Below are 144179 nucleotides of genomic sequence, written 5' to 3'. Positions count from 1 at the left end.
CACTAGCTGTGATGGTGTTGAGGTCCATCCCTGTTGCATCGTGTACGAGCAGTCCATCCCTTTTGATCACTGAATAGTAAGCCATTGAATAAATATAGCACTTTTTTAAAAAAATTAATTTATCAGCTGGTAGACATTTTGATTGCTTCCATTTTTGGTTATGATGAACAATGCTGCTGTGAACATTCACCGGCAATTCTTTGTGTGGGTGTCTTCAGTTTTCTTGAATTAGGGTTGCCATACTTAGCAAGTAAAGGCAGATACCTGAAACCACGGGTTAAATCCATTTCACCTGCCTTCTCTAATCAAGATCATTTAAAGACTTGAATGTTCTCCAAGTGGCAGGTAGTCCAAACAATAGGATGCTTGCCTCAGTTATTTTCTAGGAACTTGCGGTCAGCTGCGTCTAGTTCAAGCTAAGCCAGTTAAAACTGGATAGGACCACCAACCCTTCAACTGGGCATGCGCGAGTGTGACGTTTCGACTGCGTGGAGGCCTGTAGCCTGGTTACGCCTGCGCAGAATGACGTAACTGCTTCCTAGCGTCAGACCGCCCTGCTGCTTTCTTAGTTATCCCACGAACACCCGAGGCCCTTGCCTTCAGGAAGGCCGATTTGAGATTTGTCCTCTGATCTCCTCGCTTGGCTGCCTTATGAATAAGCCCTCTCTTTGCTGCAAGCCTGCGTATCTCAGCGTTTTGACTTGCTGTGTGTCTGGCAAGACGAGCCAGCTAGGAGGTAAGTCAAAATGGAGCTTTTGCCCGTGGTTCGTGGGCCCCTCGCCGGTACTGAGAGAGCCTGTGCGTGAGTCCAAGCAGCTGCCTGGTCCATTAGTTCCTGGGACCGTCCCTTGGATTTCCCAGGTGAGGTGCCGCAGAGCTTCGGCACTTAAGTTTTGTTTTGCAATGAAAAAACGGTTTGGGGGGTTTGTGTTTGGAAGACGCGTTCTGGGTAACCTCGTTAAAGAAACGCACCTGTGCACGGGTTGTTTGTGCGATCCTGACCGAGTCGTGGGTTGGAGTCCCAGCTGGTGGGGTGTGGGCAGACAATATAAAAGGTTACAGCTGCTGAGGTACCTGGGTTAAAGGCCCAGGACTTTTTTCTTTTTTTTTTTTCTTTTTGGTCTTCTTTGTTCTGCTTTTGTTTGCCCTTGTCTGTCTAGGTCTGATTGTCTTACTTGTTAGGAATTGGCTATTGGGGATTGAGCTTCTTGGTGCCCAAGAAGCACCAAGCAGAGAGGACGTGTAGAGAGGTGTCGTTGATGCAACTGGAAACAAAGCCCCTTCAAAATGGGCAGTGTTGATTCGGTTCCCTCTTGCAGCCCTCTAGCCTGCATTCTCCAGAAGTAGATGACTTTCAGTTACGAATCCATAGAAGAGAAAGAAAAAGATGGTATTTTTTGTAACACTGTATAGCCACACTATCCTTTAGACTCCAGAGCAAAATGGCCTGAAAATGGATCCTTAAATTACAATAAAATCTTGCAACTAGATTTATTTTGTAAATGGGAAGGAAAATGCTATGAAATACCTTTTGTACAGTCTTTTATGTTATTGTGTCATAAAATGCAAGATAAAATGTAAGATTATGGCCCAACAGGAAGGGAAGGCAAGGCAAAGAAACTTGTTTCACTTGATTGTAAAGCAAAGGAGGAGGACTTGCTGTTAATTCAAACACTTTGACTGTTTCTCTCCCATCCTCACACGCTGGTGCTGCTGCTGCTGCTGCTTCAGGCTCATCCCACCCCACTCCTGCCCCCGCTGGTCTCTGAGGATAGAGAAACAGGAAATAGGACCGGTCTTCCCCTCTCATACCTGCCAGGGTATTCGATTTGGCCAGGGAGCTACCCAAACTCAGGTGGAGTAAAATCCTTTAAGGCAAGTCCCACTGGAGGTGTGATTGCTGAAATGGGGCAGCCGATGGGATTGACCTGGGTCCATTCTCCTTTTTCAATTTGATTTATTTAATGCAAGAACAATATGCCAACTTATAGAGATGACCCAAAAAGAATGGAAAACTTTCTTTCTTCGATTTCTTGCAACCCACAACCCGACCTGGGCCGATGTTCAAAATTTATTAACCACCCTCCTCACTTCAGAAGCATGTAGAATGGTGCTGGATAGAGCTGGGGAGGAGTCAGGTGAGCTTCATTCAGAAACCCCTGGCGGCCCGATACAGGCTGCTTGCCAGCACAGCCGAACCAACAGTGCATCCTAACTGGGATGTGATGCTGGGGATAGGCCCAAACTTGGACATTATCGAGATTGCATTCTTGCAAGATTGTGAAGAGGGGGCCGAAACAAAGAAGTCTTAATAAAGCACAGAAGAGAATACAGGGGCTTCCCTGGTGGCGCAGTGGTTGAGAGTCCGCCTGCCGATGCAGGGGACACGGGTTCGTGCCCCGGTCCGGGAAGATCCCACATGCCGCGGAGCAGCTGGGCCCGTGAGCCACGGCTGCTGAGCCTGCGTGTCCGGAGTCTGTGCTCCACAACGGGAGAGGCCACAACAGTGAGAGGCCCGCGTACCGCAAAAAAAAAAAAAAAAAAAGAGAATACAGAAACGGAATGAGGAGCCTTCAGAATTTCTAGAGAGGATCTTTAAATCCTATGGGCGTATACAGACACAGTCCCTAAGACCCCAGAGAATTTAAAATTAAAGATGGTTACTATGACTCTTATTGGTCAGAGCATCCCTGACAGAGGAAAGTGCAAAAGGTGGAAGGGGCTTTAGGAATGCTTGTCTCAACTTTTGAAATTGCCTCCAGAATTTTTAACAGCAGGGACCAGGATCTTTTTTACACATCCTCTCCAACATTTGTTATTTGTAGACTTTTTGATGATGGCCATTCTGACAAATGCGAGGTGGTACCTCATTATGGTTTTAATTTGCATTTCTCTAATTAGTAATGTTGGGCATCTTTTCATGTGCTTGTTAGCTATCTGCATGTCTTTGGAAAAATGTCTGTTCAAGTCTTCTGCCCATTTTTTGATTGGATTGTTTTTTGATATTGAGCCGTATGAGCTACTTGTATATTTTGGAAATTAACCCCTTGTCAGTTGCATCATTTGCAAATATTTACTCCCATTCCGTAGGTTGTCTTTTCACTTTGATGGTTTCCTTTGCTGTGCAAAAGCTTTAATCTAGTCCTGTTTGTTTGGTTTTGCTTTTATTTCTTTTGCCTCAGACGGATCCAAGAAAATATTGCTATGATTTATGTCAAAGAGTGTTCCGCCTGTGTTCTCTTCTAGGATTTTTATGCTTTCAGTTCTTACATTTAGGCCTTTAAACCATTTTGAGTTTATTTTTGTATGTTGTGTGAGGGAGTGTTCTAATTTCATTGTTTTACATGTAGCTGTCCAGTTTTCCCAGCACTACTGCTTGAAGAGTGTCTTTTCTCCATTGTATATTCTTACTTCCTTTGTCTTAGATTGATTGACCATAGGTATGTGGTATTTCTGGGCTCTCTTTTCTGTTCCATCGATCTATATGCCTGTTTTTATGCCAACACCATGCCATTTTGACTACTGTAGCTTTGTAGTATAGTCTGAAGTCTGGGAGATTATGCATCCAGCTTTATTCTTTGTTTCTGAGGATTGCTTTGGAAATTTGGGGTCATTCATGGTTCCATATGAATTTTAGGATTATTTGTTCTAGTTCTGTGAAAAATGTCCTGGGTGTTTTGATAGGGATTACATTAAATCTGTATATTGCTTTGTGTAGTGTGGCCATTTTAATATTCTTCCAATCCAAGAGCACAGGATACCTTTCCATTTCTTTGAATCATCTTCAATTTCCTTTATCAGTGTTTTATAGTTTTCAGAGTATGGGTCTTTCACCTCCTTGGTTAAGTTTATTCCTGGGTTGTTTTTAAGCAGTTTTTAAATGGGATTGTTTTACTTTCTCTTATTTTATTATTAGTGTATGGAAATGCAACAGATTTCTGTATATTAACTGTGTATCCTGCAACCTTGCTGAATTCATTTATTCTAATAGTTTTTACGTTGGAAACTTTAAGGTTCTCTATATAAAGTATTATGTCATCTGCAAACAGTGGCAGTTTTACCTCTTTCTTCCTGTTTGGGTGTTTTATTTTTTTCTCATCTGATTGCTGTGGCTAGGACTTCCAATACTATGTTAAATAGAAGTCATGAGAGTGGGCATTCTTGTCTTATTACTGAATTTAGTGGGAAGGCTTTTAGCTTTTCACCACTGAGTATTATGTTGATGTGGGTTTGTTGTAAACGGCCTTTATTATGTTGATCCCTCTATACCAACTTTGAGAGTTTTTATCATGAATGGATATTGAATTTTGTCAAATGCTTTCTCTGAATCTATTGAGATGATCATATGATTTTTATCCTTTTGTTTATGTGGTGTGTCACATAGATTTTTTTGTTTTTCTTTTGTGTGTCTGATTGTTTTTTTTTAAACATCTTTATTGAAGTATAATTGCTTTACAATGGTGTGTTAGTTTCTGCTTTACAACAAAGTGAATCAGTTATACATATATCCCCATATCTTTTCCCTCTTGTGTCTCCCTCCCTCCCACCCACCCTATCCCACCCCTCTAGGTGGTCACAAAGCACTGAACTGATCTCCCTGTGCTATGCAACTGCTTCCCACTAGCTATCTATTTTACATTTGGTAGTGTATATATGTCCATGCCACTCTCTCACTTTGTCCCAGCTTACCCTTCCCCGTCCCCATATCCTCAAGTCCATTCTCTAGTAGGTCTGCGTCTTTATTCCCATCTTGCCCCTAGGTTCTTCATGACCTTTTTTTTTTCATGATTCCATGTATATGTATTAGCATATGGTATTTGATTTTCTCTTTCTAACTTACTTCACTCTGTATGACAGACTCCAGGTCCATCCACCTCACTACAAATAACTCAATATCATTTCCTTTTATGGCTGAGTAATATTCCATTATATATATGTGCCACATCTTCTTTATCCATTCATCTGTTGATGGACACTTAGGTTGCTTCCATGTCCTGGCTATTGTAAACAGAGCTGCCATGAACATTTTGGTACATGACTCTTTTTGAATTATGGTTTTCTCAGGGAATATGCCCAGTAATGGGATTGCTGGGTCATATGGTAGTTCTATTTGTAGTTTTTTATGGAACCTCCATACTGTTCTCCATAGTGGCTGTATCAATTTATATTCCCACCAACAGTGCAAGAGGGTTCCCTTTTCTCCACACCCTCTCCAGCATTTATTGTTTGTAGATTTTTTGATGATGGTCATTCTGACTGGTGTGAGATGATATCTCATTGTAGTTTTGATATGCATTTCTCTAATGATTAATGATGTTGAGCATTCTTTCATGTGTTTGTTGGCCATCTGTATATCTTCTTTGGAGAAATGTCTATTTAAGTCTTCTGCCCATTTTTGGATTGTTTGTTTTTTTGTTATTGAGTTGCATGAGCTGCTTGTAAATTTTGGAGATTAACCCTTTGTCAGTTGCTTCATTTACAAATATTTTCTCCCACTCTGAGAGTTGTCTTTTGGTCTTGTTTATGGTTTCCTTTGCTGTGCAAAAGCTTTGAAGTTTCATTAGGTCCCACTTGTTTATTTTTGTTTTTATTTCCATTTCTCTAGGAGGTGGGTCAAAAAGGATCTTGCTGTGATTTATGTCATAGAGTGTTCTGCCTATGTTTTCCTCTAAGAGTTTGATAGTGTCTGGCCTTACATTTAGGTCTTTAATCCATTTTGAGTTTACTTTTGTGGATGGTGTTAGGGAGTGTTCTAATTTCATATTTTACATGTACCTGTCCAGTTTTCCCAGCAACACTTATTGAAGAGGCTGTCTTTTTTCCACTGTATATTCTTACCTTGTTTATCAAAGATAAGGTGACCATATGTGCGTGGGTTTATCTCTGGGCTTTCTATCCTGTTCCATTGATTTATATTTGTGTTTTTGTGCCAGTACCATACTGTCTTGATTACTGTAGCTTTGTATATAGTCTGAAGTCAGGGAGCCTGATTCCTCCAGCTCCATTTTTCGTTCTCAAGATTGCTTTGGCTATTCGGGGTCTTTTGTGTTTCCATACAAATTGTGAAATTTTTTGTTCTACTTCTGTAAAAAATGCCAGTGGTAGTTTGATAGGGATTGCATTGAATCTGTAGATTGCTTTGGGTAGTAGAGTCATTTTCACAATGTTGATTCTTCCAATCCAAGAACATGGTATATCTCTCCATCTATTTGTATCATCTTTAATTTCTTTCATCAATGTCTTATAGTTTTCTGCATACAGGTCTTTTGTCTCCTTAGGTAGGTTTATTCCTAGATATTTTATTCTTTTTGTTGCAATGGTAAATGGGAGTGTTTTCTTGATTTCATTTTCAGATTTTTCATCATTAGTGTACAGGAATGCCAGAGATTTCTGTGCATTAATTTTGTATCCTGCTACTTTACCAAATTCATTGATTAGCTCTAGTAGTTTTCTGGTAGCATCTTTAGGATTCTCTATGTATAGTATCATGTCATCTGCAAACAGTGACAGCTTTACTTCTTCTTTTCTGATTTGGATTCCTTTTATTTCTTTTTCTTCTCTGATTGCTGTGGCTAGAACTTCCAAAACTATGTTGAATAAGAGTGGTGAGAGTGGACAACCTTGTCTTGTTCCTGATCTTAGTGGAAATGGTTTCAGTTTTTCACCATTGAGGATGATGTTGGCTGTGGGTTTGTCATATATGGCCTTTATTATGTTGAGGAAAGTTCCCTCTATGCCTACTTTCTGCAAGGTTTTTATCATAAATGGGTGTTGAATTTTGTTGAAAGCTTTCTCTGCATCTGTTGAGATGATCATATGGTTTTTCTCCTTCAATTTGTTCATATGGTATATCACATTGATTGATTTGTGTATATTGAAGAATCCTTGCATTCCTGGAATAAACTGCACTTGATCATGGTGTGTGATCCTTTTAATGTGCTTTTGGATTCTGTTTGCTAGTATTTTGTTGAGGATTTTTCCATCTATGTTCATCAGTGATATTGGCCTGTAGTTTTTTTTCTTTGTGACATCTTTGTTTGGTTTTGGTATCAGGGTGGTGTTGGCCTCATAGAATGAGTTTGGGAGTGTTTCTCCCTCTGCTATATTTTGGAAGAGTTTGAGAAGGATAGGTGTTAGCTCTTCTCTAAATGTTTGATAGAATTCGCCTGTGAAGCCATCTGGTCCTGGGCTTTTGTTTGTTGGAAGATTTTTAATCACAGTCTCAATTTCAGTGCTTGTGATTGGTCTGTTCATATTTTCTATTTCTTCCTGATTCAGTCTCGGCAGGTTGTGCATGTCTAAGAACTTGTCCATTTCTTCCAGGTTATCCATTTTATTGGCATCGAGTTGCTTGTAGTAATCTCTCATGATCTTTTGTATTTCTGCAGTGTAGGTTGTTACTTCTCCTTTTTCATTTTTAATTCTATTGATTTGAGTCTTCTCCCTTTTTTTCTTGATGAGTCTGGCTAATGGTTTATCAATTTTGTTTCTCTTCTCAAAGAACCAGCTTTTAGTTTTATTTATCTTTGCTGTCATTTCCTTCATTTCTTTTTCATTTATTTCTGACCTGATCTTTATGATTTCTTTCATTTTGCTAACTTTGGGGGGTTTTTTGTTCTTCTTTCTCTAACTGCTTTAGGTGTAAGGTTAGGTTGTTTATTTGAGATGTTTCTTGTTTCTTGAGGTAGGGTTGTATTGCTCTAAACTTTCCTCTTAGAACTGCTTTACTGTGTCCCATAGGTTTTGGGTCATTGTGTTTTCATTGTCATTTGTTTCTAGGTATTTTTTTATTTCCTCTTTGATTTCTTCAGTGACCTCTTGGTTATTTAGTAGTGTATTGTTTAGCCTCCATGTGTTTGTATTTTTTATAGATTTTTTCCTGTAATTGATACCTAGTCTCATAGTGTTGTGGTCGGAACAGATACTTGTTATGGTTTCAATTTTATTAAATTTACCAAGGCTTGATTTGTGACCCAAGATATGATCTATCCTGGAGACTGTTCCATGAGCACTTGAGAAGAAAGTGTATTCTGTTGTTTTTGGCTGGAATGTCGTATAAATATCAATTAAGTCCATCTTGTTTAATGTATCATTTAAAGCTTGTATTTCCTTATTTATTTTCATTTTGGATGATCTCTCCATTGGTGAAAGTGGGGTGTTAAAGTCCCCTACTATGATTGTGTTACTGTTGATTTCCCCTTTTATGGCTGTTAGTATTTGCCTTATGTATTGAGGTGCTTCTCTCTTGTGTGGATAAATATTTAAAATTGTTATATCTTCTCCTTGGATTGATCCCTTGATCATTATGTAGTGTCCTTTTTTGTCCCTTGTAATAGTTTTTGTTTTAAAGTTTATTTTGTCTGATACGAGAATTGCTACTGCAGCTTTCTTTTTATTTCCATTTGCATGCAGTATCTTTTTCATCCCCTCACTTTCAGTCTGTATGTGTCCCTAAGTCTGAAGTGGGTCTCTTGTAGACAGCGTATGTATGGGTCTTGTTTTTGTATCCATTCAGCCAGTCTATGTCTTTTGGTTGGAAAATGTAATCCATTTACATTTAAGGTGGTTATTGATATGTATGTTCCTATTACCATTTTCTTAATTGTTTTGGGTTTGTTATTTTAGGTCTTTTCCTTCTCTTGCGTTTCCTGCCTATAGAAGATCCTTTAGCATTTGCTGTCAAGCTGGTTTGGTGGTGCTGAATTCTCTTAGCTTTTGCTTGTCTGTAAAGGTTTTAATTTCTCCGTCAAATCTGAATGAGATCCTTGCTGGGTAGAGTAATCTTGGTTGTAGGTTTTCCCCCTTCATCACTTTAAATATGTCCTGCCACTCCCTTCTGGCTTGCATAGTTTCTCCTGAAAGATCAGCTGTTAACCTTATAGGGATTCCCTTGTATGTTATTTGTTGTTTTTCCCTTGCTGCTTTTAATATTTTTTCTTTGTATTTAATTTTTGATAGTTTGATTAATATGTGTCTTGGCACGTTTCTCCTTGGATGTATCCTGTATGGGACTCTCTGTGCTTCCTGGACTTGATTAACTATTTCCTTTCCCATATTAGGGACGTTTTCAACTATAATCTCTTCAAATATTTTCTCAGTCCCTTTCTTTTTTCTCTTCGTCTTCTGGGACCCCTATAATTCAAATGTTGGTGCGATTAATGTTGTCCCAGAGGTCTCTGGGACCGTCCTCAATTCTTTTCATTCTTTTTTCTTTATTCTGGTCTGCAGTAGTTATTTCCACTATTTTATCTTCCAGGTCACTTATCTGTTCTTCTGTCTCAGTTATTCTGCTATTGATCCCTTCTAGAGAATTTTTAATTTCGTTTATTGTGTTGTTCGTCACTGTTTGTTTGCTCTTAATTCTTCTAGGTCCTTGTTAAACGTTTCTTGTATTTTCTCCGTTCTATTTCCAAGATTTTGGATCATATTTACTATCATTACTCTGAATTCTTGTACAGGTAGACTGCCTATTTCCTGTTCATTTGTTAGGTCTGCTGGGTTTTTACCTTGCTCCTTCATCTGCTATGTGTTTCTCTGTCTTCTCATTTTGCTTAACTTACTGTGTTTGGGGTCTCCTTTTCGCAGGCTGCATGTTCGTAGTTCCTGTTGTTTTTGGTATCTGCCCCCAGCGGGTAAGATTGGTTTAGTGGGTGTGTAGGCTTCCTGGTGGAGGGGACTAGTGCCTGTGTTCTGGTGGATGAGGCTGAATCTTGTCTTTCTGGTGGGCAGGTCCACGTCTGGTGGTGTGTTTTGGGATGTCTGTGGCCTTATTATTTTAGGCAGCCTCTCTGCTAATGGGTGGGGTTGTGTTCCTGTCTTGCTGGTTGTTTGGCATAGGGTGTCCAGCACTGGAGGTTGCTGGTCATTGAGTGGAGCTGGATCTTGGTGCTGAGATGGAGATCTCTGGAAGATTTTAGCCGTTTGATATTACGTGGAGCTGGGAGGTCTCTTGTGGACCAATGACCTGAACTTGGCTCTCCCACCTCAGAGGCACAGCCCTGACACCTGGCTGCAGCACCATGAGCCTGTCATCCACATGGCTCAGAATAAAAGGGAAAAAAAAAGAAAGAAGAAGATAAAATAAAATGAAGTTATTAAAATAAAAAAATATTATTAAAAAATTTTTTTTAAATAATAAAAAGAAAGAAGAGAGCAACCAAACGAAAAAACAAATCCACCAATGATAACAAACATTAAAAAGTACACTAAAAAAAAAAAAAAACGGACAGACAGAACCCTAGGACAAATGGTAAAAGCAAAACTCTACAGACAAAATCACACACAGAAGCATACACATACACACTCACAAAAAAGAAAAAGGGTAAAAAATATATATCGTTGTTCCCAAAGTCCATCTCCTCAATTTGGGATGATTCATTGTCTATTCAGGTATTCCACAGTTGCAGGGTACATCAAGTTGATTGTGGAGATTTAATCCACTGCCTTGAGGCTGCTGGGAGAGATTTCCCTTTCTCTTCTTTGTTAGCTCAGTTCCTGGGGTTCAGCTTTGGATTTGGCCCCACCTCTGTGTGTAGGTCGCCTGAGGGCATCTCTTTTCCACTCAGACAGGACACAGTTAAAGGAGCAGCTGATTCGGGGGCTCTGGCTCATTCTGACCAGGGGGAGGGAGGGGTACGGAGTTTGGGGAGAGCCTGCGGTGGCAGAGGCCAGCGTGATGTTGCACCATCCTGAGGTGTGCTGTGTGTTCTCCCGGGGAAGTTGTCCCTGGATCATGGGACCCTGACAGTGGCGGGCTGCACAGGCTCTGGGGAGGGGAGGTGTGGATAGTGACCTGTGCTTGCAACACAGGCTTCTTGGTGGCTGCAGCAGCAGCCTTAGTGTCTCATGCCCGTCTCTGGGGTCCTTGCTGATAGCCGTGGCTCACGTCTGTCTCTGGAGCTCCTTTAAGTGGTGCTCTTAATCTCCTCTCCTTGCGCACCAGGAAACAAACAGGCGAGAAAAAGTCTCTTGCCTCTTCAGCAGCTCCAGACTTTTTCCCGGACTCCCTCCCGGCTAGCCATGATGCACTAACCCCTGCAGGCTGTGTTCACACCGCCAACCTCAGTCCTCTCCCTGTCCGACCAAAGCCCGAGCCTCAGCTCCCAGCCCCCGCCCGCCCCGGCGGGTGAGCAGACAAGCCTCTCGGGCTGGTGAGTGCTGGTCGGCACCGATCCTCTGTGCGGGAATCTCTCCACTTTGCCCGCCGCACCCCTGTTGCTGTGCTCTCCTCCGCGGCTCCGAAGCTTCCCCCCTCTGCCACCCGCAGTCTCCGCCCGCGACGGGGCTTCCTATTGTGTGGAAACCTTTCCTCCTTCACAGCTCCCTCCCACTGGTGCAGCTCCCGTCCCTATTCTTTTTTAAAATTTTATTTATTTATTTTTGGCTGTGTTGGGTCTTAGTTTCTGTGGGAGGGCTTTCTCTAGTTGCGGCGAGCGGGGGCCTGGTGCGTGGGCCTCTCACTGTCGCGGCCTCTCTTGTTGCAGAGCACAGGCTCCAGACGCGCAGGCTCAGTAGTGTGGCTCACGGGCCCAGCCGCTCCGCGGCATGCGGGATCCCCCCAGACCAGGGCCCGAACCCGTGTCCCCTGCACCGGCAGGCAGACTCCCAACCACTGCGCCACCAGGGAAGCCCCCGTCCCTATTCTTTTGTCTCTGTTTTTTCTTTTTTCTTTTGCCCTACCCAGGTACGTGGGGAGTTTCTTGCCTTTTGGGAAGTCTGAGGTCTTCTTATAGCGTTCAGTAGGTGTTCTGTAGGAGTTGTTCCACGTGTAGATGTATTTCTCATGTATTTGTGGGGAGGAAGGTGATCTCCGCGTCTTACTCTTCTGTCATCTTGAAAACTCCCCCGTGTGTGTGATTGTTGATTGTTGATTGATTCTCATGACCCTGAACTAAATCCAATTCAATCATGGTATATGAATCTTTTTATGTATTGTTGGCGTCAGTATGTTAATATTAATATTTTGAGGACTTTTGCATCTATATTCATCAAGGATATTGGCCTGTAATTTTTTTTGTAGTGTCTTTGTCTGGTTTTGGTATCAGGGTAATGGTGACCTTATATAATGAATTTGGGAATATTCTCCTCAATTTTTTTGAAATAGTTTGAGAAGGATAGGTATAAGTTCTCCATATGTTTGGTAGAATTCCCCAGTGAAGTAGTCCAATCCTGGACTTTTGTTTGCAGAGAGCTTTGTTGTTGTTGTTGTTGTTGTTGTTTTCGGGTTTTTTTGGTTTTGTTTTTATTACAGATTCTATTCCAGTTCCAGTGATTAGTCTGTTCAAATTGTTTGTTTCTTCTTGACTCAGTCTTGGCAGGCTGTGTGTTTCTAGAAATTTGTCCATTTCTTCTCGGTTGTCCATTTTGTTGGCATATAACTGTTCATAATATTTACTTATGATTGTTTTTGAATTGCTGTGGTATTCATTGTTTCTCCTCATTAATCTTATTTTATTTGGGTCTTCTCTCTTCTTGGTGAGCCTGGCTAAAGGTTTATCAATTTTGTTTATCTTTAAAAAAAAACTTTAGCTCTTGAAACTAGTTCTTGGTTTCATCTTTTCTTGGTTTTCATCTTATCTCTATTTTATTTCCTCTCTGATCTTTTCTTCTGTTGACTGTGGGCTTTGTTCCCTTTCTAGTTCTTTTAGGTTTAGATTGTTTGAGAATTTTCTTGTTTCTTGAGAGAGAACTGTACCACTATGAACTCCCTCTTAGAACTGCTTTTGCTGCATCCCATAGATTTTCAGAAAGTTGTGTTTTCATTTTCATTTGTCTCGAGATATTTTCTGATTTCCTCTTTGATTTCATTGTTGACCCATTGGTTTTTTTTAGCAGTATGCTGTTTAGTCTGTACATGTTTGTTCTTTTCCTGTCTTTCTTTCTGTAGTTGATTTCTAGTTTCATGCCATTGTGGTCAGAAAAGATGCTTGATATAATTACTATCTTCTTAAATTTATTGAGGCGTCTTTTGTGACCTAGTATGTGATCTATCCTGGATAATGTTTCATGCACTCTTGAAAAGAATGTGTATTCTTTTTTTGCATATAGTTTTCTGTAGATATCAATTAAGTCCAATTGGTCTGTTGTGTCACTTAGGATCTCTGTTGCCTTATTGCTTTTTGTCTGGATGGTCTGTCCATTAATGTCAGTGGTGTATTAAAGTCACCTATTACTGTATTCATTTCTCCCTTTAGCCTGTTAGTATTTGCTTTACATATTTAGGTGCTCCTGTATTGGGTGCATATATGTTAATGAGTGTAATAGTCTCTTCTTGTATTGATCCCCTTATCATTATATAATGCCCTTCTTTGTCTTTTCTATAGCCTTTGTTTTAAAGTCCGTTTGGTCTGATATGAGTATTGCTATCCCAGCTTTCTTGTTGTTTCCATTTGCGTGAAATATCTTTTTCCATCCCCTCACTTTTAGTCTGTGTCTGTCTTCCACCCTGAATCAAGTCTCTTATAGGCAGCATATTGAAGCGTCTTTTTTTATCCAGTCAGGCACCCTATGACTTTTGACTGAGCATTTAGTCCGTTGACACTTAAGTTATAGGTATGTACTTACTACCATTTTACTCCTTATTTTCCAGTTGTTTTTGTTCATTTCTTTATTGTTTTTCCTATTGTGGTTTGATTTTTTTCTGTAATATGCTTGAATTCCTTTCTTTTTGGTTTTTCTGTATCTATTGTAGGGTTTTGATTTTTGTGGTTACCATGGGGTTCATATATTTTGACCCATAATTATGTCTACTTGCTTCAAACTGTTAGTCATTTAAGTTCAAACACATTCTAAAAGGTTTACATTTTCTATTCCCTTCCCCAACATTGTTTTCGATGCCATATCTTACATCTTCATGCCTATCCCTTTACTGTTTATTGCAGTTATAGTTGCTTTTACTGCATTTTGTTTGTTTGTTTTTTAATCAGTGTACTGGCTTATTTAAGTGATCTTCAATCCTTACTATATTCTGGCCTTTCTTATTGGGATTTTCCCTTTCCTATAGATTTTTGCTTTTCCATTTGGAGAAGACCCTTCAACATTTCTTTTAGGATATGTTTAGTATTGCTGAATTCTTTTTAGTTTTTGCTTATCTGAGAAACTCTTTATCTCCACCTCTATTCTAAATGATGATCTTTCAGATAGAACATCCTAGGTTTTTCCCTTTCAGGACTCTGGTCTGCAAATTTCTTCAGAGAAATCAGCTGATAGACTTATGGGGGTTCCCTTGTAATTAACTTTGTTTTTCTCTTGCTGTCTGTAGAACCCTCTCCTTATCTTTAACTTTTGCCATTTTAATTATGATGTCTTGGTGTGGGCCTGTTTGGGTTCATCTTGTTTGAGACCTCCTGTGCTTCCAGTACCAGATATCTGTTTCCTTCTTGAGGTTTGGGAAATTTTTAGCTGTAATTTCTTCAAGTACATTTTCTATCTCCTTCTCTCTCTCTTCACCTTCTGGAACTCCTGTTATGCATATGTTGGCACATTTTATATTATCCCATAGATCTCATATGTTGCTTTCATGTTTTTTTTCATTTGTTTGTCTACTGTTATGGTTGGGCGATTTTCCCTTATTCTGTCTTCCAGCTTACTTGTTCATTCTTCTGTGTCACTGAGTCAGCTATTCATTGCTTCTAGAGTGCTTTTATCTCAAAAATTTAATAATCTATTTTTGATTGGGTCTTTATAGTTTCTAGTTCCTTGTTAAAATAACCAGTGTTTATATCAATACTCTTAATTCAGTTAGCATTTTTATTACTAATTTTTAAACTCAGTGTCTGGTAGACTGATTACCTCTGTTTCATTGTTTTTCAGGAGTTTTCTCTTGCTTTTTCAATGGGGAGTACTTCCTCTGCCTTTTCATTTTACTTTCTCTATGAATTTAGATGAAACAGTTCTCTATTGTGGTCTTGAAGGGGTGTTTTTATGTGGGAATATCCCTATATAGATGGTATGTGTCTAATGTCTTTGGTGTAAGAGCTGTATTTAATGTGGACACCAGCCACATCTTTCTTCAGGGTCTGCTGGCCACTATCACTTTGATAGAGAGTATGGCTAGTGTTGGAGGAGCTAAATCCTGTGCAGGGTGTGAGGTGGGATTTCTTCCCTGCTCAGTATCTGCCACAGCCCTGCCAGGGCTTGGGTCAGCTCCCAAGTTGCTGGAGCAGAAGCCCTCAGGGTCAGACTCAAGCAGGCTCTGTTCCTTTTAAGTGTTTTTCCTTCTCCCCACACTGGGGCTTTTGGCCCAAAGGAGGGGAGCAATGAATTAAGTGACACCTGCCTGCTTACAGAGGTCTGATGTGCTGATGTGCATCTTAGGCTGCTGCTCAGTCACAGCCCAAGGTTGTGTCTTTTCCTGTTGTGGTTGTCCCAGATCTAGTGCAAGGTTGTGGCATGGAGTGAGCAGGGCCAGAGCGTTCACTAGGCTGGGACTGAGGCTTGGGGCATGTGGTTGCAAGAATTAAAGTGGCTGCACTGCTGTTGGAGGTCAGCGCTGCTTTCCTGGCGCTGTTTGAGTAAGTACCAACAATGGCCGCACCTGGACCACAGCCCAGCCCACCTCTGTGTCACTAGATAAAGTCTTTTCCCAGGGCCTGGCTGCCCTAGATCCTGTGCCAAGCCATATATGGAGTGGGTAGGGCCGGGGTGTTTGCCCAGCATGGACTGGGAAATGAAGTGAAGGAGCACCCACTAGGGCAGGCCTCTCGCCACCCTGTCTGTTGGCAAGCCAGCATCCACGCACTCCTAGCAAGTGGAGTCTAGGCTTCTCCAACCTTCCTCTCTGTCCCAGTGGTTGTCTCAGCAGCCAAGGGTGCTTGTCTCCTCCGTGTAGGACCCCAGGACTGGGACACCCAGTCTGTGGCTCAGCCCACTCACTCCCCAGGGCAAGAGTCTGCCTGCACAGTCTTTCTTTTCCTCTTAGACCCCTTTCGGAAGCACAAGTCCCAACCCAGTGCTTTTTTTCCTGTCCTACCTGGTAACTTGGCAATCTATCTTTAAGCCTTGTTTGTATAGTTCTTCTGCCAGTTTCCAGGTAGTTTTCCATGAAAATTTTTCCACATGTCGATGTATTTTTGATGTGTTCATGGGGGAAGGTGAGCTCTACATTCTCTTACTCCATCTTGATCCCTGCCCCTTTGGCCTATATTTAACTTTTGAAGAAACTGTCCTTCAGAAAAGAAACTGTTTTCCAAAGGGACTGTAGTACCATTTTACATTCCATCAGTGTATGCAAAGTTTAGTTTCTCATCCTCACCAACACTTAGTATTGTTTTTTTTTTTTAAATTATTACTATAGTCATTCTAGTATGGAGTAGTTGCTTATTATGGTTTTAATTTTATCAGTAGTCTTAAGAAATTGTTTATTAGCCATTCCTATATTTTAGCAAAATGTCTATAAAGCTTTCTGACCATTTTTAATTAGATCATTTGTCTTGAATTATAAGAATTCTCTATGTATTCTAAATACAAGTCTTTTATCAGCTACATTATTTGTAAACTTTTTCTGTCAATCTTTGGTTCATCTTTTCTCTTGAAAGTAATTTTTAAATTTTTTATTTCAGTTTAGTTGATTTACAATTTTTTGTTTCAGGTGTACAGCAAAGCAATTCAGTTATACGTATATTCATTCTTTTTCAGATTCTTTTCCCATATAGGGTATTACATAATATTGAGTAGAGTTCCCTGTGCTATACAGTAGGTCCTGTTGGTTATCTATTTTATATATAGTAATGTGTATATGTTAATCCCAGCCTCCTAATTTACCCCTCCTCCCTCCACCCCCCCCGCCAATTTCCCCTTTGGTAACCATAAGTTTGTTTTCAAAATCTTTGAGTCTGTGTCTGTTTTGTAAATAAGTTCATTTGTATCATATTTTTAAATTAGATTACACATATGAGTGATATCATATGATATTTGTCTTTGACTTACTTCATGTAGTATGATAATCTCTAGGTCCATCCACATTGCTGCAGATGGCATTATTTTGCTTTTTTTATGCCTGAGTAATATTCCATTGTACATATGTACCACATCTTCTTTATCCATTTATCTGTCAATGGGCATTTGGGTTGCTTCCATGTCTTGGCTATTGTAAATGTGCTGTAATGAACATTGGGGTGCATGTGTCTTTTCGAATTACGGTTTTCTCCAGATATATGCCCAGGAGTGGGGTTGCTGGATCATATGGTAGTTCTACTTTTAGTTTTTTAAGGAACCTCCGTACTGTTCTCCATAGTGGTTGTACCAATTTACATTCCCACCAAAAGTGTAGGAGGGTTCCCTTTTCTCCACATCCTCTCCAGCATTTATTGTTTGTAGACTTTTTGATGGCCATTCTGACTGATGTGAGGTGATAACCTCATTGTAGTTTAGATTTGCTTTTCTCTAGTAATTAGTGATGTTGAGCACCTTTTCATGTGCATTTTGGCCATCTGTATGTCTTCTTTGGGGAAATGTCTATTTAGATTTTCTGCCCATTTTCAAATGGGTTGTTTGGGGTTTTTCTGGTTTTTTTGCTTTTTGGTATAGAGCTGCATGAGCTGTTTGTATATTTTGGAAATTAAGACCTTGTCGGTCACTTCATTTGCAAATATTTTCTCCCATTCTGTGGGTTGTCTTTTCGTTTTATGGTTTCCTTTGCTGTGCAGAAGCTTTTAAGTTTAATTAGGTCCCATTTGTTTATTTTTGTTTTTATTTTTATTACTCTAGGAGGTGGATCAAAAAAGATATTGCTGTGATTTATATCAAAGAGTGTTAGGCCTATGTTTTCTTCTAAGAGTTTTATAGCATCAAGCTTTACATTTAGGCCTTTAATCCATTTTGAGTATATTTTTGTGTATGGTGTTAGAGAATGTTCTAATTTCATTCTCTTACATGTAGCTATCCAGTTTTTGCATCACCACTTATTGAGGAGGCTTCTTTTCTCCATTGTATATTCTTGCCTCCGATTAATTGACCATAGGCGCATGGGTTTATTTCTGGGCATTCTGTCCTGTTCCATTGATCTATATTTCTGTTTTTGCGCCAGTACCATACTGTTTTGATTACTGTAGCCTTGATTCTTGAAGTCAGTAAGCCTGATTCCTCCAGCTCCGTTTCTCTTTCTCAGGACTGCTTTGGCTATTTGGGGTCTTTTGTGTCTCCATACAAATTTTAAAAGTTTTTGTTCTAGTTCTGTGAAAAATGCCATTGGTAATTTGATAGGGATTGCATTGAATCTGTAGATTGCCTTACGTAGTATGGTCATTTTGATAATGTTGATTCTTCCAGTCCAAGAAAATGGTATATCTTTCCATCTGTTTGTGTCATCTTTGATTTCTTTCATCAGTGTCTTATAGTTTTCAGAGTACAGGTCTTTTGCCTCCTTAGGTAGGTTTACTCCTAGGTATTTTATTCTTTTTGATGTGATGGTAAATAGGAGTGTTTCCTTAATTTCCCTTCCTGATCTTTCATTGTTAGTGTGTAGGAATGCTAGAGATTTCTGTGTATTAATTTTGTATCCTCCAACTTTACCAAATTCATTGAGCTCTAGTAGTTTTCTGGTAGCATCTTTAGGATTTTCTATGTATAGTATCATGTCATCTTACAAACAGTGACAGTTTTACTTCTTCTTTTCCAATTTGGATTCCTTTAATTTCTTTTTCATGTCTGATTGCCATGGCTAGGACTACCAAAACTATATTGAATAAAAGTGGCGAGAGTGGACATGCTTGTCTTGTTCCTGATCTTAGAGGGACTGCTTTCAGCTTTTCACTTTTGAGAATGGTGTTAGCTGTGGGTTTGTCATATATGGCCTTTATTATGTTGAGGTAAGTTCCCTCTATGCCCACTTTCTGGAGAGTTCTTATGACAAATGGGTGCTGAATTTTGTCAAATGCTTTTTATGCATCTATTGCGATGATCATATGGTTTTCTTCAGTTTAATAATGTGGAATATCACACCGATTGATTTGTGTATATTGAAAAATCCTTGCATCCCTGGGATAAATCCCATTTGATCATGCTGTATGATCCTTTTAATGTATTGTTGGATTTGGTTTGCTAGTGTTTTGTTGAGGATTTTTGTGTCTGTGTTCATCAGCAATATTGGCCTGTAATTTTCTTTTTTTGTGGTGTCTTTGTCTGGTTTTGGTAGCTGGTGATGGTGGCCTCGTAGAATGAGCTTGGGAGTATTCCTTCCTCTGCAATTTTTGAAGGAGTTTCAGAAGGATAGGTGTAACCTTTCTCTAAATGTTTGATAGAATTCATCTGTGAAGCCATCTGGTCCTGGAGTTTTGTTTGTTGGAAGTTTTTAAATCACTGTTTCAATTTCAGTACTTGTGATTGGTCTGTTCATATTTTCTATTTCTTCCTGGTTCAGTCTTGGACATTTGTACCTTTCTGAGAATTTGTCCATTTCTTCTAAGTTGTCCATTTTATTGGCCCATAGCTGTTTGCAGTAGTCACGCTTATGATCCTTTTTATTTCTGTGGTGTAAGTTGTAACTTCTCCTTTTTCATTTCTAATTTTATTGATTTGAGCCCTCTCCCTTTTTTTCTTGATGAGTCTGGCTAAAGGTTTATGAACTTTATCTTTTCAAAGAACCAGCTTTTAGTTTCATTGATCTTTTCTGTTGTTTTCTTCATTTCTATTTCATTTGTTTCTGCTCTGATCTTTATGATTTATTTCCTTCTACTAATTTTGGGTTTGGTTTGTTCTTCTTTCTCTAATTGATTTAGGTGTAAAGTTAGGTTATTTGAGATTTTTCTTGTTTCCTGAGGTAAGATTGTATTGCTACAAAGTTCCCTCTTAGAACTCTTATGCTGCGTCCCATGGTTTTGAATTGTCATGTTTTTGTTGTCATTTGTCTCTAGGTATTTTTTTATTTCCTTTTTGATTTCTTCAGTGATCCATTGGTTGTTTAGCAACATATTGTTTAGACTCCACGTGTTTGCATGTTTTACATTTTTTTTTCTTGTGGTTGATTTCTAATCTCATAGCGCTGTGGTCAGAAAGATGCTTGATATGACTTCAATTTTCTTAAATTTACCGAGGCTTGATTTCTGGCCCAAGGTGGAATCTATCCTGGAGAGTGTTTCATGTGCACTTGAGAAGAAAGTGTATTTTGCTGCTTTCAGATGGAGCGTTCTATAAATATAAATTAAGTCCATCTGGTCTAATGTGTCATTTAAGTCCTTGTTTCCTTATTGATTTTCTGTCTGGATGATCTGTTGGTGAAAGTGGGTGTTATATATCCCCCACTATTATTTATGTTACTGTTGATTTCTCCTTTTATGGATGTTAGAATTTGCCTTAAATGTTGAGGTGCTCCTATGTTGGGTGCATATATATTTACAATTGTTATATCTTTTTCTTGGATTGATCCCGTGATCATTATGTAGTGTCCTTCTTTGTCTCTAGTAACAGTCTTTATTTTAAAGTCTATTTTGTCAGCTGAGTATTGGTACTCCAGCTTTCTTTTGATTTCCATTTGCATGGAATAGCTTTTTCCATCCCCTCACTTTCAGTCTGTATGTGTCCTTAGATCTGAAGTGGGTCTCTTGTAGACAGCATATATATAGGTTTTGTTTTTGTATCCATTTAGCTAGTCTCTGTCTTTTCGTTAGAGCATTTAATCTATTTACATTTAAGGTAATTATTGATAGGTATATTCTTATTACCATTTTGTCAATTGCCTTGAATTTGCTTTTGTAGGTCTTTTTTCTTCCCTTCTTTTGTTCTTTTCTCTTGTGATTTGTTGACTATCTTTAGTGTTGTGTTTGGATTGCTTTTTCTTTTTTGTGTATCTATTGTAGATTTTCAGTTTGTGGTTCCTATGAGGTCTTGACATGGCAGTCTTTTTATATACATGACTGTTTTAAGTTGCTGGTCTCTTAATTTCCAGTGCATTTCCAATATCCTGCATTTGTACTCTCCTCACAGTTGCTGGTTTTGATATCATATTTGTCTGTGGATGATTTCCTACCTTTACTTTATGTTTGCCTTTACTGGTGAGCTTTCCCATTTGTAATTTTCTTGTTTCTACTTGTGACCTTTTCTTTTCTGCCTAGAGAAGTTCCTTTAGGATTCGTTGTAAAGCTGGTCTGGTGGTGCTGAATTCTTTAGCTTTTGTTCGTCTGTAAAGCTTTTGATTTTTCTCTTGAATCTGAATGAGAGCCTTGCTGGGTAGAGTACTCTTGGTTGTAGGTTTTTACCTTTCATCACTTCAAATATATTGTGCCACTCCCTTCTGGCCGGCAGAGTTTCAGCTGAAAAATCAGCTGACAACCTTATGGGGATTCCCTTGTATGTTATTTGTCAATTTTTCCCTTGTTGCTTTTAATATTTTTTCTCTGTCTTTAGTTTTTGTGAGTTTGATATGTGTCTGGGTGTGTTCCTCCTTGGGTTTATCTTGTACGGTACTCTCTGCGCTTCCTGGACTTGAGTGTTTCCTCTCTCATGTTAGGGAAGTTTTTGACTATAACCTCTTCAAATATTTTCTCAGGCCTTTCTCTCTCTCTTCTCCTTCTGGACCCCTATAATGTGAATGTTGGTGTGTTTTATGTTGTCCCAGAGGTCTCTGAGACTGTTCTCATTTCTTTTCATTCTTTTTTCTTTATTCTGTCCCACAGCAATGATTTCCACCAGTCTGTCTTCCAGTTCACTCATTCACTGTTCTGCCTCATTATTCTGGTATTGGTTCCTTGTAGTGTATTTTTCATTTCAGTATTGTATTGTCCATCTCTGTTTGTTTGTTCTTTAAATCTTCTGGCTCTTTGTTAAACTCTTTAAATCTTCTAGCTCTTTGTTAAACATTTCTTGTATCTTCTCGGTCTGTGTCTCCATTCTTTTTCCAAAATCCTGCATCATCTTTACTATTATTACTCTAAATCCTTTTTCAGGTAGATTGCCTATCTCCACTTCACTTAGTTGTTCTTTTGGGTTTGTATCTTGTTCCTTCATCTGGAGCATATTTTTCTGCCATCTAATTTTGTCCAATTTTCTGTGTTTGTGGTCTCCTTTCCGCAGGCGGCAGGATCGTAGCTCCTCTTGCTTTTGGTGTCTGCCCCCTGGTGGGTGAGGTTGGTCCTAGGTCTTGTGCAGGCTTTCTGTTGGGAGGGACTGGTGCCTGCCCACTGGTGGGTGGAGCTGGGTCTTGTCCCTCTGGTGGACAGAGCTGTTTAAAGGGGTGTGTCTAGAGGTGGCTTTGAGATCAGTACGGCTTTAGGCAGCCTGTCTGCTGATAGGCGGGGCTGTGTTCCTATCCTGCTGGTTGTTTGGCCTGATGAGGTGTTCCAGAACTGGAGCCTGCAGGCTGTTGGGTAGGGCCAGGTCTTGGTGCCAAAATGGCGACCTCCTGGAGAGCACACACTGATCAGTATTTCCTGGGGCCTCTACCACCAGCATCCTTGCCCCCACCAGTGATCCACAGCCAACCCCTGCCTCCCCAGGAGACCCTCCAAGACTCACAGGTAGGTCTAGCCCAGGCTCCTATGGAGTTACTGCTTTGTGCTGGTCCCAGTGCATGTGAAACCTTGTGTGTGCCCTCCAAGATCGGAGCCCCTGTTAACCCCAGTCCTGTGGAGCTCCTGCTCAAGCCCCGCTGGCCTTCAAAGCCAAATGCTCTGGGGGTTCCTCCTCCCAATGCCAGACCCTCAGTTTTTTTTTTTTATTTTTTAATAATTCTGGCCGTTTTAGATACTTTGTATTTCCATGCAAGTCTTAGGATCAGCTTGTCAATTTCTAAACAAACAAAAAAGTCTGCTGGAATATTGATAGGGATTGAGTTGAAGGTAGAGAACAATTTGGGGAGAATTACCATTATAAGAGTATTGAATCTTTTAGTCCACAAATATGGGACATTTTTCCATTTATTTAGATCTTTAATTTCTCTCGGCAGCTTTTTTTTAAAATAGATAAATTTATTTATTTAATTTTGGCTCCATTGGGTCTTCATTGGTGCACATGGGCTTTCTTTAGTTGTGGTGAGTGGGGGCTACTCTTTGTTGCCGTGCACAGGCTTCTCATTGCAGTGGCTTCTCTTGTTGCGGAGCACAGGCTCCAGGCACACAGGCTTCAGTAGTTGTGGCATGCAGGCTCAGTAGTTGTGGCCCACAGGCTCAGTAGTTGTGGCACATGGGCTTAGTTGTTCCGTGGCATGTGGGATCTTCCCGGACCAGGGTTTGAACCCATGTCCCCTGCATTGGCAGGAGGATTCTTAACCACTATGCCACCAGGGAAGCCTCTCTCAGAAACTTTTATAATTTTTCAATGAAATTTATTCTTGTATTCCTAGTGCTATCGTGCATAGAAGTTTTTTAATTTTAAGAGGATTGCTCATTGCTAATAGAGAATTTCAATTGATTTATATATATTGATCTTGTATCATACAACCTTGCAATTTATCCTAGTAGCTTTTTTGTGGATTCCTTAGGATCATACAAGATCATGTCATTTGTGAATAGTTTCACTTTTTCAAATTTGGATTCCTTCAATCTTTGGCAGGGGTTGGGAGGAGGGAGATCAGGAGCTGGATAGAACCTCCACTACAGTGTTGCATAAAAATGAGTGGATATTTTTGCTTGCTCCTGATTTCAGAAGAAAAGCTCTCTTTTATCACTAAGTTTATTAGCTGTGGGATTTTCATAGATTGAAAAAATTCTTCACTTATGTTGAGGAAGGTGCCTTACATTCCTATCATGAATGGGTGTCAAATTCTGTCAAATGCTTTTTCCTGTGTCTAGTTGACCTTATGGGTTTTATCATTTTATTAATATGGTATACAGCTTTTTGGATGTGAAATCAAACTTGCAGCTCCAGGATATATCCTGTCTGGTCCTTGTGTATAAACCTTTTTATTTGTTGCTGGATTCAGTTTGCTAACAGTGTGAAGGACTTTTGCATCTATCTTCATGGAATTTAAATGCCTTTTCAAATATAGGTATTTAAAACTAAACTTCCCTCTCAGTACTGCTTTAGCTACATACCATAAATTTCAATATGCTGTTTTTTCATTCCATTAAAATTTTCTAACTTCCCTTGATTTCTTCAATACACAGGCATTTAGAAATGTTTTAAATTTCCACATATTTGGGGGTCTGCAAAATGTCTGTTGGTGACTTCTAACTTAATTTCAACAAGGTTGGAGAATACACTTTCTATGATTTCAGTCCTTTCAAATTCATTGAAACTTGTTTTATGGCATAGTATGTGCTCTTTCCTGGAGAATGTTCCATGTGGACTTGAAAAGAATGTGTGTTCTGCTGTGGTGGTTGGTCTACACGTCAGGACAAGTTGGGTGATGACATTCTCTTTTTTGCTTTTTGTCGAGTTGTTCTATCAATTATTGAGAATGTGATATTAATCTCCAAATATCATTGCTGAATTGTCCATTTCTCCTTCAGTTCTGTCACTTTTTTCTCCATGTATTTGTTTTTAGGTGCATATACATTAATAGCCGTTATATCTGAAACCAAGCAGGACCCTGCAGTCCCCTCCCAGGGACAGACCCCCATGTTCCCCACCCCTTCTTTGTAGAAAAGCTTTAGCCTCCAAGGCCTTCCCCAAGTACCAAAGGGCAAATTTAATCAGAAGTGAGAAAATGCAGAAACAAAAGAAAACAGTCAAGCAAGACAAAATAATATATCTATAAAACAAAGTCAAGGACCTTTAGTTCCTCCTCAAGGGCTATAGATAATATCCTGAGGCATATCCATGAATTGTTTTGCAGATACTAAAACCCCTACCAGCTGGAAGAAGTTAACTGCATTCTGACCACAAGCATGTAGACCCCAGACCATTGGGAACCAGAAAGTTGATGATTGAGAGTCCCAAAACATCACCCTGTTGCTTCACCACCAATCAGTCAGAATTATGCATGAACTGATCACTGACCCTATGGCCCTCTCCCTCACTTTGTCTTTAAAAACCCTTCCTTAAAATCCACGGGGCGGGGTGGTTCAAGTCTTCGAGCACGAGCTGCCCGTTCTTGCTTGGCCCCACACTGGGCGCCTTGCAATAAACACTGTACTTTCCTTCACGACAACCTGGTGTCACTAGATTGGCTTTACTGCATGCAGGCGAGCGAACCCAAGCTTGGTTAGGTAACGTATCTCCCTCATATACTGACCCTTTATCATTAGAAATGTCCTCTATTTCTAGTAATTTGTTTCAAATCCCACTTTGTCTGACATTATCCATTCTGGCTCCCTTATGGTTTCTGTTTGCATGGTATATATTTTTTCCCATACTTTTATACTATTTGTCTTTGAATCCAAAGTGTCTCTTGTAGACACCATATAGTTAAGTCTTGCTTTTTTATCCATTATGACAGTTTCTACGTTATGATTGGACTAAATACTTGAATCAAATTTAATGAAGTCATTGGTATGGTTAGATTTATGGCTACCATTTTACTATGTTTTCTAAATGTCTCACATGTTTTTGCATCTCCATCTTTCTATTGCTGCCTTCTTTTGTGTTAAATAATTTTTAGTGTGCCATTTTTTAAAAACATATTTATTTGGCTACGCCGGGTCTTTAGTTGAAGCACATGGGATCTTCGTTGTGGCGTGTGGGATCTTTTGGTTGCGGCATGCAGGATCTTTTGGTTGCAGAATGCGGGATCTAGTTCTCTGACCAGGGATCGAACCTGGGCCCCCTGCATTGGGAGCATGGAGTCTTAACTGCTGGACCACCAGGGAAGTCCCTAGTGTGCCATTTAGATTTGTTTTCTTCAACTGTATTTTGAGTGTTTTAGTGGTTGCTGTAGGGACTACAGTATGTATTTTAATTAACCAAAATCTTCAGATTAATACTAATGTAATTCCAATAAAATACAGAATCCCCCTTTGTTCCAGTATAGTTCCATTTCCTACCCACTCCTTTGTGCTATTATTGTAATGTACATTGCATCTATGTAATAAAACCAACAATACAGTATTATTATTCGTGTCATACAATAACATGCCATTTAAAGAGAAAATACGTATTGTGGTAGGCAGATGTCTCCTCAAGATTCCCATCCTTTGTTTATTCAGTCAAGGTTCTGCTGTGAAAGGATTTTACAAATGAAATTGAGGTTACTAAATAGGGAGATTGGGCCTTTCTGGATAATCTAGGCTAATGTAACCACATGATCCCTGAAAAGCCAGAGAAGAAAGTAGAAAATTCCATTGGAGAGAGATGTGGTGGAAAAGAGAAGCAGAGGAAAGATGGAGAGAAGGGGAGATTAGAGAGATGAAGTGTGAGAAGGACTGGAACTGCTTTTGCTGTCTTTGAAGATGGCAGTGGGGACCAAGGAATGTAAGTGCTTCCTAGAAGCAAAGAACAACCCCTGGCTGATAGTCCCCAAGGAAATGGGGATGTCAGTCCTACAACCACATGGAACTGAATTCTGCCAACAACCTGAATAAGCTTGTTAGTCAATTCATCCTGAGCCTCCAGAAAGGAATGTAGCACACCCAATGCATTGATTTTTTTTTTTTTTGGACTTCCGAAATATGCAGCAGAGAACAAACTGAGCCACATTATACCTGGACTTCAGAAATGTGACATCATCATAAGTAGGTGTTAGTTTAAGTCAGTACATTTGTAGTAATTTGTTACAGCAGCAATACATGTATACAGTATACAGTCTTTTACCTTTCCCATTTCCAGTACTCTTTATTTCATTCTGTGGATTCAAGTTACCACCTGCTATCATTTTCATTCTGAAGAATTTCTTTTAGTATTTCCTGTAAGGTAGATCTACAGGGAACAAATCATTTTAGTCTTATTTTGCCACTTTTTTTTTTTTTTTTGCGGTATGTGGGCCTCTCACTGTTGTGGCCTCTCCTGTTGCGGAGCACAGGCTCCGGACGCACAGGCTCACCGGCCATGGCTCACGGGCCCAGCCGCTCTGCGGCATGTGGGATCTTCCCGGACCGGGGCATGAACCCATGTCTCCTGCATCGGCAGGCGGACTCTCAACCACTGCGCCACCAGGGAAGCCCCTTTGGTCTTCATTTTTGAAAGCTGGTTTAGTTGTATCCAAATCCTGTAATTCTCAACAGTCTAGGGTCCCTTTCCCTTCTTTGAAATACTTAAGTTGCCAATATCCCTTTCTTATAATTCTATTCTTTCATAATAGGAAAGAAAATAGTCATCTTAAGTTTCTTCTTTTTTCCATTTCTCTTTAACTCACACTAAGAATCCTTTATTTCCACAATGATTTAATATTATTTAACTGAATATTTTCTAACTCGTAGAAGTCATACATGGCTGAGCCCTAGCTTTTGTAACATCAGATTTTCTATTCACTTTTTTGGAATAGCTCCACTGTTTTCTAAATCCTCAATTATGAAACAAAAAAAGCAGAGTTGCAGGCCATATATGTGAAATCACTTTCTCCAAATTATGAAACCCCAGGGGCAGAAGAGGTGATAAAGAGATAAAGCTAGTTCTGCTTTCTCTGAATCTATGATGTTTTAATAATAATCTCACTTTCTTCTAACTTCCAACAAAAGCTCTACATCCTAGTGATATGTCTTTATTATGAAGAAAAAAAAATCCCTAAATCCAGTCTCTGAATTGAAGTGACTAGTCTTTAATGCAAGAACAATCTGATCTGCAAAACCTCTCCCAGAGTCCATCGAGGGCTTGGGGATGACATCTCCCCTCTCTACCACTACTTCCTTAGTTCTCTTATCAGCCAAGTTCTCACTCCCAGGAGACTGACTGTTCAAATCTACTTAAAAAAACAAACAAAAAAAACAAAACAAAACTTATTTCTACAAATTATTTCTCACAAATCCTTAAATTAGGAAAAGAAGGAAAAATAAGGTAAAACTTAGAAGATGAAAATACTCTAAATTTCCTTTGAAAATCATCGAAAAGCTTTAACACTGCTTTAACACAGACTTAGCAAATTTGCTGAGCCAGAGGCAAAGCAGTTCACATGTAGACATGTCCCATCCTGTCCACTGACAGATCAGTAACCTCCAAGCATGTGGAAAGAAGCCTCCACACACACAGATGCACCTGTGTGCACCTGTGGGGACTTCTCAAATATGTTCTGATACTGTAACCTGTACCAGGTAGTCATCCAAAGATTCTAGTCTCTATTTACAGCAACTACATTTCATAACAGCATGGCTCACTCCAATATACACACTTTACTTTAAATTATGCCACTAGCACTTGGGAAAAAAAGTAATTTATTTGCATTGCTTCCATTTTTCTACTGTAGTGTTAGGACTTGACATAAGCATTATTCTTCTACTTCCTATTTACAGTTCATTCAGAATATTACTACAAATACAATATACAGTTTAAAAAAACTTATGGGGAACTGCAGTTTTCGTTTTTCTCTCCTCTTTAGAGGATTCTCAAAATCATCCAGCTTAAATGAAAATTTATATGGACATTTTCTGTACACATCTTATAGGCCAGAGATTACAGTGATAAAGCCAAAAGGATTTTGCACAAATACAATAAAATATAGAAATCAAAGTATAGATGTTATTTGGGGTACAAATATAAACAATACAGTACCATTTGAGTAATTTAGCAACATAATACTCATACTTTATAGAAATAAAACTGCAAACCTGGAGAATGCTCTGACAAATATTAAACATCATATATACAATGAGGTAAATGTACCTTGGTCTCTCAAGAGGTAATTTAAGTTTAAAGCAATTGACATTTTGAAGCATCTCCTTGACATATAAAGAAATACCAAACACCCCATTCCATTGGCACAATGTGAAAAAGGGATATCAAAACATGGTGCATGATATTCAATTCACAAAATTCATTTAAAAATAAAAACATTCACTGAAGTTCTTTTTAAGCTTTAAGAAACTGGTTGAATGTTATTAACCACATTTTTTAAAGTTTACAATTACAAATAAGACTGCATAATAGGGTTGAAAAGTTTAAATGTACTGACAATCCTCAGAATGTCCTAGAAGTCCAGCATTCCTAGAGAGAGGGCCCCTGGGTATCCCAGCATTGCAAAACACTCAAGAAGCTGTGGTACATGTCATGAGCTATTCTTTAGACTCTCAAAAACATCTGAATTGGCATTTTCTGCCAAGCTGTGACAGAACCAGTATTTGGACTCTCCACCATCTGGAGCCAAACACTGCCATGGTCAAGAAACAGTTTACTTACAACCACTCTTTCAGTGCAGGGGTAAAAATAAACTCTTGATATGACATGTCTAATGGAATACTAATTTTGTTGTGCATTTTAATTAGCACTTTGCCATCTTGTTTTACAAAATATTCTGTATGTGACAGTTCTTTAATGTAGAGGGGGAAAAAAGGTAACTCATGCATGAGCTGCAAAATGGCTGAGTGACCAGTGAAATTTTTTAAAAACTGAAATTTGGAATTCTTGATGACCATGGCACTGTATCCTGACTCAAGGCACTTCCTGAGCACTATCATTACAGCATAACTAGAGGCTCAGCTCTTTGGACCTTACCCTGTCCTATGGAAGATACAACTGGCTACTGCTTCATTGCCACAGCTACCACCTTGCTGCCATCCCACTCTGAGTCAGGGACCAGCAGGAAGGCAGTTTGGGAGAGAGAGAGCTGAGATATGAAGAAAGGACCAGGAATGTCTGCACCCCACTAGGTCATACCTGACCCCCATCCCCATTCCTCTGGGGATACTAACAAAGTGGACGTGGACAGATAATTTGCCTTAAGGTATATTTTAGCCAAGTTGAAACTTGGAAAGTGCGCATCTGAAGATCGGCAGTATAAACAAAGGTTTGTGTTTTTAAATAATAAAATTCTCAAATTTTTCTGCAGTTATAGCCACAGTAATCATGATCTATAAATCTTTTAAGTTACTTTCGTTTTCAATACTAGCCAATTGGGGTTATCAAACCATCATTAGCGAAAAAAATGGAATTAGCTAGAGTAACATGTAAACCCAATTTAGAACTAAATTCCAACTTTTAAAAAATTCCCTGATTCATCAAAAGTACATTTTATCCATTTAGGCAAGAACAGTAAAATTGTAACTTATTTTTTGACTTAATAAAGAATATCTTCAGCAAAAGTTGATTACCTTATATGAAAGTGAGAAATCATGTATCACAACTTTAAATCAGAGAAGAACTTTTGGTATGTTCTTAAAATTATATAAAAATAGCTTTAGTGATTAACATGCATTGGTCCCCTGGATTTCATAAAGCAGATCTGGTAGGCTTGAAAATGGCCAAAAAAATTTTTTTAAGTACCTGATCATAGAGCTAGAGATTATTCAACAGGAAATATAACACAATTATAAAAAACAAACCTCTCAAACTCACTCATTTGCTTTGATGAAATCATGGTAACTACAAAAAACCCTCAAATTTGGACTCAAAATATTAACCTCTAAACATATTTTCCTCATGACGTTTTTAAACACATAAAATTGACACTAAATTCCTATGTAAGATGTCATTCATTCTGAAATTACTTTGGCTTTAAGACCAAATAGTCTTTCAGATTTGTTCTATGTATAAGAGATAAGACATTAATAGAATGCAGCTCAGTCAGCATAAATGGCCACTATCTCTTACCAAAATACTGTACAGGTTATTCTGACCCTTTCATCAGGAAATTTAGCACTATAAGGTGAACGTCTTGCCTCACACCTATGATAGGTTCCCCACCCCCACCCCCAGATTAAGATCACAGTGATAAAGAGGACTTTGAAAACTGTAAAAATCTTGCAGACTTTCTAGCACTGGAAGAAAAACCAGTTATTATAAGCTAGTTTCAACTTAATGTGAGAAGACCATGACAAATTTGCTTTAAACATTTAATTTGACCGAAAACATCTGTAAATGGAGAACCTCTCCTCAGAGTATTCCTTAGCTACCACTTTCCCAAATATCAAGGGTGCACCGAATTCATTCCATAACCATGTGAATTAGGCATTTGCAGTATCTGCACAGAGAAGGAAAGACTGAATTAAAAGCTGCCTTCCTCAAAGTGTAGTGAGACCTCAAAACCACACTAACTCTAACCTTAGGTACAAAGACAGAAAACCCACAGAACGCTGACTCCTACACAACAAATGTGACTCTCTCACACACTGTTATCTATTCAAATTATTAACTACCTTTACCTTCCAAGAAAAAAGGCCTATTATTTAACATTAACCATACTCTAATTTTAACCGTAGTTCATTTCTTAAAAAAATAACACTGTCATTGATCAGATAAACAAAAAAATGGCTTACAGAATGCCACACAACTTTTCACAAGCAGCTAGACAAACTTTCCCTTTTAGAAAATTAGTCTGTATGCTACAGATTTTAAATTATTAAAGTACTATAAGCATCTAGAGTGCCACTTGATTTTTTTAAAGTATACTTAGACAACACAATTAAAATGCAAAAGCTTGATGTGAGAATATTCAAACATGACCATGATAACAATTTACCAATTAATGCCACTTCATTTCTTTAGTGGTTTAAGCACATTTTGGTAGGAAAAAGGCATTTTCAAAATGGAATACCAAATGACATACCAGAAAAACTATTCCAAAAAACAAAACAGAAAAAGTCTGGGTTATCCAGGTAAATAAACTTTTGAATTAAAACACTACATGTTTTAACACACAGAGACAGACTTTAAGCAGTTCTACTCATTTCCATTAGAAAGACACAGAGGTGGCACTTACTGGTATAGTACAATCCCATTTTGAAGGCATGTAGTGTTCTGAATATGTGAAAGAACAATAATAATATACAAAATACAATTGCATAAATTATGTTCCTCACTACTATATGAGGTCATTTTTAGACTCAAGATAAGAGTTTTATAAGTGTTAGTTTTAAGATCCTGAAAATTATAGAACAGTACATTCAAAGTCTGCATCAAGGAAACTCTTTAGTGGTTCAGAATCCTCTGAGAATGTACTAACCAGGAGTAAATCACTTTCTTTAAAAATAAGAAATATTTCATATAACTCAGCAATTCAGCTCCTTTACCCTTAAAGATGATCTTCAGCACAGCAGAGTTACCTAAAGTTAAGACCAGCAATCATTTAAAAAAACGTTTTGTGTTAATAAAAAATAAAGGTAGACCACACAACATTTTGTTAACTGTCCTGGGAAAGAATCGTTCATAGTGCACAGAAAGGACCCCACATGGCTGTTTCCTGGGTCCAAAGAAATCCTGGGACGTTTTTAATTGACCTTATTACATTGTTGCAAAAGGAAGCAATATCCTTCTGTTCCCTCTCAGTGAGGTAGAACAACTGACCTCCCAAATTAAAACCCAGGAGCAGATCTGAAGAAAAAGTAGAGTTCAGGCAAAGCCGCAGAATTTACATTTTGATGCCTTCCTGCTGACTGAGCTGTGATAATGTTTTCTTAATCCGCAGAGCTGTAAGCCTAGCTGCTCCATTGGCATACCAACATTCTCTCATAATTTTAGCCATCACTCTCAAGGCCTACAAGAAAAGACAAGAAAGATCATTAACACATGCACCACTTTTCACTGATCTGGATAATAATCTTCACCTGTAAATTTTCTTTTTAAATAACATACATACAAGTATTTCTGTTTCAGCATTACTTGTAATAGCAAATGAGTAGAAATGACCTAAATACCCATCAACAAGGTACTGGTGCCAGCAGCTGGAAAGCAGATGGACAAGGGGTGATTTACTTTGCAGACTGAAAAGGCTGAATACTAAAGCAGAGTTGTTCAAGGCAAAGAAGGAACCTGACTCACCATGAAATGCCCCCCAGAAGTGAGGAATTAACTGCATCAAGTACCCCTGGGGTGAAGTTCAGGCTAAAAATAGGATCAGCCAAAGGAGCTAGAACCCCAGATAGCTGCATCCCCCACCCCACCCACCCTCACACAGCTGGGCGACTGCCCCAACCCCACCCCAGCAGAAGTTGAGAGGTTCGCACCTGAGAGAGTAGAACAGAGATTTCTGTCTTGGGGAACATGGCGAAGTTCCACACTGACAACACACTGAACGCTAAGACGATGAACTTTCTTCCGAAAACACGGCCACTGACTTTACATACTCCTCCAGGTAAGAGACTGGAAGAGTCTTTCACCCAAGAGGAAAAACCTGAAGAGACTGACATCAGTGGTTCCCCAAGGAAGCAACCCAGTTACATCACGCTCACATCACAGTTGATGACGATAAGCTCCATTCGTGTGCACAAAGCTTCCCATCAGCTTTCAGTGCCCCTTTTATACATGAAGAGTATGAGCCTGATCAAACATTTGAGGAAAGTAATATGAAATGCAGAAGTTGACACAAACAGAAAAAAACACCTTGGAGAAAACAGAAGGTGTATAGAAAGAAGACAGTATCAACAATCTATCATTAATATCCTCAAAGAGATAAAAGAAAACACTGATATTGGACTTATCGATAATTTTTTGGGTTTTGTTTGGTTTTAGGAAAACTTTACAGAACTAGAAGATAAACCTGAATAATAATAATAATAATAAACTCAAAAGATAAAAGCTGATACATCTCCCAGAAAGTTGAGAAAAAAACCCAAAGAGATGGATAATAGGAGGGAAAAGAAAAGAAAATTAGAATGCCTGTTCAGGACATCTACATTCATAACCAGAGTTGAACAAAAAGAACAGAGGAAAATGAAAAGGAACAGATCAAGGAAATACTCAGGAAAATTCCCTAGAAATGAACATTTGTTTCCAGATAAAAATGACCAAGGGCCCAGCCCATACATAAATTCATCCAGCAAACTGAGTGCCTATCATCTACTAGATAACCATCCTAGGTGTTAGGGAACTAACAGCAGTGAACTAACAGACAAAATTTCTGCTCTCATAAAGCTGATATTCTAGAAGGCTAAAGCATATAATTAATAAATAAGCGAAATACATGGACTGTCAATGGTTAAGTGCTAAGGAGAAACATTGTTTAGAGAAGGTGATAAAATATGCCAGGGAAGGAAGGTGCTATTTTAAATAGGTTGAGAGGTAATGTCTCACTGACAAGGTAACATCTGAGCAGAGAGCTGAAAGAGGGGGAAAATGAGCAAACCAAGAAATAGGAAGATGTGGGATCCAGGAAGGAGGATTCACCATAAAAGAGGCAAAGGGGATCACAGATGAAAGGTGAGAGATATCCCAAGATGAAAGCTGGCCTAGAGAGCAACCAGTCCAGACTGGAGAAAGTCAGAGGGTTCTGAAGAGCTTCTGTAGGTATCCTATCAGTTTCAAATTCTTGATGTGTTTCAGCTATTGAGAGGAGATTTGTAAAACCCCAGAAAAGTGAAAGATTGAGTTAGTGATAAGTACACAGAAAACTAGCCAAATGGAGAAAAAACAAAAATGCCAGTGATGGCATTAGTTCAGCTGTGACAGTAAGTGCAAATTGCATGTGCATTTTTAATGTTAACTGCTAACTTTCCTTCATGCTTACAAAGCCACCTGTCTAATACTAATCTGCTCCAATCACTGAATGACTGCATGAGTAAGTCCAATTTGTAACTGCTTTCTAGTATCAAGATCAAATTTTTAAAAGACAAGATCTAGCCCAATTCCATTCGTTAAAACATGCAGATTCTGTGAGCACACAATATATTTTATCTGAGCCTGGATACCTGATTTGGTTGGAGGTAGCCAAGGAACTCTCTTGATGTCAAAGGTGTCTACTGAGGCCTACATTATTTTAAGATGTAAAATCGACTACTTAAGTAACCAGCTTTTTATTCTTCCTAAACTACAAAACATCAAATCTGGAGGGAAATGCTTTGTTTCACCAATATTATAATAGTATTATAATAGTAACAGCTAGCAATTAAGGACAGATTAAATAAAATTTTTCTTATAAATTCTTTAAAGGTACAACTACAAAAATATTTCTAAAACTTTTTGTAAGAGCTGGGATTGAAAAGCTCAGACACTGCCGGAAAGCACTTTCCCCAAATTCCTGGTGAATAGTCATATGGGCAGTGAGATGAATAAAATGTAAAATCATCTGAACCATCTTCATAATCATCCAAATCCCTCATTTTACAAAAAGGCATATTAAGGTCCAGAGAACAATAGTGGTTTGCCCAAAGTCAGACTCTGAAAAGGTAGCCAGGCTGATCTAGAATACAGGCCTCCTAATTCCATCCAGCACTCATCCCACTATTCTGGGCTGCCCTGATTGAAGGGAAGCTTTAATTAAAAATGTAGGAGCCTTGTTTCATTGGCAGGTCTAAACACTGTTCTGATACACTAATGGCCACTGAAAATGTTCCACAGCCCTTTCAATGTACTTAAAATTGAACATGAAAAACAAATTATTCTGTTTTTACTCACTGGTTTAACAGCCATGAAAAATAAAGGAATGGGAATTCTTAATGTCTGTTTTCCTTAAAGAAAAGTAGCAAATTTCCACTTACTAACCAGAAGCAGTTTAGAGAACTGTGTAGTATCCAAAATAAATACTCACTTCACAGCTCTGCCATCTGTTTGGAATATTTGGCCTTAACTTCTGTTCACAAACGACTTTTCTCATTTCTTCAACTGATGGATCAGAAGGTACAAGATCATAATAAGGCAGCTGGTAATCTTCATGAATTCCTACATTGGTAGAGAAAAAAAAAATCTATTTTGAAGGATTTACTCAGATAATGTCAGAGCATTCTTTGACCAGACAGAAAAGGAACAGCTGAGAGTCCTGTTACAGTGTCCCGTTACTAAATCAGGTAAGTGGAACACAGCTTACAGACTGCAGTCTCTCATCCATGTCTCCATCAACAACCCACCTCCCTGAGTCAGTACTGAGCCCACACCTTGAAACTAAGTATCGCCATGGGATCAGCAAAGGCTATTTTAATGATGGTTAACTATAAGCTGTGATGACCAGATTGACATTTTCTCCCAGAACCCTAATGCGCAAGAAATGAAACCTTTTATTCTGCAAGTGCACAGCCTCTCAGTTGGTACGGGGATACACTCTGTCACTAAGGTGTGAATCTTACAAGGCAAGCCTGAGGTGCAAGTCCCTTCCTCTCTACTTGCATCTGTCAATAACCTGTCCTATTTGCTACTCCACCCCTCACTGCCTCAAAACCCTGAGGCACTAGTCTCAGGTGAGCCTGGTCCTCAAGGATAAGAGATTATTTCTCAAGCAAACATTGAAAGTGCTCAGTCTAACACAAACTTACTTTAAAAAAGTAATGCAATGCAGTATATGTATTCTGTATATGTAATTTCCAGCTCTCAAGACTGAGAAAATAACCACAATCTCAGGGGGAAAAAATCAGTCTGACTCAGGTACATGCTAGAAATAGCTTCCTGGGCGGCCTCTCAAGTAGTCATCCATTCTAAATATCTATATTCCAACATAACAAGGGGTTGGTTTCTGTTGCTCCCCAAAATTCAAGTGGAAATAGAAAAAGACTACACTGGAATAAAGCTGTGTATTAGGATAAAACTATATACTAGGATAAAGCATGTCATGTCATTTATCTCTTTCATTTTTTCTGGCACTCTCAGTGATCACCGGGTAAATAATTTCATTCAATAAAAAAGGCAATTCTTGAACAACTGGTCCATGACAAAATGTTGGGGGAGGGGAGAGAGATTTACCACCAATGGAACATCGTCGAGCTATTTCCCAGAATACTAGTCCCATTGCATAGATGTCAGCACGTTTGAAGGATTCAAAGTGTTTCATATTTATGGAATCATCTAGAACTTCAGGGGCCATGTACCTAAAAAAGAAGTCAGCATTTTATTTTATGTAATAGTGACATTACTTTTAAACTGTTTCATAAACTTTCTTTTACTCCTGGGTGGGGAGGTGGGGGGAGGGTCAATATTAATTTTGACCTTTTCCCCCTTTCACTATGCTTCTGCTGTTTTTTAAATTAAAAAAATTTTTTTTATTGAAGTATAGTTGATTTACAATACTGTGTTAATCACTCTGCTATACAGAAATTCAGTTATGCATATATATATATATACACACACACATTCTTATTTAAATATTCTTTCCCATTATGGTTTATCATAGGATACTGCATATAGTTCTCTGTTCTGTACAGTAGGACGTTGTTGTTTATCCATTCCACATATAATAGCTTACACATGCTCACCCCAACTTCCTGCTCCATCCTTCTCCCAACCCTCTCCCCCTTGGCAACCACAAGTCTGTTCTCTTTGTCCCTGAATCTGTTTGTTTCGTATATAGGATTATTTGTGTCATATTTTAGACTCCACATATAAGTGATATCATATGGTATTTGTCTTTCTCTTTCTGACTTGCTTCACTTAGTATGATAATCTCTAGTTGCATCCATGTTGCTGCAAATGGCATTATTTTGTTCTTTTTCATGGCTGAGCAGTATTCCATTGTACCTGTGTACCATATCTTCATTATCCATTCATCTGTCCATGGCCGTTTAGGTTGTTTCCATGTTTTGGCTATTATTGTAAATAGTGCTGGTATGAACACAGGGGTGCATGTACCTTTTTGGATTACAGTTTTTTCTGGACATATGCCCAGCAGCGGGATTGCTGGATCATATAATTCTGTTTTTAGTTTTCTCCATACTGTTCTCCATAGTGGCTGTACCAACTTACATTATTCCCACCAACAGTGGAGGGTTCCGTTTTCTCCACATCCTCTCCAGCATTTTTTATTTGTAGAGTTTTTAATGATGGCCATTCTGACTGGTGTGAGGTAGTACCTCACTGTAATTTTGATTTGCATTTCTCTAATAATTAGCGAAATTGAGCATCTTTTCATGTGCCTATTGGCCATTTGTATTTCTTCCATGGAGAAATGCCCATTTAGGTCTTCTGCCCATTTTTCGATTGGGTTTTTTTGTTGTTGTTAAGTTGTATGAGCTGTTTGTATATTTTGGAAATTAAGCCCTTGTCAGTTGCATCGTTTGCAAATATTTTCTCCCATTCTGTAGCTTGTCTTTTCATTTTTTTAATGGTTCCTTTCCTGTGCAAAAGCTTGGAAGTTTGACTAGGTCCCATTTGTTTGTTTTTATTTCTACTGCTAGGGAGACTGACCTAAGAAAACACTGGTGTGATTTATGTCAGAGAATGTTTTGCCTGTGATCTCTTCAAGGAGTTTTTGGTGTAATGTCTTATGTTTAAGTCTTTAAGCCACTTTGAGTTTATTTTTGTGTATGGTGAGAGGGTGTGTTCTAACTTCGATTTAGAAGTTAGAAGGAGAGTCTTGCCGAAGGAGTCTTTTTCCCATTGTATATTATTGTCTCCTTTGTTGAAGATTAATTGACTGTAGTGGTGTGGGTTTATCTCTGGGCTCTCTATTCTGTTCCATTGATCCATATGTCTGTTTTTGTGCCGATACCATGCTGTTTTGATTACTGTAGCTTTGTAATATTGTCTGAAGTCTGGGAGGGTTATGCTTCCTGCTTTGTTCTTTTTCTTCAGGATTGCTCTGACAATTCTGGGTCTTTTATGGCTCCATATAAATTTTAGGATTATTCTAGTTCTGTGAAAAACGTCATGAGTAATTTGGTAGGGATTGCACTAAATCTGTAGATTGCTTTGGGTAGTATGGCTATTTTAACAATATTCTTCCAATCCAAAAGTGCATGGGATATCTTTCCACTTCTTTGAATCATCTTCAGTTTCCTTTATTCATGTTTTAGAGTCCTCAAGTCTTCCACCTCCTTGGGCAGGTTTATTCCTAAGTATTTTATTTTGGAGGGTGCAATTTTGAAAGTTTTTTTTTTTTTTTAAACATTCCCTTCGTGATGTTCCATTTTTAGTGTAAAGAAATGCAACCGGTTTCTGTATGTTAATCTTATATCCTGCTACCTTGCTGAATGCATTTATCAGTTCTAGTAATCTCTGTGTGGAGTCTTCAGGGTTTTCTATATATAGAATCATGTCATCTGCATATAATGACAACTTTACCTCTTCCCTTCCAATTTGGATACCTTTTATTTTTCTTGTATGATTGCTGTGGCTAGGACTACCAATACCATGTTGAATAGAAGAGGTGAGAGTGGACATCCTTGTCTTGTTCCAGATTTTACTGGGAAGGCTTTCAGCTTTTCACCACTGAGTATTATATTGGCTGTGGGTTTGTCATAAATAGCTTTTGTTACGTTGAGATATGTTCCCTCTGTACCCACATTGGTAAGAGTTTTTTTAATCATGAATGGAATTTTGTCAAATGCTTTTTCTGCATCTATTGAGACAATCATGCAGTTTTTGTCTTTTGTTCCTGTGGTGTATCACATTGATTTGTGAATGTTGAACCATGCTTGTGAACTTGCAGTGAATCCCACTTGGTCATGGTGTATGATCTTTTTTGTGTGTTTTTGGATTCAGTGTGCTAATTTTGTTGAGAATTTTTGCATCTATATTCATCAATGATATTGGCCTATAATTTTCTTTTTTGCTGGTGTATTTGTCTGGTTTTGGTATCAGGGTGATGGTGGCTTCATAGAATGTCTTTGGGAGTGTTCTCTCCTCTTCAATTTTTGGAAGAGTTAGAAGGAGCAATGTAAGTTCTTCTTTGTATGGTAGAATTCACCTGTGGAGCCATTTGGTCCTGGACTTTTGTTTGTAGGGAGTTTTTAAATTACAGATTGTTTCACCTCTAATGATCAGTCTGTTCAAATTATCTATTTTTTTTATTGGAATGTAACTGCTTTACAATGTTGTGTTAGTTTCTGCTCTACAACAAAGTGAATCAGCTGTATGTATCTATTTTTGATTCAATTTTGGTGGGCTGTATGTTTTTAGAAACTTGTCCATTTCTTCTAGGTTGTCAAATTTGTTGGCATAGAATTGTTCACAGTATTCCCTTATGGTTTTTTGTATTTCTGCAGTATCAGTTGTTATGTCTCCTTTTTCATTTACTTTATTTGGATTCTCTCTCTTTTCTTCTTGGTGAGCCTGGCCAGAGGTTTGTCAATTTTGATTATCCTTTCAAAGAACCAGCTTTTGGTTGTATTGATTTTTTTCTATTTTTTAATCTCTATTTTATTTAAAACCTCTTATTTTATTTTTCCCTCTGATCTTTATTACTTCCTTCCTTCTGCTGACTTTCAGGTTTTGTTTGTTCTCCTTTTTTCTAATTCTTTTAAGTAGTAGGTTAGGATGTTTGAGATTTTTCTTGTTTTTTGAGCAAGGTCTGTATTGCTATGAACTTTTAAGAACTGCTTTTGCTGCATCCCCTAGATTTTGTACGGTTGTGTTTTCATTGTCATCTGTCTCAAGGTATTTTTTTAATATTTATTTTATTTATTCATTTTATTTTGGCTGCGCTGGGTCTTAGCTATGGCATGCAGGATCTTTAGTTGTGGCATGCAGACTTCTTAGTGTGGCATGCAGACTTCTTAGTTGTGGCATGCGGACTTAGTTGCGGCTTGTGGACTTCTTAGTTACAGCATGCAGACTTCTTAGTTGCAGCATGCACGTGGGATCTAATTTCCTGGCCAGGGATCGAACCCAGACCGCCTGCATTGGGAATGCAGAGGCTTACCCATTGGACCACCTTGAGGGAAGTCCCTCAAGGTATTTTTAAATTTCCTCTCTGATTTCATCATTGACCCATTGGTTTTTTAGTAGCATGCTGTTGAGTCTCCATGTAATCTTTTTTTTTTTTTCATTTCTTTTCTGTCGTTGATTTCTAGTTTCATGCTGTTGTGGTCAGAAAAGATGTTTGAGATAATTTCTATACTCTTAAATTTGCTGAGGCTTGTCTTATGCCCTAGTAATGTGGTCAATCCTAGAGAATGTTCCATGTGCACTTGAAAAGAATGTTTATTCTGGGTTTGGGTTTTTTTTTAATGTAATGTCCTGAAAATGTCAATTAAGCCTAACTGTTCTGTTGTGTCATTTAGGACCTCTGTTGCCTTATTGATTTTCTGTCTAGATATGTCCATTGATGTGAATGGGGTGTTAAAGTCTCCTACTATTATTGTATTTCCATCAATTTCTCCCTTTATGTCTGTTAGTATTTATGTATTTAGGTACTCCTATAAGGTGCATGTACGTTGTCAAGTGTAAAATCCTCTTCCTGTATTGATCCTTTTATCCTTCTCTATCCTTCTTTATGGCCTTTGTTTGAAAGTCTATTTTGTCTGATATGAGTATTGCAACCTCCCCTTTCTTTTCATTTCCATTTGCATGAAGTCTTTTTCCATCCCCTCACTTTCAATCTATGTGTGTCCTTTGCCCTAAAGTGGGTCTCTTGTAGGCAGCATGTTGTAGGCTTTTGTTTTTTTCTATCAGATCTGCCACTCTCTTTTTTCTATTTAAAAAAATTTATTTTATTCAAGTATTGTTGATTTACAATGTTGTGTTAATTTCTACTGTACAGCAAAGTGATTCAGATATACATACATACATATATATATATATTCCTTTTCCTATTCTTTTTCATTATGGTTTACCACAGGATATTGAGAGATCTCTTTTTTGAGAGAGTATATTTTCTTATTTTTTAATTTAATTTTTTATTTTATACTTGGGTATAGTTGATTTACAATGTTTTGTTAGTTTCAGGTGTACAGCAAAGTGATTCAGTTAATATATATACATATATCCATTCTTTTTCAGATTCTTTACCTATATATAGGTTATCACAGAGTATTGGGTAGAGTTCCTTGTGCTACACAGTAGGTTCTTATTGATTATCTGTTTTATATATGGTATTGTGTATATGTTAATCCCAACCTCCTGATTTATCACTCACCCCTACCTTTCCCCTTTGGTAACCATAAATTTGTTTTCTAAGTCTGTGAGTCTGTTTCTACTTTGTAAATAAGTTCATTTGTATCATTTTTTAAATTGCACATGTAAGTGATATCATATGATATTTGTCTTTTTCTGTCTGACCGACTTCACTTAGTATGACAATCTCTAGGTCCATCCATGTTGCTGCAAATGGCATTATTTCATTCTTTTTAATGGCTAAGTAATGGTCCATTGTGTGTGTGTGTGTGTGTATGTATATATACATGTGTGTGTATACACACACACACACCCCCCCCACATCTTCTTTACCCATTCTTCTGTCAGTGGACATTTAGACTGCTTCCCTGTCTTGGCTATTTTAAATAGTGCTGCAATGAACATTGGGATGCATGTATCTTTTTGAATCATGGTTTTCTCGGATATATGCCCAGGAGTGAGATTGCTGGATCATATAGTAGTTCTATTTTTAGTTTTTTAGGGAACCTCCATGGTGGTTGTACCAATTTACATTCCCACCAACAGTGTAGGAGGGTTCCCTTTTCTCCACATCCTCTCCAGCATTTATGGTTTGTAGATTTTTTTGATGATGGCCATTCTGACTGGTGTGATACCTCATTTTAGTTTTGATTTGCTTTTCTCTAATAATTAGCTGAGCATCTTTTCATGTGCCTCTTGGCCATCTGTATGTCTTCTCTGGAGAAATATCAATTTAGGTCTTCTGCCCATTTTTTGACTGGGTTGCTTCTGTTTTTGATAGTGAGCCATGTGAGCTGTTTGTAAATTTTAGAGACTAAGCCCTTGTCCATTGCATAGTTTGCAAATATTTTCTCCCATTCTGTGGTTGTTTTTTCATTTTGTTTATGGTTTCCTTTGCTGTGCAGAAGCTTACCACTCTGTGTCTTTTGATTGGAGCATTTAGTCCATTGGCATTTAAGTAGCTATTGATAGATATGTTATTTATTGCCATTTTGACCTCGTTTTCCCATTGATTTTATATTTCTTCCTTGTCCTTTTCTATTATTTTTCCTTTTGTGGTTTGATGGTTTTCTCTTGTATTACACTTATATCCTCTTTTTTGCTTTTGTCAATCTACTGTATGCTTTTGATTTGTGGTTACTCTGTTTCTGAAATATGTTAACCCCGTTCTATATCTACTTGCCTTACACTGGTAGTCATACAGGCTCAAACACATCTAGGAAATGAAAAAAAATCTACATTTTCTTACCCTCCTTCCCCACATTTTATGATTTTGATGTCCTCTTTTACATCTTCATGTTCATCCTTTTGCTGTTCATTGTGGTTACCATCACTTTCACAGAATTTTTTTTTTTTAATCTGTGTGTGTACTGGCTTATTTAGGTAATTTGCTTTCCAATTGTGATTTTCTCTTCCCTATAGACTGTTATTCCTTTTCTATTTAGAGAAGACCTTTCAATATTCCCTTTAGGATAGCTTTAGTACTGCTGTATTCTTTTAGTTTTTTGCTTGTCTGAGAAATTCTTTCTCTCTCCTTCTATTCTCAATGATAATCTTGCTGCTCAATGATAATCTTGCTGGGTAGAGTATCCTAGGTTGCAGATTTTTCCCTTTCAGGACTTTGAATATATCTTGCCAGTCCCTTCTGGCCTGCAACATTTCTGTAGAGAAATCAGCTGATAACTTTACAGGGGATCCCTTGTAATTAACTCTTTGTTTTTCTCTTGCTGCCTTTAGAATCCTCTAACTTTTGCCATTTTTATTATAATAGGTTGTCGTGTAGATCTGTTTGGGTTCACCTTGTTTGGGACCCTCTGTGCTTCCTGTACCTGGCTATGTTTCCTTCCTTAGGTTTGGGAAGTTTTCAGTCATGATTTCTTCAAATACATTTTTGATCCCCTTTTCTCTTTCTTCCCCTTCTGGAATCCCTATTATGCGTAGATTGGCATGCTTTATATTATCCCATAGGTCTCTTTTTTTCGTTTGTCTGTCTGCCATCCTGACTGGGTGATTTCCATATTCTATCTTCCAGGTCACTTATTCGTTCTTCTCAATTATTTATTCTGCTATTCATTGCCTTTACTTCAGTTTTTGTCTCAGCAAGTGAGTTTTCTAATTTTTCTTGGTTCCTCTTTATGGTTTCTAGTTCCTTTTTATAGTACTCTGCATTTCTGTTGATAGCCTTTCTTAATTCCTTTAGTATTTTCACTGTTTCCTTTTTGAAATCAGTGTCCCCTAGACCTAAGAGGTCTGTTTCATTGTTTGTCCTTTCCGGGGAATTCTCTTGGTCTTTTAACTGGGGGTGGTTCCTCTGCTTCTTCACTTTACTTGTATTTCTCTTATTCTGTGAGTTTAGGAGAAACAGTTTATGGTGGTCTTGGAAGACTGTTTATATGTGGGAGTGTCCCTGTGTACCTTGTGTGGGTTTAATACTTTTGGTGCAAGGGCTGTTTTTAGTATGGATGCCTGTCACCTCTTTCCTCAGCATGTGCTGGCAGTTATCCTCTTGATAGAGGGTGTGCATATGCAGTGGCCGATGCCTGGTCCTGGGGTTGGTGGTGGTGGCAGCTCACGTGTGCCCCCAGAGCACATGAGGGGAGCAGAGGCAGCTCACGATTGCTCCTGGAGCCTCGGGTGGGGGTGGGGGGTGGGGCATGTATCGTGACTGTTCCAGGAGTTTGTGTAGGCTGTGTCCTGCTGCCTAAGAGCTCATGCCAGGAAAAAGGCCATAATGGCAGGTCCCAACCCTCCCCTCACGCACTGCCCACACAATGGCACCTGGTCTCTAAGGCAGCCCAGGCTTCCTCTGTGTATAACCTCAGGTGAAGTCAGTTGCACCAGCCTCTTCAGACTGTTTCTACACAGCCCACCCCTGTCCTCTCCCTGGGTCTGATCTCTGAAGCTCAAGCTTCCACACATAACTGAGATCATATTAGACTCAAGAAAAATATTAAATATCCCAACTGGTTTGCAAATTAATGATGTCAACCAAATCCCATGAAAAGCTGAAACAACAATTTTATGCTATCTGCCTTATGATCTAAGTTTCCAATGACCCACACGTAATAACTGACTATCCTAGGTGACCTAATGTACACCACCTACTTGGCTATGTACTATGTACTATATTTTAATCTAGAAGTCTTCTCACTAATACAGGATAAAAGGAAAGACAAAGACATATTCTAGGGAACAAAGTAATAGATAAAAATGAGTGCCAGTTCTCCTATTAATACCACCTTGCACAGTTCTGAGGTTTCAAAAATCCTAGGACTCACAAAGACCTGCAGCAACCACTGCCTGGAACACTGAGTCAAGAGATCTGAGAGTCCCTGTTGAATCCATAAATGACAAATACGACTGAGATAGAATAAAGTTTGGCTCTATTCAAGTCCAAGGTAGCAGTTTAAAGATATGTGGTGGCAAATGCTGTGATACACAGAGCAAAGCCTTTTGGGTCAGAAAGGCCCAGGTTCAAATCTCGGCTCTTCAGCTTACCATCCATAAGGTTGGTTGGCCACATTACTTAACCTCCACAAGGCAGTTTCCTCATCTCTGAATTGAGGATAGTGATACCCACCTAATTAGGTCCTTTGAGTACTCACAGACTCAACAAATATTTATTGAGGACTTACTATGTATTAGGCACTGTGACGGATGCTGGGAATACAAGGCTGCTCTCAAGCAGCTTACGATCCAATGGAATATACAGACAAATAAATGGACAGTTATAATGTGCTAAGTGCCTCAATGGTCCAAGTTTAGCACGCAGTGAGGGCCCTTGCCAGGGACATCTAACAGTCCAGAAAAGGATTTCTATGAGAAAGGAAGACTAACTACAAGCTAGGGAAATAAAAGCAGAAAGTATGCTCTAGGATACAGCACATGGGAAAGTTTGAAGAGAGAAACGCATGTTTTCAGGAAATAAAAATATGAAAACAGTTGGGCTAACTATATAGCACAACATTTGAAGAGAGCAATAAATGATATACATAAAAGACCCATTAAAATGATTGGCACATAGTAGGTACCCCATAAATATTAGCTACTATTATGATAACTAACTAACGGTAATATTTTCTGGAAAGGCCACCTTCATCAGCAGTTACCTTTTTAAGTCAGGTAACCTTGGTTTCAGAGCAGGCAAGACCATGAGATCTTCTACCTGTGAGCAATCTAATAAAGTACAAGGTCGAGTTTCAGAAAAGATATGTATCTAGAAATGAGAAGGAAAAGAAGTCAATTTCAGAACATTATTCACTGTGTAGCCATAAGTATACCTTTTTGTTCCCACTCTGTGGTTTGGAGCAATATCAATTGTATCTGTGGCTGAATCATGTCTTACTGCCAGTCCCAAGTCTGCAATACAGCAAGTTCCATTCTTCTTTACCAAGATATTCTTTGATTTCAAATCCCTATGAGCAATGGCTGGTTTTCCTAAAGAAAGAAAAAAATTAAACATGGTTGCTTAAAGGGTAATACCTATCACAAATCTCACATTTAGGTTCAAAAGCTTCTCCTCCCAACCCAGTGTCGAAGCACTTCAACCCCCATCACTGCAACACCTGGGTCATTACTAAACCACCTTAAGTGAATCATTACACATAAAGTTGCTGAAATTACATTTCTTCAAAGAAAATGGATGATCAAAAAATGTAAGTCTAATACTCAAAGACTGGGGGGTTAAAGATACTAGTTTCTTGATACCCTATGAATTTTTTTACAGGAATCCTAGTCACTGATATTTGAATTCAAGAACCAAGAATCTCAATCACTTCCTTTGTCTATCAACTGGAATATACTTATTAAATGTATAATACCTTAATACTAACCAATAGAAAAAGTTGTACTATGCAGGGACTATGTATTTTAATCTAGAAGTCTTCTCACTAAAACAAGAAAAAAAATAAAAATTTAAAAATAATTTAAAAATAATAATTACAATGTGGAAAACTTGGAACCCTCAGAGACTGCTGATGGAAATGTAAAATAGTACAGGCACTTGGAAAAAAATGTCTGGCAGTTTCACACATCTTTAGAGTAACTATATGATCCAGTAATTCCACTCCCAGGTATATATCCAAGAGAACTAGAAACATCTCCACACAAAAACTTGCACAACAATGTTCATAGCAGCATTATTCATAACAGCCCAAAGTGGAAACAACCCATATGTCCATCACTGATGAATGGATACCCAAAATGTGGTATATCCATACAAGGAAATATTACTCAGCCATAAAAAATGAAATACTACTCAGCCATAAAAAAGAATGAATTTTTGATAAATGCTGCAGCATGGACGAACCTTGAAAATACACTAAGAGAAAGAAGCCAGTCACAAAAGATCACATATTGTATGATTCCATTTATATGCTACGTCCAGAATAAGCAAATCTATAGAGATGGAAAGTATATTAGAGGTTGCCTAAGGCTAAAGAGTTTGGGGGGAAATGGGGAATGACTGCTAAGAACTACAGGGTTCTTTTAAGATGATGAAAATGTTCTAAAACTGATTGTGGTGACAGCTGTACAACTCTGAATATACTAAAAACCACTGAATTGCATACCAAATGGGTAACTTATAACTCAATAAAGCTATTATAATCAACAATAATAAAATTTACAAAGATGGGGCTGGCTGAGATAGTAAAACAGCATGTGTGTTGTGTGTTGTAAAGTTGGGAGTGGGGGAGTCATCAGGTAGCAAGTGGATAATCATTAGAGCAGAGAATATATTGGCATCTGATATCTTATATGGCACAAAAATCAAAGCATAAAAATTTCATAACTAAAACTTAGTATTCAATTTTTCAACTGTAAAACTGTCTCATGCAGTCTCCTTATCCTAGGGTCAAATATAATTATTAGATAGCCAGATAACATTTATGTAGCATGTTGATGTTTACAAAGCTTTTTCACATTTCATATGGTACTGCACATAAACTAAATTCCAAAATCAAGACCCTCAAAAATCACAAGAAAGACTAAACGCTACTACTTTTAAGAACTTACAAATATATCAGTATTGTTACAATGACTGGAGAATCTCTGAACAAATTCCCAGATTCATAACTCCACCTTAGATTTTCAACAGAAAGGTAAAATATTCTCATCTAAAAACTCATTTTAAATAATCTCCAATTAAGCCAACTTATTGCAAAAATTTTCTGAACAGACATTAGATCCATGGGAATTTAAAGCTTAAATAACAGGATTGCTTTGCGTTACCTTGGGTACCAACTATCTCCATGTGAAGATGGGCAAGTCCACTTGCTGTGGACAGAGCGAGTTTTATCATTCCTTCCACAGTAACTGTGTATCTGTTCAAGTAATCAAAAAGGGATCCATGCTCATGATAATCTGACACCAACCAGAGCTGAGTCCATGTACCATTGTCTGTCAAGTAGAATAACAATATTTCAGATGGGCTATAGAACATTTATGATTTATTCAAAAGTTATCATTTCTTACTCTCCTGAATCACGCAACTGCAATATGTTGGTACCTTAAATTTGTATATATTTCTTTCATAGTTTCTTGTATTTCAGTTTTCTTATACTTTCATGTATGTATCCTTTAGATCCTTAAAGTAAGCCCCTTAATCTTGAGGTAAGGCAAGGATAACTAATCCCATTCAAGAGAGAAGGAATCATAGTTCAAAAATGGTGATGTTGGGGCTTCCCTGGTGGCGCAGTGGTTGAGAGTCCACCTGCTGATGCAGGGGACACGGGTTCGTGCCCCGGTCTGGGAAGATCCCACATGCCGCGGAGCGGCTGGGCCCGTGAGCCATGGCCACTGAGCCTGCACGTCCGGAGCCTGTGCTCCGCAACGGGAGAGGCCACAATGGTGAGAGGCCCGTGTACCGCAAAAAAAAAAAAAAAAAATGGTGCTGTTGAGTCCACACAGATGGTAGCAGGGCTGGAATAATGCTTTGAGGAATGCCTGGTTCAAGTTAGGTGCCTGGTTCAGGTTAGGTGCTCAACAATTGTTTCTGGAAGTGGGGAGGGAAACAAGGGAGGAGGGAGGGAAGAAGATGAGAAGTACCTGGAACCTAGTGTGGCTATAGTGGGAATGGAATATTATTGGACAAACCAAAAGGGAGTTTAAATGAGACATGCAAGCTTTAATGACAAACAGACTGTGTATACCGTTCACAAAGAAGCCAGAAAAGATTACAATTCTAAGGTTTCCAGATTAGAAAAATATAAAAATAGTGGTATCACTGACACATGGGGAAGCTGAGACAGGAGCTAAAAATGTCATGAGGAGAAAAGGCTAGGACTGAATTCAGTTTTACACAAGGTGATTTTGAACCTCAACAACTAGGAATATGGGTTCTTCCAAAAGTTCATTTGTAAGCCAGTACATGAATTGGAAATGTATGTTCCCATGAGAATCATGGTAAAGGTTCTGGCTGGGCTTCTCGGCTAGGCTGGTCCACAAAAGCCAATTTAACCTAGGAGTAGCTGGAAAGTCATATATTTCACAAAATCATGAAAGCAAAAATATTACAACAATACTAAGAGGCAGGACAATTCAGTAAAAGATGCACACTTGCAGTCATTCTGACCTGGGTTGGAATCAGGGCCTGGCTGTCACTGACTACATGACCTCAAACAAGTTTCTTAACCAGTGAGCCTTTGTTCCTTCTTTTACACAACAAGAATACCTTACTTTGCGAGACTACTAAGAAGATTTTAAAAATAGGATAATAGATTTTTAAAAAGAATTTAGTACAATGCATGGCACATAAGAACTTCCCCATTAGTTGTAAAACAAAAGAAAAAACTGATTGACATAAAATAATTTATATATTTTGAAGGCTGTTAATTGAAAGCAATTCTGATTAGAAAAGATTAAGGAATGAAATGTTTTCAGAAGATTCTGGAGGAGATTTCTGGGTATTTTCAAAAGGATTTAGATATTCATGATACTAGTTCTTTATCAACTTGTTTCTTCATAAACTTCGTAAACTGATTCTGTTCAAACTTATACCTTTCCTTGATACAGGTACATCACTAGCTTTATCTGCATGCTTATTAACCATACCTGAATTCTGAAAGGCTCACAAATACAAGAAATAAATAGGAACGCAGCAAGATGGAAGAATGGGAGGTTTTCTGAGGTAACTGACAAGAGAGGTGGAAGGAAGAAGGACATATTAGAGGCTATGCCCACATAAAGGGTTGTCTAAGGTGGAATTAACTAAATCAGTATGAGAAAGATAAAGAAAAGGGGAATAGGGGGTGAGGGGCTAGGTTCTAGGCAAAGTCCATTAACCCCTGACAAAGAAGAAAGGAGGTGTAGGGAAGAGCCAGCAGGGTTGCCAGTTCCCATGGTAACCTCCAGATGACAGTACCAGCTTGGCTGCTGCCTGAGCAAAAGGAAAGAGTTCAGGGCACAGCAGCAGGAACATTTTGTGTCGGTTAGTGTGTTTACAACTTGGAACAAGCCTAAAACATGCTGGGCCTGGGCAAGGGTTGAACCTAAAAATGCAGATTTGAAAGTCACCACTACCTACCATTGAGTTTGAAAGCAAAAATGTGGGTAAGTTCTTTGAGGGAGAAATTACTATTTGTAGAATTAGAGCCTTCATATGTATTAAAAAGAGTTTCAGAAAACAAAAACACCTATTAAGAAATAAAGTCCAGAGTCACAGAATACAAAGGTTGTTTTAAGGGTTGGGGGAGAAGCTAAATGGTGTCAAAGACAGAAGAAAGTGAAAACTAAGGACTTGGTCAGACTATGATCACTGCTTTTGTTTATTTGTTTTGTTTTTAAATTAAGTAATACTGAATTGGTAGTATCTATTGATAATCCCTGCTTACATCCATCACCGCCCCTAAGTCACAAAAAGCAGATAATCACACGTATACATCTCCTGATTTGATGCAATAGAAAGAATATGTAGAAAGTATATAATATTTTCAGGAAACCAATAAAATCAGATTCAGTCTCTAATTTTAACTACCAGTTTTCAAATTTTACAAGGAGCAAGTTCAGAGATACTATAAGAATTCAATTAGCAAATCTAGAATATGATAAGCCCTATAAGACAAACAATCCAGTTTCTTCAACAGATAAACTGCGAGAAGAAAAAAAAGACAAAGGGTAACCCTAGTGATTTTAAGGAATTTAAGATAAATATCAACCAAATGCAGTGGATCCTAAAGTGAATAACCAATTGTTAAAAAAAAAAAAAAGGGTGGGAGGGAGACCACTTCAGAAATGTGAAACTGACTAGATATTTGATGGCATTTTTAAAACTGACAATGGTAGTATGGTTATGTTTCACAAAAAAAGATTCCCCATAATCTAAAGATACAAACTGAGATATTTATGGATGAAAAGATATGCTATCTGGGATTAGCTTCAAATAATTCAGAGGGGGCAGAGTAGGTGTAATCAGAGCTCAAATATGGTTGGCAGTGAGCTGATAATTGTTGAAGCTGGGTGATGAGGGTTCATTATACTATTCTCTACTTTTCTATATACTGGAAATTTTCTATAAATAAAAGTTTAAAAAAACAAGTAATGTTTGTTGTAAATAAATTTGAAAATACAGAGAAGCAAATAGAAAAATCAAAATCACCCATGAACACAAACTGAGATTAAACATTGTTAATATTTCAAAGAAATAAATATTGTTGAAGAAAATGGGAAGGGAGAGAAGTAAAAAGATGACTATGGTTATGGCCTTTAAAAAAGATATTGATATCATTTTTTTTAAAAAATAGGAAAGCTGGGAAATACATTTGATTCAGGGTGGATGTGATGAAAGTTGAGTTGTAATACTCGGTTGGCCAAAAAGTTCATTTGGGTTTTTCTGTAACATTTCACGGAAAATCCCAAATGAACTTTTTGGCCAACCCAATACAGGCCTCTGACAAAGGCTATAAAGGTAGGATTGTGGGCACTACTATAATAACTGAAGCCAGGAAAGTAAATGAAGTGCAGTCTGAAGTCACTTTTCACTTTTCAGTCACCTCTCATGCTGACTGTCTACTGACATGGCTTCCTCACTTGCTTCAGCATCTGATCTGCCCCCAGGCCTCAAGCACCTGTGTACCACAGGCAAGAAAAGGTCCACATGGTTACTAAGGGCAAGGTGGTTTTGGAGAAACCATTTCTCTATTTAAGTGAGTTTACTTAAAAGATTAATCTATTTAGCCCTTAGCAATTTAAACACAGAATACACTGAGAAGTTATTCTTACTCTCCCTATACATAAGGTCATTAGGAAATATTAGAATGCCCTAATGGTCAGGAAGAGATTAAAAGGAAACATGTCTGAGCTCTAGCCTATCTCAAAACTCTGGGCAACCAGAGTTTATAAATTTTTTTTCTACGTTATGACTATCCTCAGTAACTAACTTCCTAGAACCAAACTAACAAAAGCATGTAACCTTTTTTTTTCTTTTTTTAAATAGCTCTTTACATTTTATAAAGCAATTAGAGGTTTAGGAACATGTTGTCAAGAGTCAAGAAAATCTTTAAGAAGTTCCTGTTTCTAAAGGCTTCTAATATATTCTGTTTTACTTAATGGGTCTAATTTATATGACAAACATCCATTTCTCATCAAATATGACAATGTTTAATAGTCTTATTTGTGGAAAGGATTAGATATATTTTGTTACACTCAAAGGAGAAGCAAATGTTACTGACCTTTATTGTCTGCTGCTATAAATCCCAAGATGTTTTCATGACGTAACATGACGGTCTGATAAATCTCTGCCTCACGGAACCATGAACGTTCTTCTCTAGAGGAGAATATTTTAACAGCAACTTCTTCTCCTCTCCATTTTCCTCGCCAAACTTCTCCAAAACGACCTTTGCCAATACTTTCTTGTAACACAATAGTTCTCGCAATTGTCCTCTGAACAAGCAATGGTAAACCTAAAGATAAAAATAAATAGTATTCGACACAATCAATATCGGTACCTGTTTCTAACACCACGATAGGCATTAAAAGAGTGACTCAGAAAGGTTTAACTCCTTAAAGGAACTTACAATCTCACTGAGGAAATATAGAGTAAATTTGCAAAAACAATAATTCATGATAAAAGGAAAATAATAAATACAATAAAAAAAAATCCAGACACTCCTGCCTGGAGAGTCAAGGTAGGCTTTAAAAGATAAGCTGGGGCTTCCCTGGTGGCGCAGTGGTTGAGAGTCCGCCTGCCGATGCAGGGGACACGGGTTCGTGCCCCGGTCCGGGAAGATCCCACATGCCGTGGAGCGGCTGGGCCCGTGAGCCATGGCCGCTGAGCCTGCGCGTCCGGAGCCTGTGCTCCGCAATGCGAGAGGCCACAACAGTGAGAGGCCCGCTGTACCAAAAAAAAAAAAAAAAAAAAAAAAAAGATAAGCTGAATTTAGACTGTCCTTTACAGAAGGGATAGGACCAAAGAAGAAGACAAGGAGGTAAGATGTTTAGGTAAGAGAAATATGCAAGCAAAAGTAGAAGAAAGAAATGGATGATACATGTTTAGGGAACCAGCTTAGATAGATAAGCAGAAAAAGGATGTATGTAGTAAAACAGTAGAAAAGAAGAGAAGCTGCACCAGAATGTGAAGAGTACTGAATGCCCAGCTCAAGATGACCAATGAGAGCTGTGGGTGAAAGAGGAACTAGTAAACATTTCCATTCATTTCATGAACGGAAAGAAATAATTTTAAAATCTTATTTCAGAAAGATGAGTCTGGTAACAGTTTTACAAATGGGAGGAGAAAAGTGTGTAAGCACAAGAAATGCAGAAGTAAATTCTGGTCTAACTTTTAATAAATCAGTAAAAATTATCACAGAAACCATTTCAAGGCAAGCAATTTACCAATTTATGTGCCAGGAACTGGCTGCCTAGGCAACACTAATATCTTAAGGAATGATGCCAAGTAACTTACCTTGGTGATGAGACACTGGCAATTTTCTCACCAACTGAACTTGCCTTACTATAAAATACATAGTTTTAAATATTACCACACTTATTTCATTAACATAAAAGTATTTACTAACTACCTAGAAAATTTAAGTAACACTATATTTGGGACTATTCCAATTCCCCATGGACTAAGAACTGTCAAATTATACTGACACTGACAAAATATCAGTGTACATCATGTTCTACAGTATTTTATTTATACAGTCTAATACACATAAATTTGTGTCACTTAAAATCTATCTTGAGTTGCCTGCTAGGTCAAATTAAACTAATGGAAGTAAATAAAATTATCTGGTCTCTTTGATTCTCTGGTGTGAAATACTTATAAATCCAAATATTAAATCTTTAAGTTGTCTCTTTTCATCTTTAAGTTTCTCAAATAGATCCTTCCTTCCCCTTGCTCTATCCATCCTCCCTACTTCCTGCAAAGTAGTTAGCAGTCTAATTGTAAACAATTGTTTTTATAAGGAGACTGCTGGTTAAAAATTGTGAAAAATCCTTATTTAAATCAAGGAGCTCTTTTGTATTATGAATAACCAATTCCTAATTATGCTGTTTACAGTAGACACTAACTTACTAAATTTTCTTAAAGCCTTTGAACAGGGCCACACCATGTTCTTAAAGATTTAAAGTATACTTAATAGTTCATTTCAGGAGGCTGATCTGGAACTTAGAAATGCAGGGAATAAAGAAGAAAGGGAATAGCAAATGGGAAGTCTGAAAATGCCTGACACATTCAGGACTCAGGCAGGGTCAAGAAAGCCTAACAGGACAAAAAGTCTTTGTCTTCCCCTTCACAACTGGATTCTAGATGCAGAACTAGAATTAAAAATCAAATCTAGATTTATCATATTATCTGTATTTGATTACCATAACCCACATGAAAATCTGAGCATTTTTTAAAAAAGTAACAGTTTTCTTCTAAAGACAAAAATAAACAGGCCTAATTCAGATCTCTATATTCTCTACTTTACTTCTGTACCTTTTAGAACTGCTTGAGAGAAAAATTCAATAGGAAAACAGGGTCCAAGAACCTTTACATGCAGTGAACAACAGAAAGAAGACCTGAAGGACATGCATGCATTAAAGAGAGCATGAATGAGACATAATAAACATTGGCCTAAGAGACGCACACTCTCAAAAACTGGCTAACAGGGGACTTCCCTGGTGGCGCAGTGGATGGGACTCCAACACTCCCAATGCAGGGGGCCCGGGTTCGATCCCTGATTGGGAAGCTGTATCCCGCGTGAGTGCCACAACTAGGGAGCCCATGTGCCGCAACTAAGGAGCCTGCCTGCCGCAACTAAGACCCAGCACAACCAAATAAATAAATCTGGCACATATTTGTGTGTTCCCACATACTTTGCAATCTAATGACAGCTTAAATATGGGCATGTGCACAACATGTGATTCAAATAAATGCAACAGGGATACGATTAGCTCTAAGTTTAGAGCTAGGTTCCAGAACCCATCTCTCCATTGTCTCCCTGCAATTCCTAAGTTAAAAGTACAGTCTTTGAAAGAGAGAGATAGGGCCTTTCCTCAATTATGGTCATAGTACTGAGTAATAAACATTTGAATTCATAACATAAAATGTTTTATCTTTTCCTCAATGAGTGGAAGAACTAAAAAGGATATTATACAGAGACATTTGACTTCAGAGGCATGAGTCCCATTCATGAAATGGCATTCAGCCTTTATAATAAATAGAAGGAAAAGCAGTGGAATTTTCTGCTGTCATTCAACAGAAGATAGCTTCTGTCTGGATAAATCTGAAAGCCATTAACACAGAATAAACTATGACAGGGGAGGAAGCCTTAAACTAGTTTTTTTGTAAAATGCAGCAAATTCATACTGTATATCAGATTTTTTTTCCAAATATCTTTTCAATAAGAATAACACCTGTCATTTGGATATAACTTTACAATCTACCAAGTGCTTAAGTGCTTTCACACAAACATCTCATTTCATTAGAACCTCACAACAATCCAGTAACATACACTGGGCAGGGTTCATTACTTTCATTTTAAAGATGAAATAACTCAGGCGTGAGACATCAGCTAACTGCCCAAAGCCACAGAGCTGGCAAACAATGCAGACAAGTTTTTGCAGGGGGTAAAAGGAGGCATAAAAGGAGGGAGAGAAGCTTTCAGACAATAGAGCGGGGTCCCTGATGGATCTAGAAATATAGATAAAATGGAAAAAGAACAATTCCATTCTTTACTACAATTTCATTTTTTACTTCATGCCTGTATCTTAAAAGGTAAATAAATGGGCCTCCCTGGTGGCGCAGTGGTTGAGAGTCCGCCTGCCGATGCAGGGGATACGGGTTCGTGCCCCGGTCTGGGAGGATCCCACATGCCGCGGAGCGGCTGGGCCCGTGAGCCATGGCCGCTGGGCCTGCGCGTCCGGAGCCTGTGCTCCGCAGCGGGAGAGGCCACAACAGTGAGAGGCCCGCATACCGCAAAAAGAAAAAAAAAAAAAAAAAAAAAAGGTAAATAAATATATTCTTATTCAGAAACAAACTGCCATCCAGACAGCTATTTAATCCTTTAGGTAGGTAGGCTTGCTCTCCTTGAGGCCTGATACATACCACTGTGCCAAGTGGCATGAGCTGCTTTGAATTCCCTGGGTGTAAGTGTGGCAGCAAGAGAGCAGGTCCAAGGGATTAGTTCCAAATGATCTAAAGCCACCCTAATTTTCTGTGACGTTGGCCCTTGCTTATCATGTTTTTTTGGTCCAGGTTAGCTTCTAGAATGAGCCAGATATTCTTTGGGAACCCTTTGAACTGACTCAGGATCAAAGGGGAACCCTGAAATAGTCTCTCTCCACCCCTCCACCACTCCTGCCCACAGACTGTCACATCTTCAATACTAAGGCTGCTCCATCTCAATCCAGCCCGTCACTGCCTTCCTCCTCACAACAGTCACAGGGATCCCTAAAGGCTGCCTTAAGAGACCCGGGCTCCACCATAAGCCTGTATGTATCCTAGAAGTCACGGGAAGAACTCACTTACTGAATACGTACGGCCAAATTCTACAGAAGAAAACTTTGTCATGAAATCACTTTCTTCATATTTAAATGAATAAACATACATACGTATACATGAATATACCTTCATGCCCTTAAAGACATTTGTCATTATGTGAACTTTCTGTACCATCAGATGTGATTTTGTGCTTCAGAGTCATATTCCTCCCCCAGTCACAATTTCTGCTTTAAAGTTCCTTCAGGGACTTCCCTGGTGGCACAGTGGTTAAGAATCTGCCTGCCAATGCAGGGGACAAGGGTTCGAGCCCTGGTCCGGGAAGACCCCACATGCCATGAAGCAACTAAGCCCATGCTCCACAACTACTGAGCCCGTGTGCCACAACTATTGAAGCCCACGCGCCTACAGCCCGTGCTCCGCAACAAGAGAAGCCACCACAATGAAGAGCAGCCCCCGCTCACCACAGCTAAAGAAAGCCTGCGTGCAGCAACAAAGACCCAACGCAGCCAAAAAATAAAATTAATTAATTAATTTTAAAAAAACCAGTAAAGTTCCTTTAATCATTTGATTATAAAATTCATGAAATTTTCATTATACATATACTTTAAAATCTTTTTATCCATGAATCTAGCCCTTATTTGAAGTTAATTTATACTTCTTAAAGGACAGTACATCTCATTTAAAAGTCCTAACAAACCACTTTAAGTATTATTATCAACAGTATCTGTCCCATATTTCTGATGAGGAAATAGAAGCCCAAGGAGAAAACATGGTTTAACCAAGATCAGACAGCCAATCAATGACAAAGTTTGCACTGGAATCTAGATCTCTTAATTCCTGGCTAGGGATTAAGTGTCAAATTACAATACTGTAGAGAATAGGAGTCTTCTTCTCTTAGTATCCTTCCAAAGCACATGTAAGAAAAAAGTAAAAAATAAATCCCTTTTTGATTTAAATACGAAGCACTGATTGCTATGCCAAAATTTGCTTCAGGTAATTAGATAATCTATTTCTGATGCCACAAAAATCAAAGAGAACTGAGAAAAGCAAATATCAGAAGGGCCATGGATCCATAAAGCGATATTAAATAACAAGGTGGTCAGACTTTTTTCTAAAGTGAGAAAATGACTAAAAATTCATTAGTTTAATAAAAAACTAGGCCTGAGCCAGAGACAGCAATTTAATGTTGAAAAAGCAAATAACCTTCACAATTCCAAACACACTCTCTGTCATGCCTGCTTTCAATACAAAAATAAAGCTGCTAAACAGTCCTGAAGAGAATGGGTAAACTGCAGATTATTTGAACATCTGTGAACTTCGGCCTCAGCTACAGAGGAATAACTGTCCTTATTCTCACAGAGTCGTGAGAAGGTGAGAATGTTTTGAAAGTTACGCACATGTGACGGTGACTTACTTTTACTGCTCAAATAAGTCAGTCAATTCTATTTGTCCTTAACTAAACTAGCCGTGCTCAGATACAGACCTAGCTTAAAGACCTTTATTAGGTTCAAAGCTGGAGTAGTATTCCCACTATCCCAAGTTTTAACATACTAAGCCAACTGGCTTAGCCAACTAATAAATAACACAGTTAATTTTAAAAACACATCTTAGGAAAAAGAAAAAAACAAATACTTTACCTGATCCAGAACCCGATGTTGTCATATCATAAATTAAATCTTTTAACGTAGTGCCCTCTGAAATAAAGGGACGATCTAATGAAGGATCCTCTTCATTTGGCACTCGATGGTGAATGACAGTGCGGTTATGGCAGATATAGACCATCAACATGAGTGAGATGCAGACGAAGCATACTGGTCCAGCAATGACAGCTGCCAGTTCGACAGGACCAAGGCCAGATGATGGCTTTCCTGGAAAAGGGCCTCAAGTGAAATAAACATCAACAACAATAACACTGTAGGCGGCATCCACAATTTCCTAAATCCTCCACATTTCCTGCAGTTGGCCACTACCACCATTAGTCAGAGCCTCATCACAGCAGCTCATAATGCTCAAACCCGTAACAAGTGAAGCACTTAATCTTCTCCCATTGGCTCTCCTTTTATGATCACCAGCTCTGTCAACATCCACTTAGCCTTCCAGAAGTCTTGAGCCATCCCCTAAATAACAAGGCCAGCTACCACAAACACTGTAGGACCACCCCCTACCCCACTTAGCCCTATCAGATCGCTAATAGAAGAACCAATAATGTGGAACAACTCCCATTAAATATTTCTTAAGTCATTGTCTTCTTTTTCTTTTTTTAAAAAAAGTAGTTTGGCTTATCTTCTTATTCCAAGGCTAGTACATGCTCATAGTAGGAAAAAAAATTAAAAAGTATAACTACAGATGAGCAAAATTTAAAAAAAGATTAACTACAGCCTCACCATTCCCCCCAAACTCACCTGTGTATATATCTCCACCAATTTTTTTCATGCAAAAATATATCCTCTTTTTTTAATAGTTTGCATGTGTATACTTTCTAGTTTATTTTAATCACTTAGACTTTTAATTAAAGATCTTTTTTTATAATCTCTTTTAACAATTAAGAATTTGCATTGTTTCAGAAACACATTAATTACAACTATTTTGGCATTCATTCTGACACATGCTGGTTCATGACTCACCACCCTTTCTTTCACATCACATCTTTATCATTCTTGAGATCTTTATTTGGATTGATTTCATATGACAAGAATCCTAATTCTAGTAATTTCTTTCAGAAAGAGTATATGGGTCCTTATACACTGAATACTTAATTATCTAAAGATGCTTGTTGCCTTTATATATGAAAAATCTTGGCTCATCTAAAGAATTTTGGGTAACACAATATATGATACCCCATTGCCTTCTGGTATTTAAAAAAAGCAAAAAATCTGAACTTTTTTTTCCTTTTATAGGTAACCAGCATTCACTTGTGCTGAATGTGTGCACAATTTTTCTTTATTCTTGAAAACTGATAGTTTTTTCATTATATATATTTGGCTAAGTATTTTTTCATTAATTTTACATAGTATTTCTTCTCTCTTCTGTCCTTTTGCCTTTTTCTGGTTTTATGCTAAGCATATTGGATCACCTAGATCTGTCCTCTATGTCTCTTAATTTGCTCACCAACTGTCTTTTTCTCTGAATTGTAACACAATTTCTCAAGTTTGTCTTGCTTTAAGCTTGTCTCACACTTGACAATAAAGTTACAACATCCAGTCTGCTGTTCACTTTCAATACTGCATTTTTAAAAATAATTCATCGGGCCTCCCTGGTGGCGCAGTGGTTGAGAGTCCGCCTGCCGATGCAGGGGATACGGGTTCGTGCCCCGGTCTGGGAGGATCCCATATGCCGCGGAGCGGCTGGGCCCGTGAGCCATGGCCGCTGGGCCTGCGCATCCGGAGCCTGTGCTCTGCAACGGGAGAGGCCACAAGAGTGAGAGGCCCGCATACCGCAAAAAGAAAAAAAAAAAAAAAAAAAAATAATAATAATAATAATAATTCATCAATTGAGCTTTTCATCTGAAAGCGATCTTAACAACTGTGAAATGTTCTCATTTCATTGTGAACAACTGAAAACAGACCTTGGACTGTCTGAAAGTTCTTCCCTAACATGTTGTAAGTGTATTTCATAGGATGACATCTACTCTCATTTATCCAGTTCAGTTCACTTCTTTTGAACCATGGAATCTTTCCATTTGGTAAATTTTTTTGCTCTCTGATTATTAGGGACCTGGGAATGAGGTATTTGTGTATTTTAGCATTAAAAATAAAGTGAGCTCTTCATAAGGTTTTGTGAGTCTCCATTCTGATATTTCAAGCCATTTCAAACAATGGAAATGGGAAATTCTGGAATTATCATTCTCCTTGTCATATTAGCATTGTAGATGCCTATATGAAAGTCAGAAAAATTATAATCTGACAGAGCTTTGCCACAGGGACCTTCTCTATCATGCTGAAGATCTGGTTTTACTTTGCTGTTATCACTTGAACTAGGTGGAGGACTGCCTTCCTTCTACAACTGGCAGGACTGGCCCTTTTCCTCTGAGCTACAGCAGTGCTTCCTACTTTAATTAGCATGATGCCTAAACCAACTCTGAGTGGAAAATGAGCACTGAAAGCAGGTGCTTCCTAAAGGAGAATTGAGAGTTTGCCCCTGTAGCCTAGCCTCACACCCAGCCCCTCAGCTTAAGGTATTGGTGGGATTCTGCAAGAGGGTCTTTCACCTACTTCTTTTCCTATAGTTAGTCAGTTCTTCACTAGTCTGTTATAATCTGCACTATAAACTGCAGAGTTCCTCACAACTATAGGCATGTGGGTGGCATTTCTTCCATTAATTCTCTTAGCGTTAATATAGGTTTTCCGCATTTTTGTATTCCTTTGATTATTATAGTAGGTATTTTGGATTTGGGGAAAGTGCCAGAAGAGTTAAACAGATGAGCTCAGACTGGCATCTTAAATCAGAACCTTAAAATTAATCTAATCCTAAGCATTTATGAAGCTTTCAAATTCCTGGCTCTTCCAGGACATTTTAAAATGTAAACTATGGTGAAGGACCAAAAACCTAGAAATCGTATATAATAATTTATACATAAAGATCATAAGGCAAGGTGATATTACAAAATGAAGGCACCTCGACTGTTTAGTGCTGCCCTCAATTCCCGCCCATTACTGACTGCTTTAAAAGGCTGGAGCATTATACAAGGAAAAAATTTCACTCTGAGAACAAAGTAGGGATACTCTGAGGACATATTGCTATGGTGGGCTTTATCAGGATTCTCTAAAGGAGGCTACCCTTTTAGGCACAACAGACCTCAGAGAAAGCATCTTGGAACCACCTTCTCAAACAACACACACGCAGGAGTCAGGATCCTGGCTACCCTTATAACTCTACTACTTTGGACAAGTTACTTCTTGCCTCTATACTGAATAAACTGAGAGACAATTTCTAAGATCCCTTCCAGCTCTAAAATCGTAGAGTCTAAGAGCTTTTCCTGTAGTATCAAGAAAAAACTTATACAACAACTTACCAACAGTTGGGAGTTCTATTTTATTGCAATGGTCCTGATTGCAGCAATATGTTGTAGTAACAGACCCAGTTTTTGAAGATGGTGCACATACAAATGGCCTGTCTCGTGGAATTAGGTCGATTTCAGCTATACACATGCTATTATGTATAACTTTGTCTGTGGTCTCTGTGACAGAGACAAAGCAGAGCCCATCTGTGACACAAGTAAAATTGTCTTTTGTACAAAGGTGGCAGAAACACTGTAATGCTGGGGGGAAAAGAAAAGATCCTATCAGAAAAAATTCTCAAGGTTAACAATTTAAAATTATCCCATAGTCTCTGTACTAATACATTCCTGATTCTATTATAATTATACAATTTCTTTGTTCAAAAACCCAAACTCTTTGTTAACCTGAGAAGTTCCAAATTCTGTTAAGAAGCACACATATGTAGGAGCCAAACATTTTTGAAATTTGGACCCAGGCTTTTTCCTAAAACTTTTGGCTTCCAAGTATAAAAAAAACTGTTACGTGCAATTTCATCAATGTAAGGCAAGCATTTGCCCTCCTATTTGAAACAAAGTACACTGAAATTTATGAAGGTTATACTTATTCTTATCGGTCCAAAACTAGGCATTCATATATTCCCCCAACTGGGGAGCAATGTGAAAATACTACCACTTCCTCACTGTAGGTTGGAAATGTCGGGTAAGTTTATGGCAATGGAGTAATGGAAATAGATTTGTATTGAGCCAGACATTCCTTTCTCCTTTGAAAACCCCCAGAAGACATGTATCTTCTAAGTAGGATTAGGGTACTTTCTCATAAGCAAGGTAACAATACATATGTGCTCCAGTCACACAGGCAACTGGCTACAGAAATGACTGGAGAAACACTAGCTCCATGCCCACTTTTATCTATTTGATCTTTATACTCAACTTAAGGGAAGTCTTCTAAATTTATCACCAACACCTTCCCATACACACACACAACCTTTCACTAAGCTCTCCAACAAGATTAAGTGTTCCCCAAAGCATACACTGCTTACCAGAATTGTTATTTTTTCCTCTCCCTCATGATCCACATCTAAAACTAGGCCTGGTACACAGCAACATTCAAAAAGTGTTGAATGAGTGACAGATCACTAGGATCTCATGAAACAACAAAGCACACATATGTCCTTGAGTCCAATCAGACTTTACAATTACATGTTGGTAAGGGAAAAGGAAGAGTCCAGGTTTGCAGAATGGCCATCTGTGATGAGAGGTCTACTGTAACTAGAAAAAGAGTGGCTAGGCGGGCAGGCCAGAAGAAAGCTAGTTAACTCTGAACCGCTAACTTGGTGTGCAGGAAAGGGTTCACTCAGCAGGCCCAAGTTGCTCAAACCTTGCACATTCCCCAAGAAAGGCCTGTCTTCAGGACTGGCCCTTGGCCAGTTCCTGGGAGATGAGCTCTGACACCTTGAAATATTCTCCCTGATAAGAATGCTGCAAACCCTTTGTGACTGAGCCCCAGTAAAAACCCTGGACACCAAGGCTCTGGTGAGCTTCCCTGGTTGGCAACACTTCACATGTGCTGTCATACATCATTGCTAAGCTATGGAGTGCACCTGTGCTACTGCACTGGGAGAGGACATCTGGAAGCTTGTACTGGGTTTCTCCTGGACTTTGCCCCATGAGCTTTCCCTTTTCCTTTAGATGATTTTAATATGTATCTTTCCACCGTAATAAATAAAAACCATGAGTATAACAGCTTTTCTGGGTCCTGTGAGTTCTTCTAGCAAATCATGAAGCCAGAGGATGGTCTTGAGGACCCCTAACTCACTTGCTAAACCCAAACTCAAGGAACATCAGCATTACCTCAAGCAGCTGCTTCCTGGTTGCTAGCTTAATTAGCATGCTTGTCTATTATCTTTACAGACCAGCAACGTTTTACCGTAATCATTATAAAAATTCTTCTCTTTCTCCATAGATAATTCATTTCTTTGAACTAAGTCCTCCCAAGCATGAAGAGAATTCAAGAAAAGTATAAGAAAAAGATACAGTTATAATCTAACATTTAAAAGACTGTTAAAAGAGACAGTAGTTTATTCATGGTGAGGTTTGGCGGTGATGGTAGGTTCCCTGGGTATAATTTCCTAAGGAGGGATTCTGAACCAGGAATCCACAGACTGGCTTCAGGGATACAAGGATCCCATGAAACTGTAGGCCAAATGTTGTACGTATTTACCTTTTCAAGGAGAAGGTTTATAGCTTTCAACAGAACCACAAAGTGGTCTATCACCCACAAAAAATTAAAACCACCACAGGAGACTGTCATCATTCTCTCCCGAATCCTCTTTACTCATGATTAGTCATTCAACCAATGTTTTCTAAGCATCAGCTTTAACAGCTGCTCTACCAAAAGCTTAGTATACAAAGATTTATAACTCATGGTCATAGCCCTTGAGGAGCTCCAACAACCAGTGAAGGAGAACATTACAATACACTGTGGTAATTGCTATATATAAAAATGCTACCATGAATACCTCTCCCTGTTCTACGATCTTCATGGCTCCCTTAGAGTATATGAAATAAGAGCTAAACAGTGGGTCTAACAATTAAAACTTCTACTTTGGGGTTCCAACTTCCTGCTCACATGACAAATGCTATCCTGGGCCGTACACATCTCATCATTGTGATAATCATGTCTTTCATGACCTTGGTCTTTACACATACTATCTCTCTGCCTACTTGAAACCCACCCTCTCATCTTTTAAGACCCTGTTCAAACAAGATCTTTTCCATGACGTGATCTAAACCTCTCCCCTACCCGTAAGACAACTGGGTGACTCCTTTCAATTTTTTCCCATAGCCCTCTTTGCATACCTTTAGGTTAGCACAAATCAATGTATTTACACTTTGCCGTTAAAGTGTCTCCCATTACATTAAGAAGGGCCAAGTTTTTAAAATGTTTTATTTTCCCATCTTTGAATTCTATACTCCTAGACAGTGATCAGCAAATTATTTGCAAGGGAGACCTTCAAGATGGCAGAGGAGTGAGACGTGGAGATTGCCTTCCTCCCCACAAATACATCAGAAATACATCTACATGTGGAACAACTCCTACAGAACACCTACTGAACGCTATAAGAAGACCTCAGACTTCCCAAAAGGCAAGAAACTCCCCACGTACCTGGGTAGGGCAAAAGAAAAAACAGAGACAAAAGAATAGGGACAGGATCTGCACCTCTGGGAGGGAGCTGTGAAGGAGAAAAAGTTTCCACACACTAGGAAGCCCCTTCACTGGCTAAGACGGGGTATGGTGGGAGGGAAGCTGTGGAGCCATGGAGGAGAGCACAGCAACAGGGACGCACAGGGCAAAGCAGAGAGATTTCCACACAAAGGATTGATGCCAACCAGCACTCACCAGCCTGAGACGCTTGTCTGCTCATCTGCTGGGACAGGCGGGGGCTGGGAGTCGAGGCTTGGGCTTTGGAGGTCAGATCCCAGGGAGAGGACTGGGGTTGGCTGCGTGAACACAGCCTGAAGGGGGCTAGTGCGCCACAGCTAGCCAGGCAGGAGGGAGTCCGGGGAAAAGTCTGGAACTGCCTAAGAGGCAAGAGGCCATTGTTTCAGGGTGCGCGAGGAGAGGGGATTCAGAGCACCGCTTAAGCTCCAGAGATGGGTGCGAGCTGCAGCTATCAGCGTGGACACCAGAGACAGACAAGAAACGCTAAGGCTGCTGCTGCTGCCACCAAGAAGACTGTGTGCAAGCACAGGTCACTAACCACACCTCCCCTCCCAAGACCCTGTGCATCCTGCCACTGCCAGGATCCCGTGATCCAGGGACAACTTCCTTGGGAGAATACATGGCGCACTTAAGGCTGTTGCAACATCACACTGGCCTCTGCCGCCGCAGGCTTACCCCGCATTCCATACCCCTCCCTCCCCCTGGCCTGAGCCAGAGCCCCCGAATCAGCTGCTCCTTTAACTCCATCCTGTCTGAGCGAAGAACAGACGCCCTCAGGTGACCTACACGCAGAGGCGGGGCCAAATCCAAAGCTGAACCCCAAGAGCTGTGCGAACAAAGAAGAGAAAGAGAAATTTCTCCTAGCAGCCTCAGGAGCAGCGGATTAAATCTCCACTATCAACTTGATGTACCCTGCATCTGTGGAATACCTGAATAGACTGAGTTATCCCAAAATTGAGGCGGTGGACTTTGGAGGCAATGATATATACAGTTTTTTCCTTTTTCTCTTTTTGTGAGTGTGTGTGTGTATGCTTCTTTGTGTGATTTTGTCTGTATAGCTTTGATTTTACCATTTGTCCTAGGGTTCTGTCTGTCCGTTTTTGCTTTATTGTTTTGTTTTGTTTTAAGTATAGTTTTTAGTGCTTGTTATCATTGGTGGATTTTTTTTTGGTTTGGTTGCTCTCTTCCTTTTTTTAAAATTACACTTTAATTTTTTTATTTTAATTATTTTATTTTATTGTTTTCTTTCTTTTTTTCTCCCTTTTCATCTGAGCTGCGTGGCTGACAGGGTCTTCATGCTTCGGCTGGGTGTCAGGCCTGTGCCTCTGAGGTGGGAAAGCCAAGTTCAGGACATTGGTCCACCAGAGACCTCCCGGCTCAACGTAATATCAAACAGCGAAAGCTCTCCCAGAGGTCTCCATCTCAATGCTAAGACCCAGCTCCGCTCAACGACCAGCAAGCTACAGTGCTGGATACTCTATGCCAAACAACTAGCAAGACAGGAACACAACCCCACCCATTAGCAGAGAGGCTGCCTAAAATCATAATAAGGTCACAGACACCCCAAACACACCACCAGACATGGTCCTGCCCACCAGAAAGACAAGATCCAGCCTCATTCACCAGAACACAGGCACCAGTCCCCTCCACCAGGAAGCCTACACAACCAACTGAACCAATCTTAGCCACTGGGGGCAGACACCAAAAACAACAGGAACTATGAACCTGCAACCTGTGAAAAGGAGACCCCAAACACAGTAAGTTAAACAAAATGAGACGACAGAGAAACACACAGCAGATGAAGAAGCAAGGTAAAAATCCACCACATGTAACAAATGAAGAGGAAATAGGCAGTCTACCTGAAGAAGAATTCGGAATAATGATAGTAAAAATCCAAAATCTTGGAAATAGAATGGAGAAAATACAATAAATGTTTAACAAGGACCTAGAAGAACTAAAGAGCAAACAAACAGTGACGAACAACACAATAAATGAAATTAAAAATTCACTAGAAGGGATCAATAGCAGAATAACTGAGGTAGAAGAACAGATAAGTGACCTGGAAGATAAAATAGTGGAAATAACTACTGCAGACCAGAATAAAGAAAAAAGAATGAAAAGAATTGAGGACGGTCTCAGAGACCTCTGGGACAACATTAAACGCACCAACATTTGAATTATAGGGGTCCCAGAAGACGAAGAGAAAAAAGAAAGGGACTGAGAAAATATTTGAAGAGATTATAGTTGAAAACGTCCCTAATATGGGAAAGGAAATAGTTAAGTCCAGGAAGCACAGAGAGTCCCATACAGGGTAAATCCAAGGAGAAACACACCGAGACACATATTAATCAAACAATCAAAAATTAAATACAAAGAAAAAAATATTAAAAGCAGCAAGGGAAGAACAACAAATAACATACAAGGGAATACCCATAAGTTTAACAGCTGATCTTTCAGCAGAAACTATGCAAGCCAGAAGGGAGTGGCAGGACATATTTAAAGTGATGAAAGGGAAAAACCTACAACCAAGATTACTCTACCAGCAAGGATCTCATTCGGATTTGACAGAGAAATTAAAACCTTTACAGACAAGCAAAAGCTAAGAGAATTCAGCACCACCAAACCAGCTATACAACAAAGGCTAAAGAAACTTCTGTAGACAGCAAACACAGGAGAAGGAGAAGACCTACTATAACAAACCCAAAACAATTAAGAAAATGGTAATAGCAACATACCTATCGATAACGACCTTAAATGGATTAAATGCTCCAAGCAAAAGACATAGACTGGCTGAATGGATACAAAAACAAGACCTGTATATATGCTGTCTACAAGAGACCACTTCAGACCTAGGGATACATACAGACTGAAAGTGAGGGGAGGGAAAGATAGTCCGTGCAAATGGAAATCAAAAGAAACCTGCAGGGTTTCCCTGGTGGCGCAGTGGTTGAGAGTCCGCCTGCAGACACAGGGGATGCGGGTTCGTGCCCCAGTCTGGGAAGATCCCACATGCCGCGGAGCAGCTGGGCCTGTGAGCCATGGCCGCTGAGCCCGCGCGTCCAGAGCCTGTGCTCCTCAACGGGAGAGGCCACAAAAGTGAGAGGCCCGCGTACCACAAAAAAAAAAAAAAAAAAAAGAAAGCTGCAGTAGCGATTCTCATATCAGACAAAATAGACTTTAAAACAAAAACTATTATAACAGACAAAGAAGTACACTACACAATGATCAAGGGATCGATCCAAGAAGAAGATATAACAATTGTAAATATTTATGCACCCAACATAGGAGCACTCAATACATAAGGCGAACGCTAACAGCCATAAGAAGGGAGATCAACAGTAACACAATAATAATAGGCGACTTTAACACCCCACTTTCACCAATGGACAGATCATCCAAAATGAAAAAAAATAAGGAAACACAAGCTTTAAATGATACATTAAACAAGATGGACTTAATTGATATTTATAGGACATTCCAGCCAAAAACAACAGAATACACTTTCTTCTCAAGTGCTCATGGAACAGTCTCCAGGATAGATCATATCTTGGGTCACAAATCAAGCCTTGGTAAATTTAATAAAATTGAAACCATAACAAGTATCTGTTCCGACCACAACACTATGAGACTAGGTATCAATTACAGGAAGAAATCTATAAAAAATACAAACACATGGAGGCTAAACAATACACTACTAAATAACCAAGAGATCACTGAAGAAATCAAAGAGGAAATTAAAAAATACCTAGAGGGCCTCCCTGGTGGCGCAGTGGTTGAGAGTCCACCTGCCGATGCAGGGGACACAGGTTCGTGCCCCAGTCTGGGAGGATCCCATATGCCGCGGAGCGGCTGGGCCCGTGAGCCATGGCCGCTGAGCCTGCGTGTCCGGAGCCTGTGCTCCGCAACGGGAGAGGCCACAACAGTGAGAGGCCCGCGTACCGCAAAAAAAAAAAAAAAGAAAAAAAAAATACCTAGAAACAAATGACAATGAAAACACAATGACCCAAAACTTATGGGATGCAGCAAAAGCAGTTCTAAGAGTGAAGTTTAGAGCAATACATCTCTACCTCAGGAAACAAGAAACATCTCAAATAAACAACCTAAACTTACATCTAAAGCAATGAGAGAAAAAAGAATAAACCCCCCCAAAGTTAGCAGAAGGAAAGAAATCATAAAGATCAGATCAGAAATAAATGAAAAAGAAATGAAGGAAACGATAGCAAAGATCAGTAAAATTAAAGGTGGTTCTTTGAGAAGATAAACAAAATTGATAAACCATTAGCCAGACTCATCAAGAAAAAAAGGGAGAAGACTCAAATCAATAGAATTAGAAATGAAAAAGGAGAAGTAAAAAAAAAAAAAAAAAAACCCTGACACTGAAGAAATACAAAGGATCATGAGAGATTACTACAAGCAACTATATGCCAAAAAAATGGACAACCTGGAAGAAATGGACAAATTCTTAGAAAAGCACGACTTCTGAGACTGAACCAGGAAGAAATAGAAAATATAAACAGACCAATCACAAGCAATGAAATTGAGACTGTGATTAAAAATCTTCCAACAAACAAAAGCCCAGGAACAGATGGCTTCACAGGTGAATTCTATCAAACATTTAGGGAAGAGCTAACACCTATCCTTCTCAAACTCTTCCAAAATATAGCAGCGGGAGGAACACTCCCAAACTCATTCTACAAGGCCACCATCACCCTGATACCGAAACCAGACAAAGATGTCACAAAGAAAGAAAACTACAGGCCAATATCACTGATGAACATAGATGGAAAAATCCTCAACAAAATACTAGCAAACAGAATCCAACAGCACATTAAAAGGATAATACATCATGATCAAGTGGGGTTTATCCCAGGAACGCAAGGATTCTTCAATATACGCAAATCCATCAATGTGACACACCATATTAACAAATTGAAGGATAAAAACCATATGATCATCTCAACAGACACAGAAAAAGCTTTTGACAAAATTCAACACCCGTTTATAATAAAAACGCTCCAGAAAGTAGGCATAGAGGGAACTTACCTCAACATAATAAAGACCATATATGACAAACCCACAGCCAACATCGTTCTCAATGGTGAAAAACTGAAACCATTTCTACTAAGATCAGGTACAAGACAAGGTTGTCCACTTTCACCACTATTATTCAACATAGTTTTGGAAGTTTTAGCCACAGCAATCAGAGAAGAAAAAGAAATAAAAGAAATCCATATCAGAAAAGAAGAAATAAAGCTGTCACTGTTTACAGATGACATGATACTATACATAGAGAATCCTAAAGGGGCTACCAGAAAACTACTAGAGCTCATCAATGAATTTGGTAAAGTAGCAGGATACAAAATTAATGCACAGAAATCTCTTGCATTCCTATACTCTAATGATGAAAAATCTAAAAGAGAAATTAAGGAAACACTCGCATTTACCAATTCAACAAAAAGAATAAAATACCTAGGAATAAATCTATCTAAAGAGACAAAAGACCTGTATGCAGAAAACTATGAGACACTGATGAAAGAAATTAAAGATGATAACAAACAGATGGAGAGATATACCATGTTCTTGGATTGGAAGAATCAACATTGTGAAAATGACTATACTACCCAAAGCAATCTACAGATTCAATGCAATCCCTATCAAACTACCAATGGCATTTTTCACAGAACTAGAACAAAAAATTCCACAATTTGTATGGAAACACAAAAGACCCCGAATAGCCAAAGCAATCCTGAGAAGGAAAAATGGAGCTGGAGGAATCAGGCTCCTGGACTTCAGACTATACTACTACAAAGCTACAGTAACCAAGACAGTATGGTACTGGCACAAAAACACAAATATAGACCAATGGAACAGGAAAGAAAACCCAGAGATAAACCCACGCATATATGGTCATCTTATTTTTGATGACCAGGAGGCAAGAATATACAATGGAGAAAAGACAGCCTCTTCAATAAGTGGTGCTGGGAAAACTGGACAGCTACATGTAAAAGAATGAAATTAGAACACTACCTAACACCACACACAAAAATAAACTCAAAATGGATTAAAGACCTAAATGTAAGGCCAGACACTATAAAACTCTTAGAGGAAGAGACAGGCAGAACACTCTATGACATAAATTACAGCAATATCCTTTTTGATCCACCTCCTAGAGAAATGGAATAGAAACAAAAATAAACAAATGGGACCTAATGAAACTTAAAAGCTTTTGCACAGCTTAAGGAAACCATAAACAAGACAAAAAGACAACCCTCAGAATGGGAGAAAATATTTGCAAATGAAGCAACTGACAAAGGATTAATCTTCAAAATTTACAAGCAGCTCATGCAACTCAGTATCAAAAAAACAAACAACCCAATCCAAAAATGGGCAGAAGACCTAAATAGACATTTCTCCAAAGAAGATATACAGATAGCCAACAAACGCATGAAAGGATGCTCAACATCACCGATCATCAGAGAAATGCAAATCAAAACTACAATGAGGTATCACCTCACACCAGTCAGAATGGCCATCATCAAAAAATCTACAAACAATGAATGCTGGAGAGGGTGTGGAGAAAAGGGAACCCTCTTGCACTGTTGGTGGGAATGTAAATTGATACAGCCACCGTGGAGAGCAGTATGGAGGTTCCTTAAAAAATTAAAAATAGAACTACCATACGACCCAGCAATCCCACTACTGGGTATATACCCTTAGAAAACCATAATTCAAAAAGAGTCATGTACCACAATGTTCATTGCAGCTCTATTTGCAATAGCCAGGACATGGAAGCAACCTAAGTGTCCATCAACATATGAATGGATAAAGAAGATGTGGCACATATATATAATAGAGTATTACTCAGCCATAAAAAGAAACGAAACGGAGTTATTTGTAGTGAGGTGGATGGACCTAGAGTCTGCTATACAGAGTGAAGTAAGTCAGAAAGAGAAAAACAAATACCATATGCTAACACATATATATGGAATCTAAAAAGAAAAAGAAAATGGATATGAAGAACCTAGGGGCAGGACAGGAATAAAGATGCAGACGTCAAGAATGGACTTGAGGACACGAGGAGTGGGAAGGGTAAGCTGGGACGAAGTGAGAAAGTGGCATGGACATGTATACACTACCAAATGTCAAATAGCTAGCTAGTGGGAAGCAGCCGCATAGCACAGGGAGATCAGCTTGGTGCTTTTTGACAACCTAGAGGGATGGGATAGGGAGGGTGAGAGGGAGACCCAAGAGGGAGGGGATATGGGGACATATGTATATGTATAGCTGATTCACTTTGTTATACAGCAGAAATTAACACACCATTGTAAAGCAATTATACTCCAGTAAAGATGTTAAAAAAATAAATTAAATAAATTTCTTTAAAAGAAAGGGTTTCCCTGGTGGCGCAGTGATTGAGAGTCCACCTGCTGATGCAGGGGACACGGGTTCGTGCCCCAGTCCAGGAAGATCCCACATGCCGCGGAGCGGCTGGGCCCATGAGCCATGGCCGCTGAGCCTGTGTGTCCGGAGCCTGTGCTTTGCAACGGGAGAGGCCACAACGGTGAGAGGCCCACGTCCCGCAAAAAAAAAAAAAAAGAAAGAAAGATATTTGCCAGGGACTTCCCTGTTGGTCCAGTGGTTAAGCCTGGGTGCCTCCACTGCAGTGGGGATGCAAGTTCGATCCCTGGTCCGGGAACTAAAATCTCACATGCTGCGCAGCGCAGCCAAAAAAAAAAAAGAATTTTTTTTTTTTTTTTTTTTGCCAAAGCAGTGTTTCCCAAACAGGAGGTCATAAATATGTTGGGAGAAGATGGGGAGTCCAAAATTGTGTACCAAAAAAAATTTTATTTAATTAATTTATTTATTTTTGGCTGCGTTGGGTCTTCATTGCTGTCGGCTCTCTCTAGTTGTGGTGAGCAGGGGCTACTCTTCATTGTGGTGCGCGGGCTTCTCATTGCAGTGGCTTCTCTTGTTCTGGAGCACGGGCTCTAGAGCGCAGGCTCAGTAGTTGTGGCGCACGGGCTTAGTTGCTCCGTGGCATGTGGGATCTTCCCGGACCAGGGCTTGAACCCGTGTCCCTTGCATTGGCAGGCAGATTCTTAACCACTGTGCCACCAGGGAAGCCCCCAAAATTTTAAAAAATATTTTTATTTAAAAGATAATCTAAGGGGCTTCCCTGGTGGCGCAGTGGTTGAGAGTCCGCCTGCCAATGCAGGGGACACGGGTTCGTGCCCCAGTCTGGGAAGATCCCACATGCTGCGGAGCGGCTGGGCCCGTGAGCCATGGCCGCTGAGCCTGCGCGTCCGGAGCCTGTGCTCCGCAATGGGAGAGGCCACAACAGTGAGAGGCCCACATACTGAAAAAAAAAAAAGATAATCTAAGGACTTCCCTGGTGGCGCAGTGGTTGAGAGTCTGCCTGCCGATGCAGGGGACACGGGTTCGTGCCCCGGTCCGGGAAGATCCCACATGCCGCAGAGTGGCTAGGCCCGTGAGCCATGGCCACTGAGCCTGCGCATCCAGAGCCTGTGCTCTGCAACGGGAGAGGCTGCAACAGTGAGAGGCCCGCGTACCGCAAAAAAAAAAAAAAAAAAAAAAAGATAATCTAAGATGATAGGGAGGGTGGGAGGGAGGGAGACGCAAGAGGGAAGGGATGTGGGAACAGATGTATATGTATGACTGATTCACTTTGTTATAAAGCAGAAACTAATAAAAAAAATAATTACAGTGTATTCAGAAAAAAAAAAGATAATCTAAGATGAATGATAAACATTCTAGATCATGAGTAACTTCTATCTAAACAAGTACTGTCAGTAGGCTTTCACTGCTGCTTCTTCAGCTAGGTTAAGATCTCCTTCTAATGTCCTCATGGCACACTCTACGAGCAAGGGTTTCATAGTAACTGTAACTGAAAGAGTGAAAAGTACAGGGAACTTGAATCATCAAAGCATATGGTGATATAGGCATGGTATATTCATGGTATTTTCAAAAGCCAATACCAAATACACGCTACAAGTATTACATGGGTCCCACCTCTGTAGTACAATCTGCAAAAGTTCATTAGCAGTAAATGTGGTTGTAAGTATGCAATGACATTTTTCCATTCTCACTTCCAGCATTAATTGTGTTAGAGAGCCATTTAACAAAGATTTCAATAATGTCATAATGTTAACCTCATCAGCAAGTGAACGTAACAGTTGACATCTCATTAAAATTGGTATTTGAGGAATGTGTGCGGGCAAGTGTTTGGTTAGGTATGAGGTCTGATAAACCTGGACTTACAAAGCCTTGAAGAAATTAATACCACCTTGCACAACATTACATCTGAGAATCAGCACTTGCAGCTTTCAGTATCACTGAAGTTAAAATATAGAAACGGATTTAAAATGGAATCAGACCCAAGGCTATTTTTTTCTACTGTGAAACCTAAATATCATCCGTCACACTGAATAACTGTATTAATTTGAATTTTTTGGCTTTGTATAATTGTCTTTATATTTAATTTGCAGACTTGGTTTATCGTTGTCAATGAGCCAAAAACAAAGATTTTATATCTACTTTCATGTCTATACAACTACTATGAAAAATACATTTGTATTTTTCTTTTAAAAGGGGTCATTACATTATGGCAAGTTTGAGAAAGTCAGTGCTAAAAAAGGGCTTCTCTTAACAAGAGTCTTTCAATAAGAAGAACAGGTCTCTAGATAAATAAAAACATCATATAACACAATGCTTAACCAGGTACGGGTTTATTTCTTGAGAGAATTTAAAAATTCTATTGCAGTACTCTAAATCAGTCTGAATTAAATATAAAGTTGCTGTTAAATGTGTATGATATAATAATATAGTTTAGGGAAAAAATAAAATAGAAATTTTAAAATTCCCATGAATTCATAACCTTTAATTCCCATTATTTAAAAATCCAAATTTATTTCATTAATAGATCTGACCCCTAGCTACCTCCCTTTTATTAAACTAGGTTATTGTTTTGTTTTTTTCTTTAATTTTTAAATCCATGTACAGGGCAAAATTTCTATCTAAAAAAAAAGTATCCAAGATGTCTTATTCCCACCCCAGAGCCCATGTTTCCCCTCCTCCACAGCACCCTTCTAACACCAGCCCATCAACTGGGCTCTTTCATTTCATTCTGCAGTTTTTCATTGAGCATCTCTATATGCCAGGTGCTATGTAGGCTGTGGGGTGTAAGGTATCTGGACTTAAGGAGTTCACAAGGGTGAATGAGTAAGGCATTAAACAGATCATTCAAATCCAGAGTCCTGAGCATGCTGATCAAAGTGCTTCAAATATGCTGAGGTATAAGAAAGATGAAGAAAAGCTTTGCAGGATATTCAAGTCAGAACTGGAGAATATGTAAATTTGCCAGATAGATGAAGGTAGGGAAGCTGTTTTGACAGGGTTTTCTTCCTCAGCGGCAAGATTTCATCCTCGCGACTAGTATCTCAAGTGTTAATAAGATCATCAAATTTAAATAACTATTCAATATGCTAACCACAATGGTTTCATTTCATCAGCAAAATGAATATAATACCTTCCTGACCTATTCATCATCTCATTGAGACTATCAAATGAGATACATTAACATATTCTGAAATATAAATTATGTGAACATACAAAATTATCACATCCAATACATAGCATTGTTCCAAACATGATTTTTATCTGTAGGCCACCAAAGAAACACCTACTCCCAAATGTAGTGCCTAAATTCCACTGTGGAATCCTGGACTGACAGAACCACACAAAACCTTGAAAATTATCTAGTTCTAATGCAGTTCTACCATTTCATTAATGAAGAAACCAAAACTTAGGAGTACAAAATTACTTATAACAATATTCTACCCAGCCTAAGGTGGATGTGAGTAAATTATCATCACCTGAATAAGTATATGTGGTTCTTTTCTATACTGGTATCCATATATGAAGTAACTCAAAACTTTTCAATAGTACCGCTTCCTGTTGACTTTTCTGCTTGATTGCAAAGGTAAGAACTAAACTCCCTGTTTAGTGCCTTTCTCCTACCTTGGCCACCTTTTGATTCTGTGCCCCAATCTCTACTAGTAGCCACAACTTCCTCAATTCTAAGATGCACATTTTCCCTCACTTTAACATTTTGGAAATCTGCACTCATGTCACAATCAAGGTCAAACAAAAACACAAAACTCTAGCCTCTAGACAGAAAGGTAAGACATGATGTACTTGTTACAACCTATGCATGTGCAAACTTGCCTATGCATGGAAGGTATTTACTCAGTTAATCATCACTTTAACTATTTGCACTGGTAGCTCTCGTACAACTAAAATTTAACTTAAGCTTGATCCCTATTAAAATGTATTCACAAAGATTTCTCTGTGATTCAGCACTGCAATGAAAAGTTACTGTGTTCACAGAAAACTTTCAGTCCCAGGCCAGGAATACAATTATTAGCAGTAGAAATTTCCAAATACTGCAGAATAGATCATAGAATTATCAAGTTTGAAGATGTTGGTGTGACGTGAAGGACTGTCAGAAACCAAACATCTAGCTGTCAAGGGAAGTGGCAAGAGTAAAAAGAGCAGAACCCCTGGGGTTATCATTTTCACTATATTCTAGTATCAGAGGGATAAATTCCAAATTGAGATTCTGGCTCTTGGTCCCATCTATAAAGGAAATTTCCATGATTCCTTCATTTCTGTGTATCCAGCGGTCACATATCAAGGCATTATTACTTCTACCTAATACCAGGGCTACCAAGGGTTGATTCACGACCCCTTATATCTGACAATGGAGAGGTAGACAGCCTGTGAATAGTATATGGAACAGGCATTTCTATTGAGCCTTGTTGATGAAATAAAAATTAGTACCAGAAACTTTGTCTTCCCAGGCCTAGAGTGACAGTGTCTATACAACTTACCCTTCTTTTCAGGCATACCCTTCAATACTCTCTCCTTTTTCAACACTTGTTATTTGGTCTCTCTATCCTTCCATCACCCATCTTCCCCCATCAAGAACTAGACTGAAACATGTCATTGAAATTCACTAGTGATGCCCTTTTGATTGAATTCATTCTTTTCTAAATATTTTAGGACATGAGACACACTGACAACCTTCTGTCTCAGTCACATGACACTGCGCCCACCAGCACACTCAGCCCTTTGCTGCAGCTCACATCTGTCTCTAAACTTCCTGTTCCTTGCACTTGTGCTCCAAACTCCTTTTCTAACTGCCTTCCAGGGCGTACTTTGGCTTACTTGTTAGTGCAAAGTCAACACATTCAAAAACAAATACAGCATTATTCCTTCAAGAGTGGTATCTGATAAAAAAAGGCCCCTGGAAGGATTCAGAGGTTTTTTTCTTGCTAAGACATAAGACAGATCAGTAGCTAAAAAGGAACAGGAAGATGAAGACTGCTCTCACCAGACACTGGATTCCAATCTTTTCACCACTCTGACTTTGCTGGTAATGACACTTCTTTCCCTTACCCTGTCTATTACAGCACAGTTATTCTTTACAGCACAGTCAGTATTTCCAAATATAACAAATACACACCAACAGACAGGTAAAGGAACTAACACACACAATGCCTTTTATTCAGTCTGCTTAGCTAGCTTAAAAGCAGATCATGCCATTGCTGGCAAAGGCAAAAGTTCAAAGTTAAATCCTTTCCAGTACTAATGTCAATTTACCATCTAGTCTACTGGTCTACTCGAGCTTCTCTGAGTAAACCACCTTTCTCTCTTCTCTCCACTCCCATCTCAAGGAGGCCTATCCTCTCCTCTTCTCCCTCTTCCAAGTCTAGGGAACCACATAGGTTCTCTTCCTCTTTTTAAAATATGCTGCATGTCTCTATAAACAAGGCTAAAACCCTGTCCACAACTCCCTCTAGCCTACTGCTAAGGGCTTTGTTCCTCAAAGGATTCAGTGGTTCTTCTTAACTCCACACCCTCTGGGTTGCTCTAGAGCAGTAATGTCAACGTGAGCTTATCAAAATAACAGCACCATACATTGTGAAAGTAAGTTCTCCTTTAGTCTGGGTAACATTTCACTCCTAAATGTTGGGCTTCAAAACAAAAACCTGACTTATCCAAACATTTCTTCAGATAAATTCCATTTACTTCTGTCACCTTTAAAGCACTTAAGAAGAATCATTTATATAATTCAACAAACGAATGAGGGCACTTTGAAATTCACAATCACTTGGTTTTCACAATACCTCCATTTTCTAGTCTCCAAAGCTCCACAGAATTAGCTGATATAATGTTAACTGTTATCAGAGAAAAGCACACTACGAAAAGGCTGCCTAAAGGGCAAGATGAGATTTAATATTAAAGGGGCAATTACTACAAAGGCCTTCACTTAGGTTCAAAATAAACTGCACAAGTGCAGGATAGTTGCTTAGTAGATTCGGGGAATCTGTTTAAGAACAGATTTAAAAAGAGTCAACAACATTTACTGTTAACTGTAGCCATGGTGATGGGGGAGACAGAGGGAGAACTGGGCACAAAATCCCACAAATGTCCAATATAACAACTAATCAGTAAGTGTTACTTGAATATCAATCTGCCATGTAAATGAGTCAGAGAATCAAAGAATTAATTCAGCAAAGTTTGATCTGAAAGATAGCATAGCTGTGAAGACAATCTCATTTTATAGATGTAGCAACTGAGTCAATTTATCTTACTCCAATACTAAATCAAATCATGAGGTCAGGATGTGGTAAATTTTGTTTCATAAAGAATCATTTCCTAACTACAGCTCCTCCCTACAATGGAATTGGCTGCTCAGAAGGTTATGAATTCCCTGTCATTCGAGATATTTAAGCAGAGGCTTAATGACCAATAGCCAGAGTTCGTGAAGTAGGGATCTTCTGTAATAAATGAAGTGTTAGTCCAAAACTCAACAATCCTTTAAATAGTAAGATTCTATTATTTTACAAATTAAATCAAATATTAAATATCCATGTTTTCATTTTTTGACCTAGTTCAACTTAACATCTTCAAGGTACAATAACTACAGCAGTGCACCTCATTTTATAATAGTTTATTCTTTTTCCTCCATTAAACTATGAACTGCTTCAGGTCAGGAACTAGTTTAATGCTTTAAGCATCTCCGCATCCCTAGATCCCGGCACACAGGAGAGATCCAGTATGTGTTTCTTAAAAAAACATCCAAGGAATATCTCTTTAGTATGTGACTGGTTGCTACTAGCAGGGTCCTCAATAAAATGGCCAAGCAAGCAAATTTTCTCTTTTACTCCTTACTACCTTCATTTTTGAAATCCCTTCCCCAATTCTCAGTGCTCTCCTTTCAACTGTCCAAAATTCCCATGTAGGTACCTCTCAAGTCCATTTGATGTAAAATATCCCATTGCCCAGAATAACTTCTCTCATCATATAAATGGAGGACAACCCAACACTTTCAAATTTACAAATGAACATATTCTCTGACCCAGAAAGAATAGAGCTTATAGATAAACTTGTACATGTGTAAAGTGGCTTACATATACTTACATAATAGGTTATTAATTTCCTAATCAGTTATACTAGACTGTAATCTTTCCTATGCATCTATCAATAGAACTGGTAAAATAATGGTACCACTATGAAATGGAAGATCATATAGCCCCACACACACACCAATACGATGTTTTCTATGTATTAATGTAGACCGACCTGAAGACATACTAAGTGAAAATCCACATAGTGCACAACACTGTATTTGTTTTTTTATATAAATTTTATTTTTTTAATTGGAGTATAATTGCTTTACAATGTTGTGTTAGTTTCTGCTGTACAGTGAAGTGAATCAGCTATATGTATATATTTATTCCCTCCCTCTTGGACCTCCCTCCCACACAACCCCATCCCACTCATCTAGGTCATCACAGAGATAGTAACATTTGTGCTGGAAAAAGGAAGGAAGGAAGGAAGAAAGAACGGAGGAAGGGAGGAAAATGCATACATATATTGGCTTGCAAATATTACAAAGTATCTCCCTGGAAGGATATAAAAGAAACAGGTAACACTGACTTCCAAGTAAGGGAACTGGGTACCCAGAAGATAGGAGTAGGAGACTTTTCACTATAAACCCATTTGCACTTTTTGAATTTTGAAAAATGTGACTGTATTATATCTATTCAAAGTTATAAAAAATGTTTAATATGCCCCTCTGTGCTCCATCCCTCTTCCCTATCTTGTCTTCAAAACTCCAACTCAGGATATGTAACCCTAAGGAGTACAGTCACTTCATGTCAATTTCAAACTGTTCTTTCTGGAAAATAATTTGCAAAGATATAGTAAGAGCCTTTAAAAAGTCTATATCATTTAATTCATTAATTCTACTTCCTAAAATTTAGTCTAAGGAAACAATAGATGATAGCAAAGATATAAGCACACAGATGTTTGTTACAGCATTTTATGGTTGAAAACAAGCTATATGAGCGACAACAGGGTAATGACAGAATAAATTATGATACAGTTGTAAGTGGTACACTATATAGCCATTAAAGCTGATACTTTATAGAAGTATGTTTAAGGACAAAGGAATGATCTTACTATTAATGCTGTATACAAAGTGATTATAATTCCCTTCCTATCAGGCAATCTTCTTGATTTTGTTCCACTGCAATGAGTTGAGGGGGTATGTTAATATACAGAGCAGATGTGTGCACTCTGCCTCACACTAGCCCATGAAAAAAATGGACAAACTTGTATTTATGATGGTGAGTGCTAAAAAATAAATAAATGAATTTCTTATTTTCCCCAATCTAAACACACTTTTATACAGTTTCTCATTGGATTCTATGTTGACTAGTGGGTATTACAAGAGAACAGTAGTTCATTTCATTCTTTCATGAAATTCAGAGACCAAAAAAAAAACAAGTTCGAATCCTATCTCTGCCAATCAGCCTCTAAGTAATTCTGAGGAAGTTGCTTAACGTTTGGAGCCTGTTTCCTAAATGTATAACAATAGCAATCTCAGAAGGTTTGAGGGTTAAATGAGATAACAGAAGATTTAGTAACGGTGCCTAGCACATAATAAAATGCTCAAAAATTCATTTATGCACTCATTCAACAAGTATTTTTAACACCTGCAATGTACCAGTTCCTGTTCTAGATGCTGGACAGAGAATCAAAACAAACCTTTATACAGCTCTAGGAGGCAACACTGACACAATATAATGTAAACATGCGCACATACAGCACTGAGCGAGCATTCAGGTAGCTGTTTCTCTCTCCATTCACAAATATCCATACAGAGTTTTTCAGCAATGTGACTGCTTGAACAGGGTTAACCCAAGAACTTGACTCTTGTAGCATGTGAGAGATACCTACAGGGAAGTACGTTTTCAGTTCCAACCCAAATTAACAAAGTGTTGGGACACATCCAGTATACACATTTATATGTAATACCCCCAAATGATAAAAGATCATAATTCATTGACCATAAAATGTTCACGCTGGAAGGCAACTGATAATTATGTGATCCTAACCCTTTATTTTATAGATGAGTAAACAAGAGTGCCCTAAGAGTTATACCAATGTAATCTAGATTTATTCTAAAAGCACAAAAAGAAAAAAAGGATTATTAGATAATCTAGGGTGATCTCTCCCAAGTAGAACAAGACAAAGGATTCAACCCTTTCCCTCTGGAAAGCAAGAGTGGCTGTAGGAGACATTGTGAGTTGGTTGCATACATACGAAGATATGGTGATGAACCTAAATGAAATTAGCATATCATTCTGGAATAGGGGAATGGGGTATGAAACAGAACTGTGGTAAGAGAAGGAAGTGGTAACCACCCACCAGCTGCCTTTGAAATAAGGGCAGAGGAGAGTTACACCTCGGCCAGCAAACAGCAAAAGACCTACTAGAGCCATAGTTGAAGATATGAGGCGAAGGCCTGTGTAGTTAGTAATTTTAGAAGCAGAGAATAAGGCCTGAACACCTTTTACCAGAAAAGAACACTGTGTTGTCATCTGTGAAGGAAGGAAGAACACACCTCTAGGAAGACAGATGATTAGGATGAGACTCCTACTCTCAAGGAGCTCACAATGTAATGTGGAGAACAAACATGCAACTGATAAAGGGTAACATGGACAAAGTGCAGAGGCAGCACAGAAATGGGAGACTTATCTCAAAGATGACACCTCAACTGAGGCTTATGGAAGGCTAAAAAAGGAAAGAAGGTCATTCAAGGGCGGTGATATACAAAGATATTGTATGTAGACTCAGGAATAAGAGAGGCAGTTTAGGAAAATGTGAATAGATCATATAACCAAAAATACGGATAAAATTCAACACCTATTCAAGATAAAGCAAAGTCACTATACAAAGAAATTATCGCCTTTTCTTAAACCAGCAACAAATAGAAAACACAAATTATAAAATATTATCATTCACAAAAGCATCCCCCAAAATCAAATATCTAGGAATAAATCTAACAAACAACATGTAAGATCTTTACAGTGAAAGCTTCAAAACAATACTTGATAGATATTATGAAAAACATAAAATAAAATGTATTCATCTATAAATGGAGAAACATGCCAGCCTCCTCACTGGATGGTTCAATACTGTAAAAATGTCAATATTCTGCAAAGTGATCTGTACATTCAACAAAAATCAAAATCCTACAGGTTGGGTTTTGTGTGTGTGTGTGTGTGTGTGTGTGTGTGTGTGTGTGTGTGTGTGAACTGACAAGGTGATTCTAAAATTTATGTGGAAAAACAACCCAAGAACAGCCAAAGCAATCTTCAAAAACAATGCTTTTGGAAAACCTAACTACTAGATATCAAGACCCATTATAACATTATAATACTAAGACAGTGTGGTATTGGCACAATGGCAAATAGACCAATGAAATAGAATAGAGATTCCAGAAACAGACTCTCACATATACAACTACTTGATTTATAGTACAGGTGACAACACAGTGTACTAGGAAAAGGAAGGCATTACCAACAAATAGTACTGGGTCAACTGGGCATACATATTTTTAAAATGGAAAAAAAAATCTCATACCATAATCAAAAATCAACTCCAAATAGACTGTGCATCTCAAAGTGAAAGGTAAAACAAGAAGCCTTTTAGATGAAAACACAGAAAAACACTTGCAAGACATTGAATCCAGAAATATTAATCAAATAGCATTCAAAAAGCACTAACCTTAAAGAGGAAAAAACTGAAATTGGACTACGTTAAAATACATTACAGTTCGGGCTTAGGGCAGTGGCGCAGTGGTTGAGAGTCCGCCTGTTGATGCAGGGGACACGGATTCGTGCCCTGGTCCGGGAAGATCTCACATGCCACGGAGCGGCTAGGCCCGTGAGCCATGGCCGCTGAGCCTGCGCGTCCGGAGCCTGTGCTCCGCAACAGGAGAGGCCACAACAGTGAGAGGCCCGCGTACCGTAAAAAACAAACAAACAAACAAAATACATTACAGTTCAACAAAAAGACATCATTCTCCTTTGCCATTTTTCTATTCATGTCTTTCTGTTTTAGATTTACCAAATATTTGTCTATTTTAATAATGTGTGTACAAAGAACTGATTTGGGGTTCTATGTATCATATCTGTTTTTCTTAATTTTTTTCTAAATCCTTATTTTCTTTGTATTTACTTGATCTATAGCTTGATTTTGAATCTTCTTACTTTCAGATTTTCCTTTGGGTACTCCTTCAGCAAAACTCCCACTAGGTTTGATATGCTCTTGTTCATTTCTAAATGGCTTGTAATTTACAATCGTAACTTCTTTAACCTGAGGATTATTTAGAAGAATAATCTTACATTTCCAAGTAGATACATTTTTTATTTTGGTTTCTTTTTTTTGGTTGTTGTTAATTTTTAATCTGACCTTTCTTTATAGACTTCCAAATCATTAATTTCCTGGAAAATTGCAGAATTATTTTGCAAAAATATTATTCATGATTATGAAATTGGAATACATTATTTATTATTATTCAAGCACTGCTTTCTTAATCTACAAACAGTGAAATTATCAATGTCTTCTTGTATTTTTAACAATTCTGGCCTTACATATTTTGACAATATTTTATTAGTTGCATAAAGATTCATGATATGTCTTAAGAGATGGTACCTCTTATCAAAATAAAATATTAATACATCTCTTTCTTCCCTTTAATGCAATTGTAGTTTGAATTTTATTTTGTCAGGTACTAATCTTATCATACCTACTTTTTTTTTGGTCAGATTTGCCTTTTTCTATTCCACTCTTTCAACCTTTGACATCACTTCAAGTGTCTCTTGAAAAACTCTGTTAGATTGCAGGCCTCTGTGTCTGTATTAATCCTATCTAAGAATCTGTCTTTTCAACAGGGGAATTCAATCCTTCATATTTACTAAGCATTCATGGATTTATAACTGCCATATATTTACCATTAATTTTTTTAACTTAGATTTATTTTGATCAAAGTTGTATATGTATAGAGTTTAAGGTATCAAATAGTTCTACAAGACTGTTACCAAAAAAAAAAAAAAAAATTAAAGGTAACAACTCCTGAACAATCAACCCTTCCTATTCCCCACTCCACAGAAGCAATCACATTTTCTACTCTTAATTGAGTCTCTTGGTATTTAGCTTTATGTCATTCCCACCCCTTTGCAAAACAAAGGAAAAAATAACAGAATTTAGCCAAAAGAGAGATGATAGATACCGTTAGAAATCTGAGACTTGGTGAACCACAACTTACACAGGCTATAACCTTCTTGCCTTCCCTAGTCTGAAATGGTCATCTCCCTTGTCAAATAAAATGTCAAAGAAAGCAGTTCAATTCTAGTTACAGTCTCCTAGAGAAACCTGAACTAAACCAAGCAAGGACAGAAAAGCCCACTCAAAAGGAGAGGCTTTTATAGTAGTTATATTGTTACAATATTTCTAACCTTTGAATCCATGGCCTCCCTTGGGGCATGAGGATGCAAGCAGCTAGAGTTGTCTGAACTCCTCTGAGGAACACTTACCCTTTTAAGACTAAACTATGTGTATATAAAAACTGGAGCTTGGGGATGTACTGTAATCAACCTAAAAGTTTTCAGACCTCAAAATCTAGATGTCCAAGACTTAGCATTACGAATTCAGCTTTCAAATTACTAGTACCATTATGGTTACTGAAGAAGGCCTCTAGCAGGGGCTTGGTTAGAGTCTGCTAAGGCTGGATGTTACTTATCCTTTGGAGAATAGAAGATACAGCACAGAATTATGTTGTACAGGATTATGCAGCATGTGTATATAGTGGCACAGAGTTATGATGTCTTTACATAAGTTAATAGTTATTAGGCCCTAGCTATGGTTTATAATGGTTCATAGGTAATTATACTCATTTGCTCCATGAGACTTTTTTTCCCTGTTCCAGGATCTCTAAGCTAAATTAGATGCAAGGACCCAATTGCTTAGAGCAGCTATTTCCTTAGGGCATACCATCTGTTTGCAATGCACAGCTATTTCTGAGTCTGCTGACCCTTGAAGAGTATCCCCTAAGGTTGCTGCCTGAGTCCTAAAACCCAATTTATTGCAACTCCCTCCTTCGCCTTCTCCCATCATAAGGCAGGGGTAGGCTGGATCTGACAAAACTTAAGTGATACATGAGAAAGGGCGGAAAGGCCCCGGCTAAAAGAATATTTATATGGCCATGTTTTTGTTTTTGTTTTGTTTTTAAAGGATAAGGTGGAAGAAACAATTGTGATCTTGGGGAGAAAGATTATATAAGAACAGAAATACTCAAGATTATAAATGCATTAGAAATAAGAAGGAAAAGAACAAAAGTAAAATTTACCATGGAAAGGGAGAAAGCAAAACAATAGAAAGAAAAAAAATAGAGCCTTTGTTCATAGGAAAGTCATCTATAGTGCTAATTGTGTTAATTGGCTTGTTTGTTGGTGAGTAGGGAATTTCAAATCTGCAATGCACAACTATCACTTGTAATTTAAAAAAAGGATAGAGGGCTTCCCTGGTGGCGCAGTGGTTGAGAGTCCGCCTGCCGATGCAGGGGACGCAGGTTCGTGCCCCGGTCCGGGAAGATCCCACATGCCGCAGAGCGGCTGGGCCCATGAGCCGTGGCCACTGAGCCTGCACGTCCGGAGCCTGTGCTCCGCAACGGGAGAGGCCACAACAGTGAGAGGCCCGCGTACTGAAAAAAAAAAAAAAAAAAAAGTATAGAGAAAAGAAAGAAAAGGACAGAAAAACTTGAAACAGACCTGTGGTTCTCAATCCCTGGAGACTGTCAAGGAAAGGGCCTAGAATGTGCATGCCAGAGGGCTCTGGACCCCCCGTTGTTTTATTTCCTTTGGCTGTAGCAAGTACTGCTGGTTGGTCTGTGTTCAGAGAAATCAGTAATAGAAACATATCTGGGGTGAGGAGATGGTATAAATTTTTTTTAGTTCCCCCAACGTTATATTATGAACATTTTCAAACATAAACATTCAGAAAAATTGACAGAAATGTGAACACCTCTATAACCACCATTTAAATTCCGTAACTGCTACTATTTTGCTATATTGATTTTATCCTTACGTATCCATCTATGCATCCATCTATTAAGGGTCTGACTTGATAGTATTTAAAGAAATCTTCCACAAAGTTAGGCGATTTTAAAAAAATCATTCTCCCTAATGGAGGTTTGAGTCAGAAAAGGGATGCTAAATAAAATTGTGAGGAAGGAGTGGACTCCTGTTCAGTCATTAGCTGAATTATTATCCTGCTTATCCTGAAATACCACATAATGTCTGAGCTCCAGTTTCCTCACTTATAAAGTTAGACAAAATGATAATCATGGTCTCATGGTCCTTTCTAGTCTAAAAATTCTATGATTCTATAAAAAAACAATTTTCTTAATAACTATCATTTACTTCATGTTTTCTATGTGCCAGGAAGTATGCTCCAAGTTTAGGAGCATAAACTCATTTAATCTTCACAGGTTCCTTAAAATTTCTGAGATACCACACGCATGAAAACTGTCACCTGTTTTAGCAGCATGTGGCCAGCCTGACCTATTTCCAGTTGCGCTTCCTCTCCACATGCTCAGTGCTCTTTACTAGCATCAACTATACACTTCTCTGGTGGAACCAGCTGGAACTAGCAATCAGAAATTAGCTTTCCTCATTGAGAAACAAGAGCAAACTGGTCTGTAATTTTTTCCCGAAATGTGACATGAGATAAAATAGCTAAAACTACTTTAAGTTGTTTATTTTGGTAAAATAATTACATATAATTATTGTTGAAGGAAATCTACAATACACAATCTTGGTGTTTTTATTCAAATCTGTTGTACACTGAATAACAAAATTTAAATGTCAGTTTTTCAACTGGAGAAAGTACTCAAATCAATAGCCATGTGCTAAACAAAGAGACTCAATTAGAGCACATTATAGTTTGGTTTGGGAATGAATACATCAAGAAAAAAAAAAGCCCCATACACATATTGTGTGTGTGTGTGTGTGTGTGTGTGTGTGTGTGTGTGTGTGTGTGTGTGTGTGTGTGTGTGTGTGTGTGTGTGTGTGTGTGTGTGTGTGAGTGAGAGACAGACAGAGAGAGAGAGGGAGAGAGGGAGAGAGGGAGAGAGGGAGAGAGGGAGAGAGAGAGAGAGAGAGAGAGAGAGAGAGAGAGAGAGGGAGGGAGAGGGAGAAAGAGGAGAGAGAGAGAGGGTAAGAGTTTGTGTGTTTGTATAAATGAAAAGCCACCGTTACTGCTTTTATCTCTATATGCCTCTTCAGGTTTATCTCCTCTATGTTCAGTGCTCCCAAATATGTATATTAGTCCTTATTTCTAGTAAAAAAAAATTGTCTTTGCTTTTTTCCATGGGAGCTATTTGTTATTTCCATACATATTTAAAGATCTTATATTGTAGAAATGTAACAGGATGCCTGCACAAGGTGTCCTAGAACTATAAATATACACTATTATGCAATCAGTGAGGTTCACACCTCGGAAATCTAGATGGAATGGTTATCCTGAAGCAAGTGAACAAAAATAAGGAGGTTCAGCCTGTTGATTAGAACAAGGAAACACTGGAACAGGCCTACAGTAACTCTGCAACTGCAGAATACACAAGGCAAGTGAATTCATTCCAGTCATGGAGAGTGATAAACCCAAATTCTTCACTTTTTTCCCAATGCCTCTTATACAAAGACTTCTATAATAGATTCTGCTCAAGAGCAGGGAGAAACTTGTTTTCCCCAGTGAAATAAGCATGTCTCTAACCAAAGAATGTCCTTTATGGTAACATACGTGGGTATCTTTTATATGAATATTGGGTTACTATACAACCAACATATATAGGGCCATGCTCTCTAGGTAAGTGCAGTCTCTCCTAAAGGAAGTCATCATTCCCATAATTCATCACCCAGAAAGGAGGCAGCTCTTCAAACAGGAAACCCAAGCAAAGACACTCTCTGGACCTTGCTGAGTTGCGCCTGTGGGAAAAGAGGTAGATGTCTGGCTCAGTTCACTTGGTGGCAGTACTCAGACTCTGTCTGCCAAATGGAGACAGGCCAAAAGATAAGGACCTGAAGACAGAGTCTTTGTAAACCAGAATGAATAGTTTTATGTTGCTTTCTATCCATAGCTTTTAGGATAGCTTGATTTAAACATTCTAGCCTTATATCAGCTGTTCCACTGGCATTAAGGTAAAACTAGAGTGTCCTTAGAGTAGAGAATAAAAATGGTAGCAGCAGCACTAAACTGAATCCTCAAACATATTAAAGAGGAAGGCTGAGAACAAGAATCAGGGCTGCCAGGTCCTGGAACTCTTTTAACACTTGGAGATTCTCCCTGCATTGCAGTCTTCATGTTTGGGGGCTCCATTTTATTAAGGAAGGTGGCAGCCTCCTCATGTGTTCTCAACAACAGGCAATCAGATCTATGCAAACTCTCAGGGTTCCCTTATTGCCCTCAATCCGAGAAAACTCAAAGCTAATTATTGTGCTCAATGACTAAAGCTTTCCTCAGGTGAAAGTTATAGCTAATTTTTCTCTTTCTCTTCCTCTTTTACTTATTGGTTCTTATCTTTCTGATCACTAGTTTTGATCTTACTGCATATATTTTTTTTCAAGTGTCCTAAATTCTTTTATAGAAAATGGCCAGAGGACAAGCCAAGCACTGAATAAATTTTTCCCATACAATAAGATAAAGTTATAAAACAGTGCTCACCTTGAAGCCATGAATGCTAGGGAAGTTGAGAGCCTGTATGCTGGCTAAAAACAATGAGCAAGGAAGCCTGGACTACACCTGTAAGTACAGAATTCTGGGATAGAAGAAGAGCTTGGAGATAATCAATTCCATACTCTCACCTAATGCAAGAAATGTGTTCTACAATTTCTTGGACAGAAGGTTATCTCTGCCTCCCACCTCTGCCTGAATATTTCCAGTGACAGGGAACATAACACCTTATAATGTTCCACTTCATGACAGCTCCCATTGATAGAAAGTCCTTTCTTACATTGAGTGAAATCTGCCTCTCAGTCTACCAATTAATCATAGTTCTTCATTACACAGACATTTATTTCCTCTTCCAAAAGGCGTTCCTTCACTTATTTAAATGTATAAGTCTCATTTATTAAATATTTATCAGTATCAGGCTATGTGCTAGGTGCTCTATAAACACTACTATTGATACATATTATCTTCACAATCATCATTTAAGTTAGGTGTTATCCTCCTGCGAAAAGTGAGTCCCAGAGAGACACACCAATTAGAATCTAATGCCAGACAAATATGTGGGGGCTCTTATAACTGTTCCCATAAAGATTTTATTACATTTCTGGCAAACAAGTCACATGATTTAAATGCCTTCAAAATTGGAAGGAAAACAAATAAGTTATATCAATCCAAAGAGAAAAATAAAGGTGGTCTAGAGATAACGTACAACTGCACCAGTGTTTGGTTCACGGAGAAAAACAGTAGCATGAAAAGGGTTTAACAATATTGCCATCAGGAAGCTCCAAGAGACAGTAAAGGTAACACCTATTAACATCACAACCGTGACGTGAAGCCAGTGGAGTAAATGCAGGCCTCAAACAAGAAACTCCCTCTCTTGCACCTCAGCCAGGAACCAGAGCAGATTCGCAGGAAGTCAGTCATATGACTGCAGAGAAAGCAGCATGGCCTAAAGGCCAACTTCAGTAGAACCAGAAGTTCACAAATGATTCTGAATATATACTTCTTTGGCTTGGGGGTCGGGGTGGGGGTGGGTAACAAAACATGGACCTGCAACTGGGAGTGAAGAATCTAACAGTGAACTGAGCAAGGCTCCACATCTAAGCTAGGAATTCAGGATCAAAACAAATACTCCACTTAAGGTGGTTTGCGGGGCATGAGAATCCAAAAGAATAGGATGGAAGGAAATGCTGATAATCATTTCTCTGCCTAAGGTCCTCTCCCATTCCAACCATGTTCCAGTCTTACATTGTTGCTGCCTACTGAACCATTTCACTTGCCTATCCTACTTTCACCTCAAACTCAACATGCTCAAATCAGAATTCATTTCCCTTCAATCTTTCTCTCACCAAATTCCTTACTAGTTAAAGGCATTATCTAGGTATAAAAATCCTGGAGTCATTCTTTTTTTATTTCATGGAGTCCTTCTTAACTTTTGTACTCCACCTGTTTACAGTTAAGAGCCACTGCCATTGAATAAATATTTACTGAGTGCCTACGATGCACCAGGCACTTTCTTTGCACTCTAGATACACTGATGAACAAAACAAAGATATACACTTTTATGAAGCTTATATCCTAGTAGTCAGAGAGAAACAATAAACATAGTAAATAAGTAAATATGATAAGTAAATACAGTATTTCAGAAGGTAATGTTAAAAAAGAGAAAAAGCAGGGCTTCCCTGGTGGCGCAGTGGTTGAGAGTCCGCCTGCCGATGCAGGGGACACGGGTTCGTGCCCCGGTCCGGGAAGATCCCACATGCCGCAGAGCGGCTGGGCCCGTGAGCCATGGCCGCTGAGCCTGCGCGTCCGGAGCCTGTGCTCTGCAACGGGAGAGGCCACAATAGTGAGAGGCCCGCGTACCGCCCCCCCCCCAAAAAAAAGAAAGAAAAAGCAAAGCAAGATAATGACAATTACAAAAGGGTGGTCACGGTAAGCCTCTTTGAGAAAAAGGTGACACGTGAGCAAAGACATAGAAGAGGTGAGGGAGGAAGCCAAGAGCCTGCAGGCAAGGCAACAGCCATGCAAAGGCACAGTCGTGCCTATTTCTTTAAAATGTCACAGAGCCACCCATTCACTCCATTCCCAAGGCCATCATACCTACTCCAAAAACTCCTAGGTAGCCATCCTGCTCCATTTCCTCTGTGGTGTAGTTAAACATTCTTTTTCCTGATTTTCAAGGCTCATAATTCTCTGAGCCCACCCTTTAAATCATGAACTTCCATTCCTCCCCTTAAAATTTTTAAACTTAGCATGCTCCTTCTTCACTCACATCATCCTCCCCTACCTCGGTGTACTTTCCCTCTGCCCCTCATCCTCTCTAAACCCTACCTAGTCTGCAAGGCACAAGATCAAGTCCTATCACCTGTAGAGCGCAATCCCTGTGGTTGCTATTACTGAATCTGTATTCATATTTCCCCAGCATCATACTCCTTGAAAGCAAGTGTGCGTCTTTTTCTATACCTCCCACTGAGGTGACCATTACTAAATATTTGCTAAGATTAAATGAGCTATTTCTTCTACAGGCCAAAGCTCTGCCATCTTAAAAACACATTTATTAGCTTTGATAAACTACTGAGACAGAATGATTAAAGAATGATTATATTATACAAAAAAATGCAAAGGGGATAGAATAAGCCAAAATGTTAACGATGGACAATGATAGCTTTTTTCTCTTCTCTGATTCAAATTTTCAGGTCTGTGCCTATGTTAATTTGAGAAGCAAAGAGTTTGCTATGAATATAAATAAATCAACACAAATAGTGAGGGATCAACCATCATTAGAATCATTGGAGAGATTCAAATTACCTAAAAATATAATGTCAAAGAAAGTCTGCAAGCATCTGAGTAAGCTGCAGTTGCAAAGAGGCAAACTGTAATAAAGACAAGCTTGAAGCATATTCTCACGGTGAAGGAAAGAAGGGAGGGAGGGAGGGAGGAAGGAAGAAAGAAAACCTTCCTGACAAAATGACCATTACAAGATATTTACTGTGTATGAAAGCAGCATGATGTAGAGGAAAGAGTACACACTCTGCAAAGGTTAAACACAGGCTCCACCATTCATTAACATCATGACCTCAGTTTCCTGGTCTGTAAAATGGAAACACAGAAGCTTTTCTATTTACAAACTTTCATAGGAACAAACTAAGTTCCAATCTGAGCAAAATCCTGACAACTCTGCCTACCCAGGCTGATGGAGTTAATGGTAATATACAATCATTTGAGTCTCAGTGGTTGGACTACTGTTAGTCACTATCTGTTCCATCTGAAGCACGGTCTTCCTTTTACAAATGTATTTATGATTAAAATATGAATGACAAAATATTAACATCTTTAGATAATGTTTAAGAGAGCTGAAAAGAATCCTGGGTTAAAACCAATGTTATCAAAATCTACAGTTATCTCCTAGGCCCTGGTCACTGGACCTGGGAACAAACGGACTTAAAAAAGTCTTTTGGAAATTAACTGGTACAAAAGTAAGAAGCTTTTGTACTATTACACAACTATCATCCAAGGCTGGTTATGCGAATTAAATGAGACAAGGCAGGTAGAATTCCTAGCACATTCTTAAAATATATTCCTTTCAGATTGATAAAATGATGCAAGGACCACTGAACCTTCACAGAAATGTCAAAGCAACCTGTGTGTATATCCTGCAAGTCATAATATTTTTGTTATAAATCATTCTGTATAATGTATATTGCTCTCAGATTGCCAAAATGAGGGAGCAGCTTTACAAAAGGCCAGATCTGATCTATAAAATTGGACCCATAAAACCAATCAGACTTACGCCACTAGTGTTTGAGAAAGTGTCTAAGGCAAAAATCCTACAAGTCAATCAACTGTTAAGTTCACATATAAAAAGGGTAACCATAGGAAACTTACTTGCAGTTTTGGACTAAAACTGTACAGCTAAACCTGGATCTAATTCAGCATAGCAGCAAATCTTAATGTTTATGGAAACTGCTTAGATTTGATATTGAGAAAATTACATTAAGTAATGCATTAAATATTATCCTAAGTATTGCAGTTAGGCTGGGTCAAAACAGACTATAAATTTTGAGAAGATTCCAAAAGTTTTCTTCAGCCAGTTCTATGTAACAAGACATGAAAATTCCTGAGAAACATGCCAGCATCTGCTGTCAATTCCAGAACCAGGAAGCGAAGATGTGACCCAATCACATGGTATCAAACCAGGGTCCATCTGTTCAGAAAATGTTGCATTATGCAAGCTATGACCAAGAAATAACAGCAAAAGACATGAGGTTTTCTGACATGTGCAGGGGATTCTGTGGTTTGAAAAGACGTTCTCATATCAAAAGGGCCATCCATAGGATACTGGCATTTTCAAAACCCACTTCATTAGACATGAACATATCTGATACAATACAACTGTACTAAAGAATAGTATTGAGTTCAGGCAACTGTTTCAATTAGGCCTAGGAGAAGCTGTCAACAAAAGTCTTCACAGGAGCATCCATCCCCACAGGAACAAGATTTATCTCCTTCTTCATTATTTTGAACATGTCAGTTCCCCATTTAATTTCTTTTTTTTAATTAATTAATTTATTCATTTATTTATTTTTGGCTGCGTTGGGTCTTCGTTGCTGCACAAGGGCTTTCTCTAGTTGCTGTGAGCAGGGTCTACTCTTCGTTGTGGTGTGAGGGCTTCTCATTGAGGTGGCTTCTCTTGTTGTGGAGCATGGGCTTCAGTAGTTGTGGCTCACAGGCTCTAGAGCGCAGGCTCAGTAGTTGTGGTGCACGGGCTTAGTTGCTCCACGGCATGTGGGATCCTCCCGGACCAGAGCTCAAACCCGTGTCCCCTGTATTGGCAGGTGGATTCTTAACCCCTGTGCCACCAGGGAAGTCCCTCCCCATTTAATTTCAACAACAAAGTAGATCATCTAAAATTCTAAACCTAACCATGTGCTACAAGGCCTTTCAATTACATCCCACTTCAATTAAACCAAAATTTCTTCCAAACTACTATAAGCCTACTTTTCTCAATCAATAAGCACTACACGGGCTTCCCTGGTGGCGCAGTGGTTGAGAGTCCACCTGCCAATGCAGGGGACGCGGGTTCGTGCCCCGGTCCGGGAAGATCCCACATGCCACGGAGCGGCTGGGCCCGTGACCCATGGCCGCTGAGCCTGCGCGTCCGGAGCCTGTGCTCCGCAACGGGAGAGGCCACAACAGTGAGAGGCCCGCATACCACAAAAATAATAATAATAATAATAAGCACTACACCAGGCCCTTTTTTCAGCAGTATAAAAAAGGTACTGACCTTCTCTTGAGGACTTTATAACCTATAATTATTCCCCCTCCCTCCCACTTTCAGAACTCACTTTTCTTAAGCTTTGTGAAATTCAAGGTAACTTCACTTAGGTAAGTCACTCCATTAACTCTGTTCCTCCCCCCTCCAAATCCTTCACATTTTAAACTGCCATATAGGACACAAGATCTAGAATCAGAAAAATCAAAGTTCCTGTCCTGGTTCTGCCCAACCCTGAGAAATTCACCTAACCTCTAGAGTTATGCTTTTCCATCTGTAAACTCAGTGATTTATGACTTTCAACATTTGAATGCCTAGCCCCGGTGGGCATCCCATTATATTACTCTCCCTTGCTCATCCCACTTAGATTACCTTTCTGTTTCCAGTCACATATTAGAGAATTTTTAGAATTTGGGAAAAAATAATAGTGGTTAATATATCCAAACCCCACATTTCAGAATAAGGAAATTAACTCTATAAAGAGTAACTTGCCAGCCAGACAATAGAAGCTTTTGCTTCCTGCCCTAGGGGAGCTGGGGGACACAGCTTACAAAGAGAGAGCTTAACACTCATCAAATCCCCCTCTCTGCCCAACTGAATTCTAGCCACTCTTCAAAGTCAGTTTAAGTCCTAAAGTGTCCAGGAAGCCTCCCCCAGTCACTTCAGTCTAGAATACTCACTTCCCTCTTTGAATACTGATGCCTCTCTGCAGGGGTGATATTAAAAGTATTAACAACTAGCACCCCCGTGGTACCAACCAATCAGAAAGGATGTCTAACCAATCAAAACACACGTGGCCCAGTGGGAATTGCTGGTTGAACATCAGCCCTCCTATTAATAACAATACAAAATAGCAACCTCAAATGCCAATACAATTTTCTCATTTGATCTTAACAATCTCATAAACTAGACAAAGTAGGTATCATCCCCATTTTCTGCATACCTAGAAGTTGGGGCTAATAACGAAATCTAATAACCAACTGCTTCTTTTACCACATCACATGAGTTTTCCTGATTGTACACAGAATTCTCAATTAATATTGTATAACCTGTACTTACATATAACAGTATAAACACTAAAGGAATACTCAAGTCAAACAATTAATTTAAACAACAAGCATTTAAGTGGAACAGAATATAAAACATAGTGCTAGGTTCTGAGACCATAAAAGAAATAAAAGGCATGATCCTTGCCCTCTGGGTACTTATAACGTTCGAGAGTATTTTTAAGTAACAGTGCAACATGGTAGAAACAGACAACACAAAGTGTAAGTTCTATACAGTTCAGGGAAATAAAGAGTTCACAAACTAAAGCAGTATAGGAAGTCAGGACTGAGAACTTCTCTCCTCACACTCCCAAAAGGGGCAAAATTAAATATGTAGTGAAAAGGCTGAAAAGTCAGGAGTGGGTGGAAAAATAGAAAACGCTGGAATTGAGGGTTTGCAGTAGTGGGATGTGGAATCTCTGGTTGGATACACAGAGGTGGCCCTAATCATAAGCCTCAAGTACTGCTCTAAGCACTGAATACAAATGGGAAATCTCGTAAACCCTTTGTGGGGATGGCTGAGGAAGATTAGCTTGGCAGCAGCCTATAAAAAAGCCTAGGTGAGAGAAACTCTGGAAAGCAAATGGATTTGAGGGATAACAGGCAGGACTAAGCTGATGGCTGCATATGAAGAAAGGACAAAACATTCAAGAGGCATTAATGTAAAGAAGAGTTGGGTTTTAGGAATGTTTTGAAAGAAAAAGTTACGAAAAGGAAGCATTCTCACACAGGATATATATGTAGACATAGTGGTACTAAACTGTGTACCATGGACAAGGAACCAATTTCCCTAGAGAAATCTATGTTGGAGAGAGCAGAAGCTGGGCAGAGAAATACAAAACTGATACCAAGACAATAAGGAACAACTGCAAACTCTTAAAAAGGAAGTCAAATTATAAACTTTAAAAAGCATTTGCGCTTCTTCAGAATATATGAAAGGATGAATGGAAACATCAACATAATCAAGGAGAACAGGCAGACCAGTTGAGGTAGTCTAGACTTAAGCATAATAATAGCTCCTGGATCGGCTTTGTATTGTAGGCATGCCAGGGTAGTCTGTAAGCTCCTCCAGGGCATGGACTGAGCAATATTCTGTACATCTATTAAGTCCAATGCTAATGATTGAATACACGAACACTTTGTGTGCTAAGCTAGGTGGAAAAGAGTGAACTATGCTACTTGAGTAAATAGTGGTGTGGAAATGTTACTTATGCTTGATGCATAACTATATTGATTCTCCCACCTGTCCACACATTTATCTTTTCCCCCTTCTCAGGCCAATGTCAAAAATCCATTGTTTCCTCTAATGTAGGCCCAGTGTGAAGGGACTCCAAGAATGTACTAGGAGTGGTTAGGGTTCGGCACTTCCACTGGAGGGGACACGGGTTCGATCCCTGGTTGGGGAATTTAGATACCACAGCGCGGCAGGGCCAAAAAAATAGAATGTACTAGGAGTCAGAAAGAAGCCAACCTGTTTTTCTAATTGTGAGGACAAAAATCTAAAAGCGAATAATAAAGATCACTATTAGAGGACTAAAAAAGAAAAATGGGCTATGCCAGACAGTGAGGTGTATATATTAAGGTTTATAGGTTTTGGAAACACTGAACCCTCAGTGTACTAACTCCAGTTCTTAGTAATTGAGTACTTACCCTCCCCACACCTCAGTTTTCTCATCTGTAAAATGGGGCAGGGCTTCCCTGGTGGCGCAGTGGTTGAGAATCTGCCAGCCAATGCAGCGGACACGGGTTCGAGCCCTGGTCTGGGAAGATCCCACATGCCGCGGAGCAACTAGGCCCGTGAGCCACAACTACTGAGCCTGCGCGTCTGGAGCCCGTGCTCCGCAACAAGAGAGGCCACGACAGTAAGAGGCCCGCGCACCGCGATGAAGAGTGGCCCCCGCTCGCCGCAACTAGAGAAAGCCCTCGCACAGAAACGAAGACCCAACACAGACAAAAATAAATAAATAAATAAAATGGGGCAAATGCCACATAGCCCTAAGGGTTTAGTTGTGAGGATTAGATCATGTACTTTGGTGTACTTTATGCATCTACATCATAGTAAGCTCTTAAAAGACAGTAGCTATTAATAATTGGCACCCTGTCTTGAATTTTTTGTTTTAAAAACATTTGGTGTTCAATTACAGACACAGAAACGTACTTTCACTTTATCTTAGTTGCTTACACTAAGGCTCTATATTTCAGTTTCTAGTATTATAACTTGGATGCTAACAAAGTTTTTCAATTCTCCTTCCGCGGGGTAGGTGACGACCACATACCCCATCCTAATTTAATATTTTGGAAAACGTAGCAAACACTCCCTCGAAAACCAGCTACACAGACGACTGATTCAAACTACTGTCACTCAAGAAATGGAACCTCTCTAGCGATGTTCCTTCGAGGAAATAAAAGCGTTTGATCAATTCAGAGTCATTTCCATTCAAACATTCCAAACCCCCGCAGAGTGAGCAAACGTTCAAGTTTCTACTACGAAAACAATCTGTAGCCTTCTGGTTACTGGATTCACTTCAACACTTCCCCAGAAGCACGAAAGAAGAAGCACTCCGCACATGTTAGTGCCTCCTTGTCCTCACACAAAGCTTCACAGTAGCTCCCCTTCCAAAGCCACCCCTGGCTGGAGAAGCGGCCCCTCTCGGCGGGGTCAGGCCGGCGCCAAAGGCCAGGGCGGCCCTGCTGACCCGGGGGTCTCTGCCACACATCCCCCCCTCCCACTGCTAGGGGAGGCCCTGGAGGCTCAGAGCTCACACCCCGCCCTGGAAGCCTCCTCGGACCCCAATCCCTCCCGGGACCCCGGAGCCTGGAGCACCTACTCGTTCGGGGTGCGGTGCCCGGGACAACGCCACACAGCGCCCCGCGGGGAATGGGGAGTAGTCCCAGCGCTGCCGGTCCCGGCCAGCCTCACACCCTCCGGCTGTCGGCCCGCGCCCACTCGCTCCCCAGAGGGCAGCCCCCGACACCGGACGGCTTCGCCCGACGCCACCTCCCCCGGAGAGCCGGCAGCCGGGGCAGCCGCGGGCTGCCGGGCAAGTCCACCCGCGCTCGGACCCAGGCCCTAGCCCCGCCTCCGCTCCCCACCCGCGGCTAGCGTGGCGGCGGCCCGAACAGGAAAGCCCGGCCCCGGCCCAGGCGCCGCCACCTGCGCCCCCGGCCCCGCGCCATGTTTGAGAAAGAGAAGGAGCGAGCCAGAGGCCGGGCCCGGTCCGCGCGCCCCGAAGCCGCCCGCCAGTCCCGCCGCGCCGCCGCTCACCCGTCACCTCCGGGACCAGCGTTGCCGCCACCGCCAGCACGAGGAGGAGCAGCCGGGGACGCGGAGCAGCGGCCGCCGCCTCCATGGTCCCGCCGCCACCGCCTGTGGCCCGGCCCGGCCCGGCAGCCGCCTCGCCTCAGCAAACCTCGCCTCGCCCCACCTCCCCTGCCGCCGCGGCGGCCTCGCTTCGGCCTTTTGTGACTGCTCTGGGGCTGCGCGTCCATTGGCTGCCGGGCTCCCGCCGGCCCCGCCTCCCCGCCGTCTGCGAACAGCCGAGCGGGACCCAACCCAGAGCCCCGCCTACGGGCCCTCTGGGCAACCAATCCAGAGCCGCGGGCGCCTGGCCGCTGGCCACGCCCTCAGACTCCCCGCTGGGGGGACCCGCCAGACCCCTGCAGCTGTGGAAGCCGCTGGGAGTTCGGAGAAGGCCCCGTGGGAGCAGGGTCTAGCCAGCCCCGGTACTGCCTTGCCTCCAGCCACCGAGGGCACTGGGTGTGTCTGGGACGATGGGTGTGTCTGGGTGTGAGTCGCTTTAGGAAAAAGGCTGTGGCTGCTCGACGCTCTTTTCTTCTAGCCTCTTTACTTCTCACCTAAGATCTGGTACTGAGCCTGGTTCCCATTCACAGCCCTGCACCATCAATACCCCACACATTCACCCAGATCCTTAGTACCTTCAGGTACTAAGTAACTTCCACTCCCCAGATCCTCGCCTCAACTTTCAACGCCCCCCGCCCCAAGATCCTACCTCAGTGCCTTTCAGATACGACCCAGTCTCCTGTTTCCTCCCACTGTCAGCGTCCACCCCCAAACCTAGATACCCCGCCAAACCTAGATACCCCCCAAAAAAAATTCTGAAGGAAGTCTCCAAATCTGGCCTCAGACCTCAAATCCCGAGCTCAGACACGCCCCCGAACTGCCTCCCGCCCCTCTCCGGAACTCAGAGCAGAGCCAGACAGGACTCCAAACCACACTCCTTTCCTCTTGTCCCTTCCTGATTCAGGTGGGAAAGGGAAGGTTCCCACCCCCATCCCCAAAGGAGAGGGATTCCCCCTTCTTAGCACGCAGCATCCCGAGGGCGGAGGAGGAGCAGTCATTATTTTGAGCCGCCTTTGACACGCCTGCACAATAATTCTGAGGTGTCACTAGAAACCCAAATAAACTCGGCTACGTTTTCATTCTGAATTCCTAATTTACTGTGAGACGCTCCACCCACCTTTCCTCCGGGACGCCAAAACGAGCTCCAGATTTATCACTATTCCTGTCAGACTAGTCCTCTCTTCAGACACAAACACAGACGAGGAGGCTGTTACATAGAACGGAGAACATTTTCCACAGAACCTTTTAGGGAGAAAATTTTATTTTCTGTGCGATTTGAACTTGGAGTTAAAAAAACCTTAGTAACAGGAATCAGAACCAGCCTTTAGCATGCTTTGTAAATTACTTTAGCACTACTTGGTGAGCATTTTACAACCCTGTGAAGACCTCCCTCCTGAGCAGTAAAGGGGCATGGTGGAGGTGTTGGACCTGAGATCTGAGACGGGCACTATTCCCCTTCTGGCTTGAACATTTACTTGAGAAAGTCAGTTAACCTTTCTGAGCCTCCATTTCTTCATCTATAAAATGGAAATAATATCTGTCTCCCAAGGTTAGTGAGAGGATATGTTCAGATTTGGGGGCTCCCCTTCTTCCCTTTCAAATTCTACTCCTAGGCTCTCTCTCATCGGACCCCTCACCTGCTCCTCTCCTCTGGGCAAGTAAGGGGCTGATAATACATACACTGAACCACCTAACCAGGGATGCAGCTACTGCTGGAACCAAGGTCAACGCCTGCTCTCTAGGGTTGCCTGAGACCACCAGCAGGAAGCTTTCTTCTTGCTCTCTGCAGCAGGCAGTCCAAGCCCAGGGAGGCTGTTTCTGCCAGGCTCCAGCCCCAATCTGCTTTCTCAGTTCTGGTTTCTTCAGTGGAGAAGGTGGGTAGGTCAGGGCCTTGTGACACCTGAGGTCTCTAGACTGCTTTTTTTGTTGCTCTAGTCTCAATATCTTGCTTAAGATAAGCCCTCAGGAGATACTTACTGTGTGAATGAGTTAATGAATGAATGATTCATCTCAGACAAGTGATTGTTCTTCTCTCATCAGTAAGTTCTTCATCTCTAAAATGGAAATATAATAGTACCTGCCCCATTTATAAATAAAAGGGATCGAATCGCATGTCTTAGACCCCTTAAATGACATAATGTATCTGAATAGTGTCTGGAACATAGTAAATATATAGTAACGTCATTTCCTTTGCCCATCCCCTTCCAGCTTTGTGTGATTCTAATCAGCGTTCACATTCACAGTAATTCGTGCCTTTGCCTTACAGAGCCTCAATTAATCAGATATCTTCTATGACACACTTCCAGGTTCTTCACATTTCCATGGAATTGAGCGTGTTCATTAGGAAACTGAGGAACAGGAAGGAGAAACAGACTATTTTTAAATTTTATTTTCCTGATATTTGGAGGAAATTTCCATGAGCCACCGATCTATAAATAAACTACATTAGAATGGAGCAATACATTATACGTTTATAATCGTGGTTCTCCAATTTAAAATGTCTCCAAATTACTAGGGGAGCTTTTTTAAAAAAATTTTTATTCATTTATTTATTTTTTGGCTGCACTGGGTCTTCGTTGCTGCATGCGGGCTTCCTCTAGCTGCGGGAGCGGAGGCTACTCTTTGTTGTGGTGCGTGGGCTTCTCAATGCTGTGCCTTCTCTTGTTGTGGAGCACGGGCTCTAGACACGCGGGCTTCAGTAGCTGTGGCAAGTAGTCTCAGTAGTTGTGGCGCACAGGCTTAGTTGCTCCGCGGCATGTAGGATCTTCCCAGACCAGGGCTCTAACCCGTGTCCCCTGCATTGGCAGGCAGATTCTTTTTTTTTTTTTTTTTTTTGCGCTATGTGGGCCTCTCACTGTTGTGGCCTCTCCCGTTGCGGAGCACAGGCTCCAGACGCGCAGGCTCAGCGGCCATGGCTCACGGGCCCAGCCGCTCCACGGCATGCGTGATCCTCCCGGACCGGGGCACGAACCCGTGTCGCCTGTATCAGCAGGTGGACTCTCAAACACTGCACCACCAGGGAACCCCGGCAGGCGTATTCTTAACCACTGTGCCATGCCACCGGGGAGGTCTCTAGGGGAGCTTTTTAAAATGCAGATTCCTGGTGTCAGCCCTAGAGAGTCTGCTCCAGTTCATCTGAAGGAGGTCCAGGAGTCTGCATATGTAATAAACACCGCCAGGGGAAGTATCACCAGGTCATGCTTTAAAAGACACTTCGTTTAGGAAGTGTGACCTTAAAACTCAGTAAATAAAAATGCATGTGCTTATTTCACCTTTTGGAAACGGATGGGCAATGGAAGGAAGCCTCTGGCTTTGGAGGTCTGCAGGCCCTAGTTGGAATTCTGGCTCTGCCATTTACTAGATGTGGGATCTGTGCACCCTACTTGATCTCGCTGAGATTTCACATCTCTGGTGTAAACTGGGGTAATGACACTGACTCATATATTTGTTATAAGGTCTAAATGTGCTCTTGCACATGAAGAATCTATCATAAATGTTAATTCCCTTCACAGTCTCTATAGGCCCTCAAAAATGTATAGTTTGTTTACTCCAACGTCGTAATTTGAAGGGGAAGAAAATGAGGACCAGTCCCCCAGCAAGTCAGCTTCTGACTCAGGACTAGGAGACTCTCACTCTAGTGCCCTGTCCCCTGCACAATGCTACCTCTCCATCTCTAGGCTAAGTACATTGTTTGCTTTGCTTTTCATTTTGCATTATTCCCTCAAGGAAGATGTTTTCTCTTAAGTAGAGAGCAGAGACTGCTAGTTGCCTAATCTACATCCACTGCTACATTCACTTTATAACAGAATCCTCATTTTCTTTGGCAAAGCAGTTCACCTAACTAAAAATTTCCCAGGCTTCTGGCACCTCGATATCGCCATGTGGCAGATTTCTGGCCAATGAAATATAATCAGAGGTCTACCAGGTAGAGCTTCTGGGAAAGATATTGTTTTCCTCATAAAGAAGAGACAGACATCACATTTTCACCCTCTTTCTGCCTGGAACACAGTTGCAATGACTGGAGGTGCAGCAGCCATCTTGTGAACATAAGGATGTTGGCCATAGCTAGGAATAACAGAGAGAAAAATGGAGAAAGTCTCGGTCCTTGATAAATTCCTTAAGCAACTGAACCAGCTCTGAAATGCTTATCCCTGGAGTTCTTATTATATGAGAAAAATAAACATCTTTTCTTTTAACCCTAGAACACTTCAACTCTAGTCATATGCTATCTATCTATTGCTGTATATTTTATTTCTATCTTATTTTTTAACCCACAAGACATTATCAATTTATACCATTATTATCTATTGCTAACTCTTGGTGCTCCTAACTGAATAACAAATCACCTCAAAACTTAGTGGCTTAGAATAGTAACCATGTATTATTTCTCACAAGACTGTGGGTAGGCTGGGCAGTTTTTCTGGTCTAGGCAAATTTAAGCTGATCTCAGCTGAGCTCCCATATGAATCTGCTGTCGGGTGGCAGATCAACTTGATGCTGAACAGATCTATAATAGTCTCGGTCAGCTTTTCTATGTGGTTTTTAATCCTAGCAAGCTAGTCTGAACTTGTTAACATGACAGTTCAGGGGTCCAAAATAGTGAATGGAAGTTTACAACTGGCACAACATAATTTCTGCCACATCCCATTGGTTGGGCATGAATTGAGCTGAGCCCAGATTCAAAGGGTGGGGAAATAGACTCCATCTCTTGATAAAAGGATCTGCAAAATCACATTGCAAAAGGGCATGGAGACCAAGAGGGGAATAAGAGTGGCCATTTTTGAAAACACTTTTTACTGCTTTTTCTGATCTTCATTCTTTTTACCTCTAGACTTTCCATCTCAAATCACCTTCATTCTGCCTGAAGTATATCCTTTTGAATTCCCTTTAGTGAGAGTTGACTAGTGGCAAACAATTTTAGTTTTTGTTTGACTGAAATGTCTATATTTAATCCTTATTATGGGACAGTGTTTTCACCGTATATAGAATTGTAGGGTGATAATTGTTTTCTCTCAACAATTGAAGACATCATCCCGCTGTCTCTGGCTTCCACTGTTGTTTTTATGAAATCAGATATTAGTTGATTTCTCCTTTGTAGGTAATCTATCTTTTCCCTCTGCTTTTTTAATAGACTTTATATTTTATAAAGTATAAATAATAAACAAGAATACTTATTTTCTAGGTTCACAGCAAAACTGAGCAAAAATTACATAGAGTTCCCATGTATTTCCTGCCCTCTCCATGCACAGCCTCCTCCACTATCAATATCCCCCATCAGAGTGGTACATTAATTACAGTCAGTGAACCTACAATGACACAGCATTCTCACCCAGAGTCCATAGTTTACATTAGAATTCACTCTTGGTATTGAACATTTTATAAGTTTTGACAAATGTATAATGACATGTATCCACCATTATAGTATCATACAGAGTATTGATACAGTATCAATCCTCTGTGCTTGGCCTACTCCTCCCTCTCTCCCCCATCACTTGGCAACTACTGATTTTTTACTGTCTCCATAGCTTTGCATTTTCCAGAATGTCATATAGTCAGAATCATACAGTATGTAGTCTTTTAAGGTCTGCTTCCTCCACTTAGTAATACGCATTTAAGTTTCCCCCATATCTTTTCATAGCTTGATAGTTAATTTCTCTCTGGCACTGAATAATATTCCACTGTATAGGCTTACTACAGTTTATTTATGCATTCACCTACTGAAGGATATCTTGGTTACTTCCAAGTTTTGGCAACTGTGGATAAAACTGCTATAAACATCTGTGTGCAGGTTTTTGTGTGGACATAAGTTTTCAACTCATTTGGGTAAATACCAAAGAGCATGATTGTTGGATCATATGATGAAAGTATGTTTAGTTTTGTAAGCAATTGCCAAACTATCTTCTAAAGTGGCTATACCATTCTGCATCTCTACCAGCAATGAATGAGTCCTGTTGCTCCATATCTGGATGCTTTATTTTGTTGAATTTTTCATCTCTAGACGCTTCATTTGGTTCTTTAAAAAATCTTCTATTTCTCCTCTCATTACGTCCACATATTTCTTTACATCCCTAAGCATATGAAGCATAGCTATACTAGCTGTTTTAATGTATGTACTTGTCAGATAACTCCATCATCTCTGTTGTTTCTGGGTCTGTTTCTGTTTACTGATATTTTGGGCTCACATTTTTCTACTCTTCGTATTTCTAGTGACTTTTTTTATTGGATGCCAGACATTGCAAATTTTAGGGTGTGGCATGCTTGATTTTCTTGTATTCCTTTAAAGAATCTTGAACTTTTTCTGACAGTGAGCTAGGTTACTTGCAGATTAATTTGATTCTTTTGAGGCTTATTTTAAAACTCCTTTAGGACAAGTCCGGAGTAGCCATTAATCTAAGACTAATTTTTCCTCACTTGTAAGGTACGGCCTTTCTGGGATCTCAGTTAAATGCTCTATATATTCAACAAAGTGTCTCTACTCTGGCTGGAGAAAGCTCAAATGATTCCTGACCTGGTCTGAGCTCAGAATTATCTGAGAACATTACAGCGTCTCAGTAATTTTTCTTTCCTCCAAAGTTGTTATTGCTGGCTTTGTGAGGTTTCCTTCCCTGTGTGCGTAGATGAACATTCAACCACAGACTCAAACAGACCCCCTATGCAGCTTTCTAAACATTCTACATAGCTCCTTTCTCTCCTGAACTCTTGCCTTGCAAATTCTAGCAGCTGCAGGCTTGCTGAGCGCTGGTCTCTGTTGAGCGTCTGTTACTCATTTGCATATCATCTTTTATGATGTGTCTGTCCAAGTCTTTCACCCAAGTCTTTTATTAATAATTGATAGGCGTTATCTATATAATCTGGATGTGAGTCCTTTGTCAGATGTGTGTATGGTAAATAGTTTCACTCTGTTATTTTATTGTTATCCTCAAAGAGCAATAATTTTAAACTTTTTCTTTTATAGTTAGTTCTTTTTGTGTTCTGTCCAGAAAATGTTTGCCTACATTCAATCACAAAGATATTCTCCTATACGTTCTTCTAGATGCTTTATAGTTTTAGCTTTTACATTTAAGTCTTTGAGCCATCTTAAATTAACTCTTGTGTAAGATGTGAGGTATGAATCAAGGTTCAATATTTTCCATACTGACATTCGGTTGATGCATGACTTGAAAAAAATGTTCTTTCCTCATAAAACTACGCTGGTACACTGGTACATCAAAAATCATTTGATTGTGGGTTTGTTTCTGGATCCTCTTTTCTTTTACATTGGTTTATTTGTCTGTCTTAATGCCAATATCACTGTTTTGATTACTACACTTTATGGTAAGTCTTAAAATCATGTAGAGTTAACCCCTCAACTTTGTTCTTCTTCAATGTCGTTTTGCCCATTCTAAGCCCTTTACAGTTCCAGGTAAATTTTAATGATAGTTTGTCAATATCTCCAAAAACTCTGCTAGAATTCTTATTGAATCTATAAATCAATTTTGGGAGAATGTACATCTTTATAATATTGATTATTCTAATTTGTGAGCATGGTATATTTCTCCATCTATTCAAGTCTTTAATTCCTCTCAACAATGTTTTGTAGTTTTTATTGGTAGGAGCATTTTGTAACATTTGTTAAATTTATTTCTAGGTAAATTTTTACATTATTGTAAGTGGAATTAATTATTATTTTTTTTTGGGGGGCGGCCATACCACACAGCTTGTGGGATCTTATTTCCCGGACCAGGGATTGAACCCCGGCCTTAGGCAGTGAAAGCACAGAGCTCTAAACACTGGACCACTAGGGAATTCCCTGTAATTAATTTTTAAATTTCATTTTCTAATCGTTTGTCATTTTCATTAAGTTTTCACTTTAATTATTTTATTTTTCATTTGTAAAAGTCATATTTGGACCTTTTCCACATCTGCTTGATCTTTCCTTATATCTCCTTGTTTTTCAATTTGTTCTTTTTAAAAAAACAATATAGCAATCATAGTTATTTCCTATTTTTGTTTGTGTATGATATTTCCAGTATTTGAATTCTTGTGGGTCTATTTCTTCTGTCTGTTGTGTCTCATTTACAGTGCCTCTGTGTACGGATAGTTCCTTTTTATTGAAAGCTGTGCATTTCCTTGAGATTTTATTTGTGGAAATTCTTTAAGGTCTGAGATAAAGGTAGGTTCCTCTATCAAGGATTTGCACTAGTTCTTGCCACCTGTACCACTACCAGTCTCAGATTAACCTAACAAATTATTGGCTTGAGTTTGGGGGGCGGGGGTTGTTTGTTGTTTACTGTTTAGAACACACAGGTAATATGAACTTGGGCCTCAAACTACATGAGGGGCAGATTATGGTCCCACAGGCTCCATAATGACATTAATTTCCCTTTTTTTGCTTAGCACCTAGGGTCTTGCAACCCCCTGGTGGTTGATGGGGTTAGTAGCTATTTCCGGTTTACACAAACTGGGAGTGTAGACATTTGGGGGTCTCACCTTTACGGATGAGGTGTCTAGGGGCCTTGGATGGCCCTGGTCTCTGTACTTCATGATTCCCTGTCCTCTGTGAGGCCCGACAACAGAAGCTCAAGTCCACCTGGTTCAATCAATGTCCTCAGAGCCACAGTCAGCGCAGTCCTTCTTTCACTTAGTACTCACTTAGGATTTTTGCCTGAGACTCTCTTACTTTCTTGCCAGCTCATAAATGCATTTAGAAAGATATATTGCCTCTGCATTTAAAATTTTTTCCTTGGAAGGGTCAATCCACCAGTTATCAGGATGGAACGCCTACTACCTAACATCCTGCGGACAACTTAAAAATCGCTATCCAGTTATCGTTACAGCAGAATACAGTCGTAACTGTTATAGGTCTCACAGGGGTTCAAACAAAAGCTGTTTTGCAATACAGTATGCGAAAAACCCTGCTTCTGGCAGTGTCTCTACCCATTCTCCAACATTAAAAACATACTCACAGTCTGTCTCTCCCCACTCGCCTCTGTCAAGCTGGTTTCCCCAAATGCTTGGGTTACTTTTAAGAAAATGTTTTTGTTTTTTTTTTTTTTCCGCGGTACGCGGGCCTCTCACTGTTGTGGCCCAGCCACTCCACGGCATGTGGGATCCTCCCGGACCGGGGCACGAACGCGCGTCCCCTGCATCGGCAGGCGGACTCTCAACCACTGCGCCACCAGGGAAGCCCCAGGTTTTTGTTTTTTATTGTTTTGTTTTCACTTGGACTTTTGTTATGAAAGTCTAATTTTAAACACACTACCGACAAAGGATTACCCTGTGGAAAGTTTCTCTGCTTTGAAGAATTTATTTATTTATTTAGATTAATTCAGCAAAAGTCCCACAGATACTGGAAAACAGAAGTGGCCTCTTTTTGCTCACGTGAATTTGTGAGTGTGTATGTGTGTGTATATTTAATCCTGGTAGTTTACCTTTGCTCATTTTTGACTGCTTGATCTGCAAAGACAGATACAGGTATATGAAGCTCTCCTTCCTGCCTTCCTCTTTCCCCAGAGACACATCTTCTGGGCCTGACCACCCTCCTTCCCCCATAAGAGAGCCAAAAAGTAATGCCAATCTCCTGGCCCCTGTGAGTTAGGGCTGGGGGCTAGCAGGCTGGAGCTGTCTTCTCTCTGGCCCTGAGAAACAGTCCCAAGCTGCAGACTGTGGCTCTGTTTGCACCAGTCCTGCCCTCAGACAGCTGGACGTTAAGCAGTCCCAGCCTCCCTCTCCAGGACTCGGCCTCCAGCGGGCTGATAATTAGGTTCTGCCTTGTTCCCTAGTCTAGGCTGCTGCACTAGTCACCTGTGTTGCCTACATCCTCCGTCTGGCCCAGACTCCTTTTTATCACCCCCCTTCCAAGACTGCAATCTCTGGCCAGAACTGAGCTCAGTGGATGAGTGTTTGCTCCATGCAGACGGACCTCCTAATGTGGTTGCCTCCGCTTTTCAAGTACCCATTGCTGCTCTCTCTTCGTCTGCGGAAACATCTTGCTCCTTGTTAGAATCTCTCAGAGCGGACTGTCTGCACATGGTCATGTGTCACTCTTCCCTTGGTTGCTGCCTACCCTGACTAGACTCGGTGCCTCACTAAGTTCGCTTACCCTTCCTCTGGGTTGGTCTTCCCTACCCAGTTACATTGTCTCAGAGAGAGCCCAGCTTTTCCCCCTGGTCAGCCAGGAAGATTCCCTGGAGGCAAGACAAATTGAGGGTTTTCAATAGGTTGCCCCTACCCCTTCCCCTTGGATCAAATTTCCCTTTAACCACACGTTCTTAAAAAGTACAAAGAGAAAAAAAAGCCAGAAGATATGGAGCACATAGCCATGTGGCCTCTTTGTAGGAGATCTGCACAAGTTTAATTTTACACACACACACGCACACAGACACACACACACATACAAATTCACTTGCACATTTAGAACTATACATCCAAAAAACAGCACCCACATTTCATGAGAGAATTCAACAGAAACACAGCAGCACTGGGGAGAGCTTAATACAACTCTAAGTGGCAGATCAAGCAGTCAAAAAACAATCAAGGATAAATACCAAGGCTGAGTATGCGCTCACACTCCCCCCCCCCAACACACACACGGTCACTTGCACAAAATGCAGAGTACTTCTGTTTTTCAGTATCGATGGGACATTTACAAAACTGAATCATACATGAAGAAACCTCAACAAATTACTCCAAAGCAGCAACAGTAGAGGATAAATCCCTGTCTCTGGTGTGTTTAAAGTTGGGCATTTGTAAGAAAAGTTCAAGTGAAAACAAATTCAAAAACCACTTACAAAAATTTCCTTAAGTAACCCAAGCATTTGGAGACATCAGCTTGAAAGAGGGAGGAGGAGCGACAGCCTGTGAGCATGTTCTCGCAGTTGGAGAAGGGGAGATTAACGCCAGAAGCTGAATTTCTCCTGTACTGTATTGCCAATAGCTTTTGTTTGAATTCCCTTCAATACCAATAGCAATGAAGACTATTTTAGTGCCAGAAAAAACTGACAGTGACTTTTAAGTTTGTGCAATGGGTGGGGAGGGGGGGAGTGGGAAGGTGGGGGGCAGAGTGGAGAGTGGACATTCCAACGGATCAGGTCTCCCAACAGGTTGGGATGGAAGTTTGCACTTACAGGCAAGCAGGTGGCCCACAGCCCCCAGGGCAGCCTCCACCCACCTAAGTCAGCAAGCACCAGCCCTACATAACTCCTTCCTACCTACAGGGCAAGGGCAAAGGATCCCATTCATCTAATTATAGTATCTTGGCCACATGCAACCTCTAAAAATTCTCTGGGCCCAAGAGGGATGCCGACTCTCTCCTGAAGGTCTTTTGCAAAGGAAATGGCAGAACCTACAGACCTGCTAAGTTACCTGAACTGGAAAAACTAGGATGAAGGAGGGTGAGCCTTAGTGGGCTTGAAATTCCCTGCCCTTTAGTTTGGGTGCCCTGTGTTTCCAGTTCCATCTGAATATGCCACTTTTTCAGCCAGACCAACAGGATCCAAGCAGCCATGCTTGCCCCAACCAGGTTGAAATTTCCTGGTGAACCTCCCCTTGGTGTCTCTCAGCATTCCCCTGAATGTCAAATGGCACGTTAAAGACATAATCGCACCCCCAACTCAATAGCCAGAGCTTAGATTTGATCTCATTAAACAAGAGTAGGCTGTTCTGTTCTTTTCTGAGCTTTGAGGCAGAAGACTTGACATATTGCTTTTTGACCCTTCTCTGGATCTGTTTCCTTATCTGTGGAAAGTATGGAGGGATGTTTGGGAAGACTAGAGAGAGAGTTAAAGCTGCTTTCTAAAATCTGGATCCCCTACACCTGTGGCCAGGGAGGAGCAACATTGCCTCCTAAAGCCTCTGGTAGTGGAGATTCTTTGGTTTACAAGAGAAAACCAACTCAAAAGCATTAAGCAAAAAACAAAAGAAGAAAAGCTTGGCTGAAATACCAGAAAAGAACAAGGGCAGATGATGTCATTAGCTCTCAAGCTCTCTTTTTCTCCATCTCTCATCTCAGCCTTTTCTCTGTCTAGTCCTCATTCTCTCCTCCAGACATATACTCTTGCATGTGTTGGGGTAGAGGGGATGACCACCATCTTCTCCTGCCAGATGTTCTGAAACAAAATCCCAGGGATAGACTCTGAATGGCCCAACTGGGGTCAGGTGCCCATCATTTGGGTCAGGGTTTCTCAACGGAGAGGCTACTAGCCTTTCGAGTAGGACAATTCTTTGTTATGGAGCACTGTCCCGGGAGTTGCTGATGTTTAGGACCCCTAGTCACTAAATGCCAAAGTGTTCCCCAGTCATTGTGACAATAACAACCAAACTGCACGCCCCTCACTTTCCAAGGCCAGGGCTGTGGGGTGCAATACTGCCTTATGTGGAGAACCACTGCCCTGTGCCAAACACTGAAGCCAGGGTCTCGGGGCATGGTGATTGGTGCCCTTGCCACTTGCCCTTTCCTGTGGTGGAGATCAGGATGGATGGGCCATTAGGTTTGACAACCCTGCCAGACACATAAGGCACCGGTGGTTGGGCAGGAGTCATTTCCCAAAGGAATTCTCACCAGGTTCCTACTACCAGAAGGGATGCTGTGCAGACAAAGCCCCACGGCTGTTGGTTGCAGGCCTCTGCCCCCATCTTTTAGGGGAAACGTGAGTGCTCCCAAGGCGAAGCATTACCATCCTCCTTCCACCAACCAGTCCCCAGGCCTCAGTCACTCCACATCCTAAATCTCAGGACTCCAGCCCAAAACCGATCCCCCTTCACCTGGCATGGAGGCCCTCCTGGTCCCTTGTGTTTTTGACTCCTCTACATGCTCCCTGGACTTTGTCCCCAAGAGGCTGAGGGTCCCTGTGTCCCTAGTCAGCACCAACAGTCAGCTGGACCGAACTTGCTGCACCAAAGTTGCTTGCTGCACCCAGCACCCCAGAGGACAGTTCTTGACTCCTCCTTCAGACTCAAGAATGTAACTCAAACTCCTTCCTCATTTCCATTAAGATAGTTGAGACAGCGTGGTACTTTCCAAAGAAATTTAACTGTGAAGCTAAAGGAAATGAAAGAAGAAAATGCTGTAAATCCACCAAGCTTATAGAATCTGTGTCTCAGCTTCTGGAAGTTTCTATTCCACACTCTATTTGAGAGTTCCTTTTATGCATGACTCCATAGTATTTCTGAGGTGGGTTTCTTCCTCCCAATTCCAACCAAAAGCCAGTATGGGGTCAGGTCTCCTGGACGCAGTGCTTTCTCTCTCCTAGTCCTCATGGGTAGAGTTGAGTGGGAGAAGGGCGGGTATCCCCGGAGGGGCGAGATTTCAGCATAAGATCTTTCCACTCAACTGTTCTTTCCTTCTCAAACATAGGTAGGTCACCTCCTCTTAGCCTAACTCTTTTTTCCTTCTAGGAGCTCATAGTATAGGGAGGGAGTTGGCTACACATGATTAATACCTATTGTAGTGTCATAACTCCAGTAGAGCTGGACCACCTCCTAGCCCCCTTATCATAATGTTTCATCAAAAGAAACAATGGTCTGACTTCCCCACACACGCAAAGAAGTCATATAAGTTTTTACTGAAAATAAAAACTGTTAATGGTGCCAGAAGGATTACATTGAAATCTCACAATGTATCCTGTGCCACCCCACGCTCTTCCTTCTTTCCGAGAGGCCCTCTATCCGTTCTAACGTATATCCAGTAGCCTCCTCCTTCCACTTCTCCCACTACCCAGATCTCTATCCCAAAAGCCTTGGGAACCTGGCAGGCAAATGTGGACCAGGTCTTGGCAGGTGGCCAGAGATGGCAGGAGGGACAATTTGCTCCTGTTTGTGTCACCATGATGCAACAGTACAAGTGTGGTGGTGGCGGCCTTCTCTCTTACCACTCTTCTCTCTGCCCATCCCCAAGCATTATTGCTCTCCCTGGGGTCTGTCCCACATCTTCTCACTTCGACTCAACTTACAGTGTTCTTCCTGGACAACCTCAAATGCTCCCCTGCCTGCCACCCACCCCTGGCATGGACATGCAGCTGATTCCCAAACCTCTGTTTCCCCAGGAATTCAGCCTCCTAAGTGTCCAGGTTCTTCCAGTATGTAAAGTACTCCTTAGGGTTACCTGGAGCTTGAGACGGACCTGTGGCTGCCTACAAAGCTCTCTTTAGGGCAGCAAAACCATGACTTTTATAAGTAGGTTACTGATGATGTAACTTGGAAATTACACTGTGTCTTATTTGTTTGCTCTTGGTCTCTCCTCCCTCCCCAGCAAATTTTGACCTGGGATGGAGGTGGGGTGAACAGTGAATAGCCCTTTTGTGTTTCAGACCAGATTGGCATCTCCAAAGTATTTATTTGTGAAATTTCCAGGCCCGTCAAAGGATTTGGTTGGATTCCCTAAGAGACAGATCCTTGGATTAATTGGGACGTGTGTCCCCCCACTGTGGCCAGGGAGTGACACATCCTAATTGGCTGAGGCCGAGGATTACTGTACATCCCTGAACCAATCATATGGCAACTGGCTGGGATTACGGTAATTGTTAAGGTCAGTCATGGACGCTTAAACACCTAGAGCCCATCCAAACCACAAGGTGATCCCTCTGTGAACTTCAAGATAATATTTACCCCTTGCTACCGGGAACACATGCTGATATTTTGTAATCCTAGCTTCATGACCAGATAATGCTCAATTCTATTTCAATTTTTAAAAATCCTGGTCTGAGCCCAGTAGATTGACTTCACAACTCACTAATGGTTCATGGCCCACAGTTTGAAAAATGCCACTCTTAAGGTTTGCAGAAACTGCTTGCATTGTTTAAATGGTTGTTAAAATGTGTCATAAATTCCCCAGGAATTTAAGAGGGAAATGTGTAAGGAAGTGCAAGTTGGGTTAATAGAGGGTACAAGGTCATTAAGGGATGGTACTTGCCACTTGTGACTCAGAAAAAACCTTGAGAGAAGACACTTTTGAGCTCCAAAGTGGGACTCCAGCTTCAAGTAATGAGACAGTCCATTGGGACTATCCCCCTGAATAGATCAGATTTGGGACTACAAGGGACTCCCCTGGAGTGGCAGTATGGGCATGCGACACAGCTGGATGCCCTGAGCTGTTTTGTTCTACGATTTTTCTTAGCCAGAACCCAACTCCAACCTCTGAGCAGACTTCTTCAATTCTTTGGAGAGCATGGTGAGCAGACTGAGGCTTTCTTGGTCACGCTAGGGCCAGGCTAGTCCAAGCACCTGCTGTGAGCGGGGCAGTGTCTGTGTATGTGGAGGATGTGCAGGAGGAGTGAGGATAAACAGGCCGTGTACCCATTTATATAAAGTTAAATGACATCCACAAGTAAATCATATATCTTTCAGGATACATTCATATGATAAAGACAAAATTCAGAATAGTGGTTGAGATTGAGATAGAAAGATACAGGGAAGGGACATAGAGGGTCGTTCAACAGTTATGGCAACGTTTCATTTCCTAATCTGGTAGATAGATACATGGCTGGTTGTTTTCCTATTTATTAAACATTAACAATGCAATGTAGATACATTGTGTATATACATATACACACACCTATTAGGTATGTATGACAAAAAATATAATAAGCCATGAATCCTATGCTTAATGAGCTCACAGACTTAAGTGGAAGACAGCCATAATCACAATGAATATATTACACAGTGAGATCATAAGAAATATAAAGAAGCAATTCATTCTGGCTAGACTTATGACTTTGGGTAAGTTATTTTATTTCTTGAAGCCTCAAGCTTTTCAGATACATTTTACAGAAAGATAGATGTTAGATAGATACATAGTAGACAGATGATAGAGAGATGACAGATATATACATATACACATATATAATAGGTTTATTGTGAGAATCAATTGATACATGATGCATGAGAAAATCTTTGACAAACTGTGAAACACTTTAAAAAATGTGAGGTAATATTATCACTTTGGGCATATTTTCAACTGTGTATTTCTTCTGTGAAAGCGCTACCCCACACAGTTTTGGGCTCAAGTGGCAGTCTAAAGGAAACAGGTTGTAAGTAACTGTAAATTATTCTTAATCTAACAAATTTTGTGTCTAGCACGATAAAGATGCAAATAAAGACGACACTGGCTACCACTGAATAGCTTGTGATTGTCAGAACAGGGACTTGGAGCTTAAGGGCTCCATTGGGACCCAGCACTTGGACTAGCGTGTTATTGGGGGTGGGGGGAGGGTGTCAGAGCTGAGAGGAGAGTGCGCTGAGAGGAGAGTGCTGTGCTTCACCTTCCCTGGGGGCTTTTTCGGTCAAGTCAGCAGACCCCTGCCTCCGTGATCACACTGGGCCCTGGCAGGTGCTGCTTCTCCCCAGCGCTCTGGCCTGAACGTGGACACAAATGCCTCCTCCCAGCTCTTCTCAGCCTCTGAAGGCACAGGAACACTGGCTTCTGATGCTACCAGAGTAGGCTCTCTTTCAGGATTGCTGGACTCTGTCCTTTATTTTATTATTATTTTTTTTTGCGTTACGCGGGCCTCTCACTGCTCTGGCCTCTCCTGCCGCGGAGCACAGGCTCTGGACGCGCAGGCTCAGCGGCCATGGCTCACGGGCCCAGCGGCTCCGTGGCATGTGGGATATTCCCGGACCGGGGCACGAACCCGTGTCCCCTGCATCGTCAGGCGGACTCTCAACCACTGCGCCACCAGGGAAGCCCCCTGTCCTCTATTATATGACACACCTAACATCAGCCAGATGCCCAGCCCAGCTCTGCAGGTCCTGATTTCTGGCTCCTTGCCATCTCCTTTCCACCTTAAGGTCTCAGAGGCTTGTTCTCCAGAATAAGGTTAGAATTTAGAATTTGTTGTTAAGACCTAAGAGTTCAGGCTCAAGGACCCTACAGACAAACTGATGCCTAAACTGAGGCTCCGAAGATTCTCTCTCCCGGGATAGAATATGTCCCAGAGCTTGGGGGAGACTGAGACCCCAGGTTAGAATCAGGTAGTTTATCAGTTAGAGTCCCAGCTGAACAGGTGGCACACTCAAATGGGGTCATTGGAGGGGAGTTTAATAAAAGGATTATTTTCAAAGAGATGGCCAGGTATGGAGAAACCACAAGGGAGAATGCAGAACTCCAAGGGTTCACGGAGGCACTGGTAACAGAAGGTGCTCTTACCAGCACAGGCCTGAAAAGGGGAGGAAGAGCTACTGGTGCCTGGAGAGACAGTCCTGTGCAGGGAGCTGCTTGATGGGAGCTGAGCTTTTCAATGGGGGAATGCAGCCAGACCTAGAGATCCCATAGACAGGGAACCCGGCAAATAAGTACCCTAAGCTCACTCTTCTCCCTCCCTCCCATCTCCAGCCAATGGCCTAACCTAACTGGACACCACAGGGCAAGAGAACCCACTGCTGTATTCCAGATGGATCAGGTTGCAGGGCACAGAGCCAGGTGGGTCTGGAGGAGCAACTGGCTCACACAGCCTCACTGTGAAAGTGGGGGCAGCTCTACAGGCCTGCAGAGACCAATAGTCAAGATGGGGAACCCAGAGGGTACCAGGTAACAAAAACACAGCCAAACAGTAGATTTGGGAAGACTACCTTCAGACCACAGGAATTCAGAGACAAAAAGGCCATTGGGAGGTGAGGGCACATCCTTGATGGCTGAATTCAAGTGTCCCATGTTTAAACCAGGACGAAGTCACATCTTTGCAGAGATATTTTTGGCATGCAAGAATCGAATTCATTTAGCAATTTCACTTGAAGCAGCAGGCTGAAATTTCCCATCAACTGCTTTCAAGGACATTTAGAAGCAAATTTGTAGCAGACACTCCCTTATAAGCATCCTTGAGTGACTTAATGGAAAGATCTTCGTGCAACAATTCAGAAAACCTCAGTGATAGACTTCACTCTGCCTCTAACTCACTGGGTCCTTTAAATCACCCCCCTTCCCCTCTCTGGGCCTCAGTTTCCTTCTCTGTAATGTGAGAGGGTTGGCTATGATCTCTAAGATCCCTTCTGATTCTGTCATGCTAAGATTTTAATAGAAACTATACGATCAGGACAAGTCTTGACACATTGGTCTTGGCAGCAATTTTTTTTTGGATAGGAAACCAAAAGCTCAAGTAACAAGAACAAAAATAAACAAGTGGGGCAACATCAAACTATCAATAAAAAGCTTCTGCACAGCAAAGGAAACAATCAACGAAATGAAAAGGCAACCTATGTAATAGAAGAAAATATTTGCAAACTATGTATATGGTAAGGGGTTAATATCCACAATTTATAAGGCACTCATACAACTCAATAGCAAAAAAAAAAAAAAAAAAATACAAACCCCAATTTTAAAAATGGTCAAAGGACCTGAATAGAAATTTTTCCAAAGAAGATATACAAATGACCAATAAGTACATGAAAAGATGCTCAACATCACTAATCATCAGGGAAATGCAAATCAAAACCACAGTGAGCTACCACCTCACACCTGTTAGAATGGCTATTATCAAAAAGACAAGAGATAACTAGTATCAGAGAGGATGTAAAGAAAATGGAATCCTTGTACACCATTGGTAGGAATGTAAATTGGTGCAGTTGTTATGGAAAACAGTATGGAGATTCCTCAGAAAATTAAAAACAGAACTACCGTATGATTTAGCAATCCCTCTTATAGGTATATATCCGAAGGAAGTGAAATCAGTACCTTGAAGAGATGTCTACATTTCCATGTTCATTGCAGCATTATTCACAATAGCCAAGATATGGAAACAACCTCAGCATCTTCCAACAAATGAATGGATAAAGAAATTATATATATATATATATATATATATAATTCAGTCTTTAAAAAGTAGGAGATCTGCCATGTACAACAACATAGATGGACTTGGATGACATTATGCTAAGTGAAATAAGCCAGACACAGAAAGACAAATACTGTATGATCTCACTCATATGTGGAATCCAAAAATGTCAAATTCATAGAGGCAGAAAGTAGCATGTGGTTACCATGGGTGGGAAGGTGGGGGAATGTTGGTCAAGGGGTACAAAGTTGCAGTTATATATAATGAGTATGTTCTAGAAATCTAATGTACAGCATGATGACTATAGTTAATAATACTGTATTGTATTGTATACTGGAAACTTGCTAAGAGAATAGATCTCGGGTTCTCTCATCTTACACTTACACACACACACACACACACACACGCACACGAATGGTAAGGATATGGAGAGATGGATATGTTAACTAGCCTGACTATAGTAATCATTTCACTATGTATATGTACATCAAAACATGTACTTTTTTTTTTTTCTGGCCGCACCACTTGGCTTGCGGGATCTTAGTTGCCCGACCAGGGATTGAACCCAGGCCATGGCAGTGAAAGCGCTGAGTCCTAACCGCTGGACCACCAGCGAACTCCCAAAACATGTACATTTTAAATACATACAATTTTTATTTTTTATAGAAAGGAGAACCAGTCATGATGTATCAGCACAGCCAACTTGGCAGTTACTATGTGATTCCATTTTGCAAGTTACAAAATTGTTTCTTTGAATTTGTTTCTTTCAGTTTCTTTAAAATTGCTCAATTTCTCTAACGCAGCAAAGAGGCAAGAGAAAATAATTGCTTTCCAGTGGACTCATGCCCATGAAAACAAACCCGAGTGTACTGCTGCTAAAAAGAATCCAGTCTGCCACACTTCCTATTTATTTGGCTTTGGAGAATTGGGCAGAGCAGAACTGAGGGAGGCGTGATACACCGCACTGAGTCATCACCTGAAATGGCTTCCGCCTCCAAGAGCCTCCCGCAGGCCGGGCTGCAGGGTAGGCCTCCTCTCACAACTTCCCCCTTAGTGCTATTTCTCCACAGAAGAAGACCCCTGCGCTCACTTCCTCATTACAGTTCCTGCCCACAAAGTTCGTTTCTCTCGTCTCACCTAGAAAACAAAACCAGCGTCTGAATGTGGTTCCTGGCATTAAATCTGACTTCCGGTGAGAGGGATTTGTTGTGTTTCCCTGTCCACCTCCTCCTTTCTTGTTTTTGTTTTTTTTTTTGCGGTACGCGGGCCTCTCACTGTTGTGGCCTCTCCCGTTGCGGAGCACAGGCTCCGGACGCGCAGGCTCAGCGGCCATGGCTCACGGGCCCAGCCACTCCGCGGCATGTGGGATCTTCCCAGACCGGGGCACAAACCCGCGTCCCCTGCATCGGCAGGCGGACTCTCAACCACTGCGCCACCAGGGAAGCCCTCTATCCTTTTTTTAAATTACAAGTGATAGTTGTGCACTGCAGATTTGAAATTCCCTACTCACCAACAAACAAGCCAATTAACACAATTAGCACTATAGATGACTTTCCTATGAACAAAGGCTCTATTTTTTTCTTTCTATTGTTTTGCTTTCTCCCTTTCCATGGTAAATTTTACTTTTGTTCTTTTCCTTCTTATTTTTAATGCATTTATAATCTTGAGTATTTCTGTTCTTATATAATCTTTCTCCCCACTGCGCCACCAGGGAAGCCCCACCTCCTCCTTTCTTAAGGGAGAGCACACTCACCTTCTTCCTTTAGAGATCTGCTCCTCCCCTGCTGCAGCCAGGCTGTAGATTTTACTGAGGCTGCCAATCACTGATTCTTGACCCCTGGCCGCACAGATGATGATGCAACCTGAGCCTGACCAATCACAGAACCCCATCCCCCGGCCTCCAGGACTGAATGAGGAGATTGATAACAGCTGGGGCGATCAGCTGGGACTTACAGCCAGTAAAGCAGGGGGAGGAAAGAGACACCTTCTCATTGCCTAGGCATAACTGAGCTAAATAATATAAGCCAGGAGCTTCCGGTGGTCGTGCCTTCTGTGCCCTGTCCTTGCCAGGATGAAGCCAACTCAAGTAAGAGAAAATGAGGCCCCAAGCACAGAGAAAAGTCAAGGTGAGTGATGGAGGCAAAAGGAGGGGAGCAGGAGGGAGAGGACTTGACAATAGTATTTGTTTACTGGACACAGTGATCTCAGTGCCAGGCCCACCTTTTACAGGAGCCAATACCTCTTCTTTTTTTAAATTAAGCTAGGTATAGCTTGATTTCTGTCCCATAACCAAAGAAGTCTGAATAATACAGAAATTGATACCTGCAAAGGGGGACTTGTAAGTAATAATAGACTCTAAAAGGTGGAACTGGCCGAGGCAAGGCGGTAAGGAGCCAGGAGGATGGGGAGAGGCTGGCCTTGCAGGCCACGGGCTGGTAAGCAGCCTGGCAATATTTGCCAGCTGTCAGAAAAGGTCTAGGTCCAAAGATGTCAGGATGTCAGAGTGGGTGGGCTTTGTGCTACCCAAAAGGATGCTTCCGTCAAAGCCGGGCTGTTTGAAAGCAGTAGGGAACAGCAGGGAGATAAAAGAGAGGTCCTTCTCCTTGCAGCAAGATTTCCAGGGTGCAGAGATTCTGATGATTTTTCCTTAAAGTAATTCAACAGCAGAAATCTGTCGTTGGGAAGACGGTACCCTGGGGGAGCTGGAGTAAGAGGGAGAATCTCATCCTGAAACCCCACTGAGTGGAACACAGCCCAAGGCCTGTGGGGACCTTCATCACCTTGTGGAGCTTCAAGTCAGCTCAGGCCAGGAGGAAGAGTCCCAAGAAAATGGACCCTGTGGTGAAGAGCAGAGATCCCTCCACTCTGGGGTCCAGATTGCCACTGCTCAGTGGAAATCTCCCAAGTCCCCCAAGAGGTAGGACCAATAGGAGGACAGAAGGAATTTGCTCCTCTGCCAGAGAAATGAGTTTTTGCTGTCCCTGTGCAGAAGAATGGGATGTTGCTACTTGGCAAATGACGACTCACTGAAATTGTTTCCCCTTCACCCTTTTAAATAGAATTTCACAAACATATATGGAGTGGTTCAATGTACCATTTAATCACAGGTGGCAAGAACATGAGTACGGCCAATTGGCCTCTCAACTAGAACCGGATCAAACTATTGCTTTTTCAATTATTCAACACATAGTTACTGAGCACCTACTCAGATACTCTTCTAGACCCTGGAGATATGATAATAAAGAAAAACAACCAACCGAAACCAAATCTTGCCCTTCTCTTCCTTCCCATACCATGAATAGTACCACCATCCAGGCAATGGGCCAGGCTCAAATCCCAGGAATCATTCTCTCATAACTGAGACCTTTCAGCAAGACTCCTCCTAAATTCATCCCAAATCTGCCCACTTCTCGCCATCTCTCCTGCTTCAGCTGTAGCCCAGGACATCATCACCAATCAGCTAAATCATGGCAGCAGTTTATTAACTGGTCCATTTGCCTCCACAGTCCACTCAGTGCACATCAGTCACAGTGGTCTTTCCAAACAAAAATCAGTTCATATAGTTTTAAACCTAATAGATCTGGTGAAATCAAAAATCTAGATAGTTGTATCTATCTCAATAATAAAATGAATGCTAGCTTCAGGAGGTATGTGTTTGTGAGACTCTCTCTGTGTACTTAAGGGGTCCACGCTGGTTTTGTATTTTCTGATGGTGGATAATGTCATGATGATACTACTGCCTAAGAAAATAAAAATAAAACCAGTTCATGTCCCTCTCTCACTTAAAATCCTCCAGGAGCTTCTCAGAGCAACCAGACATAAAGTCCAAAGCATTGACCTTAGTCTACAAGAGCCTAGGTGATCTGCAGCTGCCTACCTAGACTCCCTTGTCTTGCTCTGTCTTCTCTCCCATTTACTCTCCCTCCAGCTCCTTCCAGCTTCTTTCTGTCCCTCAGACACACCAAGTGAGCTTGCATCTCAAGACCTTTACAAAATTTGCTGTTCCTCCTTCCTGGGACACTATTCCCCCAGGTCTCTGCCTCCCTTCCATTGTTCAAAGGTAACAGGATGGGGACTTCCCTGGTGGCGCAATGGTTGGGAGTCTGCCTGCCAAAGCAGGGGATGTGGGTTCAGTCCCTGGTCTGGGAAGATCCCATGTGCCGCGGAGCAACTGAGCCTGTGCACCACAGCTGCTGAGCCTGCGCTCTAGAGCCCGTGAGCCACAACTGCTGAGGCCACGTGCCAGGACTGCTGAAGCCCGCGCACCTGGAGCCCAGGCTCTGCAATGGGAGAGGCCACCGCAGTGAGAGGCCTGCGTGCAGCAACGAGGACCCAACGCAGCCAAAAATAAAAATAAATAAATTTATGAAAAACAAAACAAAACAAAACAAAGGTAACAGGATGTTCACTGGGACTTTTCCTGTCGTCCGGGAATTCCAGCTAAAGCCCAGAGATGAGAACTGGAGAATGGCCCTTTCTCAAGACAGCGGCCCACCATGACACCAGGTTCCTTTCCCAGAGCTCATGGAAAGGTGTCAGACAGTCCCTACCACCCATCCCTCCTTTCTAATCTTCATGAGGTGACGGGGAAGGAGAGAAGAAGGGGAGTTAGAGTAAGAATCATCTGCCTTGTGGGGAGTGCAGTGTTTGTGATGAGAGGTGACCTCCCCCTAAGCCAAATATTGAGGAGGCTCCAAAGAATCAGCAATAGAGAGGGGTCCCTGAGAGAAGGGGAAATTGGCATGCTGTCCCCAAGTCAGTTATCCGTTTCTAATTTGCCCTTGGACTTAGCTGAGTAAGGTAGAGGAAGATCGACTTTGTTTCAAGATGGGAACTGGAGCAAAAGGGGAGCTACCTATACTCTACTGTTGCCCTGGTGAGATTCCCAGTTGGGCTAAGTGGACATTACAGAAGGTAGTCGGTCCCACCTCCTGTAGGAAGGTCCTCCAGAGGACTCACCAGCATTTGAGTGCCTGCCACAGAGAGGGTGTCAGTGGCCACTGTAAGCTAGAGAAGTAGGAACAGCCAAGCTGGAAAGGACAACAGCCCTGGCCAGGTAAGTAAAGAAACGCCTGTCCTGTTTCCTCTCCTCCCTCCCACCACAAACACGCCAGAAGGGCTGAGCCTTGAAGAAGGAAGGGGAGAATGTACCTCAGAACTTGATCAGACTCCTTCCCCATCTTCATTCCTAGAGGTCAGGATCTCAGCTCAAGAATGCTCTGCGTGAGGGCAGGGGAAAGGGAAAAGAGATTGAAATACAGTTTGTGACTGAAGTCTTTTTTTTTTTTTTCCTATTTATTTATTTATTTTTAGCTGCATTGGGTCTTCGTTGCTGTGTGTGGGCTTTCTCTAGTTGTGGCGAGCAGGGGCTACTCTTCGTTGTAGTGCACGGGCTTCTCATGGCAGTGGCTTCTCTTGCTGTGGAGCATGGGCTCTAAGCGTGCGGGCTCAGTGGTTGTGGCTCGCGGGCTTAGTTGCTCCGCGGCATGTGGGATCTTCCCAGACCAGGGCTCGAACCCGTGTTCCCTGCATTGGCAGGTGGATTCTTAACCACTGCGCCACCAGGGAAGTCCCGTGACTGAAGTCTTAAAGTAGACTTTTAATACCCAAGAAGTCATGGAATCTTCCTGTGTCTGTCCCGGGCCTGTTTGCCCTCAAGGTGCATTTCTCACTCTTTCCCAATTCTGCCCTGTGTTGGGGGTGGGAGCCTGATCCCTGCAGGCCATGCTGCCCAAGCTACTGGCTCAGATGACTTCAGACTACCTTTGGTAGGTGAGGGATTGGAAAGCAGGAGGAAGGAATGAATCAAGGCATTTTTCTTCCACCCTATCTGCCTCTAGTGCAGTTTCTGGCTGTGGGCTCTTCCTCCTTTATGACTCCAGGCTCAGCCCGTTCCAACTTCTGCTGCCTGATGCTCGTTTCTAAGCTCTGGTAACACACTCTCCTCCCTTTGTACCTCTTTTGCTAATATCTGGTTAGTTTTACTGTGTCCTATTCTGTTCCTCAGCTTTCCCAACACTCATGTAACTAATTGTCTGCATCAGATTCCCTCTCTTTCAAATACTGAGAGTGCTTTTTGTCTTTTGGATGGACCTTAACTCATACACTTCCCCAGAGGTTCTATACTACAAAGGACTGTGCCCCAAATATAGCATGGCCAGGGATAGCATCTGTAGGAAGTCAAATAGTTCTATGTTTATACCTTAATCAAGACATCTCAATACACCAGTTGCTAACATCTCAACTCAAATGTCATCTCTTCAGAAAGTTGTCTCAGCATCCCTCTCCCCAAATCACACCTCATTATTTTGTCTTCTTTTAGATATTTTCAGTACCTGATTTCATCTTATCTATTTATTTGTTTGCATGCTTATGATATATTTCCCCTCCCACTGGAATATAAGCTCTTCAAGGGCAATTACTCTTCTTCTATACCCCAATTTGCTCAATAAATAATAATTTAATGCCAGCATCAGGACCTGGTGGAATGGAATTTACATCATCCAGAGACCCTCAATTTGCAGCAGCTAGATGTGATAGCTGGTTATCAAATCTTAAGGAGGGGCTGAGTGCATTTTTATTGTATGTGAGTTAATTGTATTGTACATATGGGAAAGAGAGAGAGAGAGAGGGATGGAGAGAGAGAGAGAAACCCAAGAGGGCGAATGTAATAGGCATCTTTCATTTTCATTTGCCAGTTTACTTTTTCTTTCATCTGTAGCATCATCCTTTCTTTGAGGATGCTCCTATCCCGGCCATAAAACCATCTAAGAATACAGAATTTGGGGAGATGAGATTTTTTTATAATCTTTTACATTTCATTTGTGGTTAGAATATTAAGATTTTCTACGTATTTTTGCATCAGTTTTGATCGTTACATTTTCATAGCACATCATTGATTGCGATACATCCATAGATGGACTTTTCCCCCTTCTCTGTATCACTCTCCCCATTCCCTCTCTTTTGCTTCCTGGGATCACCTGCATCACATCTTGTCTTAGGCTGTGCATTTGGGGACACCAAAATACTCATCATCACAGTCTGGGAAATGTTTGATGGGGACACAGAGTAGGATTAATGGTGGAACTTCTAAGTCAGCCTCCCTCCTGCTTGTGGGGATGCCTTGAAGAAGATTGCAGTATGGATGAACACAAAATGCCATACTATTTAAGAGCTGTGACACTGGGGACACCTTAAATATGAGAATATTGTGAGAAGAAGCATCCTTGCCTGAGTCCTGAGAAAGCACCATGGCATGGATTGGCAGAGATCTGTATCAGTGGCAGTGGACGGGGGAGGTGGTCTAGGTGTCAAGACACCAGAACAGGGTGGTCATGTCAGAGCCCATCTCTTCAAGACCAGCATGACTTCAGCACAGTTCTCAGCATCATAAGCTCCCTGCTAACTGCTGGTGGAGCACTGACACCAGGGAAGTGAGTCTGGCACAAGGGACATCTCTCAGTTCCCCTCTCCCAGCAGGTACCCACAGGTAAAAAATGAGTAGACCTGATTCCTGGGAAAAATACAAGCAAACCTGGACTATTTGAAGGTAGAATTATTGAAGAATATTTGGGGAAGAAAAGGACTTTGTGTTAATTTCCCACCTAGGAGATCAGACTCATAATTTGGGTTTTAAAGGAAACATGAACCTATTTTATCATCACAAGTTGGTGAAGTCTGGAACGTATTTTACAACCACACTATCAACAATTATTTAGTCCAACCTTTCCCCAAACTCACTCATTTGCCTACTATCTTAAAAGTATACCGTTTGTACTGCTAGTTACCTAATATTTTTCTTTAAACCAACATATTTTTAAAAACTTAAATACCCACTTAAGCTTCATATTGAATAAAAACAAACACGAAATTATTGATTTGGTGCTCCCTATATATTTCTGACACATATGAAAATAAGTATATAACCATTAAAGGAAAAATCACCTCAATCTAGGTGTGGTACACATACTACAAATTGGAAACACTGATTAGGCACAACTATAAATTACCCTTTCTTATTAGATTTCTAGTGTATTACAATGCCCTCTACTTTGTGAGAGCCTAATTCTCTGTTCATTTATATTGGGTTATCATTGTTCCACTAAGTTTGTTTCTCACAAAGGGTACTTGGGTGTTATAATTTCGAGTCTTGACATTTGTGGAAGTCTCTCTCCTTTGTTCTCAGTTTGGCTGCAAATTTTTAACGTCATAATTCTTAATCTATAGGATTACTTACACATTGTTCCATTGTATTCTACTTTTTAGTATTGCAAACGAGAACTCCAATGCCAGTCTGAATTTCTTTCTGTAATGAAAATTTATAGGATTTTTACACTATGCTTGAAATTCAGAAATTTTACCAGATGTGCCCTTGGGTGAAGTTTTTTGCAACACTTCTGCCCAGGACTAGTGAATCACTTTAATCCATAGCTAAAACTCTTTCAGCTCAGGAAGTCTTTCATTATTTTGTTAATTGATATTTCACTTCTTATCCATTCTTCTCTCTTATGCTATGACTCCTCCTGCTATATGAATACTGGGACATTATATCTCACTCTCTTATTTTTTTTTTTTTTTGCGGTACGTGGGCCTCTCACTGCTGCGGCCTCTCCCGTTGCGGAGCACAGGCTCCGGACGCGCAGGCCCAGCGGCCATGGCCCACGGGCCCAGCCGCTCCGCGGCATGTGGGATCCCCCCGGACCGGGGCACGAACCCGCGTCCCCTGCATCGGCAGGCGGACTCTCAACCACTGCGCCACCAGGGAAGCCCCTCACTCTCTTATTTTTTAAAAATTAATTTATTTATTTTTGGCTGCATTGGGTCTTCATTGCTGTGTGCAGGCTTTCTCTAGTTGCGGCAAGCGGGAGCTACTCTTCGTTGTGGTGCGTAGGCTTCTCATTGCGGTGGCTTCTCTTGTTGCGGAGCACAGGCTCTAGGCGCGAGCTTCAGTAGTTGTGGCATGTAGGCTCAGTAGTTGTGGCTCGTGGGCTCTAGAGCGCAGGCTCAGCAGCTGTGGTGCACAGGCTTAGCCGCTCCACGGCATGTGGGATCTTCCCGGACCAGGACTTGAACCCGTGTCCCCTGCATTGGCAGGCGGATTCTTAACCACTGCGCCACCAGGGAAGCCTTCTCTCTTATTGTTTTATCTCGTGAATTTATCTTTTTGTCTGGGTTCTGAGAGGATTGTATTAATTCTTATGAGTTTACTGATAATTCACTAAATCAGTTTTCAATAGTATATATGCTGCAGTCCTATTTTATTTGGGGGCTCATACAATCATGTATTCTATTTTCAAGTAGTGTTCCTTGTTCTCCTAGTATCCCATCTGATACTTCTTTTACCCTCTGACATGTCACTGAAACACAAATTTGAATTTTTCAAGTTGGCTCCTGCTTGCTGTAATAATTCTTTTTGATGAGAGCCATTGGCTCTGACTGATCCGCTAACTCCCTTTTTGAGACTGCTTAGCCTCAGATGACTGAGGAGATTCATCAAATCAGATACACGTGGCTATTTATACATATGAAAAGCCTGTATTGAAAAGGACTGATAGCTCTTCCGAGTGCTGGCAGCAATCGCCACAGGTCCCCATAAGTTTCCCTCACAGGTCCCAGAGTATCTTTGCCTCCAGCCCTGGCTGGCGTAGTGCTGTGGGCACCAGCATCTGGACAGACTCACAAGCAGGCCCTGCCTTTGTAAGATATCCAATCACACTAGGTTCATTCTTCCAGAAATTCTCAAGACTCCTGCCTGGTTGATGTTGTTCTGCCTTTATAACAGTGGTGTTTTAGAGCTTTTTACTCCTCTTATTTTTATTATTTTCATCATTGCAATGAGATTTGGAGAAGTTACTGTAAGCTCAAATTATTCTCTTGAAATAAAACCTGTGTGACTTCCCATTAGACTGAGCCTGATGTAACTGGCTCTGTGGTGCCGGCCCGAAGACCTCCAACTTCCGATGGCCAGCGTTTACATCTCTTTGCCTGAGAACTTTCTCTGGCAGCCCGAGCCCACTGCGACCGAGCATGGCAGGTCAGAGGTACTGGAAAGTAACGCCCCTCCGCCTTTCAATGACTGGTGGATGTTGGGGTATAAATACCACAGTTCCTTGTCCCTTAGGTGGGAAACTCTGAGGTGCCTGTTCTACACTGGATCCCAGAGTTCCTAAAAGGAGAGGATGATCTGGTCACCCGCAGTGGTGACTAGATGCCCCCTTCAAAGCCTGCCTTCCCTTCCCTATCTCACTTCCCCATTCCCCTACTGGTGTATCCTGGATCACCTCCCACATAAACTACTGGCAAATGAATCCTCATCTAAGGAGGACCCCAAATCAAAACACTGACAGTGTGGCAAGGTTTTTCAGAAAGTTCTCTCTCCTGGTGTAGAGAATGAACTGGAAGGGAGAAGCTGTGGGCCAGGAGATCAGCATGGAGATGTGAGACGCAGTCCTACAGAGGTAAGACAGGAGCCCGCTCTTCGTCTCAAAGGAGGAACAACACATGCAGCAAAGCAAGAGTGCCCCGAGATATTTTAAAAAACACTTTGACATTTGGAAGAACAGAAGTAACCACCATGGAAATACCCAGACTTTGCTGAACTTCCTCGCACCTACTTTACATCTCATTAGTATTGTTGCTGTTATTGCTAACAAAGCACTCAGAAAATAATTGTTGAATGAGTGAGTAAGTAAATGACTCCTAGGCTACTGGTTGGCTGGTGGAACCATTCCCCGAGAGAAGGATCAGAGGCGAAGGAGCAAGTCTGGAGGAAGGGGTGGGGCGGGCAATCTCCTATGAACATATCAGATAACAGGGCATTCTGGGTCCTGCTTGGAACTCAGGGTGCTGGGCAGGCCTAGGCAGGGGAATAATCAGATTATTTCACTGTCACTGTGGCACATGCTCCTGTCAATCAGAAGGAATATAGCCCCAGTGCCAGAGTGGAATCATGGAACCCGTACTGGGCCAGATGATAACATTTTAGTTGTAGGGTTATGGGGAGGATGAGCAGAGGGGCAGGGGAGCCAGCACACCCAGGGGCTTGGGACAGTGGATATTCACCAACAGGTACAGATTCACTAGTGTGTACAGGTTGAGCCAGAGCTCTGGGCTTGAAGGCAGACAGAGGAGGCAGGCAGATTGGAAGACGCCATCCAGCAAGTCTAGAGAAAGGGCCCCCAGCTCATCTTGAGAGACATCTAGGGCAGGCCAAGGACAGTGAGCACTTACTCAGGGTCACAACCCCACTCCCAGAGCTTCTGACAACTTAACTCAGTGGAGAGGAGTTTCCTTTACTACCTCTATTTTACAGATGGAGAAACTGAGCTGCAGGGAAGTGTTGGGTGTAGGGTATGATTCTCAGTAACTTGCAGATGATTACACGGCTAGTGGGTGGCAGAGCCCAAATTCAAACCCAGACAAAGGCCTGTCTACACTCGACTGCCCTGTAAGTTGGAGTACAAGACGGAAGACAAAGGGGAGATCAGCCAGTGGTGATCGACGAACTTTGAGGATGCTCAGCGGTATCTTGGTGACTCAGGAGCTCAAGGAATAACCAGGGAGGTACTCCCCCAGTGCTGGGTTAGGCAGGGATTGCACACATACACTTGCCCCAGCTGGTAAGGTCTTTGAGGAGTTGGAGGAAGAGGAGATACACATGGGATTTGAAACAATCCGTGGCAGGAGAATAGGCTTGGTGGATTTGAAAAGTGGGGGCACCATTTCTCCAAATTCAAACATGGTGCTGGCTACAAAAGCATTATTGAAGAAGTATCTCTGAATGGATGAATGAATAAACAAAAGACCTGCTTGATCTTTCTCAAACACAGAACTGATCCCCATCCCATATCTCAGCTTCTTAAAATCTTCCCAAGCTGCTCCACCAGTAGCGGGATGAAGTCCACATACCTTATCCTAGAATTCAGGGCCAGCGTCTACCCTCACATCCCCTGCACTCAGCCCTTCCCTGCTGCTGGCTGCTGGAATCTCTTTCTCTCTCTTTGGTCTTTTTCTCAACCTCTTGAGCCCTATTTTCTGCTCATTGCAAACCGCCTCACATTATGGGTGGAGGAATTATTTCTTTTGCAAAACTCATCTTGGATGGAGCTGCCACCCACAGTCATAGACACACAACACTAGTGGGACCAACCAGAATCCTTTTTCAGGAATTAATATAATCCCAGAGGGGAGAGGGAGTCTCCTCTTTCCTCTGAGGCCACCCTCTGGGGTCTGGAGTCACGTAAGCCTGGAGCTATGAACAACCCCTGGCACACAAAGGAACCTTGTTCTCGCTGAAGGGAAGGAAGACACATACAGAGAAAAGCAGAAGCAAGACAGACAGACACACACAGAGAGAAAAAGAGAAACAGACTAAGTGACAATGTTGCTTGAATCTCTTGGATTCCCTGTCCTTCTTCCTGGTTTCATGAGCTAATACATTCCTTTTCGTTGTTGGTTGGTTGCTTTTTGGCTTATGAATTTGCCTTGTGTTTCCCTCACTGATGGCTATTCAGCTGGACTGGACTGCTGCCACTCCCTGAGGTCCATGCGGTCTCCTACCTGCACTCCCTACAGGTTCAAGCAACATGGTCCAAGCCATCTAAATGCAGAGGGTGCAGAAGATTTGAGGCCGGCTCTTGTGATCCATTCTCCTCGTTCCCTCGCTGCTTCTGAGGCACCACCACGCGGCCACGCTGACTTTGGCAGAGAGCTTGCCCTGGACTTCCCCCTTCATTCTCTGTCTCCCCCAACTCCCCTTCCTTCCCAGCTTCTCGGCTCCTTCGTGCCCTCCAGAGTCTGCCTCCCCCATGGAACCTGGCCCCTGATGTGAGTGGATATGGGACAGCCGCTTCTGTCTTTCTGCTTCTGGACAGGGGACCTTGGATGCTGCCGGCTCCAGACCTTGAGAGTCCACAATACGGACTCAGAGCAAGTACCCCAAGACCTCTTGCACTGTAAAGACTACTGTGGCCTCTCTTCCCTCCCCTATTATGCCTGAGAGCGCTAGCCTGCTCCCCAGCCTTGAAGGACATTCAGGGATAAAGTGAAGGCTGGAGACCTTTCAATCATTGCGTTTCACTTGTGTGACAAGATCTAGGTGTGAAATACACCAGGTGTTCCGAGGAAGAAGCATGACAAAAGGTAGGCAGGTTCAGAGGACTGGGGGATGTCACAGAGGAAGCAGAGTCTGCATTGGCTGTTGGCAAGAGGGCAAGGCTAGACCTAGAGTGGCTAAGGCTTTCCCAAGACGGGGCAGGGCACGGACAGCAGCCTGGTAGACGGGCCTATGAGGCTCACTTAAGTTGGCTCACTTAAGTATTCACGAGGCCTTCAGGCTAGTGGCCTTTGGCAAATGACAGGAAAACTGATGTTCAGTGAAGGGCCTTGAATGCCAGGCCCAAGATTTTGACTGTCATTCTCAGAGTCTAACCAGGACTGGGGTTGATGCAAGGCCTCTTCTGGGAGGGCTGGTTGGTCATACCCTCCTTCGGTGCAGAAAGAGGACTGAGAAGCCAGGGCATGAATGTCAACCACCTTCCTGGGGTCAGCAAAAGAGGTCTCCCCTCCTTTTGGCTCCCCCAAACCCCAACACCACCCTGTGCCTTCTGTGGCCCAGGGCCGCGGCGGGCTCTGGCTAAAACGGAAGGCACCTTCTTTTCATGACCTCAGCACCTCCTGCCCCCCTCCCCCCTCAGGTCCTGTCCATGCTAGGCACCCCACCCCCCAGCCACTGGGTGGGTGAGCGAGTCCCCAACAATCCCTTCTGGGGCTTTCCAACCTGTAACTGTCTTCATCCCATGACTCAGATTTTCATTGCTCTTCCATTTAGGAAGCCCCTAAGTGGAGGTTCTGGGCTGTCTGCCTTTTTTTGGTCCTCCATTTTCTTCCTACCTCAAGGACTATTAGGGTGGATTCACTTCGCTGAGTTTCTGGGCCAGCCCAGCTGAATGGGAGGAAATATCCCAGCATGCCACTTGCCTGGTGATTCTGTTTCTCCTGCAGCATCAAGCCAAGAGCCAGAGAGTCACAGCCTGGGAGCTGGGAGGGAGCGAATACGCAGCCTTGTGCAGTTGCTCCTTGAAACGATCCTGGGCACTGGAGTGAGACGGTCCCTGGGCCTGAAACCAGACCCACCATTCAGCAGCCTTGTGACCTGGAACAAGTGACTTCCTGAGCCTCAACTTTTTTTTTTTTTTCATTTGTGAAGTAGAGATAAAACTACTTACCTTGCAGGGTTATGAGGAAAGATAAATGGGACTTATGTTAAGTCTGCTATTTAGGAACTGAGAGCTGATATTACTTATTTTATCGCAACCTCCTTGAGAGAAAAAGGCAGATTTGCCCAAAGTCATGTGTTGAGACACAGTTGATCCTGTTTGTCACACTGGGGCTCTTCTGCCCCCACGGAGTGGAAGACAACAGGCAGGAGCAGAGAAGCATGATGGGAAAATCTTCCTGTTCTCTGATCATCTCCTGAGGGGCAGCACAAGTGGCAGTGACAGGGTTAGCAAACCCACCCCAGGGCCGCTTCCACATCACTGGTGAAGAATAAAGGAACTGGGGGAAAAAAGTCAAACAGAAGAAAGCGCCTGGAAAACATGTTTTTATGTTCACTTACATGGAAAAAAAAGAATCAAAGTGTACAGCATGAAGGTATATGTGTCTCAGAAAATTCATCCTCATGAACCTGTTTGTTGAGTCGCAGTTATAATTCAAGCATTGCCAAATGGAAGTTATAAAATCAGGGTGGGGTGTGGGGAAAGGGCCACCACAGGAAAGGTAGTAATTATGTGCTATTTCTTCTCTAGTTTCAGATCATTGGGAGTTTAAACTTTTCCAGCAAGTCATTTATATAAACAGATGCCATATTAAAATATGTTGTGTCAAAATATAAAACTCCTAAAGCAAGATGGCAATCATATTTTAGGAAAAAAACATTAAAGTCTGGTAATATCAGAAAATACAAATAGGATCATTTTGAGCAGTTCTGTTTCTCTGTATGAATAGCAGTTGCAAACAATGGATGTATATTAAAGTACAACATTTGGTCTGCACATAACTTAGAAAGGGGTACACTTCTAAACACTGACTTTGTAAGAAAACATGAAGGACATCTTACAGTCAACAATGGTTAAAAGAAGGAAATCACTTTCTGAAGGATGCAATGGGCAGAGTGCCAAGGCCTTTGTTTTCAACTTGCTGTTAACCGTGTTGGGATGTGTTTATACTGCATGGGTTTCCTGCAGAATCTAGCACCAATAGATGGATCAGATTTTATCTTTGATCTGAGTCCTTTATGTCTTCAGTTTTGAGTGTATTGAGGTATGTTTTCTTTGGTTGCTGTTGTGATGAATGTGTAATAAAAAACTAATATTTACAATGTTTAAACATTTTAGATTTCAGTGTCAACTCTTCACATAAAAAAAATTGGAAAACTCTTAAGAATCATGGGAAGGTCATTACTTCCTCACATCTGTCATGAAACTGTTTTCGATACACAGAACAATTAGCCTATTAGCACAGCTGTATGCTTTCTGGTCCAGAATCTTCCCCGTGCTCAGCGGGGAGGCCAAGCCCATGACTGCCATGTCGGCGGTTCGCCACGCTTCACAGTACTGATCCACAAGACGGACTCCGTGGGTGCTGGAGCCGTGCCAAACGACCTTCTGGGGCCTGAAAAGGAATTTTGTTGTGTTACTTTTTGAAATGACCCTTCTTTGTGGCATATCTCGGTGAGCAAATTGGCATATGTCCGGTGAGTTAAGTCAAACTCCTGAACCCTCCAGGGTCTGACTGCACATCACCTCTCTGTCTTTATCACTGTTTCCAACTTTCTGAACACACTGCATTCCAACCATATCCAGCTTGTACTTGCTCTGAAATCATACTCTCTGCTTTCGTGAATCTGAACGTTTGCTCATGAGGCCCCTTAGTCTGGAATGGCCTCGCTTTCATTTTCAGTGATTCCTTCTCATCTTTCACAAGTCCGTTAAATGCCCCCTCTTACAGGAAGCCGTCCTGATTCTCACCACCAAGGAATAATGACTCTTTCCTCTGTGCTCCTACCATCTTATCTGTTTCTCCATTTTCCAATGACAATATTACGTCTAGAATTGTAGCTAGTCTGTGTCTATCTTCCCACAGACTATGAGCTTTGAAAGGAGAGGGGCTGGGTAGGTTTATTACTGTGCCTTCCAGGCCTGGCATTAGGCCTGGCATAGAGTAGACACGGAGGAAAAGTTTACTGAGTTGTTCTATTCTTAAAAGCATACATAATTTTCAAAGAATGAGAGTGCAACTCACAGTATAGGGTTAAAGAATCACCAAGAATAGCATTACTTACCATTTATTAAGTGCCTACCATATGCTAGATGTTCTCACACTTAATTCTCACAACAGTCTTATCCATATGGATATGATTATCCTGCCCATTTGACAGGTGAGGCAACTGAGTCTCAAAGAGTGGAAATGCCTTGCTCAAGGTCCCATATTAAGTTACTGGACCCAGGTCTCCTGGTTCCATGGCCAGGCTCTCTCCATGGCCCCTGGCTGCCTCACTGAGGCTTTACACTGGCAGCACCCCAGAGGAGCAGCTGATAAGGGCATTCCATTGTTACACTGTCTCCTAAAACTGTATATCATATGATATACTTCAAGGGCTTCCATCTCTACTTACCAAGAAGGATCTGTCATTACGTCTCGGCCATCAAAGGAATATATTGGAACATGTGTATTGAACTGACCTCCATGGCCAGAAAAAATTGAGTCCCAATTATTAAAAAGTACTTGGCCCTATGGAGACAAAATGTCATGTTAGAATCATTATACAAACAACCTGCAAATATTTATCCATTCTTCAAGGCCCAGAAGTCCCTAACCCCAATCCCAGATCCTGGACAGAGTGAGAACTCAGGAAATACTTGTGGTTTGATTTTATAATCTTTCCTTGAACCCTTTTGGCTTTACGGTCTTATTTCTTGAGGTAATTTCTTTTACTATATGTGTATAAAGTCTCCTCCCTATCAAAAGTGTGTTTTAGGTCTTTATCATTGCTTTTTTTTTTTTTTTTTTTTGCGGTACACGGGTCTCTCACTGTTGTGGCCTCTCCTGTTGCGGAGCACAGGCTCCGGACATGCAGGCTCAGCGGCCATGGCTCACGGGCCCAGCCGCTCTGTGGCATGTGGGATCTTCCCGGACCAGGGCACGAACCCGTGTCCCCTGCATCGGCAGGTGGACTCTCAACAACTGTGCCACCAGGGAAGCCCTATCATTGCTATTTTAAACGTATATACTGGGCTTCAAATTTGTGCCAAGCCTTGTGCCAACCTACAAGTGGATGATGTGGAGATGAATTTCTTACTCCTTTTCCTTCGGTTATTTGTATTCCAAGAATACAATCTGAGTGGGTGAATGTGGTAGAACAGAACCTTGGAAGATGGGATGGGAAGTGCTGGGTGTGGGGTCAGGATGGACTTGCCAGCCTCAAGGTTCCAAACTGGAGTACTGGGGTTCACAGGGACCAAAGGGTCTCGAAACACCTTTGAGGTCTGGTTAGGGGTCAGGACCCAGGATGTGTGTGAGCAGCAACAGAGCTGCCCCTCTGTAGCCTTAAAGGAGTAGGCTATTTCCATGGTATAACTGAGGGATGATGCGGGGCCCTGCCTTGCCAGTGAATGAGGGCAGAGAAATATCTGAGGGTACCAAACCAGGGTGCAGGACAGAGTGGCTCTGCTTTGGGACCAGTGCTCACCAGCTGTTCTCTGGTGCCACTCAGCCAGTGCTCTACAGAAGGCATCCTCAGGTGGAACCAAGAGGGGGTCAAGGAAACTAATTCCAGTTTGTAGTGACTTTGAGTAAACTGCTTTCTCCCTGTGAGCCTCAGTTTCCTCATCTGACAAACAGAAAAGAATAACTCCCATTTTTATCGGGTGTATCTATTACACCCGATATGAAGTGCATTGTAAACAAACACAAAAGCTATATAAATGAAAGAGGTCATTACTATCCCTCCTGTCTGCTCCAAGGGTCATAAACCATCCAAACAGGAAGGGCCATTGTAAATATAAGGCAACTGAGGTCCAGAGAGGGAAAGTAACCACCCAAAGTCACACAGCTAATCAGGGCCTTGAAACAGCATACTTCTGATGATGTCAGGAGTGGCAACTGCCTCTAGTCCCTGGGGAGACCAGTCCATCCAGGAGGCAATGGGAACGATATTTATTTTTACCTTAAGGTTCACTATTGGAAGGCTATATCTCTCTGCTTTCCTCACAACTGTAGAGAGATCTTGCAAATGGGAGGATAAAAATGCTTCGTAGGTGGACAACAGTCCTGCTGCCCTGGCCTGCTGGAAGCACTGAAAATCAGCTCGAATGTCCCCAGAAAATGGTGTGTTCAGAGCGACCAAGTGTAGCTGAAAAAAGTGAGAGAAAAGACAGTGCAGTTGAAGAATTAAAGCAAACTCCAACCCCCATAACCATCACATGTTCCTAATAAGATCCCAGACTTGCTGCAATGGAAGGCACGCTAGAGGTCACCTTACTCAACCTCTACCTGACATTGGAATTTTAGCCCCTGCTGGACCATCTCCAGGGAAGGAGAGCTCAGGTCTCCCAAAGCAGCCTGTGTCAGCAATCTGAACAGCTCTAAATAGTAGAAATTTCTTCCATATATGAGAAAAACAAAACAAAATAAAGCACTTCAGAGATCTGAATCCAGCCTGCAGGCAGGCCATCTGTGGGTCTGCCCCTCATTGAGTTTCTAGGAGGGGTTTTCTAGTTTTTAAGCTGGCTTTGGTCCTAGATCTCAGAGCTACATCAAGCTATCTGCCTCCTGCCCTTTCTTCCACCTCCTGAGTAGGCCTGGGGCTGATCATGAGGGACCAGAGGGAAAAGGCATTGAAAGGAGGTCATGACATTTATTACTAAGACTGCTGGGATAGACCCTTTTGGAAACTAGGGGTCATACAGTAATTCTAGCCTAACATTCCTGCCACCTTGATCAGGAACCCAAATAAAAGCCACTCCATAATCTGCTTTCTCCCACTCTTTCTCTCCCCAAACCCAGCCTTCTTTTGCAGCCCTCTCTCCCAGCCCTTTCTGCTGTACCCTCTGAATTATACTCCATAATCAAGGAGTAGCCATCTCCCTCCTCAATCTCATGCCAGGAGTAACTTCTATCTCATTAGCATAGAGCTGGTGCAGGACCCGGGCCCAAGTCGCCAGAAAAGGAAAATATTGTTAAATATCTTAAACCCATCTTCGTCCCTCTTATGTGTCTGAAGACAGTGGCACCCGAGGGAAGAGGCCCTATGGTCTCATCACCTTTCTGCTGCTGTGTTTCTGGGGGCTACACCCAAGGGTGGTCGCAAGAGGACTGCGCTTCCCTGACACCAGGGGACACCTAGGAAAAGGGCAGCGGTGAGTGCAGGTCTCCCTGCCACACCTCCAACCCCACCACCTCCACCTCTCCTTCTTTAAGGAGATGCACAGAGAAATGTTTGCAACGATGGCTGCTTCTGAATGGTGAGATTGGGGCTTTTAAGTTCTCATGTTTCTATACCTTTAACCGCTGGAACATTTCTATCATGAATAGATATCATTTTTATGAAGACAGTGACATTTCCACAATCAAACGTTAAAATGGCTTTTTGAAGATGGTTGTAGTTGTGTAAAATTAAAAGTGATTTACTATTTTCTTTCCCATTCTTTTTTTTGGCTGTGTTGGGTCTTCACTGCTGCGCGCAGGCTCTTTCTAGTTGTGGCGAACGGGGGCTGCTCTTCGTTGCAGTGCGTGGGCTTCTCGTTGCGGTGGCTTCTCTTGTTGTGGAGCATGGGCTCTAGGTGTGTGGGCTTCAGTAGTTGCAGCACACGGGCTCCGTAGATGCAGCACATGGGCTTAGTTGCTCTGGGACATGTGGGATCTTCCTGGACCAGGGATCCAACCCGGGTCCCCTGCATTGGCAGGTGGATTCTTAACCACTGCACCACCAGGAAAGTCCCCTTCCCCATTCTTTTTATTCATTGTCCAAATTTTCTACAATGAATATGTATTGCCTTAGAATTTATTAAAAAAATTTGTAGCTACTTCCCTAACATCTCCCCTCATAACTAAGCCTTTTGAAGGGTTACCTATACTTGCTTCTCTATTTCCTCACCTCCCATCTACTCTGCAACCAACTAGAATCTTGTTGGCATCCCTCTATGCTACAGAAATGCTTTTCTCTAGTTTCTCAATTTGAACACCACCTTTTAGTTCTTTCAGTGGGCCTCTTGGCAGCATTTGACACTGCTGGCTTCTATCTTGTTTGGCATCCTTTCTTTCTCTCTGGCGATGGCTTCCCAGTTTCCTTCTCGTATGTCTTCCATCAGTTCCTTTTTGTTTTTGCTCCTCGCAATCCAATCTCTTCTCACCGTATAGATTCTCTTTTGGGAATCCTACCATCCCCAAGACAATTTCCATAGCTCTGCTGAAAACTCCCAAGTCTGCATCTCCAGACCAGACCCACTGCAGGGTTGCAGACCTTCTGATCCTGCTTCCTCCTGGTGCTCTCCACTCAGAGATCCTACAGGTACCGCAGGCTCACCAGGCCCTACATTAGTTCCTGCTCGGTGGATGGCAGCACTAAAGGAAACGTGTTTCTGGTGTTCGCCAAGTCCATGCCTTCTTCTTTGAAAGTGTCCCCACAATACCTGCTAAAAAGAGTGGCCTCAGGCCATTCAATTTCATTCTCTTGGCTGCTCTTTTTTTGTTGTTTTTACATTTTTAAAAAATTGGGGTATAGTTGCTCCACAATGCTGTGCTAGCCTCTGCTGCACAACGAAGTGAACCAGCCATGTATACACATATCTCCTCCCTCCTGGACCCGACTCCCACCTGCCTCCCATCCCACCTACCTGGGTCACCACAGAGCACTGAGCCGAGCTCCCCTCACTACACAGCAGGCTCCCGCCAGCCATCTATTTTACACATGGCAGTGCACATACATCAATCCCCATCTCCCAATTCGTCCCCTCCACCCCTTGTGTCTACAAATCCACTCTCCACATTGCATCTCCATTCCTCTCTTGGCTACTCTTTTTTTAAAAAATAAATTTATTTATTTATTTATTTTTGGCTGCGTTGGGTCTTTGTTGCTACGCACGGGCTTTCTCTAGTTGCGGCGAGTGGGGGTTACTCTTTGTTGTGGTACGTGGGCATCTCATTGTGGTGGCTTCTCTTGTTGCAGAGCATGGGCTCTAGGCATGCGGGCTTCAGTAGTTGCAGCACACGGGCTCAGTAGTCGTGGTACGCAGGCTCAGTAGTTGTGGTGCATGGGCTTAGTTGCTCCGCAGCATGTGGGATCTTCCTGGACCAGGGCTCGAACCCGTGTCTCCTGCATTGGCAGGTGGATTCTTAACCACTGCGCCACCAGGGAAGTGCCTTGGCTACTCTTGATTTGACTGCGAGTAGGCAACTGACCCATGTAGACTACCTCTCCCAAGGCTCTGAATTGAGTCAGGTGGTATTGAGCTCTGCAGCTGTAAGATCCCATAGCGTTGAGGCCAGGATCAGTGCCATGGCAACCCAAGGCTGTGCGCAAGCTTTGCAGATGTAACCTATGTCTGTGTGCTGGGGTGGGGGTGGAGGGGAAGCAGGAGGAAAGACCTTTGCAGAGGCTGGTCTGTAGAGATACTAATAGTAGGAACAAGAGTCCACAGGCCCTGTTGTACTTCCTGCAATTGAGTTCCATGAGGTTCCTGCAATTATCTGAATAAAATCTTCATTTAAGCTAGTGAAGAAATAGAGTGAGAGTCTCAGGTCTAAGCAACAAAATGATCCCTGGGAAAAAAAAAATCTATCACCACTCAGTTACCCAAGCAGAAACCTGGGCATCATTCCTGATCACCCTCATCCTCACTGCCCCATACCCAACCAATGACCAAATTGTCACTCCTGCCTCCTTAATTTCTCTCCCATCTGCCCACTTTTCTACATATTCACTGCTGTGATCCTAGTTCAGATAATACAGTAACTACTTAACTGTCCCTGGTCCTGTGCCCTCTAATCCATTTGTACATTATAAGCAAGGTAATTTCTCTGATGCCCTTCTCTTATTTACCCTTGTCTTCCTTAAAATCCTTCATTGTTCCCCCACTGCCCAGTGGAAAAGGCCAAAGCCCTTGGCTTGGCTTTCAGGTCCTTGATGACTGACCTTGCCCTGTGCAGACTATACTTTTCCCTTCCCTGCCTTGAACCCTACACCTTCAGCAAGACTGAAATACTTGGAATTAGAGAAATGTACAGCACTTGCCCTTGCCTCCCTCTGTTCCACACTCCCTCTGCCTGGAACTCCCATTCCCCTCCCCTTACCTGGCGCTCCCCTGTTCTCAACTGTCCTTCAGGTCGTGATTTAAAGGTCACCTCCTCCAAAGAAGGCAGACTTCTTTGACCTTCCTTACACTCCCAGTACCCTGCGTTTGCCTCGCCCAAACGACTTCTCACACTGTATTGGAATTACCTATTTTTTATTTGCCTCTCTGGCTAGTCTATATGCATCTTGAGGGTAGGAACTGTGTGCCAAGCATGGGGCCTGCCACATGACAGACACACTTTCGGCATCTGTACAGTAAATGCATGAATTGTACTTACTGCAGGGCTGTCATAATTAACACTTGAAATAGACGCCACTGGAAGCTGAAGCTGATGAGACTGTCAGGTAAAAAAGGAAAAAAAAAAAAAAACAGTCCTGAATATGCATTCAATCTGTTCTTCACCGTACATTAAGGTACAAGCTGCTTTAAACAGTTTGTCATGGTCTTTGGACCACTCTTAACTGCGAAGAGTTTCACACATGAACAAAAAACTATCCTCGGAAAGGGAGTGGATATTCTCAAGACTTTTAGAAAGAGTGCTGAATCAAGGAAGAAGTCCATGTTTTACAACCAACTCATTCCCTTAATAGAGCAAAGCACCTCTTCAGAGCCTCAGCTTCCTCACCTGCAAAGTGGGAATGCTATCACCTGCCTCAAAGGGTAGCTGTAAGGTTAAAATAGTGGACAACGCAAGCCGCTGTTGTTCTTATCAGGCAAGGAAGTCTCAGTGTCAAATATTAAAGGACTCTCCTAGATTGCTTATGCCAACCGTGTTTTCACAGATCAATAAACTGAGGCCAAGAGAAGGGAATTCCCTTGCCCAAGAGGATTCAGATACGACATGGGAATGGCAGGTCTCCAGCGTCTGGATCCAGCTCTCCCTCCAGCTGTTGTGAGAATGTTCTGTTGGCACTTGGTAATTTTGGGGCTTCTGCCAGATAGTGAACCATGCAGAGCTGGCTGTCCAGAGTCTGGAGAGCTTGATACTGGATGCCAAGGGGATTCAGCAAGTGCTGGTGAATGAAGGAGCTAGAGGTAAGGCAGGGAAACGACTCACATTGCTGGAAAGTGCAGGGGGTGGTGGGCTGTCCTCCGGAATGGGGATCAGTTCTCCCAGCTTTAAGGAAAAGAGCACATTGAAAATGAAACATCAACTAGAAACTGTTCACCTATTTTCAAGTCAGAAAAATGGCATTTACAGGAGTAGAATGTTATTTTTAGAGGGTACTTGGAGGCAGTTTGTTAAAGAATTACCTGCAATTTTTTCCAACCATCTCTGACACGAATGAAAAACTCGGTGCTGTCCTTCAGGTAGATGAATGTCCCTTCTATGACCAAATGGGCTTTCTGCAACATGTCAGCCATGCTGCTAAGTGCTGTAACCTGTCAGATAATTTTAAATTCCAAGCATTACGGTTATCATCACAGCGATAGCACAATTTGAAAAACTGGCCTCTTTGTAAAGTCAAATATGAGCCATCCCCTCACAGTCAGTGAAAAGGCTTATTGTGCCACAGAGAGATATATAACTTCATTAATAACCAAAGGACTTGCTTTCCGATAAAACAAAAACATGCATTACCTTGAAACACAAATCTCAATTACAATAAACAAATTGAAACAAAGAAGATAGTATCCCGAGAGTTCAAAGACATTTAAAAACTGTTAGCAGAGTTGGCTCTGTTGGACATTGGTATTGGCAAAATCATTGGTAAGTTTTGCCACTTCTGTTTGTGTGAGCTGCACAATGGCACCAACATTGTTACATGTGTTTTGTTAGCTCATGCTGCTCCAAATTTCTTTTCATTTGGAGTAAGAAATGTAAGCAAGTGAGTTACTCTACCTACGTCTTAAATCTTTTTTGCCTGGCTGGGTAGTTCCAGTATTAAATACACAGCAGAAAATGGGGGTCTGTAATTTCTCTGTCTAGGAAATTGCCAAAGATCAGACAGCCATCTTGGCCTATCCAGGCACAGGCATAAAAGCTGGAAAAATCTATTGAGAAGTGTCAAGCCTCAAAGAAATATCAACCAAGGAAGCTGTTATTTTTCTTTTCAACTGAGAAAGATTATAAAAACTTAATTTTCACCTAGCTTTGAAGATGACTTTGTGATTAAAATGACTTAGGCATCCCCCAAAGGTACCAAATATTGAAATTCCATCCACTGTTGGACAGTTCTTCATCTGGCAGCCCAAATTTCCAAATAAAATCTATCAAAGCCCAAAGAGCATTCCTAGGACTCCTGACATCCTAATGAGGTATTTGTCCCTCTTTCTGTGCATCACAATAATCTCTGTGTGCCATATCCTGCTCCAATGATCTGCAGAGTAACAAGGTACAAGAGACATCCTTTGGTAGAATGGAGAAGGCTGCATTACCCAGGGGAAATGTAACCAGCACAGGGCCTCCTGTGATGTTGTTTACAGTCTTGTGCCTGTGTTTTTTGATGTAATATGATTGGCTCTTGTTACAGTTTAGTCAATTAAGGATTGGAAAGGTGGAACTTAAATCATAAATGATTTTGTAGTCTGTATCTTTTTACTTAATAAGTCATCCAAAGAGATACTAAATACCCTGTTTGTGAAATTATACCATTTCTATTGTCATGGAGGCCTAACCCCAACAGAGAAGGTGTGCCAGCCCCTAAACACTGCAGCCAAAGTTCTAAGGAAACCCATCCAAAGCAGAAGGATGAAGACACACTGATGATAATACTGACCAGGTTCCTGGATCCGGGAAGCCCTGGCTGTCCTGGAGGGCCAGGTGGGCCTGGAATGGCCACAGCTAAGACAAAGCAGAAAAAAGAAGTTACAGAAAAGCATACACTCTGCAAAATGCCTCCGACGTGCAGCTGGTCACTGAGGGGAGCGTTCACCACCCCACTCACAGTGCTGCAAAGTGTTGCACCTCGTAACCAAATCTTAGGAGCTCTGTGCCCAGCATATGACTCAGCCACATTGACTGGTATGGGGGAGAACTGAGATTCTTGACTGTAGCCCTGGATGAAGTCATGCCTAAGACTTTCCAGTTTTATAAGTGAATAAATTCCTGTTGTTTCAATTGTTTGTATAAGTCAGTCTGAGTTGAATTTTCTGTCACTTGCATCCAAAAATGCTCTGACTCATACAACTTATTTCCCCCAAGAGACAAACAGGTAATTACTGAACAGAGGAAGCAGGCTCAGAAAGAAGAGAAGGTGCTAGGACAGGGGGGCAGGGTAGGGCAGTGACAGGGGCCCTGGCCATCCAGCCAGGAGACTCAAGTTCCTGATTTGTCAGTTCTCAGCTGTGTGATCTTGGGGAAACAACAGGCTCTCTGAACCCCAGCTTCTTCATCAGTGAAATGTAAACAGATATTTCTTCACTAGCCTGTGTTGAGAACTGAGAAGAACACAAACTAGGAATGTGCTTTGCAAATTGTATAGCATCCAACCAGAGATTCTTACCTTTTGAGGAGTCAAAATGCCCTTAAAAATCAAATCAAGGCTATTGCCCTCTCCCCTAGAAAAATGCATATATGCATATCTGCAAGTGCCCGCCCACCCCCCACCCCCCCACACACTTCTACTTAGAATGTCAGTGGGATGATAGCTCCCTGAGGCACATCTTTGACTTTTCTAGGAGTTTATGGTTCCCAAATGAAGAGTCCTTACTTTAGGCAAACATAAAGAAATGTTATTATAGCAATTCCACTGCTCTCCTTCTACCTCTCTGATTTCCAGTTCCCCCCAGAATCTGCAAAACTCTTGGCAGAGTTAAGGATGTTTGTGCAAGTCCCAGTAAAATTACTGTATGAGGTTTCTGAGGTCACTGCAAATAAGCCTGCATTCTGACACAGGACCTGAAAATTCATACACAGGTGGTGAATGTCTAGTGGAGACAAGGTCTGAGGACTTGGATTTGGACCCCAGCCATGCCTCTTCCTAGGATTTGTGACCTTGATTCAGAATCTTAACCTCTCTGAGCTTTGGTGCCTTCATCCATAAAATGAGTTTTATAATCTTATGCATTTCATCTCCCTCCTGGGGTTGCTGTTAAGATTAAATGGGATAGGGGCTTCCCAGGTGGCGCAGTGGATAAGAATCCGCCTGCCAATGCAGGGGACACGGGTTCGATCCCTGGTCTGGGAGGATCCCATGTGCCGCAGAGCGACTAAGCCCGTGCATCACAACTACTGAGCCTGCGCTCTAGTGCCCGTGAGCCATAACTACTGAGTCTGCGTGCCACAACTACTAAAAAAGCCCGCGCACTTAGAGTCTGTGCTCCGCAACAAGAGAAGTCACCGCAATGAGAAGCCTGCGCACCGCAACGAAGAGTAGCCCCCGCTCACCACAACTAGAGAAAGCCCACGCGCAGCAACAAAGACTCAGCACAGCCAAAAATAAGCAAATTAAAAAAATTAAAAATTAAAAAAAAGATTAAATGGGATAATGGATATGGGAGTGTTTTGTAAACTGTGAA

General features: G+C 41.1%; 2 protein-coding genes across 7 annotated transcripts in view; both read right to left on the bottom strand.

The window, feature by feature from the left end:
- Positions 1-31915: 31915 nt before the first annotated feature.
- TGFBR1 (transforming growth factor beta receptor 1) lies at positions 31916-98711 on the bottom strand. Of its 4 annotated transcripts, none has more exons than XM_081236558.1 (9): positions 98531-98711; positions 61578-61823; positions 58204-58446; positions 52308-52538; positions 47872-48039; positions 45921-46077; positions 36556-36680; positions 35414-35544; positions 31916-32425 (listed from the first exon to the last, which is right to left on the bottom strand). In XM_081236558.1, the coding sequence occupies exons 1-9, from the start codon at positions 98613-98615 to the stop codon at positions 32300-32302; spliced, it is 1512 nt and encodes a 503-aa protein (XP_081092684.1). In that variant the 5' UTR covers positions 98616-98711; the 3' UTR covers positions 31916-32299. The 4 variants fall into 4 exon arrangements, with proteins under 4 accessions (XP_081092684.1, XP_081092685.1, XP_081092686.1 ...); XM_081236559.1 differs by having other exon boundaries at positions 58204-58434; XM_081236560.1 differs by lacking the exon at positions 98531-98711 and adding an exon at positions 72210-72349.
- A 33242-nt stretch (positions 98712-131953) lies between these two features.
- Positions 131954-144179, bottom strand: part of COL15A1 (collagen type XV alpha 1 chain) — a 101354-nt gene continuing 89128 nt past the window's right edge. For all 3 annotated transcript variants that reach the window (XM_081237414.1, XM_081237412.1, XM_081237413.1), the window contains 7 exons: positions 142439-142503; positions 140973-141101; positions 140776-140835; positions 139996-140055; positions 135593-135778; positions 134042-134157; positions 131954-133038 (listed from right to left, as the gene is read on the bottom strand). In XM_081237414.1, coding sequence (XP_081093540.1) covers positions 132825-133038; positions 134042-134157; positions 135593-135778; positions 139996-140055; positions 140776-140835; positions 140973-141101; positions 142439-142503 — 830 coding nt within the window. In that variant the 3' untranslated portion in view covers positions 131954-132824. The remainder of the gene's footprint in view (positions 133039-134041; positions 134158-135592; positions 135779-139995; positions 140056-140775; positions 140836-140972; positions 141102-142438; positions 142504-144179) is intronic.

The sequence above is a fragment of the Mesoplodon bidens genome (assembly GCF_964165515.1).
Source record: "Mesoplodon bidens genome assembly, chromosome: 6".
Lineage (NCBI taxonomy): Eukaryota > Metazoa > Chordata > Mammalia > Artiodactyla > Ziphiidae > Mesoplodon > Mesoplodon bidens.
This window is presented reverse-complemented; position numbering and strand designations above follow the sequence as displayed.

Coding starts and splice junctions, on each gene's coding strand:
- TGFBR1 (XM_081236558.1), bottom strand. CDS start 98,615: ATGGAGGCGGCGGCCGCTGCTCCGCGTCCCCGGCTGCTCCTCCTCGTG. Junction 61,824..98,530: donor GCTGGTCCCGGAGGTGACGG/GTGAGCGGCGGC, acceptor TTTTCCCCCCAG/CATTACAGTGTTTCTGCCAC. Junction 36,681..45,920: donor CACAGAGTGGGAACAAAAAG/GTATACTTATGG, acceptor CTTCTTTTTTAG/GTACATGGCCCCTGAAGTTC.